This window comes from Mytilus galloprovincialis, chromosome 10 (assembly GCF_965363235.1).
Source record: "Mytilus galloprovincialis chromosome 10, xbMytGall1.hap1.1, whole genome shotgun sequence".
In the NCBI taxonomy this organism is placed as follows: Eukaryota; Metazoa; Mollusca; class Bivalvia; order Mytilida; family Mytilidae; genus Mytilus; species Mytilus galloprovincialis.
The window spans coordinates 89487689-89631867 of record NC_134847.1 but is presented as its reverse complement, the minus strand read 5'-3'; the positions used below and the strand labels follow the sequence as shown (position 1 = coordinate 89631867).

Here is a 144179-nt window from a genome sequence, read left to right as displayed (position 1 = left end):
AATCTACAGATATAAACATTCACATTATTTTTTCATTCAAAGTGGTCACAAGGCCATAAGTTTGCGATTTCTTTAATGAAAAATGTGGATATAAATCAAAAAAACATAACACTTCGGTTTTGTACATTTTATGAGCAGAAGATTGTATAATATAGTCAAATACGAACTTTTAATCCCAAGTTAGATTTTATGGGACTTGTTTCTGTGTATGTTTGGGGCTTAATGCTATAGATAAGAACTAAAACATTTTTTGTTGCAATTAGTTTGAGGTTCAAACTTAGGTTGACTGACTACTTTTATTTTTTATTGTTAATCATTCATTTTTAGATGGTGACGTTACCTTGTCACCATATTATTGTGTTTATATATCTCAAATTTTCCGATCCGCTCGTTTTTGTAACAACGTATTAGATTTCAGCGAAAGAAATCTATTTATTACTGAAAATATTTCATATGTTTTATGATGAAATGTTCGTCTCATATGTTTTATAATTATATGTATGTTCTGGTTACTAACAGATAACCTTTGTCGTTTTTGGCACAACTTTTTTTTATCTTTTGGTCCTCGATGCTGTTCAACTTTGTACTTGTTTCGGCTTTCAAACTTTTGTATCTGGGCGTCACTAGTAGGTCCTATGTGGACAAAATGCACTTCTGGCGTATTAAAATTTTGAACTTGTTGCCTTTTGTAGGCTGTTGTTCGTTTGATTCTTTGTCAATTATATTCTCAAATTTATTTATATTGTAGTCCTGTGGTGTTGTGTTGTCATTTTGATGTTATATTTCACATGGCTATAAAAGTGCGAGGTTTGTCATGCCTAAAAACCAGGTTCAACCCACCATTTTTTCCTTTAAAAATACCCTGTACTAAGTCAGGAATATGGCCATTGTTCTATTATAGTTCGTTTCTGTGTGTATTACATTTTAATGTTGTGTCGTTTGTTTTCTCTTATTTTTTAGTGTAAATTCACAATGCGATAAGACGTGTCACGGTACTTGTCTATCCCAAATTCATGTATTTGGTTTTCATGTTATATTTGTTATTCTCGTGGAAATTTGTCTGATTCTCGGTCCGTGTCTGTGTGTGTTACATTTTAGTGTTATATCGTTGTTCTCTTATATTAAATGCGTTTCCTCGGTTTTAGTTTGTTACCCCGATTTTGTTTTTTGTCCATGGATTTATGAGTTTCGAACAGCGGTATACTACTGTTGCCTTTATTTACTAAACCTCTAACTAAGGGATTATGCCTGGTGTTCATATGATGTATACATAATCTTTCGAACAATTTAATTGAAGTATGGTGCTGGCAGGTCAGTTTATAACATGAAATATTGTCAGTTGGACAAAATTTCATATAAAATAGTATCCTATGACACCATTTCATAATGAAATATTGTGCTTGTCCATGAATTTTTTTTTACCCTCTTCAATACAATATTTCTCTATTAAATTTTGTCAATGACAATATTTCACTATGAAATTTTGGCCAAGACAATATTTTACTGTTTTCTTACAATATCTTATAATAAAGTTTGTCAACAGCACAATATTTCATGTATAATTGTCAAATTTGTCTTCATGAATTACAAGTTTTTAATAACTTCATTTGATTCCTTATCAAACCTTTTGAAATAAATTTCATTGTTCAAAGGAATTCGACTTTCTTCTGATTTCTGAAATTCCATCCGATGACACTTATAGACTGAGAAATCCAAAAAGTATTTTATACTCTTATTACGTATACCTATTCTGATATCGGACCCAGACTTTTTTTGAACTGACCTTTTCAGTGCGTATAGCTGTGTGTCTGTTTTTCAATAAGCGTAAGTATGGATGTCCTGAAACACTCATAATTATAAAGAGAAACACAAAAATATGAAAATGTGACTTTTTACGCCATCCAATTGCATAAGTTTATTTGTGAAGAATTTCAGCTTTATCGCAAAAGTCTGAAAATAAAAGCCGTAATTAAAAATATTTTGTCGCGTCACACGACTAGTTGATCGGATTGATATACAAAATATGTCTGATGAAGATATTAATTATATTGTGAATTATTAAGATCATTTAAACAAATTCTGCAAAATCGAATGTCTCATATCAAAAAGAACTGGTGCACTTGCCTATAAACTTTTCACCAATGTCTTTCTCGCATTTTGATTCATACCATTGTCTTGCATGTTGCAAATGATTTTTAGCGTTTCAAAAAATTTTTAAAAAACCGTTTTCCGGTTTCAATGCACAAACAAAACTCAAGAGCATGCAGTCTTGGAGGACCTTTGATTCCTTAACCCTTTAGTAAGCCCTACATTCCCTATCCTTTTACTTCCTTATTGAATTTCTAGAATTATGTCTTTTAAAGTTTTAAACACACTTTTTGGAATTTCAAGTCCTCAATGCTCTTTAACTGGTAACTATTTTCTTTGTAAGATGTTATGTTTTGTCTTCTTTTGCCATATGCATCTCAATGATATCCTTTGTTGCCTGAATTTTCAGTGATTTTACAAAATGACAATGTATTTTTAGTCATTTTGTAATTTGCCTATCAAGGTTTGACATTTTATAAATTGCCTGAAATTCAGTCATTTACAAAATTGATATTGATATCAAATTATTTACAATAAATTATTGCAAAAGTAGAGCTTACAATAAAAATAACGAAATAAAGCAAATGGAAAAAAAAAATAACAATACTAACTGAAAAATACCAGAAAAATGAAAATAACGATATTTTGCAAAAAATAAATCAAATTGAAAATCAGTTAGAAACACATTATGAATATAAAGCTAAAGGCGCCCAATTAAGGTCTAAACAAGATTGGGTAGAAAAAGGCGAAAAAAATACAACTTACTTTTTAGGCCTAGAAAAAAATAAACAAACAAAAAAAACAATAATAAAACTAAAAGACGACCAAGGAAATATTGTTACAGATCAAAGTGAAATACTTCAAATTGAATTTTTTTTTACGAAAAACTATATTCAAAAGAAAACGAAAACATTGCCCAATCATGGGAATATATTAACAGTACTGAAGTAAAAAATAAATTATCAAAAAATGAAAGTCAGACGTGTGACGGATATGTTACAATAGATGAACTAACACTAGCAGTAAATAATTTAAAACCCAATAAAAGCCCAGGTAAAGATGGTATCACAACAAATTTCTATAAAAAGTTTTGGCAATCATTAGGTCCAATCCTTGTTAACATCTTTAATACAAGTTACGACAGGCAAAAGCTACCATTTTCTCAAAGACAAAGTATTCTTAATCTTATATACAAAAAGAATGATCCACTAGATCTTTCAAATTATAGGCCAATCTCCTTATTAAACTCGGACTATAAAATACTATCTTACACATTAGCTCAAAGAATGAAAAATGTACTAAATTTAATAATAAATGCAGACCAAACAGGATATATAAAAAAACGAAATATTGCTTTCAATCTCAGACAAATACAACACATCATCGATTACGCTGACAAATTTAATGTTGAAGGTGCAATTTTGTTTCTAGACTTTTCAAAAGCATTTGATACTTTAAAATGGACCTTTATGTACCAAACTCTCGAATATTTCGGCTTTAATAGTTCATTTATTAACTGGATCAAGACGTTATATTCTGATATAAATAGCTCAGTGTTCAATAATGGATGAATTTCTGCACCAATTAGTCTAAAAAGGGGGGTGCGTCAAGGATGCCCCTGCTCTTCCATGATCTTCGTGATCGCAGTTGAAATCATGGCATGTAAATTTAGGAATGATTATAACATTAAAGGTTTTGAAATCAAACTTGACCATTCAAAACATAATTTGAAAATTTCCCAGTTAGCAGATGATACCACTCTGTTTCTTAAATCAAAAAATGAAATTATAGCAGCATTAAACGTTATTGAAATATTTGGCACATTTTCTGGTCTTAAATTAAATAAAAACAAAACGGACGGCATTTGGATAGGAAAGCTAAAAAATTGAAAAGATAAGGTAGATAATATAAAATTCACAGATAAACCCGTTAAAGTATTGGGATTGTATTTCGGCACAAATAAAGCAGAATGCGCAAAACTAAATTGGGAAAATAAGTTTGAAAAAGCAAAAAAACTCATGAAATCTTGAGAAAAAAGACATCTTACGATCATCGGTAAAATTCTTATTATCAAATCACTTATCATCCCACAATTTACATACTTAGCAAGTATGACAGTCATAAATAAAATGTATAGCGACAATCTAGAAAGAGAAATTTTTAATTTCATTTGGAACGGTAAACAAGATAAATTAAAAAGGTCAACTCTCATAGCAGATTACAGTACGGGAGGACTTAATATGATAGATATCGACAGCTACTTCAACACACTTAAAATTAAATGGGTATCAAGACTAATGTAGTCAAAACATGAAAATTGGTCAATTATTCCGAGATTCTTTTTTGATAAATACGGAAAAAACTTCCTTATCTTCAAAATGAATTTAGAACTTAAAAATTTAAAACCACTTAAAATTACAACTGAACTACCAGAATTTTATCTGGATATTGTAAAATGTTGGATACGGAAAGGTGGAGGTAAAACTAAATCACCCACTAACTTTAGAGAAATACGCAAAGAAATTATATGGGGTTATAAAAACATAAAAATAAAAAATAAACCATTATTGATGCTCAATTGGATCGGAAGCAATATAATCTATATTAATGAAATTATTGACGAAAACGGACAAATCAACGAAAAGACAATACTGCGTAAGTTAGAAATAAAACACAACTGGATAGCCGAACTATCAATATTAAAAAAAAGCTATTCCAAAATGTTGGATATCCTGAAAACAAATAAATCTGTTAAAACCCGCGTTAATATTAACGAAAAAATAATCAGAATGAATGAAACAGAAATAAATTTAGCAGATCTAGATAACAAAACCGTATATCAATATTTTTTTAAAAACAAAATAACTCCAAACATTGGATTAATAAAATGGCAAAAAATATTAGGCGTAAAACCATTACAAATTAAACACTCCTTATCATTTACAAACAAAGAAATATACACAAACAAACTTAAAGTTTATAAATGGAAATTATTTAGCTATATATTGCCGAACACAGAAAATCTTTTTAAATGGAAAATATATAATACGTCAGAGTGTGCTTTATGCAAATGCACAGACAATTATCAACATGTTTTTATCGATTGTAAATTTTAAAAAGATTTGTGGAATAAAATAACAGAAAAAATGAATATGATAAACTTCTGTAAGAAAATAAACTTAATAGATATAGTCTTTGGATATAAAATAGGAGACCGACATTATAATGACATAAATCTTATTATAACGTTGATAGGTTTCTCAATTTACAAATAATTTTACACGTCGGAGCAAAGAACAAAATCCGCCGACATATACAAAATCTTTAAAAAAAGAATTTGAATTATATTTTGAAGTTAACAGATGATCATGTGTAAAAAAAAAAGTAAAAGTAATTTAATTCACAAATTTCAAAAAACCCTTTAAACTGTTAGATTATAAAATATAAAAATCGACACCTCAGCGGCCGTAAAGAAAAACCCTTTAATTACACCTATTCTAAAACTTAAATCAAAACACAATAAGGTACAGATTATGTACAAAGACAATAAATTCATATTTCTATAATAATAAACATAAAATATCTCACCTTTTGATAATAATCCAAAAGCGAAAAGATTAACACGTGAAGTATATTATCCCTCAATCACGTCAAGTTACGATTATCTGATCACATTAAGACATCTGCACGATTTTTCTAAACGAGCAATATGTGTCAGGTAGATTGTATTCAATAATGAGGATGTTAAAGTAAGGGTCAAATACGGTACAAAATTACGTAATTATAAATGTGAATGATTTGCAATTATATATGCTTATATTGTATTTTTTTTTTCTATTGGTAATTGACAAACAATCAGTCGGATTATATTATAATTTATAAATGTATGTTTCAAACACAAATTGAACTAACAAATATTAACAAAATTTATTATATACTGCTAACGGTTAACGAGGCCGGGATAAGGTACCGGTATTTGATGTATCAACTAACAAATGTGAAAAACTATCAATAAAACATGAGTAAATTTAAAAAAAAAAAAAGGCCAAAATTTACAAAATGCCTGTAACATCTACATAGGTTTTCATTCCCAGTTTTAAATACCAATTTAAGATTTTGTCATTTATATTCTTTGAATTTACTTGATATTTTCAAAACCTATAAGCTATTTTATTAAAATTGAGAATGGAATACACACGTAGTCATAAAACAGTAAAATGATATAAATAAGGAATTAGTTTATTTAAAAAATATTACTTATATTGTGATCAATTTTTTTTATCCTTTTTTTCATTTTCTTGCCAAGGTTTCAATGTTTTCATATACAGGTGAGTGTCTTGCTATAATAAAAGCAACAGTAGTATACCGCTGTTCAAAACTCATAATTCCATGGACAAAAAACAAAATCGGGGTAACAAACTAAAACCGAGGGAAACGCACAAAATACAAGAGGAGAAAAACGACACAACACCATTAATACTATTACAGTCCATTATGAGCTGCAGTAAATTCCCTTGTTGTACGATCTTCATGTATGTTAAGGTATCGACTTCATCTATTGTTTGTTTCATTTTTTAGCAATATTTAGATCTTATTTGCCCCATTTTCTGTGCAATGTAGAACAAAATGTTCTAGATCTTCATTTTCCTGCTCCCATTGTGTACATTAAGGTTTAACTTTGGATCCAACTTAGCTCTTTTGGCTTGGAATATGGACGTTGGAGTACTCAGTATTGCTCTTATTTCTCCTGTCCTTTCCATATATTCTGAGATTCATTTAATGGATTGTTCGGTTTCTCTATGTATTTAAGCGATGTTGTTTTTAAATTTTTTATTGTGACATTCATTTTTCCAGTATTCCTTAAACTTTATTCCTATTTACCTTTCCATTTGATTTTCTTAAGTGCTTTTTATATGTAGTAGCTACTTTATTTCAGATTGTATTTTGCTAATCTTTTTCAATATGTTCTGAAAATGCTATTTATCGGCACAGAATCTCACATTTTATGGCTCCTGGATTTTTAACAATATTCAAGGAGAAAGTACGTAGATTTTTGTCTAATGTGTTGGCAAAAGGTTCTTCTCTTGCTAGGATATAGACAGCAATATGGCGCAGCTGTACTATTTGGAAGCCCTTGTATTTGTCTGAGAATTTTCCTCTTTGCAAGTCCTAAAATATCCTTTTCTTTTGCAAGTAAGTTCATCACTTCAAATCCGTTGATACTTCTTGGTACTGCATATGTTCCCCGTACATTATATAGTGTTGCCCTGCCGATTCTTATTCTTTCTGAATCATTTGCCCGGTTTTGTTCGTTTCCTCGGAGTTCAGTATTTTTGTGATTTTACTTTTTTCTTTTAATATCTCGATGTTTGGTTTCATGGGTTATATTGCTGTGATCATTTTCAAATTGCAATGTTTATTAGTTTTTGAGTCTTTCGTATTGTAGAAAACTGCTTCAGATTTAGTTGGATCGATTGTTACTAGATCACTGCTAGTATGGTGGTTTATTATGTCTAGAATTCCTTGTGCATCTGCAGTACTATTTGCGAGGACAGCGATGTCATTGGCACATGTAGGTGCATGGACTTGTATATCACCAATACATGCTCCACTTTGTAAAAGGCTATCAAGTATGACATTGTTGTGGCATTTACATTGGATTGTAGAAAATTTTGCACCTGGTTGTATTCCTTATAGCACCATAATATCTTCTGTACACATGGCTCTTGCCCTTCACATTTCACCCAATGGTCATGCCTTCATGCAAATTTCTAAGCACTATCAAGAGTTTTCGTTTATTTCATAATCATTATAATGGTACAACTGATTTAAAAGGATTTCATGGTTTAGTTTGTCAAATGCTTTTCTGCATTAAGAGTGAGTTAAAATCATCAGTATTTTAGTTTCTTACTTTCTTCGATTGTTTCTGACCTGGGAAAAATGCGCAAAGTGATGACACACCTTCTGTAAAACCTCTTTTCAAAGGGTTTTGTATGTAAGTTAATGCAGAGTCAACAGTTATTCCTCTATACCTAGATGGTAATGTCTGAATGAATCCTCCGGGTGCGGGAGTTTCTTCCTGCATTGAAGACCTATTGGTGACCTTCTGCTGTTGTCTGTTCTATGGACGGTTTGTTGTCACTTTGAAACATTCACCATTTCCATTCTCAATTTTATTTTGTCTTTTTCTTTCTCTGGGATTTGTGTTATAATAATCCCTGTCTTTAGGAAGATTGGTATAAATATATATATAACAAGATATGTCAGAATTAAATTAAGCAAATGTACTATAAATGGCGTTAACTCATCTATTCCATATCTGTAGTGTTATGCCAAAATTCCATCTTTATCCAGTGTGTTCCTGCTTCAAGTTTTTTATTGCCATATTAGCCTCCTCTACATTGACACGATTAACGTCTTGGTCCTTTTCCCTTTCTATGGTTTCTAATATCTGCATGCTCCAGCTTTCAGTTTCAAAATTCTAATTTTGGTGTAGCTAATTGATAAAAATGTTATTGCCAAATGTTCATTATCCCTGGTCCATCTTCTGCCGACTTTTCATTCAGTTTCAGTTTATAGTATTAGCAAGTCTTTTTTTATAAAATAAGATTATATTGGTATCTATGATGAGTTTATGGAAAATGGGGAATGTATTAAAGAGTCAACAATCCGACAAAAAAGGATAAATCAGTCAAAGGCCACCAATGGGTCTAAAATACAGCGAGAAAATTCCGCACCTGGGGGCGTGCTACAGATGGCTCCCACACAAAAGTGTGCGCTAGTTCAGTGACAATAAACGTCGAACCAAACTCCAAAATATACAAAAGAAACCAAACAAGACACTCAAAGACCAGAGACTCCTGACTTGGGACATGCGCAAAAGTGCGACCGAGTTAAACATGTTTTTGAGATCCCAATAACATTAACGGAACCAATTTTCCTGCACCAGATGCGCATTTCGACGATACATGTCTCTTCAGTGATGCTCGTGACCAAAATATCTGAAATTCAAAACTTATATAAAAGATGAAGAGCTATTATCCAAAAGGTCCGAAAAGTATAACCAAATCCGTGAAATGAATCAGAATTTTGCGTGAGGGAGATACATTCCGTAATTTATAATAATTGTTTAATATTTTGTAACATCAAATTTAAATAACACAAAAAGTTCCGTATTTTTATACTGGCTACTGGGCTGGTGATACCCTCGGGGACTAGCAGTATCACCTTCCCACTGTGCCTCTAGCATCAGAAGAAGAAAATAAAACACACAGCAATACGCATAGTAAAACTCAGATTAAAAGAAATCCGATGTCAGAGTAGGTAAAAAAAACAAACGAAACAAAACAATAATGAATAAAAAAAATTAGCAAAGGACTACTGGCAGTTACTGACATGCAAGCTCCAGACTTCAATTAAACTGTTTGAAAGATTATGTCTTTACCATATGATTGTCAAGCACAATATTCAAATACATCTTAATAAGCTTTTAATAAAAAAAAATGTGTTTGCATTTGAAGCTTTCTTATATTTTCAGCTGTTGATTCTCTCTAAGAGGCATAAATAAAGGCAACAGTAGTATACCGCTGTTCAAAACTCATAAATCCATGGACAAAAAACAAAATCGGGGTAACAAACTAAAACCGAGGGAAACGCATTAAATATAAGAGGAGAACAACGACACGACACTGAAATGTAACACACACAGAAACGGACCAAGCATCAGACAAATTCCCACGAGAATAACAAATATAACATCAAAACCAAATATATGAATTTGGGATAGACAAGTACCGTGACGCTTCTTATCGCAATGTGAGTTTACACTAAATGATAAGAGAAAACAATTAAACAACACAACATTAAAATGTAATACACAAAGAAACGAACAATAATATAACAATGGCCATCTTCCTGACTTGGTACAGGACATTTTTAAAGGGAAATATGGAGGGTTGAACCTGGTTTTGTGGCATGCCAAACCTCGCACTTTAATGGCAATGTTAAATATAACATTGAAATGACAACATAATATAACAGGACTACAATACAAATAAATGGGAGAACATAATAGACAAAGAAACACATGATTAATAGATAACAAAAACCATCAGGTTTAAAATTCAATACGCCAAAAACGCGCCTCGTCCACACAAGACTAGACGACACAAGACGCCTTGATATAAAAGATCGAAAGTGAAAAAAAGTTCAAAGTTGTACAACACTGAAGATCAAAAGTTGAAAAAGGTTGTGTCAAATACGGCTATGTTTTTATGCTTGGGATAAAAACATCCTTATTATTTAGAACAATTTAAGCTATTGCAAACAGCAAATTTTATCAAATGAATATAAAACAGATATACATAATGAAACTGAAGTATTAACTAATTACAGAAAACTAAACCGAATACATAATGCTAAGACCAATACAGAATAGCCACACCCGACTCAGTCCAGGCTTTAACGCAATAAATCATAAAAATGACGTCACATACGATGGCGAAAAGGCACAACAAAAACGTCAAATTTGAATTTATGAAATGTCTGAAAGAGCGCAAAAATGACGTCACAGATGAAAAACTTTATTTCAAAAGTAAGATGGAATTAGGATAAAAAGATTATATTAGAGCTTAATACTGATATTACATTTAAACACAATGCATATTGCAATACGTATTAATAGCAATTAACTACAATATATATATATATATATTTTGATAAATAAAAAGTCCTTGGTACAGAAAATATAATTTAAAAGTAAAAAACACAAAAAATCACATCATAAATCGAACATTGTTTCTGTTAGCGCTTTCACCGCATCTCCAGCGGTTCATCAGACAGAATTCTGTCTGATGAACCGCTGGAGATGCGGTGAAAGCGCTAACAGAAACAATGTTCGATTTATGATGTGATTTTTTGTGTTTTTTACTTTTAAATTATATATATATATATATATATATATATATGTCCAGTTTGTTATAAATCCATCTTCAAACGTAAATTATCGTACAGATTACGTTTAACAAATTTAAATTTAATAAATGAAGCGGTGATTAATTTTTCTTTCCATAACACATAAATATAATTAAAAAAAAAGACGTCAACACATTTGACAAAATCCGATGAGAATTACAAATATATCATTAAACCTTTAAACTAAATACATGAATTTGGGATAGACAAGTACCGTAACATTTCTTAATGCGGGGTTCACACATTGCCGATTATTGCTCCCGTTTGAGATCAGACAGCAATACGACACGAAAAGTGTAAAAGTCGGATTAGTATCCTCAATTATCTGGAATGTCCTATCATTGTCTGGACGCAGTCGTTTTAGTTCGTAACAGATTCTTACGGGTCGGGAAGGGTCCGAATAGTTCGGCAAAGCACCCCGACAGTTAGGTGCGTCCCGTAACATTCGGGACAACTCAGCCGATTTTGTCTAGTCGGATTACAATCGTGGCTATGTCGTGACAGATTCTGCTGTATCGGATCGAATTCCGAACAATGTCTTGTGTATTCTGGACGGTGTCTTGTGGAACGGGAATGATCTGGAATAATTTGTCATAGTTGTTTTTCTGCCGATTGAGTCCAGATTGCATCCAGATCTTGTCGATTGCGAACCTTTTTTTGCCGAAACCGTTCCGAAACAGTCCTGTTATTAATACGAAATTTATCAATGATACCCACGTCAGAGTCGCGACAATTACAGAATCCAATACGACTGAGACCAGACAAAGCCGTTTGCAATGCGATAGAGCGGACCGTGATAGGATTACGTTCCGACAGTACCTGATCATCCCGAATATGCCGACAGTTTTCTAACGGATATCTTCCGTCAGCGTCAGTTCACTGTCTGGTCACTGTCTGGTCTCTGTCGGATTACGTTCGGTAGAGTCGGGACGAAGTCGTGACATACTCGGTCGAATTTTACCTGGCGGAAAATACAAATCGGGTTAGAAGCGGATTCAGAACGGGATAATCGGGACTAGTTCGCTTGGAAACGGTTGAATATCGTCGCTTCTTGAACACTTTCTGATTGCTGTCGTGATCAAATTATTTTTTTTTACAAGTTTTGATTAAAGTTTGAATTTCCATCCACGATTCACAGGATCTTGATCAGACTTTTGATAAATTTTAATCGGGAATGGTCCTGTCGAGGACGGTAGTAAAAATCGTGAATGTGTGACCCCAGCTTAAAGTAATGCGAATTCACATTCAGCAAAACAGTCACAATCGGGAATAAGTCACGTTTGGTAATTAAAAGATAAGACGACATAATGACAAACCACAATATACCATGTGGTAGGAATGTCCTTAGCTAGTTTGGTTAAAGACACATCGTATGGATCCATCAATTTGTGATGGTGTCCATAAAATTTACGGAGTGTCAATTTTAATCTGTCCTCCTCATAACTTTGTTGGAGCAGTTTCTGCGTAAGGAGCACACTCCTGTATGAAGTCCGTATAGTGTGAACAAGCACGCGAATAGCGTATTAATTGTGATATGTAAACACAATACAAAGGGGCAGAGGGTATGTTACTGCTGAGAAATGGGAAATTGATAATTGGGAAGTTGAGGAAAAGTAGTATCCTTAATTTCAAGTTCACTGGGATATATGAGATGTAAGTATTGGCTGAAGTATGGGTTATTCAATGATAGAACATCATCAATATATCGGAAAGTAAAATTAAAGAATTTCGCAAGGTGCTTTTTCTTTTTGTCTTTTAGAAGGTTCTGAATGAATTCTACTTCATACGAGTACAAAAACAAATCAGCCAGCAGGGGTGCACAGTTAGTACCCATTGGGATACCGACTGTCTGTTGAAAGCTTGTCTTTGTGCTTTTCGAAGTATTATTTTTGCAGATGTAATTTCGATTTTGAGCTTGTTACTTCTTTCTTGGTGTGCTCCATTTTGCCTCCATACTTTATATGCATTTCTTATTATTGTTTTGATGCCTTTCCCATGGGTTTAATTTTGATTTGCCTTCTGTACTTTGGTATTGCCGTTTTTCGGCTTTATTGAGCAATTCTTTTAGATTTCTTATATCTTACATAAGGATTCCTTTTGGGTTTTTTTGCATATGCATGAGGTTTGTTAAATCGTGCATGTCTTTATCGTGTTACACAATTGGTAACATTCATTAATTATCAAGGAGTATTAATTAGGAAATTTATTAAAAAGGAATTAAACAATTCAATGACAATCATGTACGCTTTGGACATTTAATAACTATCTGTTTTTTGTACCATTCATTAATCATCAGGAAGTTATTATACGACAAATCCGAAACGAATATATAACCTTTAGACATTAATAACAATCCGTGTGCATATTATAGACATATATAGCCTGAAGCCAATAAATGACCAAGGTTACTGTGAAATAACATGTATCCGTCAGGGGTTAATTGCATAGTTTGACAATTAACCACAGATTAATATTACTCAAAAACCAGACGACTACATAACCGGCCTACAGCTATGGACCGTTTGTATGAACCACTGGACTATATAAGATCTCTCAATGGACGACACGGACACAATTCGAACACACCAGAACTCGTCATATCTCGGCCAGTGTCTTAGTGAAAAACATTTATTTGAATTATTTAAATCGCTCTTTGAAACTTGTATATTAAGCAATAAATTCTAATTGACAAGTATCGTTAACTTATTAACTTATTGACTTCGCCACATAAGTCAAATTGGTGCCGTTCAGACCACGGATTAATCAGGACTAACCACTATACGATAAAAAGGAACCACGTAAGTTGCAATTACCATAGCTTTCATTCTTTTTTGATGGATAACCAAGATATTTCTATGTCAGCACAAAAAGTAGAAATAGCTTTCAATACTGTCACTAACGAATTACATGGGTTACGGGAGGTAGTTACGATTCAAGGCGATGTAGCCACGGAAATTAAAGGGTTAAAATCAGCCATTTGTTCTCAAAATGTAGTTCAAGGAATAACGCCTTTTGAAGGTAGTACGAAAGATTTTAAAGCCTGGATTAAGTCAATTGAAAAATATGCTTTTCTTTTTAATGATAGGGATCGAATAAAGGAAATAGCTTTTCAAACATGTAAAGGGGCTTGGTCAGATTACATACAAAGGTATTTAAGAGACCATCAGGACACCACTTGGGAACAATTAAAAAAAGAATTAACTTCAAGGTTTGGGGAAATTACTGACCCTCAACATGGGTCGACTCTTTTGAGACAATTAAAACAAAAAGGGGACGAATCTGTTCAAATTTATGCAGAAAATTTATTGAATTTGGCAAATGAGGCATATTCAGATTTAGATGGACATAACGAAGCTATAGAAAGGGAACTCGTAGGCATTTTTATAGATGGTTTAGCTCATTCGTATTTAAAAATGAAATTAATGAGAGAAAACCCAGCTACTTTTTCTTTGGCAGTTAAAAGTGCAATGACTGAACAAAATTTGAGAAAAAGATTTACTTTAAGAACGGAAAGGGTAGACGAACCAAGGTATAAAACAATACGACCAATGACATTAACAAGACCAAGACGGACTGAACCTTTGAACTCTCATGAACCAATGGAAATTGAATATTATCGTAACGCAAAACGTTGTTATTCTTGTGGTAAAATAGGTCATGTATCACGTGATTGTCGTTCTGGGGGAAATTTGAGACAAGTTAATGCCGTAGAAATGCAAACACATCACGGAAATTCGGGTAGAAACCGGGAAATTAATTGTTATTCTTGTGGTAGGGTAGGACATTTAGCACGAGATTGTCGTTCTAGGGGAAACTATAGACAAGTAAACGCAGTTGAAACGCAACAATATCAAGGGAATTCGGGAAGGAATAATGAGATAGTTTGTTATCAGTGTAATCAACGGGGACATATTAGGCCAAATTGCCCAAAAAGAAAACCTAGGACTGTTAACATGGTCGAAAACTGGGGTGCATATCAGTAAAATTGAAAAGAAATTACCTACTTATTCTATAAATGTTGCAGGGGCTCCAAATTCAACTTTAATTAAAATTCAAAATCAAAGATATAGAGCTCTCGTAGATTCAGGCGCTTGTGTTTCTTTGATACACAAAAGAATTTTTGAAACTTTGAGGGATAAACCAAAATTATTAAAAAAAACGGCTAATTTACAGTCCGTAAATGGAGGGTCTTTACATGTAGAAGGTTGTGCAAACCTTACTTTTAAAATAGGTAGTACAAAAGTTACTCAATTATTTTATGTTGTTAGAGACATGAACAGAAATGTTATTTTAGGAAAAGATTGGTTAGTAGAAAATGGAGTTAGGTTATATTTTGATTTAGGATGTTTGAGAATTCAAAAAAAAGTATGTTCCATTAGAAGAAGATATTAATGTGGCTTAAGTTGTAAGATTAACCGTAAATGCCGTATTAAAACCACAATCAATTAATGTTTGTCCCGTAGGCCTTAAGAACAATCCAAGTTTTGGAAGTACTAAATTGTTGGAAATCTCACCTGTAGCTTCAGGGTATGTTAGTACAGAACCAGGCTTAATGATAAGTAATACGGTGGTTAATTTTAATAAAAATAGGAAGTTTCCTTTGATGATTGTAAATAACACAAACAAATCAATTAGGTTAAGAAGAGGTTGTGTAGTAGGTAAGGCTTCTCATTTTAGCAGAAATAAATTTAGTCAATGTGAATCAATCTCAAGGAAATTCGGGGCTCAAAAAGTTAGATGAGTCTGAAATAAGTGTACCGCAAGAATTTAAAAGGATATACTTAGAATGATAAGGGACAATGAAGATGTTTTCGCAACTTCAGATAAAGATTTGGGGTGCACTGATACAGTACAAATGACTATCGATACAGGGGATAACCCACCTATTAGATTAAAACCTTATAGGGCCCCTCTCAATCAGAGAAAAATAATAGATAAGACCATTGAGGAACTATTAGAGGCTAATATCATTAGGAAATCTAGGTCGGCTTGGGCTGCGCCTATCATTATTGTTTCAAAAAAGGATAAAACTTCAAGGATGTGCGTTGACTATCGCCGACTAAACGCAATTAGTAAAATTTATTCATTTCCGTTACCATTGATTGATGACTTGCTTGCTTCGGTAGGTAAATCCAAAGTAATGACCTCGCTTGATTTAAAGTCAGGATATTATCAGGTCAAGGTCAAAGAGTCAGATAAGGAAAAGACTGCTTTTGTATGTCACAAAGGATTATTTGAGTTCAATGTATTACCATTTGGTCTCGCCTCAGGGCCCAGTTTATTTAGTGAACTAGTTACAGAAGTATTACAAGGGTTAGAGCATTTTTCAACTGCTTATATAGATGATATTTTGATATTTTCCGAAACAGAGGAAGAACATTTAGGCCACATTCAACAAGTTTTTGATAGATAACGACAGCACAAACTAAAATTAAAATTGAAAAAATGTAATTTTTTGCAAAATGAAACCAACTATTTAGGCTTTATAATAAGTAAAGATGGATTAAAACCAGACCCTAAAAAGGTCAAGGCCATTCAAGGCATGAAAGCTCCCTCGAATGTAAGGGAAGTAAGAGGATTAATAGGTTGCTTGAGCTATTATCGCAGATTTGTACCTTCATTTTCAAAAATTGCAGAGCCTATAGTTGCTTTAACTAGGAAAAACAAGGTTTTTAATTGGACCACAACTTGTCAGGTAGCTTTTGAAAAGTTAAGGGATGAACTAGTGAAAGTACCATTATTGGCATACCCAGATTTGAATAAACCCTATGTGCTGTACACGGACGCTAGCGATAGTTGTGTAGGGGCTTGTTTAACGCAATTACAAGAAAATCCAATCAAGGGTGAAAAGGAAGTGGAAAGACCGATTTATTTCCTATCTCATAAATTGAGTGATACGCAAACACGTTGGTCAACCATTGAAAAGGAAGCATTTGCTATTCATTATGCGTTACAAAAATTGAATCATTATTTGTATAATGCTGAATTTGTGATAAAGACAGATCACAAACCTTTGAAATACATTTTAGAATCCCCCATGCAAAATAAGAAAATTCAACTGTGGGCTTTGAACATAACGGGTTATAACAGTTACTGTACGATTCAGTATATTCCAGGGCCCCAAAACGTGTGTGCAGATTTCATGTCTAGATTACCTTCAGATGAAAAACCAGACGAAACTCCAGATCCTTATCCGGATATTAGTGACAATACTTACGAAATTAATGTGATTAATTCAAATAGATTTCATTTTACTGATTACGCAAATAATGACAAATTAGTTGAAGATATTCCAGAAAAAGGAAATTTTCAGTTTGAAGAATTTGATATGTCAATTGAACAAATGAAAGACAAAACATTACGCGAGTTAAAAGAACAACTTGTAGGCGATAAGGTACCCGAGGCAGTTCAAAACAAGTACATCATAATAGATGACATACTTTATTACATCTCAAATGTAGATAATGATCCTATTATAAGATTGTACATACCTTCTCATATAAAACAAGCAGTTGTAAAACAGTATCATGATAAGAATGGGCACATGGGCATTGATAAAACATTTGATTCCATTCGTCAAAAATATTTTTGGCCAAACATGTTTAAGGAATTGTATAATTATGTCACTACTTGTGTACCTTGTCAATCACGCAATTTACAAAAAGTTAGAGCGCCAATTCAGGAAACAAAAATTCCACCTTATCCTTTTTGTCATGTAGGGGTAGATTTGAGTGGACCGTATCCAACTACCATGTCAGGTAACAGGTACATTATAGGATTTATCGATTTATACTCAGGGTGGCCAGAAGCTTTTAGTGTCGCAACAAAAAGCACTGACAATGTCGCACATCTTTTGATTGAAGAAATTACTTCAAGGCATTCTGGGATTCAAATTCTAACAAGTGATAACGGAGGGGAAAACTGTTCTAAGGCTATGGAGGAAGTTTGTAAAGAACTTAATATAAAGCATATTAAAACTTCATTCTATCACCCTCAGGGTAATGCTAAAATAGAAAGATTTCATAGAACATTACATGATGTTTTGTCAAAATTAATAGACGATCATTCCACAACTTGGGATTTATACTTGAACCAAGCTTTAGCAGCAATTAGATTCAATATCAATGAGTCCACCCAACTTTCACCTTTTTATGCATTATATAACAGGGATCCAGTTTTACCCTTAGATAACATTTTACAGCCTAGGAGAAAATACAATGGGGAGGAATATCATAAAATTGCCTTACAACAACAACATAAATCATTTATGCTGGTTCATAAAACTATGAAAAAATCTAAGCAGAAACAAGATAAGTACGCAAACAAACATAGCAAAGATATAAAGTTTGAGGTAGGAAACCCAGTTTTTTTATAAAAATCATAGAAGGGCAAGCAAACTTTCAAAAAAATGGACTCCGTACTATAGGATTATAGAACAAACTTCACCTGTTAGTTTTATTTTAAAAAATCAGTTAGATGGGACAACCACAAAGGCTCATGCTGAACAAATTCGTTTGGCTAAGTTAGATTGGGAAATTCCTAACAACAATCAAGGTAGGACATTACGTAAAGCCGCGTATGTAGTTCCCATGGAGTCACAATCGGAAGACTCCTCTGATGATGAAAGCATAGATTCAGACACTCCGTTAAATCAAATTGCAAAAAGATATAAAAAAGAAAGGGAAAATTCTGATGAAGAAGATGATATACCATTAATGGAATTATCTAAAAAATTAAAGGGGAAGAAAAAATTTTCAGAACAAGATAGTCAAATAGAAAATGATGATAATGATGATCAAGTCATTAAAGAAAAAGTAGAAAATTCGCCTTCGGATGATGAAGTCTCTGACATTGATGATAACATGTCTAGCACTCATTCTTCGTCGGTAACATCTGAAAATTATGACATTGAAGATAACATGTCTGTGAATAGTGTTAAAATAAAAAATAATCAGAAACCTACTGATATTGGGGCTAATGAAACAAAATTAGTATCTAAGGAACATGTACAAAACTTAGTGAGGGCTTTAATAGGTATTATGTAGGTATCAATTGGCTTTATAGGTAGTATGAAGGATGCAAATCATTTAAGAATTGCTAAACTTATAAAATATGTAATAAAACAAGTATTTATTCTCATTTTACAGAATGGCAGACAATGAAGAAAATTATGCCCAGCTAGAACCCCTTTCTATGTGCAATGAAGAAAATAATGCCCAGCTAGAACCCCTTTCTATGTGGGAATTATTACCGTAGTTACCGTTTCCAGTATCGTGGGAAATATATAAATATTTTAAAACCAATAATGGAGAGAAATATTAGTACGAAAGAGAAAGGAGAGAAGGGAACCTCTATTTAAAGAATTTTTCGCAATACAGAAGCTTATAAACCAGGCGGATCCGATTATTATCGACAGTTATTGTGGTTTACCCACAAAATTCGTGGAAATAATTGGACGCCGGAAACAATTTGCAGAAATCCATAACTTATCATACCAGGAACATCTGGAGAAATGGACGGTGGAGAATTTCAAAGCCATTGGATGGTTAAAACGATCCAATCGCTTTGGAGTTTACCACCAAGAATCAATCTTGAACAATGCAAGAAAAATGCACAGGATAAGAATTTTCGACTTAATAATCAAATTCGAGACAATAAAAGAAAACAAAAAAACATTTTATTCAGGACTGTCTTATGAGTTTCAGAATTAATAAAGGCCAAATCAATAAAAATAAAAAAAAAATAAAAATATTATGATAATTTATATGTGTATCATTATTTTTAGGGAAAACCAGTGATGAAGTGGTGGTGGTTCTCACTTGTTCTTTTTGGCTTAACCAGCCAATTCATTGTCAAGGAAAATGTCATGTTCCAGAAAATCAAGGAAATATCAACTACAAGGTCAAATTGGCTCATTACTTTTGTCATAGACTTGGATCCTTTTGAATTATTTCTTAATAAAATAGAACAAGATTTGGGCAAAGCTTTTTTAGCTATACAAAAAGTTCACACAACTTCTATGTTTTACACCCCAGAAAAAAACAACATTTTGGCTACTATCTTAAGTTTACAAAGGGAGGTTGAAGGATTAAATCGGACTAAAGATTATCTCCATTCCCAATTCAATGATTACAAATCTTTATATTACGACGAATCGGCACAGTTTAGAACTAAACGTAGCTTATTTCCTATTATAGGCAAGGCATTAAGTTTTCTATTTGGTACTGTTTCAGACAGCGACCTGTCAAAAATCAGAAGAAATATCAAAACTTTGGCACAAAATCAAGATGCAATTAGTCATATTGTTCAAGATGGGTTAACTATTTTGAACACTACACTAACACATGTTTCTGAAAATAGACACAAGGTTAATGAGTTGATTGAAAGTGTTGAAGAACTGGGAAGTAGGCTACAAACTTTTGCCACAGATATAGAAAAACAAATTGAAGTTATGGGAAGTTATTTACAAGCTTATTTGCATATGGACATGATAATAGGTGAAATAAAGGACCTCCTGAATATAGCAGGGGATTATTTAAAACATCTGCAATTACAACTTAACATGTTGTCCTTAGGACACATGTCACCCAGTCTTATCTCACCCGGTAATTTACGAGTATTATTGACTGACATAAAACGACGATTACCGGTGACATTAAAAATACCTGGTGACGAGGTAAAAGATATTTGGAATTTTTACAAATTTTTAACTGTAGTACAGTTTTGGACGAAAACAAAATAATCATTATCATTACGTTACCATTACTAGATATAAGAGAAACTTATGACATTTACAAGATTCACAACTTACCTGTTCCTACTAAGATAACTGATAAACAATCTGACTCAAATAATATGGTTGCTCAGTATGAATTAGAAGCAGAAGTTATTGCCTCAAACCAAGAAAAAACTAAATATATGCTACTAAATGACAATGAAATTGACAAGTGTTCCAATCCTTTAATTAATTTTTGTGAAATTAAAAGTCCAGTTTATCCAGTTAATTTAAGTAAATTATGTATCATAGCCTTATTTGCCAATAAAGAAAATTGGAAAACGAGATGTACAGTGAAGGTACGACCAAACACAATTTTGCCTATGGCAACTTATTTGACCGATAGTATATGGGCAGTTACTACCATTAATGAATTTAGAATCACTATTAGATGTGATGACAATACAAACATGTTGACGGATCAGATAATTAACCCTTCTTCCACTATAATTAACTTAAAGCGAACTTGTACCGCTACGAGTGATCATTTGACCTTATTACCTACTTATCAAATGGAAAGTACATTTTTAACAGAAAAAAACGTTAGATAGGTTCGTAAATACCTTTCAAGTACTGAATACAAGTTTATGGGAACCCTTTCATGCTGCTTTACCAAATTTTACAAAGCTTGAACTACCAAGAGAACTAAAGGCGATTAAACAAATTCCTATGAACGCTTTGATTGAAAAACTTAGAAATTTAAGGGAAATTGAAGATGATTTCGAATTTCCAAATTGGGGAGTAGGGTTATCCATGGGTTTGGGTGCGATATTTATTGCTATATTTTTGTACTGTAAGTTTTTTAGAAAAAAATCTTGGTTAGCCAAAAAGAAAGGTGTGAGTTCGGGTTCTAATGCCACGAACGATGGGTACCAAATGGTGACAACGCAAATGGTTGGGACAGAAGTACCTGATTCCAGAGAGAAGCTTCCCTCTGCACCATTACTCAAAGACGATACAAGACCGAAGACCGATGCGACCAGTCTTTTGAGAAAGATGTACCCAGAGCTAGATACGTCGACTACTTCGTAAAAGGACTGGATTGTAAACCATACAACGTAGACGACCGAATCAACTAGCGGAAGACGAACCGTGTAAATAATTTTCAAAATGACTCTATGAACTGTGTAAATAGAATTGTATAAACATTTGCGTTCCTAATCAGTATTGAGGAACAACTTATTATGAGGGTGTTGGAAATAAAACATGAACTGTGTATACCGAAATATTGAACTTATGATTCGAATGAACTATGTGTAAATATATCCAGATATTGGACTAGAAGAATGTGATGAATATAGTTATCAAAGGTACCAGGATTATAATTTAGTACGCAAGACGCGCGTTTCGTCTACATAAGACTCATCAGTGACGCTCATATCGAATAAGTTATAAATCAAATATGAACTTATTATATCATGATATTGGACTTATAGAACTTTATAAATTAGATATGTGGTGATGGTTACCGAAAACCTTACAATAAACTATTAGAATAACCTACCGGAAGAAAAATTCCGTATTTTATTGAACTTTCGTTCTCTAAGAATTGGAGGCATTATGTTACACAATTGGTAACATTCATTAATTATCAAGGAGTATTAATTAGGAAATTTATTAAAAAGGAATTAAACAATTCAATGACAATCATGTACGCTTTGGACATTTAATAACGATCTGTTTTGTGTACCATTCATTAATCATCAGGAAGTTATTATACGACAAATCCGAAACGAATATATAACCTTTAGACATTAATAACAATCCGTGTGCATATTATAGACATATATAGCCTGAAGCCAATAAATGACCAAGGTTACTGTGAAATAACATGTATCCGTCAGGGGTTAATTGCATAGTTTGACAATTAACCACAGATTAATATTACTCAAAAACCAGACGACTACATAACCGGCCTACAGCTATGGACCGTTTGTATGAACCACTGGACTATGTATCTCTCAATGGACGACACGGACACAATTCGAACACACCAGAATTCGTCATATCTCGGCCAGTGTCTTAGTGAAAAACATTTATTTGAATTATTTAAATCGCTCTTTGAAACTTGTAAATTAAGCAATAAATTCTAATTGACAAGTATCGTTAACTTATTAACTTATTGACTTCGCCACAATCGATGATTTCTTTATATATTTGGTGGTCACAGTTAGCCAATTTTGGATTTGCTATGATAGTTGTCCATTTTCCTATATGTTTTCTGTTGGCAGTGTCAGAAAAATAGGCCTGGTTCAGTATCAAGGACATCAAAATACTTGATTTTATTTGTGATCTCCGAGTTACCTTTGAAGAGGAAGTAATCAATTTGTCATTTAGATTTAATTTTTTGGTGATAAGAGGTTTCTATCTATGGTCATTTCTAAGTATTTATACATTTTTCCTCGCAGAAAGTCTGTAGAATTTTATCATGAGGTTTAGAGCTTCTTTAAAGTGTCCACAGACTATAGTTACATGTTTATCTTCTATATTTATCTATCTATTTGCGACAGCGATATTTTCCTCTTTGTTTTATTTTGTAACAATTCAAACTTTATCTATCACCAGCCCAGTAGCCAGTACTTCGGTACTGGCATGAAAATGCGGATTTTTTGTGTTATTGAAATATGCTCTTTCAAAATATTAGAAATTATTATAAATTAAGGAATGTATCTCCCTCATGCAATGCTCTGATTCCTTTCACGAATTTGACTATTATTTTTGACCTTTTGGATTATAGCTCTTCATCTTTTATATAAGCTTTAAATTTGGATTTCAAATATTTTGGCCACGAGTATCACTGAAGAAACATGTTTTGTCGAAATGCGCATCTGGTGCAACAAAATTGGTACCGTTGATTTTATTTCTACCACTGGGTCGATGCCTCTGCTGATGGACTATAAGTCCCCGAGGGTATCACCAGCCCAGTAGCCAGTACTTCGGTACCGGCATGAAAATACGGATTACGGATTTTTTTGTGTTATTGAAATTTGCTGTTTCAAACTATTAGAAATTATTATAAATTAAGGAATGTGTCTCCCTCATGCAAAGCTCTGATTCCTTTCACGAATATGACTATACTTTTGGACCTTTTGGATTATAGCTCTTTATCTTTTATATAAGCTTTTGATTTCAAATATTTTGGCGACGAGCATCACTGACGAGACATGTTTTGTCGAAATGCGCATCTGGTGCAACAAAATTGGTACCGTTGATTTTATTTTTATCTAAAAGCAAGCGACTATTGTTCTTCATTGTTAGCCTACACGTTATGAAGGTAATCCATTTTAATCCTAGCATTATCCATTTCTTGTTATCGTATATATGTTTTTAATTGTATTATTCGTGTATATATTTCATTATTACATGTAGTTATGATTAAGTAAGATAACGTAATTCAGTTTATATCGCTTCTATGTAAATGGGCAGATGGATACCAGCAGTCAAGCTGTACGGATGCCATGCATTTACAGTGACTTTTATTGTGTTTAGTATAGAACATTTAACGGGACCGACGAAAAACCCTGTTATAAATTCATCAATTTGCGCCAAAGTGTCTTTGTATTCGATAATGTCATTTGTTTTTTGTTATCTGATGACATATTTATATTTATAAGACATATTGGTTTATCTCCTTGTTGAATATGTCTGGTTTGTTTTCTATTTCCACCGCCTATCAGTTCTTTTATGTTTTCATTGATTTCTTTTTTCCAGACTTTACCTACTCCCCATATCCCCTTTTCAGGGGTCACCACATCCTTATCATCAACGATTTTTAGATATGTATCCGTGTTGGGTTTTTTAGTATTTTCACCTATGATTTTCTTTCCCACATTGAGGTGCCAAGCAATATAAATAAATCAAAGCAAGCAAGCTAGACTTTTTGGGACCTTGTTTATTCAATAACTCTTCAATGATTGCCATTTTCTTTTATTGAAGTATGTTTTACATGATCTGAAATTAAATAATTAAACCAATCGAAAAAAGCTTATTGTAAGCAGAGACATAAAATAATTGTACTATATATGTCTATGTTGTAAGAAAACGTTGTTATGCCGGATGAACAAAACAGAGGCGGAGTTAGAGGGGGCCAAGGGGCCGGGTTCCCCTTTTCTAGGAAAATTTTTGTTGTTTATATAGGGAATTACTGAAGCATGACCAGATCTGCCCCCTCTTAGGCAGGCAGTGGAACCCACTTATGAAAAAATTCTGGATCCGCCACTGCAAAATGTGTGTCAATATTGATCAACATTATTTAAAAAAATATAGGGTTAGGTATAAGGGGGGAACTCAGTTCTAGATAATGTTCAAAAATGCTTCTAAAAAAACGCTTGAAGATCCTTGCATGCTTATAGAAGACTTCATCTTTCGGACAGCAAAGTTATTGTCTACATGAGCTACAGAAGCAGCAAGTTAAGTTAATAACTTATCTGAACAACAGCGAACGAACACCGTGGCATGTTGAAATAAAGTTTTTGGTCTGTTCAGGACAAATGACACCTATCATCATAACCCAGATGCCATTCGTACATAATACTGCCCCACAGGAAAGACCCTCTATGCCATCAATACCGCAAAAATTAACAACAATCAACAGGCCTCAGTACATACAACGAACAATAGAAAACATGGTACGGTACAAGACCGGAGGCGTATCGAGCAAAGCAGAAACAAAAGTGCTAGAACCGATGTTTCTGACATAGAGTCAACTAATCACAATCAACAAGTCTTAGTTGCCAACCCGTTAATTCCGAATCACCAACAGCATGTTTTAGGCCATCACATTTTATTGATAGAACGAACAACATAAAAACTAATATTCAATCCCGAATCCAATAACCGTTACACTATTCCCTCTTTTCTTTAGAAATCTCTCTTAGATATCTCTTATTTTTGCACAAATGTTTATGTCCATCTTTCAAACATAACGGTTGGTATATTTTGCGTCCATATCTACTGATTTTAGATGGGTGCTCTTCTTTTGCCATCTGATAATCCCATGTGAGCCTGGAGCCTGTGTCTTCGACTCACTAGAATCTGAACTGTCATCCGTCTTAGTTGAAATCTTTAGAATTAAGGCATTATTGAGAGACTCTGTCTTCTTGGTAATGTTTACATTGGTCTTATTACCACTTGAGACTGGACTCAGTGTCCCCGAATCAAGTGATAAAATTTTCTTCTGTTCTGATTCATCATCTTGTATTGAATTTTTCATGTTATTTTCGGTTACATTGATGCTCGAATCCAAACTTTGAATAGTCTGATCAAATGAACCTATGTTATAATCTTCCAATAGTGAATTCTCTTTCTTTGAACTATCAGATTTATCGTCGGTAGCCGCATCATACTCATCTGAAATTACAGCAACAAATTCCTGTGATTGCGTAATAAACTCATTCACTTTCCCACCCGGGTCTGCATCCTGCGTTCTCGGCCAAGGTGGCACATTTGAACCATTCACAATTACCTCATTCAAATCTGATACTTCATCTTCAAGAATTTCTTGTAGGCAAGTTTCCACTAAAACTGACCCAGTTTTGTAACCGTTTTGTAAGAAAACTTGGTTTAAAACATCAACACCATTTTCTTCTGGACTTTCAACTCCTCCAAAGAAATCTGTCTCGGCCATGTCCTTCAATATGATTTCCATTTGAACCGCCACTCTTGGTACTTGACAAACATTTTCCGTCCGATACCGTCCTGGTTAAAGCTCATTTTGTATCAGCAGATCACCTTGTCTGGCCATTATGATACCGTCTACTTCTTTCAGTAAGTCTATTCAAATTAAAATATCATCTCTTATGGGGGGCAATACATACTTGCCAAACTCCTCACGACCTGTATTAACTGTAGCATCGACCTTATTGCCATTGCCTTGAATTGGAATGAGGAAAATCTTTTCCTCTGTCAATTTGATAAACAGATTTCCTTTCACAACCAGCACCAGTATCTTGTCTTCGTATAGGACTGGGGGGATCGCGATCTTTTTGGACAATCACGTTTGAAATGGCCTTTATCGCCACAAAAATAACATCCCGTTGACTGTGCTGTCAAGGTAGCTGGTTTTGAATCATTCAGCATGGACCTTTTTAAAAAGTCTGTGAATTAGTGCTTTGATTTCATTCTGTACTGTTTCCGAAATGAATATATCTTTGTATAGTACTAAAATAACGGTCTAAAAGGAGGATGTGTTGTTTTGTCCCTTGGTGTTGACGAAAATGGTGTGTGTGAACTTACAGTTGGCCTGGGACTGTTCTTGCGACCAGACTGCACATTCCCGGTCTGTCTGTCCTCATCAAAATTCTAAATTCTAAATCCGACGATGGCCTGGGACTGTTTTCCAGGCCGAGTTGCGAATATCCTATTTGGTTTATCATTTAAACTGAATAAAATTGGTTTAGGACTGTTCCCAAGACCGATCTGTGATTCTGTTGTCAGCTTACTATCTTGATTGAAAGGAAGTGGTAGGGGGCTGTTCCCAAGATCAAGCTGTAAATCTGATGTCGGGTTTCTATCTTGATTGGAAGGAGGTGGTCGGGGACCGTTGCCACGACCGAGCTGTAAATCGGATGTTGGTTTACTATCTTTTTGGGGTGGGGAAGTCTGGGACAGTTCCCACGACCTAGTTGTGAATCTGAACTCAATTTTCTATCTTAATTTAATGATTAAGGTGTTCATCATTGACATCAAATTCCATACTTTGGGCATGGATAATTTCCTTGAAAATCGTCATCTGTGTAACCGGAAGTGCGAGTTACTGTGCTCCTAAAATCCGATTTTATTGTCTCCCGGTTCTGCAAAAAGGTATAATTTAAATTTTCTATAGTTCTACTTTGTTGGTATAGTAGTTGCATTGTATTGGCAAACATTTCTTCTTATGTCCATAACAAATTAGTCATGGTGTTAGCCAAGGTTCCCATGTCGTTACCCATTCTTTCTAACACGTTAAGAATTTTTATGCCTAACTGATCACCATTTAGTTGGGAATCTTCGCTGACTTTTCAATCAGAATCCGTCTGGATGACTGTATAAATTCCGTTTCCCGATCGTCATTCATGTCTACTAATTGCTTGAAAGATAAAACTGTATGTCCGGAAATTTGGTGACGAGGTCCTAGCAACCAGAATTATTTTTATTTTCAGATGCAAAGTTTCGTCAGCTAACTATTTTGTAAAATTTAAACACTTTTGAACAGTTAAAGTATAAAAATCTCAACGGAATAATTATGTTTGGGAAGTGATTGACGGGGATCCGCTTCTGGATTGCCCAATCGTCGACTCACGTGGTTTTCTAAACTAGCAACTATCGATGAATTTCACAACTTCTCAGTCGGTAATTAACACAATAATCACTAATTCTGACACCAGTGTGATGCCTACAGCATTTCTTAAGTAACGTGGGTCCTATTTGGCACCACAAATAGCAGATATCAACAAAAGCTTGGCTGTGACAAAAAGACGTCTGCAGTACTCAAACTTTATTGATAGAACCAACAACATAAAGCTACGGTCCTACTAAAATGCGCCCGGGAGCGCCCGGGTGAAGAAAAAGCGCCCGGAGAAGAAAATATAGCGCCCGGGGAACAGAAAAAGCGCCCGGGAGAAGAAAATAATAATATTTCATAACAATTTATTTTTTCCTTAAACTTTGAAATATTAACTAATCATTGCTTGTTTTGTCCTAAGTAATAAAAATGGGGATATGTACCATGCTACATCTAAAGTGTTATTGTACTTTTACATTTTACAAAATAATCGGTGCTTGAGGTCTATTATTTTCGAAACTGCATGTTGAAACATGTCTGTTGATGTCTTAAATGTTATAAATCTGCCGCATAAACTGTGATCCATTAATATTATTATCAGTCTTTCGAAATAGTATTCATATAATATTGTTAAAACTGAAATATTCATACTTGTTTTTGTGCTTTATTACAAATGTCTATTATCTGAATTTGCAAATTACTTGTCTAAAATTTAAAAAAAAATCAATGTCCATAACTTAACAAAGTTGTCTCATGCCAATAAAATATCTAAATATTTTCCCCGGGCGCTATATTTTCTTCTCCGGGCGCTTTTTATTTTCCCCGGGCGCTTTTTCTTCACCCGGGCGCTCCCGGAGGCATTTTAGTAGGACCCTAAAACTAATATTCAATCCCGAACCTAATAACCGTTACAATATATAAAAAGAAGGACCTCAAGATCATTGTATAGCCTGCGACTATAAAGAAGAAACATTAGAACATTTGCTTATAGAATTTGAAGCGGGGAATTACCTGCGAGATCCAATACTATACACAATTTATAACCTACTAACCACAAATGGGAATGTGCGTGAAGAAGATCTCACATGTGAAATGACAATTCAAGTATTAATGGACATTACAAAAATACAAAAGATATACAGAGTCACATCTGACCTGATATCTCAAATAGAATTCCAATCAAGAATACTACAGTTCCTCATAGTACACAACTCACGATATCAACTGGTGATGAAAGACCAATCAAAGAAAAAGGCTGCCGGAGAGTGGGCGCAAGGATATGTAAAATTTAAACAAATATTTTAAAAATTTAGTCTACTAAATACTAGTCTTAACAGTATGATCCTTCTAATTAAATCTTAAGAGTTTCAGTTCAAAATATAAATATTCTGTAAATTAACTGTAAATAGTTGTACACCATCAGCTTTCTATTTGCACATAATACACAGTGAATAAATTAGTGTCAAATTAACTTTAAAGATATAAAGGCGAATTCCTTAAAGTCAAAGACCAAAAATCTTGGTTTTTTTTTCATTTTGTGAATATGTGACCTAATCTGTAAATGTTATCGTATTAAATATTGATCAGTAGACCAAAAATACAAAATAAATAAATAATAACTGCTCAAAGTAAAAATTGTAAAAAAAATCGAATTTGCATGTAAAAAGCCTAAAAAACTATCAACTTCCCATGTAAAAGTCAAAATAAAACCTGAAAACCTCCCTTGTAAAAACAAATAAAGACCTAAACAAGAATGTTTACACAGAACACAGATGCCCCACCCGCACTATCATTTTTCATGTTTAGTGGACCGTGAAATTCGAATAAATTCTCTAATTTGGCATTAAAATTAGAATGATCTTATCAAAGGGAACATGTATACTAAGTTTCAAGTTGATTGGACTTTTACTTTATCAAAATTACCTTCTTCTTCTTCTTCTTTTTAATTCAGCACTCAATCAACATACTGATGATAACGTGCCGGGCACTGATTTTACTATGCCGCGCGTGCGTGGGATATAAATTTTATTTACAGTGAATAATACAAAAATAAAAAATAAAAATATCAACATAACTTCTTTTTCTTCTGTTTTTGTATTATACATTTTGGTTAAAACTATATACATTGTGGAATTTATTTAAATGTTTAGATGTCTATTGAGAACAGATATTGGAATCTGTTCTCGGAAGCTTTCAAGAGTAGTACATTGAACTGCAGCTACTGGGAGAAGGTTCCATTGCAAGATTGTTCTAGGGTAGAATAAGTACTTGTATGAGTCTTTAGTGGTTTATATGGGTCTGAAAGAGTAAATATGTGAATGTTGTCGTGTTCTTGTATCAGATTGTGTAAGTAGGTCTGTCGGATATATGGCAACAAGATGATGTATAATTTTGTAGAGGAAAATGATGCGGGTTCTAATTCGCCTAATTGCCCAATTTAGAGTATGTAGCATTTCAGTAACTGAGCTGGTGTTATGGTATCTGTTGCAGGTGTACCTTGCTGCTCAGCGCTGGACCATCTCAAGTTGGTGTGTTTGAGATTTGGTGTGCGGGTCCCAGACGCAGCTGTTGTATTCTAGCTTTGGTCTTACAAGTGCAATGTATGCTTTTTCTTTGACTGTTTTTGAGTTGACTTTTAGATTCCTTTTAATAAAGTTCAGCTTTTGTGTGGCTGCAGCTGTGATATTGTTTACATGTTTGTTCCATTTCAGATCAGTTTGTATAGTTATTCCCAGATATGTTGTGGATGTTTCTTTTTAAAGTACATGTTGGTGGAGAGTATAGTCAAAATTTAATGGGTTTTTCTTAGTTGTTATCTGAAGGACTGAGCACTTGTCTGGATGGAATGACATGAGCCAGTCCTTCTCCCATTTTGCAGCTGATGTGAGATCTTCTTGCAGTTTTTGTGTGTCTTCTTTGTTTCGTATTGTTTTATAAATTATGCTATCATCTGCAAATAATCTGAGGGTACTGTGTTTGATGTATTCGTTAAAGTCATTTATGTATACAAGGAAAAGGATCGGACACAAAACTGTTCCTTGGGGAACACCAGATGTTACGTTTATTTTGTCTGACTGAACACCATCAATAATCACTGTTTGTGTCCGATATGTGAGAAAATCTTCTATCCATTTTAAGGTGTTGTCAACAATGCCATAATGTTTCAGTTTGTAGAGAAGTCTTTTGTGAGGAACTTTGTCAAAGGCTTTGGCAAAGTCCATCACAATTATGTCGGTTTGGATGTTACTGTTGTTATTTTTTTCTAGTTCTTGGATGAATGATACTAGTTGGGTTTCGCATGATCTATTTGCTCGAAAACCGTGTTGAAGGTCGTACAAAATATTGTTATTTTCTAGGTGGTCCATCATACTACTGGCTATTATGTGTTCCATGATCTTACAAAGTATACATGTGAGAGATATGGGTCTATAATTTATTGCGTTGTGTTTATCACCTTTTTTAAAAACAGGACAGACATTTGCATGTTTCCAATCTTTTGGGATTTTTCCTGTGTCGAGTGATTTTTGGAAGATGTAGGTGATTGCAGTTGAAATGTCGCTACTAAGTTCTTTAAGTACTGTTCCGCAAATTTGATCTGGACCAGTTGCTTTATTAGGATTGATCTTGTCCAGTAATTTTATGACACCCTTCTTGGAGATGGTGATCTTGGTCATTTTTGGATAGTTCGATTTCCCTTTATCCGGAATAGGTTCACTTGTTGTTTCTTCGTAAAATGCTTTTTGAAACTGACTATTTAGGATGTTAGTTTTGTCAGATGTATTGTCAGTAAGTTTACCATCTTTTCTAAGTGCAGCAATGCCTGTATTGTCATTTTTCATACTTTTTATGTATGTAAACAAGTTCTTAGGTTGTTTTTTTCTGATGTTGTCATCTGGTTCATCTACTGGCAGGTCAAATATCATTTTTTCAATGTAATTCCAGTAGGCATTACGCATTTCTTTTTGTAATGTTCTTTTTAAGTATTTGTATTTTTTCATTTGCTCTGGACTGTTTTTGCTCTTTTTATGTAGTCTTTTAACTTTGTTTATCATGATTTTTAATGTTTTATCAACCCAGGGTAGTTTTTTCTTGTTTGTGATTGTTTTCTGTGGGATGTTTTTCTTGACTGATTGAAGAGGTCTTTCTGTAATGGGCGTCAAGTTGGTTACCGATTCCCTATTCCCTATTCGTTACCTATTTCCTATTCCCTATTCGTTACCTATTCGTTACCTATTCCCTAATCCCTATTCGTTACCTATTCGTTACCTATTCCCTATTCCCTATTCGTTGACTATTCGTTACCTATTCCCTATTCCCTATTCGTTACCTATTCCCTATTCCCTATTCGTTGCCTATTCGTTACCTATTCCCTATTCGTTGCCTATTCGTTACCTATTCACTATTCGTTACCTATTCGTTACCTATTCGTTACCTATTCCTTATTCCCTATTCGTTACCTATTCGTAACTTGCATTTCCTATCATGATTTTTTGATTGAGGGTTACTGCTCACAAGGAAGCTATTAAACCAAGAGTTCCAAATGGTGAAGTTGAAATCATCCCTTCGTAAATTTTACGGACGCCATCACGAGTTGGTTGACCGTTATGGAATAACCGTTTCACAAATGATATCGGATATGTTCCTTACGTCGTAACTACAATCCCCTTCCCTTTCATGAATTTGACCTACCGAATTAGACTATTTACCGGATTTGTTTTCACATAAGCAACACGACGGGTGCCGCATGTGGAGCAGGATCTGCTTACCCCCTAGTTTTTGGTGGTGTTCGTGTTGTTTATTCTTTAGTTTTCTATGTTGTGTCATGTGTACTATTGTTTTTCTGTTTGTATTTTTCATTTTTAGCCATGGCGTTGTCAGTTTGTTTTAGATTTACGAGTTTGACTGTCCCTTTGGTATCTTTCATCCCTCTTTTATTTGATTTTTAATATCCTTCCCCCTTTTTAATTATGGCATGGAATAGTTTAATATGGCTGCCGTTACCATGGAAACGGCACAATTGGGGAAAAAAAAGTTTTTGGTTTTTGGTGAACTGTTTGGATATGCTTCAACTCAGAATCTTCATATTTTAAAACAATGTAGGTGCCCAATATGTACAGGTGTTGGATGATTTTGGTGATCATTGGAACTACTATGTTGCTTTGGAAACTACACCAAAATTTTCAAAATGCTCAAAACTTCATGAAACTTCACAGTAATGATGAGCAACATTGGTAGATGTGACATTTGGAGTTGAAATTTCTAAAATAGGTCTTGTTGCCATGGAAACAATGCAAAAAGGTCATAAATTTCAAAAATATGAATTTTCAGCAAACTGGATGAAACTTTACAGGAATGGTAACTGGCATTGGCAGAGTTGGATTTTGAAGTTGGAATTTTCAAAATGGCCGCCGTAGCCATGGAAACAGCAAAAATATCAAAAAAATTTAAATTTTCAATTGTGTCCGTTTCTCTGGTGGTAAAAATGTGTTCTTAGAGATGAAAATACCCTATTGGCGCGCATGTACCCATCCCAGCGCTCGGTTAATACCCTGTTTCCTATTCGTTACCTATTCGTTACTTATTCACTTATAATACGTTTGTTGTACGTTGCACCTTTTAGAAAGGAATTTTCAATTGTGTCCGTCTCTCTGGTGGTAAAAATGTGTTCTTAGAGATGAAAATACCCTATTAGCACGCATGTACCCGTTCCAGCGCTCGGTTAATACCCTGTTACCTATTCGTTACCTATTCACTTATGATAAGTTTGTTGTACGTTGTACCTTTGAGAAAAGGATTTTCTATTAAATTCATATCTCTAGTGGTAATAATGTGTTCTTATAGATGAAATACCCCTATTACCGCATATGTACCCGTTCCAGCGCTCAGTAAATACCCTGTTACCTTTTCGTTACCTATTCACTTATATTACGTTTGTTGTACGTTGCACCTTTTAGAAAAGGATTTTTAATTAAGTTCATAACTCTGGTGGTAATAATGTGTTCTAATAGATGAAATGCCCCTATTAGTGCGTATGTACTCGGTCTAGCGCTCGGATAATACCCTGTTACTTATTCGTTCCTTATTCGCTTTTAATGCGCAGGGGTATACGCTGCACCTTAAAATAAATCGTTTTTTAATTGTGATCATGTCGATGGTGGTAACAATGTGTTCTTAGAGATGAAATGACCCTATTAGCGCGCATGTACCCGTTCCATCGCTCGGCTAATATCCTGTTACCTATTCGTTACCTATTCACTTATAATCCGTTTGTTGTACGTTGCACCTTTTAGAAAAGGATTTTTAATTGTCTCCATGTCTCTTGTGGTAACAATGTGTTCTTAGAGATGAAAATACCCTATTAGCACGCATGTACCCGTTCCAGCGCTCGGTTAATACCCTGTTACCTATTCGTTACCTATTCACTTATATTACGTTTGTTGTACGTTGCACCTTTTAGAAAAGGATTTTTAATTAAGTTCATAACTCTGGTGGTAATAATGTGTTCTAATAGATGAAATGCCCCTATTAGTGCGTATGTACTCGGTCTAGCGCTCGGATAATACCCTGTTACTTATTCGTTCCTTATTCGCTTTTAATGCGCAGGGGTATACGCTGCACCTTAAAATAAATCGTTTTTTAATTGTGATCATGTCGATGGTGGTAACAATGTGTTCTTAGAGATGAAATGACCCTATTAGCGCGCATGTACCCGTTCCATCGCTCGGCTAATATCCTGTTACCTATTCGTTACCTATTCACTTATAATCCGTTTGTTGTACGTTGCACCTTTTAGAAAAGGATTTTTAATTGTCTCCATGTCTCTTGTGGTAACAATGTGTTCTTAGAGATGACATTACTCTATTACCGCGCATGTACCCCTTCCAGCGCTCGGTTAATACCCTGTTACCTATTCACTTATAATACGTTTGTTGTACGTTGCACCTTTTAGAAAAGCATTTTTAATTGTCTCCATGTCTCTTGTGGTAACAATGTGTTCTTAGAGATGAAATTATCCTATTAGCGCGCATGTACCCGTTCCAGCGCTCGGTAAATACCATGTTACCTATTCGTTACCTATTCGTTACCTATTCACTTATAGAACGTTTGTTGTACGTTGCACCTTTAAGAAAAGGATTTTCAATTAAATTCATATCTCTGGTGGTAATAATGTGTTCTTAGAGATGAAATGACCCTATTAGAGCGCATGTACCCGTTCCAGCGCTCGGTAAATAACCTGTTACCTATTCGTTACTTATTCGCTTTTAATGCACGGGGTATACAAACGTATTATAAGTAAATAGGTAACGATAATGTAACGAAAAGGTAACAGGATATTAAACGAGCGCTCGAACAGGTACATGCGCGCTTATAGGGTCATTTCATCTCTCAGAACACATTGTTACCACCAGAGACGTGGACACAATTGAAAATCCTTTTCTAAAAGGTGCAACGTACAACAAACGTACTATAAGTGAATAGGTAACGAATAGGTAACAGGGTATTAACCGAGCGCTGGAACGGGTACATGCGCGCTAATGGGGTTATTTCATCTCTTAGAACACATTGTTACCACCAGAGACTTGAAAACAATTAAAAACCGATTCATTTCAAGGTGCACCGTATACCCCGCGCATTCAAAGCGAATAAGTAACGAATAGGTAACAGGGTATTTTCCGAGCGCTGGAACGTGTACGTGCGCTTTAATAGAGTCATTTCATCTCTAAGAATACATTGTTACCACCAGAGACATGGGCACAATTGAAAATCCTTTTCTAAAAGGTGCAATGTACAACAAACGTATTATAAGTGAAGAGGTAACGAATAGGTAACGAATAGGTAACAGGGTATTAACCGAACGCTGGAACGGATTGCGCGCTAATAGGGGTATTTCATCTATAATAACACATTATTACCACTAGAGATATAAATTTAATTGAAAATCCTATTCTAAAAGGTGCAACGTACAACAAACGTATTATAAGTGAATAGGTAACGAATAAGTAACAAATAGGTAACAGGGTATTTACCGAGCGCTGGAACGGGTACATGCGTGCTAATAGGGTCGTTTCATCTCTAAGAACACATTGTTACCACCAGAGACATGAACACAATAAAAAAACGATTTATATCAAGGTGCAATGTTTACCCCGCGCATTAAAAGCGAATAAGGATCGAATAAGTAACAGGGTATTATCAGAGCGCTAGAACGAGTACATACGCGCTTATAGGGATATTTCATCTATAAGAACACATTATTACCACCAGAGATACGAACTTAATTAAAAATCCTTTTCTTAAAGGTGCAAGGTACAACAAACGTATTATAAGTGAATAGGTAACGAATAGGTAACAGGTTATTTACCGTGCGCTGGAACGGGTACATGCGCGCTAATAGGGTCATTTCATTTCTAAGAACACATTGTTACCCCCAGACTTATGGGCACAATTGAAAATCCTTTTCTAAAAGGTGCAACGTACACCAAACATATTAAAAGTGAATAGGTAACATAGGTAACAAATAGGTAACGAATAGGTAACAGGTTATTTACCGAGCGCTGGAACGGGTTCATGCGCGCTTCTATGATCATTTCATCTCTAAGAACACATTGTTATCACCAGAGACATGGGCACAATTGAAAATCCTTTTCTAAAAGGTGCAATGTACAACAAACGTATTATAAGTGAAGAGGTAACGAATAGGTAACGAATAGGTAACAGGGTATTAACCGAACGCTGGAACGGATTGCGCGCTAATAGGGGTATTTCATCTATAATAACACATTATTACCACTAGAGATATAAATTTAATTGAAAATCCTATTCTAAAAGGTGCAACGTACAACAAACGTATTATAAGTGAATAGGTAACGAATAAGTAACAAATAGGTAACAGGGTATTTACCGAGCGCTGGAACGGGTACATGCGTGCTAATAGGGTCGTTTCATCTCTAAGAACACATTGTTACCACCAGAGACATGAACACAATAAAAAAACGATTTATATCAAGGTGCAATGTTTACCCCGCGCATTAAAAGCGAATAAGGATCGAATAAGTAACAGGGTATTATCAGAGCGCTAGAACGAGTACATACGCGCTTATAGGGATATTTCATCTATAAGAACACATTATTACCACCAGAGATACGAACTTAATTAAAAATCCTTTTCTTAAAGGTGCAAGGTACAACAAACGTATTATAAGTGAATAGGTAACGAATAGGTAACAGGTTATTTACCGTGCGCTGGAACGGGTACATGCGCGCTAATAGGGTCATTTCATTTCTAAGAACACATTGTTACCCCCAGACTTATGGGCACAATTGAAAATCCTTTTCTAAAAGGTGCAACGTACACCAAACATATTAAAAGTGAATAGGTAACATAGGTAACAAATAGGTAACGAATAGGTAACAGGTTATTTACCGAGCGCTGGAACGGGTTCATGCGCGCTTCTATGATCATTTCATCTCTAAGAACACATTGTTATCACCAGAGACATGGGCGCAATTGAAAATCCTTTTCTAAAAGGTGCAATGTACAACAAACGTATTATAAGTGAAGAGGTAACGAATAGGTAACGAATAGGTAACAGGGTATTAACCGAACGCTGGAACGGATTGCGCGCTAATAGGGGTATTTCATCTATAATAACACATTATTACCACTAGAGATATAAATTTAATTGAAAATCCTTTTCTAAAAGGTGCAACGTACAACAAACGTATTATAAGTGAATAGGTAACGAATAAGTAACGAATATGTAACAGGGTATTTACCGAGCGCTGGAACGGGTACATGCGTGCTAATAGGGTCGTTTCATCTCTAAGAACACATTGTTACCACCAGAGACATGAACACAATAAAAAAAACGATTTATATCAAGGTGCAATGTTTACCCCGCGCATTAAAAGCGAATAAGGATCGAATAAGTAACAGGGTATTATCAGAGCGCTAGAACGAGTACATACGCGCTAATAGGGATATTTCATCTATAAGAACACATTATTACCACCAGAGATACGAACTTAATTAAAAATCCTTTTCTTAAAGGTGCAAGGTACAACAAACGTATTATAAGTGAATAGGTATTGAATAGGTAACAGGTTATTCACCGTGCGCTGGAACGGGTACATGCGCGCTAATAGGGTCATTTCATCTCTAAGAACACATTGTTACCACCAGACTTATGGGCACAATTGAAAATCCTTTTCTAAAAGGTGCAACGTACACCAAACATATTAAAAGTGAATAGGTAACATAGGTAACAAATAGGTAACGAATAGGTAACAGGTTATTTACCGAGCGCTGGAACGGGTACATGCGCGCTTATATGATCATTTCATCTCTAAGAACACATTGTTATCACCAGAGACATGGGCGCAATTGAAAATCCTTTTCTAAAAGGTGCAATGTACAACAAACGTATTATAAGTGAAGAGGTATCGAATAGGTAACGAATAGGTAACGAATAGGTAACAGGTAATTAACCGAACGCTGGAACGGGTACATGCGCCCTAATAGGGTAATTTCATCTCTCAGAACACATTGTTACCACCAGAGACTTGAAAACAATTTAAAAACGATTCATTTCAAGGTGCACCGTATACCCCGCGCATTAAAAGCGAATAAGTAACGAATAGGTAACTGGTTACTTACCGAGCGCTGGAACGGGTACATGCGCTCTAATAGGATCATTTTATCTCTAAGAACACATTGTTACCACCAGAGACCTGAACACAATTAAAAAACGATTTATTTCAAGGTGCAACGTATACCTCGTGCATAAAAAGCAAATAAGGAACGAATAAGAAACAGGGTATTAACTGAGCGCTGGAACGGGTACATACGCGTTAATAGGGGTATTTCATCTATAAGAACACATTATTACCACCAGAGATATGAATTTAATTGAAAATCCTTTTCTAAAAGGTGCAACGTACAACAAACGTACTATAAGTGAATAGATAACGAATAGGTAACGAATAGATAACAGGGTATTAACCGAGCGCTGGAATGGGTACATGCGCTCTAATAGGGGTATTACATCTATAAGAACACATTATTACCACCAGAGATATGAATTTAATTGAAAATCCTTTTCTAAAAGGTGCAACGTACAACAAACGTACTATAAGTGAATAGGTAACAGGGTATTAACCGAGCGCTGGAACGGGTACATGCGCGCTAATAGGGTTATTTCATCTCTAAGAACACATTGTTACCACCAGAGACTTGAAAACAATTAAAAACCGATTCATTTCAAGGTGCACCGTATACCCCGCGCATTAAAAGCGAATAAGTAACAAATAGGTAACAGGGTATTTACCGAGCGCTGGAACGGGTACATGTGCGCTAATAGGGTCATTTCATCTCTAAGAACACATTCTTACCACCAGAGACTTGAAAACAATTAAAAAACGATTCATTTCAAGGTGCACCGTAAACCCCGCGCATTAAAAGCGAATAAGTAACGAATAGGTAACAGGTTATATACCGCGCACTGGAACGGGTACATGCGCTCTAATAGGGTCATTTCATCTCTAAGAACACATTGTTACCACAAGAGACATGGAGACAATTAAAAATGCTTTTCTAAAAGGTGCAACGTACAACAAACGTATTATAAGTGAATAGGTAACAATGTATTAACCGAGCGCTGGAACGGGTTCATGCGCGGTTATAGGGTAATGTCATCTCTAAGAACACATTGTTACCACAAGAGACATGGAGACAATTAAAAATCCTTTTCTAAAAGGTGCAACGTACAACAAACGGATTATAAGTGAAAAGGTAACGAATAGGTAACGAATAGGAAACAGGGTATTAACCGAGCGCTGGAACGGGTACATGCGCGCTAATAGGGTCATTTCATCTCTAAAAACACATTGTTACCACCATCGACATGAACACAATTAAAAAACGATTTATTTTAAGGAGCAGCGTATACCCCTGCGCATTAAAAGCGAATAAGGAACGAATTAGTAACAGGGTATTATTCGAGCGCTAGAACGAGTACATACGCACTAATAGGGGCATTTCATCTATAAGAACACATTATTACCACTAGAGATATGAATTTAATAGAAAATCCTTTTCTCAAAGGTACAACGTACAACAAACGTATCATAAGTGAATAGGTAACGAATAGGTAACAGGGTATTAACCGAGCGCTGGAACGGGTACATGCGTGCTAATAGGGTATTTTCATCTCTAAGAACACATTTTTACCACCAGAGAGACGGACACAATTGAAAATTCCTTTCTAAAAGGTGCAACGTACAACAAACGTATTATAAGTGAATAAGTAACGAATAGGTAACGAATAGGAAACAGGGTATTAACCGAGCGCTGGGACGGGTACATGCGCGCCAATAGGGTATTTTCATCTCTAAGAACACATTTTTACCACCAGAGAAACGGACACAATTGAAAATTTAAAATTTTTTGATATTTTTGCTGTTTCCATGGTTACGGCGGCCATTTTGAAAATTCCAACTTCAAAATCCAACTCTGCCTATGCCAGTTACAATTCCTGTAAAGTTTCATCCAGTTTGCTGAAAATTCATATATGACCTTTTTGCATTGTTTCCATGGCAACAAGACCTATTTTGGAAATTCCAACTCCAAATGTCACATCTACCAATGTTGCTCATCATTACTGTGAAGTTTCATGAAGTTTTGAGCATTTGGAGAATTTTGAAAATTTTGGTGTAGTTTCCATAGCAACATAGTAGTTCCAATGATCACCAAAATCATCCAACACCTGTACATATTGGGCACCTACATTGTTTTAAAATATGAAGATTCTGAGCTGAAGCATATCCAAACAGTTCACCAAAAACCAAATACTGTTTTTTTTCCACAATTATGCCGTTTCCATGGTGACGGCAGCCATATTAAACTATTCCATGCCATAATTAAAAAGGGGGACGGATATTAAAAATCAAATAAGTTACGAATAGGTAACGAATAGGGAATAAGGAATAGGTAACGAATAGGTAACGAATAGGGAATAGGGAATAGGTAACGAATAGGCAACGAATAGGGAATAGGGAATAGGTAGCGAATAGGCAACGAATAGGCAACGAATAGGGAATAGGGAATAGGTAACGAATAGGCAACGAATAGGGAATAGGGAATAGGTAACAAATAGGTAACGAATAGGGAATAGGGAATAGGTAACCAACTTGACGCCCATCTTTCTGTAAATGTATTCCATAGTTCATCAGTAGATGAACTATGGTAATGACCTTTGATTTCTTGTGTGAGTTTGTTCACATCTTGTTTGATGTTTTCCCAGTTTGCTTTTCTGTACTGGTAAGTTTTTCTTGGCATTTTCTTGTTGCGTTTGAGAGATAGTGCACATTCTGCATAGACGATATCATGATCTGCATTTCCAATAGGAGGCATAGTATCCACTTTGTTGACTATGCTTGGTATGTTGGTGAGAATGAGATCAAGTGTTCTGTCTCCCCTAGTTGGCTTTTTTACAATCTGCTCAAGTGAATGTTCATTTATAATGTTTAGGAGTTGTTCATGTAGCTTAATGTCTGGTTTACTCGGGATGGTGCATGGAATATCCCAGTTTATGTGCCCAAGATTAAAGTCGCCACCAAGAATGATTGTAGATTTTGTATTTTGGTTTATGCGATCTAGTGAGATTTTAAGCTGTTCAATGGATGTGCCATTATCAGATGGAGGTCGATGATAACTTCCAACAATTAACTTCCTGGCATTTGTCATATTTATTTGTACCCAAATAGATTCTGATTCTGTTTGTAGATCTCTTATTTCTTCAGATAGTAAGTTTGTTGTAACTGCAATGAGTACACCTCTATGGCTAAGATTTTTATCGCTTAGAGGTCGGTCTTTCCTATATACAGTATAGTCTATCATTGGGAAAAATTCAGATGATAATATGTCTTTATTGAGCCAGGTTTCAGTACCTATGATGATGTCAGGTTTAGTTGATATTAAAATTTCTTGTAGTTCTTGTCTTTTATTTTTAAGTGACTGAAAATTGATGTTTAAAATTTTCAGAGGTGTTTCTCTTTTACATTGAGTTCGATTGTTTACCTGTTTTTTCGGTGTTGAGGATGCAGTAGGTTGTAAGTTTTAAAGTTTCCCACTGATTGGTCATGTAGGGGGTCAAATGAATTAGATGTTTCGAGTGATGATAGGTCGAATATTGATGATGAAAAGTTAGGCATTCCACATTGTATACAATGCCAGGATATGTTTGATGAAATCAAGCATTTGTAGTTTAGGGATGGCATGCCTTGGCAGTTTGCATGGTACCAGATGTTACATGTATCGCAACAGATAGCTTTTTTGCTCCAAGTGACTGCTTTTTCACATGTACCACATGGCCATTTAGGTGTTCTAGGTCCTGGGTTTAGCTCTGTGTCGCCGGAAAGAGTTAGTAACATGAGGAATAGGTATTGGTTTGATGCTTTCACATTTATTGATTTAAGATGTTGTACAAATTCTCTAAAGTTTGAGAAGTTTACTGATTTTATTGCATGTAAGTTGCCAATGGTGTTTATTGGACTAGCTTCCTGGTTATTTGTTTGTATAGGCTGATTGCATAACTTCAGGAGTATTTGGCCAGTCACTAGAGTATAGAGAGTTAGTGGACATGCAAAGGCCATGGTCTTATATCTAGTTGATTTAAATGTTAACTATATAGGTTAATTATAATAATATTATATGTATTGTTACCATTTACCTGTTAATATGACATGTTAGATCTTCGTACCTTGACCAAAAACTTTAACCTGAAATTTGCACTTTCATTTTCTATGTTCATTGAACCGTAAAATTGGGGTCAAAACTCTAATTTGGCATTAAAATTAGAAAGATCATAGCATAGGGCACAACTTCATCAAAAACTACCTTGACCAAAAACTTTAACCTGAAGCGGGACAGACGGACGAACGAACAGACGGACTGACAAACAAACAGACGAACGAACAGACCAACGGACGCACAGATCAGAAAACATAATGCTCCTCTACTATCGTAGGTGGGGCAGCAGAAATAATGTAGTTGTGTTACGATTGTTGATTTATTCTTCATTTAAAACATATTTTGTTGGTGGTGGAAGTGTTCGACATACGAAAGTATGGTTATCCTACGTTCTTCTTCTTCTTCCAGTTAAGCGGCCGCAATCAACTGTCTGATTATTCTGCCACTGTGTGTTGCGCATGAAAGTCCAAAGAAAATTTAATATACTATTATATAATATAATATAGTATTTACATTTTGTGAAAGTTAAAATCCTATATACAGGTGCTCATTAAAAACAAGTGTTTATGTCTATTTTGTTAGCCGAGCCTTGAAGCATTCAAGACTCGGAACGGTGGTAGTTGAAAGTGGTAAGGCATTCCATTCCCGTATAGATTTTGGATAGAATGACATTTTCCTTATATCCGTTCTGCAAAGAGGAACCTGGAAACATCCAGTCCTAGTTGTTCTTGATGCTCGGCTTGTTGGAATGAGCCTAGATGTTGCATCTATATTAACTAGGCAGTTAGTAATTTTGTACATCATGCACATCCTTGTTGTTGTTCTTCTCTCTTCTAGTTGTTGCCACTCGAGTTGTTTTATCATGGCGTCTACTGATGATGTGTTACGGTATTTGTTGGTAACATACATAGCCCCTCTGCGTTGTACCATCTCAATTTTTTTCTTGTTGTTTTGTTGATGGGGGTCCCAGACTGCGCTTGCATATTCTAGTGTTGGTCTGACTAATGACTTGTATGCATTTTCTTTTAGTTGTGTGTTACTGATGTATGCATTTTCTTTTAGTTGTGTGTTACTGATGTTAAGATTTCTTTTTAAGAACCCAATAGTTTTTTACGTTGGACTATCGAACTGTCGGATTATCGAACCGTCGTACTATCGAACCAAAAGCGGAAGTGCCGTGAGGAACAGCTACGAACTTTCAAGCTCCCAAATTTTTGGATTTTATACAATTTTTAGGCAATCTCTTACCAGGAATTTTAGCATATGTCATTTATTTACGTATTATGGAACAATACTGCATCATATTTCTGCTCGATTACCAGATAAAATAACTTTATCAATTGTCATCAACTCTGACAAAGGAAGCCCGGCAATTGTGGCCGCCATCTTTGTTTGTTTACATTCACTACCAGCTGTGAAAAAAAACATGTTACCCAGTTTGTACATATCTTTTATCCTGAGCATATATGGGAACATTAACTCTGATATACAAACCAGCGAAAAAATCATCTCATCCATCCAAATATCAAAACATTGATTGTATATATAACTGGTTCAAAAACACAACAATTAAACAGGAACGTTTTAAATACATACAACCAAAATGTGTAATCCAAACCCTATTGTTTTTGAGCGGTCAAGTTGAGTATAATCCAGGTCCATACACTCCAAAATATCCATGTATGATCTGCACAAAGGCAGTGAAATGGGGTCAACATGAATTAGCCTGTGACAAATGTGACAAATGGGTCCATACATCATGTATTTCAATGTCAACTCCAGAATATAACTTGTTGGCCAATACATCTACAACGTGGATCTGCAGCGCTTGTAACACTTCAAATCACACAAGAATTTTCGACTCAATTCTTGCTGACGATAACATCTATGACAGCCTTAATTTATTAACATCTCAGAGCCAAAATAACACAACAATATCCAGCTCGCATTCAGTCATTGGTAGCCCACAAGCATCCTCCTCTCCAAAGAAGAGCACTCCGTCCCCACGCTTAAAGCCGAAGCAAAAACTTAGGACACTAGTAGTCAACTTCTAAAGTATCCGCAACAAAGTACCAGATACTCAAGTACTTATTGACAACGCTGATCCAGACATAATTGTCGGTACTGAGACCTGGCTTAACAGTGAAATATTTTCACCAGAGGTACTACCAAATAACTACAACGTATTCAGGAGAGACAGAGACGACTCACATGGTGGAGTATTACTTGCAATAAAAAGCGATTTGGTATGTATACCTGTCCACACAAGCAAGGATTCAGAGCTATTGACTCTTAAACTGCATCATTCAAAGACTAAGTCTACCATCATCTCTGCATTTTATCGTCCACCGAACTGCACATCTGAAGAAAAAACCAGAAACATTGTCGATCAATTGTCCAAAATCAGGTTAGACAACCCGAAGAGCGAATTTTTGATTGCGGGTGATTTCAACCTCCCCGACATAGATTGGAGTAGCTTATCAATCACGTCACACCAATATCCTGCTCGTATGTCTTTTGATTACCTTGAACTAGCCACTCGCTGTGGAGTTGAACAAATAGTCAAGACCCCTACAAAAGGAGAAAATATACTTGATCTATTTTTCACCAGCCATCCTTCTCTGGTAAATAAGTGCAAAACTATCCCAGGAGTCGGTGATCATGACGCGGTGCTTATTGACACACTAGCTAAACCACAACGGGCAAAGCCTACCAAAAGGAAAATCTACTTATGGGATAAAGCAAACCTTCCATCTCTGAAGGCAGATGTCACCCTATTCGTATCTGACTTTGTCTCACAGCCACCTCATAACATGAACACTTGTTGGACTTCATTCCGGGACAAAGTCATAACCCTGATGGACAAGCACATCCCACAAAAACTCACTCGTTCACAAATCCATGGATGAACACAGATACACGCCGACTTGCACGACGCAAGGACCGAGCTTTTAAGAAAGCAAATGCCACTAAGAGCACTAGAGACGTTCGCAGGTATAAACATCTTAAAGCAGAATGTCAACGCAACATCAGACAGGCTCACAGCAATTATGTTAAAGACATCATTAGCCCGGAAGCGAATCAGAACCCCAAAAAGTATTGGTCCTTCGTGAAAAGTGGGAAACAGGAAGTCTCAGGTGTGGCTCCACTTAGGAACACCGACGGATTGATCCACAACGACCCGAAGATAAAAGCTAATATCCTCAACAACCAATTTAAATCTGTCTTCACAGAGGAGGATACAAACACAATGCCAGATGAGGGACCTAGTCCCTATCCCAAAATGGCACCTATTATCATCGGAACCACAGGTGTGGCCACGCTTCTTAATTTAAACCCACACAAGGCAACAGGACCAGACTCGATATCGTCTCGCTTCCTTAAAGAGTTACAATCAGAATTAGCGCCTGCTCTTGCACACATCTTTCAATTCTCAATTAATGTTGGGCAAGTTCCAGATGACTGGCGCATGGCACATGTGGTGCCACTCTTCAAGAAAGGAGACAAGAGTACTGCGGCAAATTATCGTCCTGTGTCTCTAACAGCAATTTGCTCCAAAGTGATGGAGCACATACTTCACTCGAAGATAATGGAACATCTAGAAAAGCACTACATTTTAACACCAGCCCAACATGGATTCCGCACAAAACGCTCATGTGAGACTCAACTGATCGCCACTATTCATGAACTGGCAAATGGACTATCAGATGGCCAACAAATCGACGCAATACTATTAGACTTTGCCAAAGCCTTTGATAAGGTGCCACACAAGCGACTTCTCCATAAGCTCCAATACTATGGAGTCAGTGACTATACTCTCAAATTGGTGGAGAGCTTCCTGAACAGTAGGAAACAACATGTTCTAGTGGAGGGAACAATGTCAGACGAAGCAGAGGTAGTTTCTGGTGTACCACAAGGTACAGTAGTGGGACCCCTGCTCTTTCTTGTCTTCATCAATGACCTCCCTGAATCCGTTAACTCGAGCGTGAAATTTTTTTGCTGATGACTGCCTGTTATATCGTCCTATAAGATCCACTACCGATTCCACCAAGCTACAAGACGACCTTGATAAATTAGAAAAATGGGAAAAGGATTGGCAAATGGCGTTCCATCCGCAAAAATGTACTACCATCCATATCAGCAAGAAACGCAAGCCCACCATATGCGATTACCATCTGCATGGCCATACCCTTGAAAGCGTCCCAGGCGGGAAATACCTTGGCTTATACATCAGCAAGGACCTGTCTTGGCGTGAGCACATCAACCAGACCACAGCCAAAGCCTCCAGATCTGTTGGATTCCTGCGAAGGAATCTCAGGAGTTGTCCTCAGGAAGTAAAAAGTCAAGCATATACAACTTTAGTAAGACCCGTCCTGGAGTACACCAGCGCTGTCTGGGATCCCTACCAGCAACAACAAATCCAGCAACTGGAAAACGTACAACGCCAGGCTGCTAGATTCGTAATGGGGGACTTTTTCTCAAGGGAACCAGGCTGTGTGACTAAAATGACTCAGCAACTAGGTTGGGAACCACTGGAACATAGGAGAGCCAGGAGCAGAGTCATCATGTTCTACAAGATAATAAACCATATTGTAGAAGTTCCTGTTCACCACCTGCTCTGCCATCAAATTCATGATACCAGAACACGTGGTTCCATATCAAATATTATAACATCAGACAGATAAGGACCAGACTGGACTGCTTTAAATATTCGTTCATCCCAGCCACCATCATATCCTGGAACAACACACCTCCAGATTTCCGAGCTTCCCCGTCTGTGGAACACTTTCGACACGCCATCCAAGATGTCAGCGTGTCGACACTACTCCACATCTAAATTACAGCACCGTTTTTAACTGTACATACAGATCTCTTGGAGTATATACACTCAAATATGAGTCCACTCCTTGACGGGAAGATAGATAGATAGATAGAACCGTCGGACTGTCGAGCGGACCCCAAAGATCCAGAGAATGGACGTTGTATAGCAGCACGAATTTTTTGCACAGATCACAGATCCAAATACGGAGAGTTTATAAGTCTTTATTTGCACTTGTTTCCTCACATTTAAATCTTATAGGTCACTATACCTTGTTTAGATAATTATTTCAGGCATTTTTGTATATTGCACGGTGTTTTGAACTAATTTAATTTGCTGGCCTTGCTGGACGGCCATCAAAATTTTCAGCGCCATTTTTGAATTTTGACAAATAAATTTTTATTTTTTCATACAGTAAGTCAAAGTATTTCCGTGACTTATAAATAAATAGATTAAATAAATTCATACTTTTGTATAATCATCTTGATTATTTAAATAAACTTTTCCATTCCATATTTGACAACTTTGACCCCTCCTCCTTTTTTTTCTAAATAAATTGTTCATACTTTTGGATAATCATTTCGATTACTTAAATAAATTTTTGCTTTCCATTTTCTACCTTAAATTTCGACCATAAAGTCTTTTGTTTTAGACCCATCCTCCTTTTATTTTTTATTTTTTTTTACTGCATAGATAAATACGTAGTTAAATTAATTTTTTTTTCTTAAACACACTGTACTTGTGTTTCAACTAATATCCTGTGTTGAGCTGATAGAAAACCTAGTATTCTGTTCCTCAAAAGATTGATACATGTCTGAGAATAAAATTATAAAGTCAAGCAGATACTTCAGAGTAAATAAGAGAGATATTCAGGATAAAACAGCCCAAAGCCAACCCATTATTATATCGGAGAGTAAAGGAAACTACATAAAAAGAGCTATTACAACTGAAGATTTCCTAAACATCAAATTCATCACAAAAAAAGGACAAAAAGTACAGCAAGCTATTGATTGGGCTGAAAAAGAATTACCATCAATCTGTCATCAACACAAAAACATCACTTTTTATATTTGGCTAGGAACTTGTAATTTAACCGAACTTAACAGAACTACCAGATACATCTCTCGTGTGAACCAAAACGATTCAAACGTCAGATATCTAAGAAGAAAATTCATCGAACTTAAGGAACTTATCACCAAAATAAAACCAAATTCAAAAATCATCTTCTTAGAAATTCCGCCATACTCTATTCAGCGTTGGAACAGATCTCAAGGCCACAAAAACCCGGACATTTTCAGTGACGACGACCAAACACTTTAAAACCAGTTATATCTCTTAAATACCCTCATCCAAGAAATAAATCAATCTACAGAAAAATCACCTAAATTTGATCTTTACATTCGAAAAACATCTAAAAGAAAAGGCGGTACTGACGAATACTACAACTTTAATCTATACAGAACTGACAGCGTACATCCAAATTCATTACTAGCAAAGCTCTGGATGAGAAGAATAGCAACCAAAATTCTCCATCAATGTTATAGATAGAGTAGAATAGGACACAATACATATATAAACTTCATATCAACCATATTTATCCATTCCATATACAATAACATTCATATATAGAAATATAAGCAGCTTTTATATAATACCAGTCTATATTGTATAACCTGCAAATATAGAGATATATATCTACATACTCATAAAACCCGGATATCGGAAGATATAAAAGTTAACTGGAAAATTCTAATCTAAGCTAGCTTTCAGTGGGGACGCCCCGCTGATTGCACATTAACTTACATAGAACTTCCTTGTTAAAAGAAAACAACAATATATATAAAGTAAAAAATGAGTATCCAGACTAGAACATCAGCAAGAACCAAGAGCAAACCTCAGCCCTATACACCAGCTAAATATGAAAACTTTAGTATCAATAAAACCAGGGCCCTGGACAAAAAACTAGAAGCATGTAATAGAGCAATGGACTTAAAAATTGAACAGAAACATCAAAACTACATCCTAGAGCTATCAGCAGCTGCTTATGAAGTCTTAAAGGGGGAAATAGACATATACTTCGAACAACACTCTACATACAAGCTCTTGCCCAAACACCAGCATGATAATCAAGGGCTATGCATCAGAACTTCACATTCTGTCAGAAATAGAAGTAATAACAGACAACTCTATCGTATCAATCTATTCCATACTACATCAAAGGTAGAGGTTAATGGCCAAAGTATGGAACTCTTCTTGACACACATTGAAGATATAAAAGAAAGAATGAAATCAACAGGGAACTATAAGATTTACAACAAACAGATAGAGGAACAGATAAACATAATCAAGAGAAATGAGGTTGATATAGAAATAAGAGGAACAGTGAATGAATCATTCACAACAAATAATCAACCTAAAACAAACCACATAAATAGAATACTAGTATCCAAAGGGACAGAATGTATACAAAATACAGACACAGAATTATTAAGTAACTGGAATAGAGCCATTGAATGGTCAGAAGATGAAACAACACCCAGTCAGGACACAAGTGCAGTCAACATGTCTACTATACATAACTACTGTGCCATATGCAATCAGACAGCACAACCAGAAACATCCATAGATTGTATTGCATGCAGTCAACTGTTTCACTATGCATGTGAAAACATTGATCCTGCAAGAATAAGCCAAACTGAAGAAGAACAATATTCATGTAGGAGTTGCTCTATCATGGACATGGACGTGGTAAATATATCAACGAGAAGCAATAACTCAATTATAGATACAGAAGAAACAATACCAAAAATACTTCTAGATGAACAAAGCGTGACAGAGGATTATAGCGAAATAGGCCATATAATTAAAAATATGCAAGAATATACATCTAAAGACAGTCCAACTAGAACGCAGATCACGAAGGAAGAAACAAGAAATTCTAACACAGAAGTACCAGACATGGTAGAAATGAACAAAACGGCTTCATACAAACAGCAAAGCCAAATGGTTCAGCACAGCAGGAATGAACAAAGAGAAAATGTAGATAAGCCAAAAAACATCAAGGCAAAACCAAAAAGGCAATATAAGTGCAAAAATGTAAATGAAACTACCCAACAGCTTGAAGATCAATTAGCACAATGCAGAGCAAGACTAGTCATAATGGAAGATACCAATAGAGACTATAGAAACACAATAAATCTACTTAGGATGCAATCAGAAGAAAGCACTATTGACAAAAGTAACTTAAATACCTACCAGCCAAAGTGTGACTGTAGCAATAACTTGCAGGAACAGACTATAAACAAAGTCGATATGATGCTGAACAACTTCAGGTTAGAAATGGAAAATAGAGACCTAAGAATAAAACATCAAATGGAGATGAACGAATTAAGAAACAAACTGCAAATAATGGAATTACAGAAAGAAGTAGGAATGTGGCAAAGACCAGGAAGTCATGAATATTATCCTTATAATCAGAATATTGACAATACTAGGAACTCAAACCAACATCAAATGAGTGATCAGCATTCTGGTGCACAGCTTATAAATCAGCAATCCAGGATTCCTAACCAAGCTAATCCACTATTCATGACACCTATGACACCTCCACACTATAGCCAAATACCAACAGAGCAGAGCAGAATAAATCCTGGCCATATTCAAGCGCCAATGTACTACAATAACAGAATACAGGCTATACCTGTAAATAGCCAAAGTAGCCACCATTATCCTGGCTATAGAAGTATACATGTACCAACTGGCAGTATCAACACTAACATGATATAAAATGCACATTTATACAGACAGCAATATAGGATGACTCCACAACCTATACCACAAAATATTAATCAACACCAAGGATATAGTCAGCAACAGACAAACAGAAAGGAACAAAATCAAAGAAACATCAATAAAAGAGTTTATGACCAAAGAACAAGCATGCCAGTTATAGCTAAACAAAGTCATGCAGAAGAAATTGAAAGACAAAAACAATTGCAACAGCTAACAAATCAGGATGATAATACTAACCAAATAGACAAAGAACCAACAAAAGAAGCTAGACTGACCATCAATCTGACAAATTCAGCTGCCGCCAAAAATAATGCAGCCAAAGCACATGAAGCACATACAGAAGTAAGCCATCAAGGAGATGTCACGCCCAGAACTGGTCTTAAAACAACGGCTTTTAGTGGGGACGCCCCGCTGGAAGCGGTCTGCCATCAGAAGTTCCCCTCTCAAAGGGGGGGGGCAATGTTGGTGGTCCTAAGCATCTAAAGGGACTAGTTCAGGCTGACAATCTAGAAGCAAAAGAAGATAGGAATAGAAAGAAACCAAACCATTTTTTAGGCAGTGGCCGATCAAACAAGATAAAAGGGAGGATATCATTATAGGTACACTCAATGTACAAAATGTGAAATCAAATGCCCTCTATATCAAAAACTTGTTAAGGGATGTACATGTGCTATGCATTCAAGAACACTGGCTTTTCAATGCGGAAAAGAAAATCATAGCTGAAATTACTGAAAATAGCGGATACATAGCTAAAAGTGTTGATGATAATGATGACCCTGATTTCAACATATCAATGAAAAGGGGATATGGTGGAGTAGCCATAATCTGGAAAAAGAAATTAATGAAAATATAAAGGAACTGATAGACGGTGGAAATAGAATACAAGCCATACATATTCAACAAGGAGACAAACCAATATGTCTTATAAATGTATATATGCCATCAGATAGCAAAAATGCAGACATTGAATACAAAGACACATTGGCTCAAATTGATGAAATGATAGAGAAATATAAAGACACACACGAAATTATAGTATGTGGAGACATGAACGGGTCCCTGGATAGAAGCTCGACACCTCATGATAAAATCCTAAAGACTTTCTGCAAGGAAAAATGTATAGGACATACTGAGAAATGCCCAGTAAAAGAGACATTTTATCACCAGAATGGTATGTCGAAAGGACAAATTGATTACTTCCTCTTCAAAAGTAACTCAGAAATCATTAACAAAATCAGACAAATTGATGTCCTTGATACTGACCCAGAGAATACCTCGGACCATGTACCTGTTATCTTGACACTGAACAGCCAACTGAAAAAAGTCAGGGAAAAAGCAACAACTATCATCGCAAAACCTAAATGGACTGACTGCGACCATCAAATTTATAAGGAAGTCATCAATAAAGAACTACCAAAACTCATGCAAAAATCAAAAGGAATTATTGAGAAAGATTTAAAAAATCTAGAAAAACTGCTACATAAAGCCGGAGAAGCAGCAATCCCAAAGTATAGAAGAAAAATCAAAATCAAATCAAAGGGAAAGGCGATATGGAATGAACAAATAGATAAGGCATTAAAGCAATCAAAAAATGCATTTAAAGTTTGGAGGCAACATGGAGCACCTCAAAAAAGAAGTAATGAGCTCAAAATCAAAATGACAGCTGCAAAAAGAATACTTCGAAAAGCACAAAGACAAGCCTTACCTCGCAGAGAGAATCAACAGCGGGAAAAATTATGAAAGCTTCAAACTCAGATACAAAACTTTTTTACAAGCTTATCAACATGCAAAGAAAAACACCACTTATTAATACCAAGATACTGAAACAAAACGAAAAGACTGCAGAAGATGGATCAAGCATAATGAACATCTGGCAAGAACATTTCCAACAACTAGCTACTCCAACAATAGAGGAAAATTTTGACACTGAAACCCTAGAGCTAGTAGAGATACAAAACAATATAATAGAATCCATAGAAAGGGGAAAAGGTCAAGGCATAGTTCTTGTTAATGTAAAGGAAGTAAATAAAGCTATAGAAAAACTTAAAGCAGGAAAAGCACCCGATGAAGATGGAATTTCGGCAGAACACTACAAACATGGGATGGAAGATTTAACTCCCTTTATAGTACATTTGCTAAATTTAATCTTAACATATTTGGATGTACCAATCTTCCTAAAGACAGGGATTCTAACACCAATCTTAAAGAAAGAAAAAGACAAAACATTACCATCTAGCTATAGAGGAATAACTGTAACTAAAACCTTTGCAAAAATATTACAAAGTATATTGAAGGATAGAGTTGACTCTGTATTTAACAACATACAAAACTCCCTGCAAAGAGGCTTTACAGAAGGAGTATCATCACTATGTGCAGCATTCCTCGCATCAGAAGCAATCGAAGAAAGTAAGAAATTAAAGATACTGTTGATCTTAGTAACTCTTGACGCAGAAAAGGCATTTGACAAGCTAAACCATGAAATACTATTCAACAAACTGTACCATTATGGAATAAAAGGAAAACTCTGGATATTACTGAGAAACTTGTATAAAGGAATGAGCATCAAGATTAAATGGGAAGGGCAATGTACAGAAGATGTCATGGTGCTACAAGGAATTCAACAAGGTGCAAAACTATCTACAACGCTATATAAATGCTACAACAATGTCATACTTGATAGCATATTAAAAAGTGGACTTGGAGCATGTATTGGTGATATACAAGTCCCTGCACCAACATGTGCCGATGACATTGCTGTCCTGGCAAATAGTACTGCAGATGCACAAGGAATATTAGACATCGTACAACACCATACGAGCATAGATCTAGTCAAAATCAATCCAACTAAATCTGAAGCGGTTCTATACAATGCAAAAGGCTCAAACATATCAACGTTGAAATTTGAAGACAATGACATCAATATAACCAATGAAACCAAACATCTAGGTATCAAAAGAAACGAGCAAAACCGTGCAAATATCTCAGAAAGAATAAGAACCGGAAGGGCAACAATATACAGCCTTCTTGGAGCTGGGTTACATGTCAGAAGGGGATTCTCACCCATGGTCGCATACAAGCTATGGAGAACATATGCAGTACCAAGAAGCATATACGGACTTGAGGTGATGAACTTACTTGCAAAAGAAAAGGATATGCTAGAACTGGCAGAGAGAAAAATCCTCCGACAAATTCAAGGGCTTCCAAATAATACAGCAAATATGGCTGTATATACCCTGGTAGGAGCAGAACCTATTGCCATCACATTAGACAAAAATGTACTTACCTTCTTCATGAATATTGTTCGAAATCCAGGAACCATAGAATGTGAAATTCTGCGCCGACAAATAGTATTCTCAGACCAAAGAGGAAAAGACTTTATCAACAGAGTAGAAAAAACTCTATCAAAATACAATTTGAAATCCAGTAGCTACTACATAGAAAATCCACTGAATAAAATGGAATGGAAAAGACTAGTAGGAATAAAGATCAAGGAATACTGGAAAAATGAATGTCATAATGAAAAAATGGAAAAAACATCACTTAAATACATAGAGATACAGAACAATCCATTAAATGAAGCTCACAATATATGGAAAAGTGTAAAAAACAATAGTAAAGATGTAAAGGCAGGAGAAATAAAAGCAAGAATAAGTACTCAAACTTCAAATTCCAAGCCAAAAGCTAAGTTCGATCCAAAAGTTAACCCTATGTGTACAATTTGCGAACAGGAAAATGATCGAAAATGAAGATCTAGAACATTTTATTCTACACTGCAAAGAACTAGAGCAAATAAGATCTAAATACTGCTCAAAAATCGAACAGACAATGGATGAAATTGATACGTCAACATACAAGAAGATCATACAACAAGGGAATTTACTGCAGCTCATAATAGACTGTACTAGCAAGGACATAAACTGTTACCCAACTGTGTATGAAAACATTGAAACTCTGGCCAGAAATATGTGTTATGAGATGCACTTGCTGCGCACAAAAAGGATAAAAAAAAACCTGATCACAAGTACAGTATAAGTAAACTTTTTAAAATTGTTACTTACAAATAGTATACCATCCAACTATTTTACGGCTTATAAGTTTTTAAAAATAAATCTTCCCTTTAAAATTGTAAGATATCAGTTATAATTTTTAAAAAGAGTAATGACAAGATCTCCATATAGAAATTAAACTGTAAAGAAAATTTTTGTATATATTTATAGCTTAAATTTTGTCCAAACCCCAACCATTCTACATAAAGCTTACAGGAAAATTTTCATTATTATTCCTGATATATGTATAGCACTCTCAGCTAGTGATTATAAGTAATTTTAAACTTTTGACCATTTTAATTCTTGTAAATATATGTATATGCAGTTGGTTTTTTTTTTTTTAACATTTTCCTACACCCTAGCACATATAAATTATTATATATTTTTAAAAAACTTTATGATGACAATCCTATGAATTAATTATGATATCTATTATTTAGTGATCATTATAACCAAATTCAGTCATCTGTATATATAATTTAATTAATTGTTTCCCTATGTTTTAAGGTGTAAATAGTTGCTCAAACTATACCCTTTGGGTAGTGCTCCACATTTAATGGAGGAATATACAAGAAACTGAACTGAACTGAAGAAGAAGATAGGTCATTCATTCTTCAATATTAATTTAAAGTCTATATTTACTGAAATTCAATTAATTTATTCGTTGTATTGAAATGGGTACATTTTCTGAGGCAAAAACGTCACACCCTTAACCATTTGAAATATTTCATTTTGACTCTTAAATTTGGCGCGAAGTAAACTTCCCGGTTAACTTCTTAGATCACATGACCAGTAGCCATTTTGGAAATACGGGAAGTACGAGTAATGCAACTTGTTTTGCCGTGAATCACCGTTATACAGAGGAAAAAATGGGTACAAAGTGCAAATTTATATGTTTACAATGCATCTTTTATCAACTGTTTATATGTATTATATATTTCACACATTTGATTATCAAAATATTCTTGTGTATATGTTTGTCAACAAAGTTGACAGTCTGATTCACTGTTCTGACATGCATTTTCTGTCGCTCCATAAAACGATAAAAATTACAAGAAATGTCTTAACAGCCTCGTGAAACAATTCCGTCATTCATATATCACATGGTTTTTGCACATTACCACATGTAGTTGGTATTTGGCCCCCCTTTCTATGTGAACCTAAGGATCTCCTGTAGTTGGTGATCGCAATACTGGTATACCAGTATTGTCCATACTGGTATAAAAATTTTGTACCAGTATTGTATTCCAGTATTGTACCAGTATTGTGCTTTTTTTAAATAAACAATATAGGTAATTAATCTTTATAAAGGTGTCACATATATGCATAATGAAATTAACATATGACCTGACAATTTTATTAGGAATGATTGTGTTTAACTGATGATGCCATAGATGGTACACTGTGATTGGCATCAAATAAAGTTTTAAATCTTCTGATGTTTTTTTCTTAACCTTTCTGTCTCAGCATTTTAACAAACTCTGTACTTTCTTCTATGTTTTCTTTCAGCTCTCTCTTTCCAAGATTCATGTAGTATATTTTAGTGAATTTTATATTGACATTAATGCTGTTATAGCTTCTGTATCATCAGCATTGGTATTTCTGGTATCGGGATCGTTCGCCCTGATTACATGTTCGCCCTAGGTTCGTTCGCACTGAGTTTGTTCGCCCTGGTAATCCGTTCGCCCTGAGTTCGTTCGCCCTATTCTCATAAATGATATGTATATGTTATATGTAATATGTTACATTAATAAAAGAAATGTATATTTATATATATTAAAATTTATGTTTATCTATTAAAGCTGAATACAGAATATTAATTAAATAAAATTCGTGGCTGCATTGTTACACTTTATTTTATAATTACTTTTAATTACTGTTGATTGAATTTTGATTGCTGATTAGGTATAATTTGAAATCTTTGATATCACTGATTGTTATATGAATTGTCTTTGATGGATTAATAATGAAAATAACATTTTTCTCAAATAAAATAGTCAGCTTGGATGGGTAAAAACAGAAGGAAAGAAGCAGAGGTCGTCGACTACAGTGTCCATGCCAAAGACCTAGAACGTGACATCCATAGGAAGTACACCATCCTAGAAGAGAAGATCCAGACAGCATGGGACCAATACATGGGCAACGTCATCACAACAACACACTTTCTGAAAGTTATTGCCAAACTGTACAAGCCGTCCGACAACCCACTAGACAATGTCAGCTAGCTGTAGACATAATACATCGTAAATATTCGACGAAATTGTAGACTGACTTCAACATATTCAATTAAATACACACAACACAACACTATAAAAAAAAATAAAAATCGTAAATATTCGGCGAAATTGTAGACTGACTTCAACATATTCAATTAAATACACACAACACAACACTATAATAAAAAATATAAATCAGGGCAAACATACCCAGTGCGAACAGGTATCAGGGCGAACGGTCTCAGGGCGAAACGGAACTAGGGCGAACAGTAACTAGGGCGAACAAAAATCAGGGCGGACGGACCCGGATTCGGTATTTCTTCTTCAGATGTGATTTCTGCAACCCCTCCCCCTTCCTATATTGGTATTCAGGTATTCAGTCTCTGTGGACTTTCTCTAACGCTTACTAGATTACAAGCTATTTCAGATAGCATTTGTATAGCTCTCTAACTGTCAGAATGCTGGTCTAGTATTTGTACCAGTAGATATACATGTATTTGCTACTAATTGTATTGTCCATGGTACTGAATCAACTGCTTCAACCCTTAACATTTATGTAGACAAACTAGTTAATTTGATTATAACAAGGTTCCCCTATAAAGCAACTTTTTATAGTTAATTAATTATGTTGATATCTTTTGTTGTGAAAGATTAATAAGAAAATAAAGACAAACAAATGCATATGATCTTAGTACACAAAAAATGTATACATGTATTAAAATATCTGTCAAAATATGTGATGGCATACATATAAATGCTGAATTTACAGTGTTAGAGTCTAATAATTTGCTTGAATTTATTAAATTATTGCTCAGATAATAATAAGCTTTTATTTTATTTTATCTATATTAATAAAATAAAATATAGAAATAAGATAAAATTATTAGCAATTGTTTAAATAATAATGATGATATGAGTTAATTTCAATAATCCTTTGTTTATTTGTGCAAGTATAGTAATGACTTTTAACTGGTTGCTAATTGATTTCACAATTATCCTCTATAATCTTTTTGAGTTCCATTTAATCTCCCTTTGATCTTCAATATAGTCTAGTCAACAATACAACTACAATACTGGTATATCAGTAATGTACCAGTATTGCTGGGTTTTTTTTATAAAAAGTAACAATACTGGTACAAAATTTTTATACCAGTATTGTGGACAATACTGGTATATACCAGTATTGCGATCACCAACTACTGGAGATCCGAACCGGATATTTTTTTAATGAAATTTCCTCATAAATTCTTCTTCTTCCAAGTATTATACTTTTTTGAGTAAGGAACCGTAATCATACTGAATGTTTATGGTCCAGCACATTGCTGGGCAAGGCAGCAAGTCCTCTCAAAGTTATATACATTTAATACACTCGCAATGTACAATTAAAATTTAATATGTACACCTCTATGCTGTTCACTTCCTTCCAGACCCTGCTTTCAGAGCAGCTCTAAAGCCCTCTATCAAGTCGGCTGATGTTGTTTTGGCTGGCAGTTGATTCCAGTCCCTGATGGTCTTTGTGAAGAATGACTGTCCATAGGTTACAGATTTTGATCTTTCTTGGTAAAAGTGGCCTATACCGCTGGCTCTTGCTGTCATTGGGTATTAGATATTGTTGTCTATCTATATCAATAAGCTTAAGCCCATGCTGGATTTTAAATAGCATACAAAGTCTGTTGGTTTTTGGAAAATGACGCAGTCATTGTTCCATAACTGCCGACCTGAACTTCATTTCATTTCTCTGCCTACCGCGCTTGGTTTCGTATTTACTATTTTCCATACAAACTGGAATCTGCTTGTGTTATCATTATGCATCATTGTGTAGTATTAAATCAGCCAGGACCCAGTTTACACTGGTTTCTACTTGAATTCCACTACACTTGAACAAAGTGTTGTAGTTTGACGGAAACCAGTTTTAGAATTTGTAAACTACAAAACGTAATCGGTTATTGTTCATTCCGTTTTGGTGTTTCATACCGACTTATATGGTTTGAATAAGCTTAAGACCCTTCAAACATTAATGTGATAGGTATATTAAATCTGTTTTACAAAAGGATTGAACTGTTTTACTTTCAAAGTCGTACTATAGGGATATCTGTCATATACGGATTTCCACTCTCACCGGTTAATTTCTTCTTTTACACATGCTTTGGAAACTTCCTGCTTAAACATCGCAAGTTTTAAAATTGTTTTTGAGTGAATTAAACTTATATTAACAATCATGAAGCGTTCCAGAATCATTTTAAAGCAGTTTCTTCTTCTCTTTGATGATGGAAAATAGATTTTCTCAAGAAAAAACCCGAAAACGATCGCAGAGGAATTGAAACGTACAAGTCAAGTCGGCACCTGGTTAAATTGGCATCTAGTCAAATCGGCACCTATTCGACGTCAATGCGGCATCCAATAATATTTGTTATAATATTTTCTATTCAATTAATTAATTACTGTTACCAAGTACATAGTGAATATGTTGTTGTGTATTTTGGTAAACAACGAAACGAAAGTGAATATAATAATGTTGTGTATAAAGGTAAACAACGAAGCCCTTACCAAAGCTGTTGTTTTAACAATTAGACAATTTGTGTAATTGTAAAAACAAGTCCATTATTAAAATAAAATGGAAAACTATGAGTCCCTTTCAATAAATCAAACTTTCATGCAAAATAATTAGCAAATTTAAGGTGGTTTTTTTTTCAGTAAAGTTTATACAGCATTAAACCAACAATCCTGTAAAATGCTCAACTGGTTAAAATAATGCAGAAAAATACCCATTATCTCATGTATTAGTCAAAATAATTATGACGTCTGGCAAGGCTATTTAATAATTTTCTGGGACGCCTTCCTACGACGTTCGTAGGAAGGCGTCCCAGAAAAAAAATTAACATAGCCTTGCGGTCATAGGAAAGTGTTCCAGAATAAAATTAAAAAAGCCTTGCCAGACGTAATAATTATTTGGACTACTCATATATATATATCATTAAAACTACACCAAAAAGTCATTTAGTTGAGAAAAATAAATATACAAAATGTACATGAACACCCAAAAATGTGAAAGTTTAACTCTTTTTGCTTAAATACTGAAAAAAATTCTGGCAAGCCCTTTCTTATTTTTACCCTATTGCTTAAAATACTGTTGAAAATATATATTTAACATGGGTGACGAATTGACTATATCAGGTGTCGATTTTAACCAGGTGATGATTTGTCCAGGTGCCAATTTAACTAGGTGCCGGTTTGACTAGAATTCTTTGACAAATGTTTGAAATTATCTGAGTTTCATTAGACCTTTGATAGCAGTAACAAAAATATTATTTACTTAATATTTTGTGGGAGAAGGGGGTTCAGACTGTGTGGTATCAGGTCTGTTTGTGCCCAATACATTTTCGCACCCTACACGTTCGCACATTCACACTCTACTCATTCGTGCCCAATTTTAATTCAAATTCAAGTTGAATAATTGGAAAATCATGGTTGTTGTTTTAAATTGCTTTGGTGTAAATACTGAATGTATTTATAGCTTGGTATGAGTAAAACATTGAAGATTTTAAAGGAAAAAACACAAAAGATAATTGTTTTTAACAGCTTGGTCCCATTGATCTGAAACAACGAAACAATAAAACATAGAAACCAAAATATAGCAATCCACTAATATAACCAAAACATGATAACATTTATTCAACACACAGAAACAAACATAGTCAGAATCTCACTTCATTTTGAAACAAGTCAATGAAACAAGTTATAGCAATACACTAACCAAAACATGATTAAGAGTTATTCAACACAAAATAAAACGTTAACAAAATACCACTTTATTTAGAAAGGATTATTATTATTTTTAGCAATACTCTATCCAAAACATGATTAAGATTTATTCAACACAAAAAAAAAATTGCTGTCTTACTTTATTTTGAGACAATGACAACAATTATACTTATAAGAAAACACTTGCGTACAGAGTTATTAAACACACAACCAATTAAGATTGGGTGCGAACATGTAGGGTGTGAAAGTGAAAGGGGGTGAAAATGAGTGGGTGCAAACGTGAATGGAAGCGAACGGACCCGTATTCAGACTATCATGTACCAGTGAGAAATATACAAGCCTTTCTATGGTATTTATTTGTACAATTCAGCTAGTCTTGACCTATTCATTTGTCTTAAAAAAACAGCCAGTTGTCACCTTCACTTTACACACACACACATATACGAATATCAATTATATGCTCACGATACATGTTGCATTGTTAAACTAATTAAGGTACGTGAAAATCAAGACGCATAAAAACTATCACAATATTAGAGACAGTGGCATCATTTTTCTTCAGAGCTTTCAGCTCTTTGATTCTATGTTCTTCCAGGCTTTCCCACTAATTGTGTTACACAGCCAGGTGTTTGGTCTTGAGTAGTTCTTATGAACAAATCTTGCTGCTTTTTTTTTTTAGCTTATTTGCTTTATTTTGATATTTATTTTAATAATATTAATTTGGATAATTTATGAGGGTAGTAATACACCTTATCACTATTCCCAGCTGACCCAGGGACCAAGTCGCTTGAACTTTTGATGTCATACAATGCACTGTTTTTATGTTATTTATATGTTTTTATGTTCCGTCAGTTGCTTATTTGCACTTATATCGAATCTAAATAAAGTATTCTTATTCTTATACAACAATCACTTTTCCATTGTGGTGTCAGATATTTTGTTTTATGACTTCAAAATTTTACAGGAACCTGTGTGATATCCAGTACTGTAATGGCAGACAAATAGCGATAAGGTGTATAGGGTACCTTCATGATGAATAAATGAATTCTTGCATTTTATAGCCATAAAAGAAACTTCTGATGGAAATTCCAATGACAGATGTCTATGAATTTAATTATTTTAAGTCACAGATGTGAGTTCTCAAAATTTAATCATTTGAAAATTTATAATTCAGAAATAAGAAAAAAAAAGTTCTATGGTCGGTTCGGGTAACTGGAACCACACATATATTTTTATTTGGCCTTATGAAAAATGTATACTTTGTGTAGTTTTCATAGTCATGATAGTGGTAAAATATGGCTTGTATTTGCTTTCCAACTACAATGTACATAATTGCTGATCTAATGGTCCTGCACATTTCTAAAAGCCTTATGATATATTTGTAGTTTTACAATTGACTGTATTGTTGAGAGTAATTATCTCGTTGTTGTTTTACAGTGGAATGCATAGTGGAGTTTGACTATGAAGCAGAGCAACCAGATGAACTAAGCATTAAAGTTGGTCAAATTTTAAAAAATGTATTAACAGAAGACGGAGGATGGTGGGAAGGGGAGCTAGATGGAAAGAAAGGGATGTTCCCAGATAATTTTGTGAAGGTAATGTTTCAAATGTATGACAGAAAGGTTGAGATCAACATTGCTTCCTTGGAGTTTCTGTATCATTTTTTTATTCTTCATATTCAGTTACCTCTGACACATATAAAAAAAATGAGCTGAAATATGTTGTTCTCAAACATTGATGATTTAATAATAGGAGATTAGGGGGAGACAACAATTAAAACTTAATATTTATTAAAGTTCTATTAGTGAGCATATTTACCACCCAACTTTGCCATGATAAAATGTATAGTTTAAGGTTTCAGACTTTTGATTTTATTCATTTGGTGTATGTTCTAAACTTTTATCATTGGGTTTATGTTATAGTAGATGTTAAACATTCTTAGATTTATCTTTAAGATCCTATTTTTAACCAGGTTTTTGTGTGAAAAATGTCGGTTATTGATTTGGGGATGTACGGTGGGCGGGCGGCAACCAAATGTTGTCCGTGCATTAAGTCATGAACCGTTTAACCAAAGCTTTTAAAATTTTAATATGTTGTTACTGAAAATAAAATGGAGGTCAATTTCAATAATGACCATTTTGACTTTAACGGTTCTGGAGTTATGGTTCTTGAAAGATTGAAAAATGGCGTTTCCAGTCCTGTCTGTGCATTAACTCATGAACTGTTCAACCAAAGCATTTAAAATTTTAATATGTTGTTACTGACAACAAAATGGAGGTCAAGTATAATAATGACGATTTTGACTTGAACAGTTTTGGAGTTATGGTTCTTGAAAGATTGAAAAATTGTGTAACCAGTCATTTTGTTGCATTTACTCATGAACCATTCAACCACAGCTTTTCAAATTTTAATATGTTATTACTGATGACAAAATGGAGGTCAAGTTTGATATTGATGATTTTCACTTTAAGGCCACAATTAAAAGAATGTATGTTTCCCCAAACCCCTACCCACATTTTTGTAGGTGGGTAGGTAGGTAGGGTTTTTTTTTTTTTTTATATCTTGATATTTTTTTTAATATCCAACAGAGCAAAACAAATCGATTATGTGTATGTCTGGCATATTTAGCCATCTGTAGCAACTTAAATGTACGTGTTAAATTGTCTAAATGTTTGTAGCTCTCTGTGTCAGGTGTCAACTTGACATTAATTTTATTTGATTTTATTTGGATTTGTATCTCAGAATTGTTCATGACTGGGATTTTTTTCCCTCTTTGACAGTGACTACTAAGTAGCAAACTGTTTTATATATATATATGCATGTACTGTAGTTGTTCAACCTGAAGAATGTTCCATCAAACAATTTACCCTCTGACAGCTCAGGACTCAGATTTTGCTTCTGACATTGAGGAAATCACCAATATTAATAAAATTATTAGAATGAACTTTATTTGAGCTAAAAGATAACAAACTAAACTAATATGCATATAGTCTCAATAGATACAAAGTGATTTTTAAGTCCTGAGAAATGAGGGAGTAGATTCTTTGCTGGAATAGCCTTGACACTTATTTATCAATACATCAGACAGATTTTAATGCTTTAATGAATTTTGAATTAAACAAATGACTAGATTGAAAACAAATTAATAGAAATAAAACAAATGTCGGACAGAACTTCAAACAATGAATCAATAAAACAGCAGAAAAACTGTTGCGGTTCTGGGTGTCAGAGTCTCTTCATTAAGTACTTTTGAAAATACAAATATGAATGTCAACATTTCACTTTTTGGGATTTCTTTTGGGGATATCTTTCTTTCTTTGGATACACTCTCCACAAACAGGTAATACGACTTTAAATTTTTTTAGCAGTTCTTGATCCTTGTTCGTTTCAGGTGAAGCACAATGAGCACATAGATCCACCCTACCAATATTGGAGGCATAAAAGGCAAATTCAATGTGACTAGAGCATGACAATTGAAGTCTTACAAATACTTTCCCATGTAGAACATCACCTGCAAAAAATCAAATTTCAAAATTTAAAATAATCCTATATACATGTACCATTAAAGTGTTCATTTGAATGATTTGAAATCTTTATCATACATGACATACGTATTCTGTTTTCAAATTAAAATTTCTTTGAAAAATATATTTACAACTGTAGTACCAGTATTGAACCAATGCTTAAATGTCAGATGCAAATCTTTGACTTGAATAACTGAAATGTCTAAAGTCGAATTATTTCCCGTCGGCAATGATATGAGAGCAATTATTTTCCTACATGAACAACTCCATATTATTAAGGTGTCATTCCTTTAGGCAAAGTTTCATCATAATTTAATGTCAAACAAGGATCTGATCTAGGCATATGCTCAAATTGTACAAGGATACATTCATTATATAAATAAATAAAACAAATATACATGTACCATGGCCTTTATAAACAGTTGACCTCTGTCAGATATTAAAGTTCTTTAAAAAGGTGTATGGTCCTGGCAATGTTGAACTTGATTAAAATATTCACTGTACGGTTGCAACAATGAGCAAAGCCGATCAATAGTCAGCTATGTAGTCTATTTTTAGTAACAGTGACCAGGATTTTAACTAATCGAAAATCCAAACATTAATTAATAGTTCCTTTTAAGATGCCATAAAGTCATTCATACCATATCTATTCGAGTCGTCTCAAGGCAATTCACAAATTATTATCCGTAGTCATTGGACCTTAAAATCAAACCAGAATCATTCTCAACTCCTTTATCAGAAGCATACAGGATTCAACATCATGTTCATCACTACCATGAACCACATACTCATTTTATACAGCCAAGTAGACTGGAACAAGCAAAGTAAAATATCTTGCTCAAGGTAACAACACAATATTGATGGTGACCAGAGTCGAACACATAACCCTTCAGTAACTAGCTGCGGAACCGTAGCTCTTTAGGTCCTTATGTTATTTTTTTAATTTTTAGCGGAGTCTGCAAAAAGTAAAAAAATACCACAAGGACCTAAAGAGCTACGGTTCCGCAGCTATTCAGTAACAAGCCCTTCCTCTTACCACTGCCAGGTTATCATTCACGTGTCAAAGATGCAAACAAAAAAATAATTGGATATATGGTTTTATCTGTATGGTATATTAGTTTTTTTGAACAAATTTGCTGTAACCAAAAAAAATTTTAGCAGGGGTTCCCCCCATTTTAAAGCTTTTTACCCCCAACCCTTAACCCAGGACTGTCAGATGCAACAAAAAAGAGGAGATGGGAGAAGGTTTCCCTTATCCTAAAGAAACCAATCCCCTCTTTGAGAAATGATTATGTTTCAATTTACCTACCTGTGAAATTTGCTGCTTTTATATCCTTATGTTTGGGATCCTTTTTAGAATTACAGGAATTTATCATGACAGTGAAGGCCGACTGTGTTGTAGAAGTGGTTTTCCTACTGTCTGGGTTGGTCAAACCAACATCTTTGTCTCTGTTTATAGTAAAGGTTACATATTTCAATGTTCTGTCAAATTCCTTTACGATTCTGATGAGTTCTTCCATATCTGGCTTAAAAGTTGCCGTTCCCGTTAATTTATCGGATACACATGTAGTAATAGTGTCAGTTTTGTGGAACGGGAAGTTTTCTCCTTCCAAAACGTCATGCAGCACGTCGTTCCATGTTTCTTGATCCTCATACTCGTACAGGTGATTTTTGCACAAGTTTTTTATTTCATTACCACATTTTGCAATTTCTGAAGAACACAAGGTAAACGTTCCGCCACCCTTAACTCTTTTGTCCCCTCGTGTAGACGACATTTCATAGCAGACCACCTAAATATTCGTATCGTTTCTTGACTTTTAATAGAATCCGATGAAAAATTAGAAACTTCCGGTCACCATAAAACGATCATCGGCACCGGAAACAACCCCGAAAAATTTCCGGAAATAAAAAAAAAATGTTGCAAAAAAACGGAATAAAAACTTTTGAGTCGGCGGGATTTCTCTGAGTCGGTCGGGCGAGGGGAAACAAACCATATTTTTATTTTGGCCTAACCGTGCATCATTTATGGGTTCTTTTAATATTGAAAAATGCCAGGACACGGATAAATATTCATAAATCCTGTTTGCTGTCCCTCTGACAGCCTCTTGTTTATGTTTAAGATTCTTGGTTTATGTTTTAGATTATTGGTTTTATGTTTTAGGTTCTTGGTTTATGTTTTAGATTCTTGGTTTATGTTTTAGATTCTTGGTTTATGTTTTAGATTCTTGGTTAATGTTTTAGATTCTTGGTTTTATGTTTTAGATAATTGAGAAGAAAGATAAAGCTGTTGAGAAACGTGAGAAACATGAAGACCCTAAAAGAGATATAAAGACCCAGCAGAGAACATCTGTCAGAGATTTAGCCAGCAAGATCAAAGATGGTATACCTGTTGGTGCCTCACAGAGGAAAAAGGGTAAATAATTGAGTCATATCTAAGAATTGTTAAAATTACTAGCAAACAAACAACAGCTATTAATAATATGAAATAATAAGTAGAGAAAAAAATCATTCTTTCCATATAGCTCAGTACAAATTCAGCTTATTTTAACAAATGTTTATCTGTATTTTGAAATCAGTTTTACCATACATTTGTACATACATGATGATAGTTTATTTGACCAAATATAGTTGTCAATCCTTCATTTAACTTTGGTGCTCAGGTGCCTGAAATCTATGTCTCCTCAAATTTACTGACTGGGACAAGAATTCAAACCACTTGTTATAACATGTATGTGTGGAGCTAACATGGCACCAACAACATATAGCTGTCCTCGTGTTGAAAGCTATGAAGCTAACAATATGTACAGAACCAGTAACTAAAACATTTACCATTTGTTACTATAAACTTATACCTGATATTATAAATATTAGAAGTATAAAAATAAGTTTTGGGAGAGTAATAAGTTCAACACTGTATTGAATTGACATGAATACAGGAAAGTAGTTAAGGCTTAAGGCTTACAGCTAATTTCCTAAAGCATGTAGAGCAAGACTAAAGTTAGCTTGCTTGCTTTGTTTTTAAAATGTACACTCATTAGGATAATATCCAATTAAATTCAAATATTAATATTTGTATTGACTATTTTACTGAGAGGGTTTTAATAAAACAAGATTACTTCGTTTTATTCTTCGCAATCTGTTTGTATAACCTCTTTAAAATATATTCTTTTATCACATATCATTTTATTTTAATTTTTTTTACGTCATACTTAATTTTGTCATATCTATTTTTAAAATATATGTTTTTTGGTTGGTGTTTTTTTTTTGACTACTTATGTTAATATTTTTTTTATGATGTGTAATATCCGGATAATTTTAAACATTTTTAACATTTTATTATGTTTTTATTTTGTATTTGTTAAATAGATATATATTTGTATATATAGTGTCTCATAAGCCTTTCTAGGCTGGGTATTTGTCTTATTTTATTATTGTGCAATGTATATTATATAAACTGTATAAACAATCTGTAGACAAGTATTTGACACTTTAATAAAATAAATTATTATTATTTTATTATTTATATTATATAAAGATGACCATCATGTCAATCTTATTAACAAAACTTGTATAAACAATTATACAAACAAAGAAGGCAAGCCAACCAAAGTTTTGCATTACATGCATTAGGAAATTAGCTGTAACAAGTAAATATTTCTGGTTTCAGATGACATAAAATTAAGGGTCAGTAACTCTTCACAACTTTTAGTTTTTTGTGAGGCCTTTAGTGAAATTAAATGTTTCATGTTGAAATAATAAGGATTTTCTACCCCAGGAATAGATTACCTGATCATGAGCTGTATAATTCTTAACTTTTGAGTTACAATGCTCTTTTAACTTGTTTGATTTGCGTGTCACTGTTGAGTCTTGACTAGTTGAAATGTTCATTTGCAATGCAAAATTTTATACCTAGTGTTGATCAGTTTGTCTGCACAGATTTTAATTAATATCATTGGTCCTAGCTATTTTAATTTCTTCTCTTGCTGAGAACATGGACTCCTATAATTGTATGTATATATATGCATGCACCTATTGGCGAGTTTTATCAAAGTTGATGACTTTCAGGTTTTATAACTTAATTCTGGGTATCAAATGTAGCACATATAAGAATTTGTACAATGTTTTTATTTAGAATCTCACCAAGCAGTGATCAAAAGAGCCAAAGTTTTATATTCCTACGAGCCTGACAACGAAGATGAATTAAAGCTAGACATAGACGATGTTGTTGAGGTTTTCAAACAGGTTTGTACTTATAAAACAGACCCATTGTTGGTCTTTGGCTGTTGTCTGCTCTCTGTCAAGTTGCTGTCTCTTTGACACAACCCCCATTTCTTTCTCAATTTCATTTGTCAAAATATTATGAATATTCCTGAATTATTTTAGACAGACTTAAAATATGTTTGTGAAAGTAGACAGTTTAAAATACTTGGCCTTTTTGTATGTTTTTCTAAATACTTTTGAAAATATACAGAAAACTGAGATTAGGCTCGAACAAAATTATGTGTTTCAAAATGCTATTCAAAATTTACATACATGTATTTGGCTAATGAATTTGTCACCATTCCTCAATATTAACAAGTATCAACTCTTAATTACTTTCAAACTTTTTTGTATTATGAATCAAAGATGTCAGCCTTACTTAGGTTGGAGAATTTTTCTGATTTACTTGATGGTAAAATGATAATTTTCAGCTACATTTAATCTTTTGGAAAATTGGTTCATCTCTGAGCCATCATACTTTTATATAAAATATTTGTATAAATAACATTAAATTTCTGAAGGAAATTAAAGTGAAGTATGGCGTTTTATGATCTTTGTTAGATAGGTAAATGTGGCAGGTCAAATGAACCTAAAAGGGTCACACATTAGATTCATTAAATTCATTTGTACTAGCCAATTTCTGTTGTTTTTTTTATACTAAAAGTGATTAAAACTTAACTAGTTCAAAGTTTTTCCTGTGCATTTTGTGTAAGACTGACTTGCATGGTCTGTTTATCCAAGAAAAGGTTTCCATGTATAAATGAGAGGAAGAAAAAGTTTGGACAAAGTGAGAAATTGGCTCGCATTTACTCCAACATAACAAGAATCCATTAATTATTTTTTCAGGAAGAAGAGGGCTGGTGGGAAGGATCACTACATGGGAAAGTTGGTGTTTTCCCATCAAACTTTGTACAAGTTATAGAAGAAATAGAACCAACAGCTAAACAAGACCACATTCCAGGTATGTAGCTTTTATAGCAATAAGATAATACCATACACTTATTGTTAGTTCAGGGGTAAAAAAATTACTTAATACAGGGTACACACACTACCAGGAAAAAGGCAACATTTGGTTGTTCTAATTTGTACATTCCTAATCTGTTCTGGAAAATGATATAAAATATGAAAAAAATCTGAAAAGAATTGAGAATCATATTGAATGTTGATATGTACAGTAAACATGTTGCAAAGAAATGATGAAGGCAAAAGCCACAAAGATGCAATCTAAGAGTACTCACAGCAATAAACCAAAGCACATACCACACAGTCAGCTTCAAAAGGCCCTGATATGACAAATGATAAGTGACTGTTTGTCCCTGTAGGAAAAAACATAAACACTAAATACTAGTTAACTAAAATGTTCATCACATAGATTAGGCCATAGTTATATTTTTAGTTTTACGAAATTTTTTGACAAAACCAATGGGTAGGAGGACGAAAAAAAACAAAAAAAAAACTGCTGCTGCTGCTGATTTTTTTTTTAATACCAACCGTCAATATCAAAATATTTTTTTTTTATTTCACCAGGAGATTTTCTACTAGTGTAACAACTATTTTTTTTTTTCTTGACAAGGTTTGAATTGAAAATCAATGTGCAACAACTTACTAAATCACCAAGAGCATAAATTTAGATTCTTTCATGCAGTTATGAACTAAAAATATTTTTTTTTTTGCACGAAAAACATTGGGTCGGAGGAGAAAAAAAAATAAAAATCAACATTTTTAATTTTATTTTTTTTCCTATTTGGCAAAAATTAGGGTAGGAGGGTTCGTAAAACTAAAAATAAAAAAACTATGGCCTTACTGTGATGGAAGAAGATATCGAGTTATTAATTATAGTCAAGCTGTCTGGTCTATATATAATGTCAAGTCTACATGATTTTATTTTAATTTTCAGAGGAAAAGCCAAAAGAACCACCACAAGCAGAACCAAAGACAAAGAAGATCGTAGGTGGCGTTGGTCTGGGAAATATATTTGATGGAGGACCTATCAAACTACGGTCAGCAACAAGATCTAAAGTTCCACCACCAGAACAGGTAAAATTATGTCTCTCCCAAACATCACAGATACTATGCAGAATATTAAAATAAGAAGATGTGGTTTGATTAACTACCAATGAGAACCAATTTACAAAAACATGTGTTTAGAAATGGCTTATTTGTATACAAAAAAGAAATGAGGTGTCTACATCAATGGAAATACTAAAAGCTTCTGACATCTTAAGGTCAACATAATATTGTAAACAACTAACAGTTGCCTAAACAGTATGTCAAGGTCTAACTCAGCTCGTTGAAAATAAAAAAATTAATAGCAACTGTCACAGATTTGCTGTCAGCACCAAATTCCTTTGTATGACATCAAGGTTCTATTACTCAAATCTATTACTATAAACACAAACAATACAGGTAAAAATATGCGGCATTATCATTGATAACATCGGTTAACAAATCACTATAATGTATGTCTGCAACCGGTGCTAAATTTAGTATTTTGACAAATAAATTTTATTTTTGCAATTTTTTTAATTAAGCATGCAGAGGAAGAGAACAAAATTTTACAGATGTGGTTAGATATCCCTCATTTGAATAACAGCTGACAATTACCTCCAAGCAACATTAAACATTAATTCTTAGATATTGAGTTGAAGAATAATAAAAAAAACCATTGCAGTTTTCATTTATTAAGCCTGCCAAGACACTACTTTGGTTGGAAATTATGAAGTTATTATTGTTAAACACAATGTAAATGTTTTTCTGGGATTGCTTGATTGTTGTTTCTTTTAACATCTAGTGGCAAATATTTCATGAAGGACTGGCACAATGTTCTGCTTGGAGGCCAGAAGAATAACTCACTGCTTTTAAACCTTCTTTTTTTGATTTTGATTAAACCTTCAGTAGAAAATAAATCAGTAGAAAATCATGTTTGTATTATAGGAAACAAAGCCAGAAGAACCAAGTCATCATCCAACAAGTGTGCCAAAGAAAGATAAACAAGGTAAGTTCTTATACACACCATTTGTATACTGATCAAGTGGAGGGATGACAAAATACTAATCAAATTAATACTGTAATTAAATTCATAAATTATTGCATTCTGATATCAAATATGTATCTATATTAATTAGCTTTTCCTAAAATTGAAATAATTAAACTCTCATGTTTGTTAATTCGTCAAAAATCACAATAATCAATGCTGCAATAATCTCTACATGCTCTAAATTTACAGTAATCAGAAGTCGGAAATTTGTTCTAAGTAAAAATAAGATACCTTTTAAACAAAAGCTTTTTTAAAATAACAGAATGCAGGCAAATTTCATTTTCAGAATGATCTGGATCTTGTATAGACCTGTATTTGATAACTGTACAAATATTGGACTGGAATTAGTTTGTATTTGAAAGTTATTGTAACGAAGCAACTTTTAATCAAAAGGAATACTTTATAAGTAAAATTATGTTTTTTATTGGAAAATTTGATCTAAGCTGGACCATGAAAGAGTGATACTTTTTCTTTTCATTTTGGAAATTTCATTTCTTATTACTCTCATTTTTATGCCCCTCCTAAAGGTATTATCCTGGTCTGTGCTTCCTTTTCTTTCGTTCGTCTTGAGTTTGAATGCGATATTAGTAACTAGATATATATATCAAGGTGTTTATTATTAACCATAGATGTTATTTACTTTGACAGACAGACCTCCTGCAGAGCAAGCCACACCCCTTTATACAGATCAGAGATCACCTAGTCCTTTCTCTGATATTTCTGGAAGTTTTTTCCATACTGTTTATGACTCTGAAACTGAATTAGATATTTTGCCAGAAACTATAGTATCTATTCAGGACCTGAACATGCTTCAGTATTCTGAAATCTTATCTAAAAAATCTATTGTAAATTCTGATGTAAATGTATGTGTTGTTGATGTACATAATTCATATCTAGGGGAGACAACTTCTCAATTACACCCAGAATTGGAGTCAGTTTTGAAGATTTCCAAACTTCCTGAGTTTCCTGATGAAGAGGAGTATCTGATAGAATATGCTGATATAGAACCTGACAAAGGGAAGAGGAGAAATTATCCTGATGTGGGATCATTTAAACTCACTGATTTCTTGTCCAGGAGTAGTTTGACTAATGCTAACAGTAACAACTCTAAAAGTCTGCATGAAACAACAGTGAAAGATAGAACATCATCCCTGCATAACAATTGGACTGTTCCAAATATTGAACCAATGAAAATGTCCCAAATAGAGGTTACAAAGGTCAAAAAGAAAAAAAGTCTTTTGCCCAAAGTTAGTTTAAATCTTTTTAGCAAGAAAACAAAATCAGCTAAGGATACATCTGTAGCCTTCAGTAATAAGATTTCACCAATACCAAGTACTACCGACACAACAGATAATAAGTTTTCACTAATACCTAGTACTTCTGACATGATGGATATGGAGGACAAAATTAAACTGGAGGAAGAATTGACCACTGGTCATAAGGGGATAGAGGGTTATACTGTGGATGATTTCACTACAAAGGAGACACAGAAATATCACACTAATGACCTTCAATCAAAGTCAACGGAAAACATCTTCAGTAACCTCAGTGTGGAAGATTTAGCAGTAATTGGGGAAATCGACAGAGAAAGAAAATGTTCTCATTTCAGAAAGGTAGCTAGAGTTCACCAGTCTGCTCCTAATATCAAATACCATCATTCCTCACAAACTGACAAGCCTGTAGACAACAAACAAGTCCACGAAGAGAATTACTTAGCTACATTAAATGATTGTGGACATTTATCTCCCTTTATGAAAGTCATTGCCACTAAATATAAACTTTTTGATATAAAAGACCCAAGTCAAAAGCAGAGTTTAGGACACAGATCTGTAACCTTACCTCGAGACTTGAAGTTAAACAATAATTCCATTGACAGTGAGGTTGACACAGTATGTGATGATAATCCTTTTGTTTCCATGCTATCTGGGAAGTTTTCACCTGGGAGAGGAGAGTCTGATCAGTCGTCAAAGAAAAAGAAATCACCACGATCAAAGTCTGTATCAGTGGCAAAGAAACGATCAGCCACTGGTGATAGTCTGGGTAGTCCTTGTAATAAAGTCTTGTTAATGACTGAGAGAGAGTTTATTAATGATTATGTAGATAATGTCCTGGATGATGTTGTGGAGGAATTAAAAGATGAAGGTTTGGGAAAGTCCAAAGATACCAATGATATATTCTGTCACCACAAGGAAGAATTTGACAGGATTCGAGCTCAATTTGAGTCTGGAGTGGTAGAAGAAGCTGTAGGTGGAACTTCACCGATTTCAGTGCCAACCTTAGCAATGCTATGTTTAGATGTGCTGGATGATTGGGAAAAGCGATTCATCAAGCAGTGGAAGAAAAAGTATGACATCTCATCCTACACTCCTCCCAGACAGGAAACAAGCTCATATATTGATCCAGACAAGTACAGTAATTTTTCCTGTCCCTCGACAGCTGCCACCAAAAGCGATGTATATGAACCATACTGTGATAGTAGATTAAGCCTTACTGGGGACAGTCTATCTGAGACTTCATTCAGTAGAGGTATAGATAGTTACTCATTAGATATGTCAGTTAACGAGTCATATAAATGGACAGGACCATGGGTATCTCCAGCTCCAACCAGGAGAGATCTAACAGTATACCCAAAGCAGTTATTATTAAAACAAGGCCAAAATATATCCACAATGTCAAACTGTTCCAACCAGTCAACTCAAACTGCAAGTTTTGATATGTCACTTAGTGATTCTATAAACATCTCTGGCAATCAAAGACTGGTTCAAACAAGAAACGTCAGTACCTCTCCAATCCAAGAACTTCTAATGGCTGATCTAAGTATGGAAGAAAATATAAGTAACAACTCTTCAGATTATTGTGAAGGCTCTCCTCGTGTGTCATCGAAACCAAGATACTCAAGTTCTCCTATTGCCAACATACCAAACTTAGATTTGAGTTCTGAGAAACAGGATAGTGACACTCTTCAAGAGCAAGTACAGTTTAATGGCAGAAAATCAGATACAATTCCCAGAGGAAAGAGTTACTCATCAATACAACATAGTCACAATTCTAGTAGAGTGCAAAGGTCAAGAACTTTGAATTATTTATCAGATTTGGCACAAAGCTTGGCAGAGACCAGGAAAAAAAGATTTGCATTCAAACATTTGTTTCTTGGACATGATCAGAATCCAGTTAAACTATTGTCATTTAAAAAATTGTCAGAATCTGTGACAAGAGCCAGTAAAACTAAGGAACCAGTAAAGATTTGTGATAAATCGTTGGATGGTGTAAACAAAACTTGTGTGGGCGGAAAGAAGACAAATAAGTCATTGGGTACAACGAGGAGTCCAGCTAAGAAGCTTAAACAAATTAGTAACATGAAATCCTGTTTTCCTTTTGAAGATTTCAGCACAAATGATACATATTTCAACAGAATCTTGGATGAGGACAAGGTAGAAAGTAGTTATGGTAGTCCTCCACAAATATTTGATCACTTTGGAAAATTTAAGGTGTCCTATGAAAACCAACAACCACACTTTGATTTTCAGCAAGTTGAATGCAAGGGAAGAAAATTTGAATTCTGTAGCAAGTACGAAAATTTAATCAGTTGTCATGGTGATAAGAATTGTTCTGCCAAAACTGAAAGTTTTTCTAACTTGGAAGAACACATAGATCGACAGAATGAAATCCAACCAAGTCCAAGGTTATACACAACAGATAAACAAACCCCAGAGTTTGTAGAACCTGTACAGTTCTTAGACAATTCTACCGAGTCTGAAGGTCCCTACCTCAGGATTGATAAACAAGGTAATTACGTGTTATATGAATACCCTGAGGATCCTGTTCCCACTGATGACAACTTGAACCATGATTTTATAAAGGACAACAGCCAGGATTTGATAGAGGATGAACTGTCACCTGATTCGCTCAGTTTTATGTCAAGTTTAACACGAGAAATAAAACAACACGATTTCACTGACACTCCCAAAGCTGATGACAATTGTAGCAACTTGAATGCTTTCCTTCAGGAAGCCTTAAAACCTTTGGACGAGTTATTATCTGATGAGTCTAGCATAGAGGATCTGTCGGACTATCATATGTCACCCACCAGATGGCATTGTATACCGTCTGACTTCCCTAGTTTTGTATCGTTCAGAGAGAATGAGGAGTCATTTGAGTCTGATACTAATGATGATTATCCAGAACCAGATGAAGCTTCTATGTTATTTGTTACAGATGAAGCGGATAATTACCCTGAACCTGATTATACTTCCAAGTACCACACTTTGAAAGTTGAAAAATCTGTTTCAAAGGAGAATTCGATACAGGAAGTTTTAGAGGATGATAGAGAAAGTTGTAAAGCGCCGGACAAATCTGAAAATTTAGATGATGAGCAGAAAGACAGACATTGCAAGGAGACGCTAGATGATTGGTTGAATTACAATCAGGTTGTGTCAGAATATATGGCCCCTGATAGAAAGGAGAGATATCCAACCTTTACATTTGTTACACCTCACAAAACACAACAGTCAGAGAAGGGAGATAATCCTGTGAGAATGGTAGAATCTGAGGAAAGATTATGGACAAATGAACAAATGGAAACCCCTTGTTCTACACCAGGACCTCACATTTACTCAACCCCCGGACCATATGTTTATCGCAGCCCAGAACCTAACACATGTGACAACACGTTTGTCTCTGTTTCTGACATGTCGTTCAATGATTCCCGTGGCTGTACTCCGTATTTTACCGATGATCCTGATACTACTTTAGAAGATCCTGTCCTAGCTAACACTAATAACAATGATCTGGTTACAGATGACAACAATAACATATCTATAGAAGGCAGCTTTAACTATGTGGACTTGGATCATGTATTGGTGACCATCACTGAGGAGGATGATACCTTAGAAGTTTAGAAAATCTCTTGACTTGTAAATAACTTTAAACTTTAAACTTTTGCAGGAGGAATATATTTATTTTAAAGAATAAAAGGAACATTTTACATTTACAGAAATGAAAGTTTTACCAAATTTTTACAATTTGCCATAAAAGTACTTGTGTTTTGAGGCATTCTTTTTATGTCAATCCATTATTAATTAGTGTCTAGATTTTAATTTTATTTTTCAGAAAACCTGTAAAATATATATAACACATTGTAATATATATTTCAACACAATAGTTATATATTTTGTATGATAAAGCACGGTTTTGTACAATTAAACAAATAACCAAAAACAAATTGATGTGATATGGATGTTAATGAAGGCGGGTGTTCTAGACTTTTTCTAGTTATTTACGTGCTAGGATAATTTTGAATTTTTGTGATTTTATTTTCTTTAATTTTAACTGCCAGAAAATTAAATATAATACAAGTTAGAACTATAATTACAATCTGATGACTACATTTCAATTGAATTTTTTTGTTTGTTCTTTTTTTCCCTTGTTATATATTAGCTAAGTAAACCCTTGTCCAAACCGTCCAGAGTTGATTTTTTATCTTTCAATATTGTTATACAAGGCTTTTGTAAGAAAAATAGTTGTATTAGTTGTAGTTAAAACCATACTAATTATATCATTAAGACCATACTAATTATATCATTAAGACCATAATAATTATATAATTTAGACCATACTAATTATATCATTAAGACCATACTAATTATATTATTTAGACCATAATAATATTAATAATCTTTGTTATAACGTTAAGAAAAGGATATTTTTACTTGAAAAATAAGGGATTAAATGTGTGCTACCAAATATAAATAGTCTATGAGAAACACCAGATTAATTTGTAATGGCCAAATTATGCTAATTATTGCTTATAAAGTTATCAAATGTATATATTATCATGTGTATTAGTGCTTTGAATTGTAACTTATTGTGTACATAATGTTATTAGTTATTTGAAAATGTTCAATTAAAGTTTGATCATTGACTATTTATTTAATGAAATCATTTCTAGAAATCCCTCCGTTAAGCCTAGTGGACATGTATATAATTGTGTTACTAAATTGGAGGTACATGGATAAAATTTTACCACTTTAAATACTTTATTTGCCCTCAGAAGTTGGTTTAACCCATCACATTAACCTTAAAAAAGTACTTGCTCAAATTTGGATAAAACCTTGTTAAGGGGGCTCGCGGGTCTAAATGAAATTTTTTATTTAATATAGGATTTCTCTATATTTTTCTATAAATGAACTTTATCTTATACTTAATAGAAAAATGAAATAAAAAAATGGGGTTACCGTTCATTTACGCTCACAAAAAGGAGCATACATTTTTGTTAATGTCCTTTTTTTCTGTTGAACTAATAGGAGAAATAGCGGCAATATCGAAATAAAAAAAGAACTAAATTACAGAAATCGCTAAAATTTTACAATTATTTAGTCTATGTACAGCTTATTCGAAAACAACAATAAAAAATATAGGTCACCGATGAGTTAAAAAAGATATTTCAATTTTTATGCCAAAAAATGGCATTTTTGCACCAAAGGGAGATAATTTGAAGCTTTTTCAATGACATCTACATTTTAAAAGTCCGCTGGGGCCAACACGAATTGATTTTTTGGAATGATTTTTGTACCATATGATAAAGTAACAGCTTCTTAAGGTAATCAATAAAATTTGTAATGAAAAATTAATGTTTAATTTTTTTCTGAAAATCTTATACCCGCGAGCCTCCTTAAGCGACATGTTTTAAAGGACTTTAAAATTTGTTCTTTTAAAAACTGATTTAGTGGTCTGATCTTTAAATTTACTGGATGTGGCATTTTACCCCAAGTGGTGATTCACATGGTTCTAGTGGTGCATGCAAAAAGAGGCGCAAAAGACACCAGAGGGACAGTTAAACTCATAGATCAAAATTATCTGACATTATTATAGTACATCGACACAACATTGAAAACTAAAGACTAAGCAACTGGAACCCCACCAAAACCTGGGGATGATCTCAGGTGCTCTGAAAGGGTAAGCAGATCCTGCTTCACATGTGTCACCTGCTGTGTTGCTTATGTTATTACAAACCCGGTAAATAGTTTTAATTTGGTAGGTCATATTCTCAAAAAAAATATACAGTGATATAAAATAGATAACTTTAATCATCAAGATTAAAAGTTTTATCCCTTAAAAAAAATTCAAACCAATGCATTAAAAAGCCTAAAATCTTCCAAGTTATCCATGCTATAGAAAACATTGGTGTTATAAGATGAGGTAATCAGAGATTGAAGCATGTTCAGGTAGAACTAGAATCTGTATAATGTCTATATTGTGGCTTTGCTCTACACTGATTAGGTAAGATATCATGTTCTCATTTGTTCACTTGTTTCAAATTTTTATTTTACAAAATTGATTGTTGGTTTTTTTTTGTAATTTTTACAATTTTTTTACCTGTGTATTTCCTTTATATTATTGTTTTGTTGAAGATTGTGTTTTAATCAGTTTATTTGTATTATTTCTAGCTTTTGGTAATATACCAAAATGGTTTAGATTTAAAATGATATCAAGTGGATGAAGATGCTCTGAATTTCCAAACTTTTCTAATTAATCCAATCATTTGTTTTTCGCTTTTAGGACTTATAAATTATTTTGCATTATTTATATCTGTCAATTATGATAATAGATGGGATGAAATAAAATAGTTCATGGTCATTCAAGAAAAAAAAAATTGAATCTGTTAAAACTATTTAAATATACAAACTTAGAGAGGTTTGAATTTGATCAAGTAATCCTAACCTATGACCTTGCTTGATCTTTGAATTGAATGAAAGAATTTCTTGTGTTTACTTTTGAGATAAGAGTTTAAAAGTGAATTGTATTATAAAAGATACAATAATACTGGCAGTAAATATTATAAATAGATTATTGATCATTGGGTTTAAGACTTGAAACCATCAGTCTGTAATCCTATATAATAGTTAGAAATCTGTGATATTTTGAGAGAAATGAGACCAAAACCAGGTAAGAAATGACAACATTTTTTTATATACATTTCAAAGTAAAAGTATAATTTTCAAACAGCAAAAGATTACTAGAGTATATATGTAAGACTTTTTACAAGTTTGTAGACATATTTAGGGTCTGTGTTCTATAGACCTATTAAATGTTCTTTCTTCGGTTTGTCAGTTTTTATTCCAATATTATATGAATAACACATACTTGAGAGGTTGATAAGGCAGATTATTACCCAAAGGAAAGCATTGTCAACTGACGATAAGCCTTTTATAGAAAATCAAAGGATATGGGGTCTCATCGTCACTCTCATGCCAAAGATATGTTATATTTTATAATTACTTCAATCATATTTTAACTGGAAAAGTGAGCAGTAGATGTCAGATATTTAGGGACTGCATTCAATTTTTTCACTACTGCGTTAAGACTGCACAATTTATGAGATTGCTCACTAATTAGTATCCCAGTTTGTCTCTTTTTGAACACCCAATGGTCTCTAGATGTCTAGTTTTGTGAAGATATGTTGCCAGATTGCTGTATCATTGATGCTCACCCATAAACTCTTTATTCATTACTTGGTAGATAAACATACATCTTTGCTTAAATCAATTTATCAACTTGCTTCATTTTCTAAATATTACTAAAGGGCTTAGGAAGTTCCACCCTTGACCTTGACTTAGTTATAGTCTTTTTCGTAGAAAAAAAATAAACTGTAGACTTATGAATTTCTGCAGAACTAAGGATATAAATGCATGACTTGAATAATTAGAAAGAGGAAAGGATTTTGTACTGCATTTACAAACCAGGAAGTCGGTATTGGTGTCCTTGACCCTCTTATTGTATTATATCATTTTATTATCCTTTCATATAAACATGTCATAATATATCCTCTGTTCTAATTGATAAGGAATTTATTTCTCATGACCTTAAACATTCCATTGCTAACATGGAACGGGGGCCCATTTATTTCCCCCATTACTTCAATGCAATTTTATCCAAATTGATGGGCAGATTTTGTATTCCCTGAATAAGAATTTTGTGGGTACCGGACAGGAATCCTGTAACTGGGATCCTATTCCATGTCTTCTTTAGGTTGAAGGTTACATATATGGCAAATTGTTTCTGGTGTGGGAGGTTAAATCAACAGCTACTGTTAGCTGCCTTACAAATCAGAACCCTAATAATATTAATCCTCTCCATAAGCAACCTTTCCTCCTTGTATGATTCTTGGGAGGGAACAGTACAAGACATGTGAAAACTAAGAATAGCTGGTCATGTTGACATTAATTTACATGTATAATAAGCATAAGTCAGTTCTACTTTGCCTCTTGCATTTTAATACCCTGAAATAACCATTACAAACTATTTCCTTTGATCTGCACTATTGAAATCAATAACCTCTGAAGTTCCCCTCAGACCCTCATTATAATAGTATTTACACCCTAATGAGTAATTCTAGTCAATTACATATGCTGACCTTTATACTATATATTTGTACTACATGTATTTGCCTAATGAGCTATTGATGAATACCAATATAGAACTACATGTACATGTATGTTGGAAGTATTGATCAATACAGTTACACTATGACCTACAGTGTCCCTTATCTTATATTTCCAGAGAAAGCCATAGTACGACATTCTTACGATGCTGATAACGAGGATGAACTGGCGTTAAAGATTGGAGATGTTGTGAACATCATCAGTAAAGAGGAGGAGGATCCAGGCTGGTGGAAAGGGGAGTTAAACGGGAAGATAGGTGTGTTCCCTGACAACTTTGTGGAGTTGATGCACACTGATGAGGTAATTGTTATCTTGTTTCTGTTTCTCTTACTTGAGAGTTTGCTGTAATAACTGGTATGAACTGCTTATTTTACTTGCTGATTAACTGGACCATTCTATTGTTATTTATTGGACTGTTGTCATCAGTATAATCTTACTCATTTCATCTGTAATCATTAGCTAATTGTGTAGGCTAGGACATACCAACAGTAACTCATAGGCTGAATGAGTAGGCTAGGACATACCAACAGTAACTTATAGGCTGAATGAGTAGGCTAGCACATACCAACAGTAACTCATAGGCTGAATGAGTAGGCTAGGACATACCAACAGTAACTCATAGGCTGAATGAGTAGGCTAGCACATACCAACAGTAACTCATAGGCTGAATGAGTAGGCTAGGACATTCACATACAAACATTAGCCATTTAGAAAACATAAATTGTCTACCTTTCACATTAGTATGACTATTTAAAAATAAAATATCAATGTCAGGCATTTTTCTCTTTCTATAGCCTTTTGAATCTTAAACTGATATTAGCTTAAACAAAATCTGTAGAAAGCTAAAGGTACAAAGAACTTTAAAAGCTCTTGTATTTATGATTGGGAATATATGTTTTGGATGATTGTTTATTCATGAAGGGAAACACAGCAGATTTACTGTACAAGCAACTTCAATGCTTTATTTCATAAACCCAACATAAAACCAAAAAAACTTATTTGAAATAGATTACACAACTCATTTGAAGATTTGCTGAAAAAAAGTCCTCATGTATGCAGTGAAGCCAACAAAGTAAAACTTGCAGTCAAAAAGTAAAAGGGTAAAAAATATTAAAGGTCAATTGAACTAAATATTTATTAAACAAAAGAAGTTAGAATGAAGATATTCCTGCCAAAAATTACAAAACTTCAGCCTAGTCCTAACAAGCTTCAATTGTGTGAAAGTTTGGCACTGCTCTGGAGAGTTTTATAAATATTTTGCATGTAACATTTTGATATTTCAGTTTGGTACTGACAAAGTTTTAAGACCGAAGTTTCTTCCCAAAAGTGAACCACAAGTATGTTATGTTTGTTGTCACCCTAATCATAGCATGCTCTGTAATAGATGTTGTTGGCTTAGTTTGTATGGTCCTGGGTCATGGTACTAACAAAATCTACAATGCACTTTATACTATTCTTGAAAAAGCTCCAGGTGATATTACACAAGCATGTTAAAAAACAGAGAAGAAGATTGAAAATCAGTTTAAATGGAGTATTACATTTAAACTGTGGACTGATAAACATATTATATTACCGTTATGGTATAGCCTAGCTTGCCGCAGATACATGTAGTGTACCAGCATACTATGGAAGGTTTGAGGTTAGAGTGGTAGCTACCCAAGGAATAAGATGATATATTAATTCTGACTTAAGAGGTATAGCTGGTACAGCTGCTTTGATAAACACAAGATTAGCTATTTTAAGAGAAGGTGTAACGTATTATTAATTCTATTAATTTTGCACATTTAAAAATTTACTACTACCAATGACTACAAAGTTGCTTTAGTCTTTTCATTTTCATGTCCTCAGGGATAACAGATTTATAGACCTACTCCAGTATTATTGAAGATTACGTCCATAAGTAATGTCCAATGTTTACTGGAATAAATATCCAATGAAAATTAAAAGACCATTGGAGTAGGTCTGTCTAAGTCAAGTAAATAGCAAAAGACTTGAAATCAGGACAATAAAAGATTGGGAGTAGGCAACTATTTTTTTAGGGGTAGGTAAGGATAGGGCAAACAAAAAAATCTTTTTTATGGCTTTTATATTTTTATATTAAGGCATCTAGTGCTCGTACCTGGTTTTATATGTCTGAATCACTGTTCTTTGTCCAGTACCCTTCTATTATACACAATGGGATAAACTCTCTCTACACTTAAAAGTTATATTTAGTTTTCAAAAGTTTGCTTATAAATTTTGGCCTTTTTAGTATCCATCATGATTTTCCTTTAGCTTTGGTTGTGTATTTACTATTTACATATTATAAATGAGATTCTTAAGGTCCCAGTAATTATTGATTTCACTGAGCTAATGCATGAAGGAAGTAATTGATGAAAATAAAGAAAATAGTATTTTCCCAATTATTTTCATGTCCTTATTTATTATAATTCATTACAGATTTTTGTTTTCTAATAAATTCTTTATGTAAGAGGTGGTATGTACATATTCCAACATATACAGACCTAAACCCTTTAAGTTCTGTTTGTTGTCAACTTAACCATGTGAAAACAAACAAAACATGCCCTGTTTCCATTTTCAATTCTATACATATTTTACTTTGAAACTTTGCACACTAATTTCTCCCAAGGTTTATAACATAAAAGTGTAAGTATTAGATGCTTGTTAGTTTCCTGTGTGTGTACATAGTTCAGAATTGGAGGAAGTGCTTATTTCCCAGTACTTAATTCTATCTGTTCGTATTATCAGTCCATGCTTCCTCCATGCTGTGTAAAACTTTCATACGTAATAAATTTAATTATCTTCATCTTGACGGGTGAATCTCACAAAATGATCTTCAATGATTTAAAATCGATTATTACTTAATAAACCTATACTTGACCTTTGCCCTGTGTAGTGGGTTTCCATATTGTTTAATGCAGATATATATGTATTCCCTGTGAGGGTCATATTACAATGACTAAGAAAGTAAGTCTGATATTTCATTACTTTTTATTACAGAACAGCAAGAGATATTTAGTTTAAACCTAACCATCCATGTCTTGTTATATGGATCAGATCTATATAACTCTTCACTTTTACTATAATTATACATTCAAATTTTGAAATTTTTCTATTTTCAAATCTTTTTCCTGACCACAAGAAATATGTCCTTATTCAACATGTTAAATATTTTTAAAATCTATAAGAATGAAAATAATGTTAAATCTTGTCAATTTGTATTAATACTATCAGTGAAATTGATGAATTTTTCATTCTGTTCTCTAACATAAATTTGCCTTAACCAAATATCATGAAACTTATGATTACTTCAAAACACAGATCAAATTTGAATTTTAGTGGCATCACTTTTACTGTTTGCCCCATCACAATAGCTGAAATTTTTATTTCCGTTCTCTAACTTAAGTTTGCCTCATGGAAATGTTATGAAACTTATGGACAATGCTTATATTACCACAAACCTCAGATGAAGTACAAATTTGGGTAGCGTCACTTTAACAGTTCTTGAGTTATGTGCCTTAATAATGTTATATGTAAGGTAAAGCTGGGGCATCATCTGCATGATCTGTGTCTCATTGACCAATTCCCCATCCAATTAATTTTATATGTTTAGAATTCATAAAATCACATTCATCATAAGCTCAGTGATATGAATAAAGGTAGGTATTTCTGTTATCAAGGCTCTGATGAAGGATTATATTACTGTTCATTAGTGAAGACAAGGGGAACAAGACTTTACAGTCTCTACAATATAGTTTATCTTTGATTTATTTTCAGCCACGTCCAAAGAAGCCTCCACCCCCTACCACAACCCCATCATTAGCTCAGGCGAGTGTAAAATTACCTGAGAAAACAGCTGCTCCAGAGGCACCTCATCACACAGACAAACATGTTAAAAAAGAGAAAGAAGGTAGGTTTTATGGTCTTTTAGCACAAATAGTTTGCACTTTTTTGTAGTGAATTAATGATTGAAATATTTGAACATATAATTTATAAGTTGTTCAGTTACAGCTAGGATTGTAAATTTATTAAAGTTTGACTACATCTTTGCATAATACTTTCTACACTTTTGGTATAAGACCAATGTTAGCCCTTTTCTGAGAAACCATTCATATGCCAGTTGCAATTGATTTTAATATCTTTCAATCTTTGAACTTGACCGAGAAATAAACAAGATATATGTACATGTCTATTGAAATATACATTTCAAGTAAAATGTTGTAAAATATCAAAAATATATTGTTGTAAATTAAAAAGAATGATACAATTGATTAAATTTAAGCCTGTTAAAGATCCTAATATATTTTCCACACACTAGTACTACACTTAGTTGTTTATACTAACAAGTTATTAACATTATAGATTCATACTAATGAGTTGACTTTGTAGATTTACCAAGCGTTGAAAAATCTGCACCTCCGGCATTACCCAGCAAGAAACCTTCTGTACCTCCACCACTGCTCCGTAAACCAGCAAAACCAGACCCCCCACGACCCACATCACAAACAGAGCACAAGCTACCACCCCCCACAATAACAAAGGAGGAACCAACTAAAGATACAGAGGAGAAAAAACACACAGGTTATTCATCATCAGTATTTGTAACATTTACTTCCCTTGAGTCATAGATGTAGAGTTACTTCCCCTTTTATAAACATATTGTAGTTCCTCACTGTAGCATTTGGGTGCAATCAACAATTTTTTTCTATGACGTCATATTTTGAGGGACCATGTATAAGTGACCCTTAGTGGTGGACTGATTAATAAAGATTCTTGTATAAAACTAGATATCACTGGAATCAGAATGTTCTCTAGTTTATAATGGAATAAAAAAAAAGTGTACTTTTAATAGTATAAAAAAGTTTTATCCAGAGAAACTGGGAAAAACATTGCCTAATTTAAGCTTAAAAAACCTGAAATCAGGTCATGTGCACACCCCTGAAGACATGATACCTGCACATTTTTCATATTCAAAATGAATGAATTTCATAGATTTTTACCTGGTCTTTCAAAAAATTCATGCTTCAGGGTACGTTCGCCTGCTCCGAAAAGAGCTACAGTGGCTGCAAATAAGTTTTCAATTAACACTGCCAAAAAAACAGACTGTTTACAGTGATGTCTCCCCTCAAAACATGTATATTTAATCTATTTTTTTAAATCATTTTAATCATTCAACCTGCTTTAAGGTGGTACCTAACACTACAGGGAGATAACTCTGTAAAGTTAACTAAACGTTTTAATTACGTTGTGTTGGAAAAGGAATATTAAGCTTCTCAATGATCAAAATTGGTGTTTGTCAAACTGCTATGTAACCAGTGTAATTTTTCTGACAAAACGGTTGGTTCAAAATTTTTGAAATTTTTATATTTTTGTTAAAGGATCAAAGTAAATAATTTGACAAACTTTTAGGAAAATTAAACGAGCCAAATTAATTTTAGTGAAAGTGTTGGGTACCACCTTAATTGAAGTTAATTAACATATCTTTACAACCAATTACAAAAAACATGATACTTTTTCACCGATTATGTTGATAAAAAGGGACTTCCCTCCATGTCTATTTTTAGTTGGGGAATAACCCCTAGTTTTTTATACGAAACTGTTTATAGCACCCATTGCTGACTGAATTTGGGGAAAAAAACCTTATACATTTTATAAGGATTACACCAGGAACACTCCTAATAATGTAAAAAAAAAAAAAGACAAATTTTTAAAAGAATAATGTCCTATAAAAGACAATTGAAATATATCTTTGTCATGAATTATTTTTTTTACCACTTTTCAGATAGTTTTTTCTTTGCAGTTATAGTGTGCCTGCTAAAACCAACTACACAAGTAACCATAACACTTTTTTATATAGATAATATCGATGTTAACATTTTTCTTTAGATTTTCACTGATTACTTATTAAAAAAAGAATGCACTTTTTTTTTATTTTGTCAGCCTTAAAATCTTGATAAAAACTAAATATGAAAGACATTGCAACTAGATGTGCACAACAACAACCTTGTACTTTATAAAGATTCTTAAATTCTAAATAAAGATTTATTTTGTACTTTACTTCAATTTGAATCTGATAGTTCAGTTTAGGAAGCATGCAATCCTTGAGTATCCTTATGTAATGTATAAACATTTTATTGTAAAGGATGCTTGGAGTATGTATGAAATTTTCTGTAAAAAAAAGTACTTCTCCCCTTTAGTTCAGGAAATGTTACAAAAATGAAAAAGGACGATCAAATTATTTCTATTTCAGGTCAATTTGATGAAATACAGGCCTCGTCTGATAAACTTACACATCTGACAGCGAGTCGACCAAAAGGTCCTTCTAAACGACCTCCATCACAAGTCTTTAACCATACGGTATGTATAACTAAAAACAAAAAGTCTCTCAAAACAATTGCTTTTTGTGGTGTTTTTTTTTAGTTTCCTATCATTTGACAAAGGTTTAATTTGTAGATTTCCCTGGACTAAATAAAAAAAAATTCAAATCATTTCATAACTTTCTAGTTGTATTATTTATAAAAGTCTTATAGCTAAATCAAAAGTATATTGAAAACTTCTTCCCGAGACATTCTATAGGTTTTTATGTTTATTTTTTTTCTGTTGAGTGTTATAGCTGTTTAATTTTTATGTCATTATGTGTCCTAGATTTACAAGTCAATAAATACCTAGGTGTACTTGATTATACAATCATATTTTTACATTTTATATATAGATATAAGCTGACATTAGGGATTATGCATTTATACTTTACACATAAATACTTAAGTTTAAACATAAGTTTTAGTGAATGTTCTTGCTAACTTGTCTGTGTTTATAGTAAACAAATAGGTTTTATTTTGCTTTTGTTTGCTTTTAATGAATTACCCTAAAATGCATTGAATTATCTTGACTGCACAAATCTCATACTAGCCCTATTGCTTTGGACATTAAACATTTGCAGTTGACATTTATCATGGTATGAAACATCATCTGTCGAATCGTGTAATCTCTTGACCAATCATTTACTGTTTCCATGAAAGACATATACATAATGTAATCATACAATTACCTAGTGTGATCATTATACATACATCGTATCATCATGTGACAATACATTGTTCTATTTATAGTCTCAGGGAATTACCAAGACTGTCAAGGTATATAGCTCATGCTACTTACTTCTATTACTAGACTATTCCATTCAAACACAGTCACTCTTAAATCATATATATCTAATAAAATACATTTATCCATACATAATTTAGTGAGACACCTTTCTGATCAAGTGAAATGTAATTTGTGTGATTTTAATAGATTGCATTACAATAGTGTAATTGACCTTTTCAACATACATTCACTAGCAAATTAGGTTCAAATTTTATGAATATGCATGAAATATTTGCCACTGTACATTATGCCAACAATTATTTATCAATCTTATAAGAATGTAATGTTTGAGAAAAGATAACATAATTTGTAAATGTAAATATTCCATGTTTAGAGTACCTACTCTAGTCTCTGGACAATACATGTTTGAATGGAATATAGTCTTTTGAGTTCTTTTCTCTCACTTGGAAATAAAATCACTTTAGAATGTTAGTATTTTTCTGTTTTAATAGAAAATTCTTTTAAAACTTTATCAAGATAAGACTAGGATGCAAATAAAGAATTTGGAATAATAAAAATGTAAAATTAAGAATAATTTTTAAAGCAGATTTAGGATTACGGTTATTAAGGCCCAGTCCCACTAGACCACGATCGCACCACGCACACTGCGTTCTTAAATTTATTCAGATTGTGATGGGGTCATGGTATGAGCGGCATGAAAATGTAAATTTTCGTTGTTTTCACGATGATACTACGTCCTCTTTACGCTTCTAAAACAATCCCGCTACGATTAAAACACTTTCTCAGGCTTCTACTATGACCTGATTTCGTCACAACCACACCATAATTGTTTTGAACATGTTCAAAGTTGGCCACGCTCACCACTATCTTGAAGACCCCACCACGGCTGTGATCAACCTGACTGTGATCTACACGATTGCACTCAAGTTTTAATTTTTTTCACAGATTGTAGTGTGATCATTGCCTAGTGGGACTGAGGTATTACCCACGTTAATATAAATTCAGCTGCACAGTAAAAGAAAGCCTACCCAGTTAAAAAAAAACTTGTTTACTTGTGTTAAAAAAAAAATGTGTAAGTAATGTGAATCATTTATATACTATCAAAATTCCTGTGTGAATTGTTTTATACCATAGGCCGATCCAGGCTTGGAGCCCCTTTTGTGGGAAAAATTTGGTTGATTATATAGGGCACCACTGAAGCCCTTTATGAAAAGTTCTGAATCCTCCACTGTACACTAGTCATTTTGGAGCCCTTTTATATAGCTTGCTGTTCTGTGTGAGCCAAGGCTCCATGTTAAAGGTCTTACTTTGACCTATATAAATTGTATGCCCCACCTATGATAGTAGAGGGGCATTATGTTTTCTGGTCTGTGGGTCAGTTCGTTCATCTGTCCAATCGTTTGTCCCGCTTCAGGTTAAAGTTTTTAGTCAAGGTAGTTTTTGATGAAGTTGAAGTCCAATCAACTTGAAACTTAGTACACATGTTCCCTATGATATTATCTTTCTAATTTTAATGCCAAATTAGAAATTTTATCCCAATTTCACAGTCCACTGAACATAGAATTTAGAAAATAATAGTGCAAGTGGGGTATCTGTGTACTTGGGACACATTCTTGTTATAAATTGTGACTTGGCACTCATACCACATCTTCTTATTTATATTTTCACTGCCTTAAAAATAAACCATCAGATACCCATGTTTCATATTTCAAATCATACTTTAAAGTACCAACCTAGTCATCATGGCCACAATTCACTAGCCCATCACCTCACTAATGTTACCTGTTTAAATCAACAACCCTTGGTAGCAAGAGCTCACTTGTTTACAAAACCACACATTTCAATGGATTTATGGGTATTTTATAGCACACTGACATTGAAACAAATGTTGAAAGCGAGGTAATTTTTCACCTAGATAGAACTTTTAACAAAATGATACTAATATTTTCAATTCCATGTTCAACCTATTGAGAATATATATCAGTCTGATTGCTATTTTGTCTGAAACTAAGATACAAATTTCTAGGAATGTGATAACACCTGACATAAAATCTGATCTATGTGAACCTGATTAACAATGAACCTTTAACATTTATAATTCTACTAGACCTTCTTGGCAGTACAGGAAAATTGTAGCAAATGAAATAATTTCTTTAAGGTGACACCATTCTATGCAGTGTAGATTAAAAGTATTGTCAACTTAATACAATCTTTTCTATTATGTTTATAAAATCCTGAAAAATAGATAATTTGGAATTTTATGAACTAAATAGTTATAAGCTGTAAAAGTTTTTATCTACAACCTGTAACTATGTTTCTTGACTAACTTTAGGGGAGTAAAGTTTTCCGTACTATCACGGTGAGAATGCAGCTAGCCTTAGCTTCTCTTCTATCTTTAGATCTGCTATGACATTTTAGCTTTTGTTTTCTATCTGTTCAATAAGCAGATAATCATTATCATCAATAAATGGCAGGGCAACACTGTAGATTTTAGAGTACAGTTTTATTTAAAGTTGTAGATTGTAAGTTTTATTGTGACATTTAGTAATATTACAAATTTCAATCATGACAAGGAAGTATGATCTGCTTTAAGAAAGAAATTTTATTATCAAAATACCATGACTATTGAAAATAATGAATATTAGGGAGGTTTATTAACCCTTTCCTCCATAATGACGCCTTTTGACGCCTGTGTAGTACCTCAGTTGAAATGCTTTGACTACAAAATTTCTGCATCAGACTTAAAAAAAATTGTATCCAATATAAAAAGGATATTCATGAGAATCATTTGACTTGAATTTCATTGATAAAATATTGGTTTTCACAATGCATTAACACTTAAAAACTGATGATTTTTTTTTTAACTGAAAAAAATCCTATGTGAATCAAGTATATTAAAAAAAAATCCATGGAGGAAAGGGTTAACAATGGTTTCATATACATGTGTATCCTTTAATTTTAATGTGTTATAACATGTGTGGGGTGAGAAAACAGGGGGAAGGTTATTCAAACACCAAAAAAAGAGTCTTATTCAAAAAGGTGAACTGTATTAAAAATTCAAAAGGGAACAGTTTGTAGGTTTTTGTCGAGCCTTCGACTTTAGTTGAAAAAGCGAGACTAAGCGATCCTACATTCCGTCAGCGGCGTCAGCCACAAATATTCACTCTGTGGTTAAAGTTTTTGAAACTTTAATAACCTTCTTAAACTTTACTGGATATCTACTAAACTTGGGCAGAAGCTTGTTTATGATCATTTGATAGTATCTAGAAGTAAATTTTGTAAAAATAAAATTCCATTTTTTCCGTATTTTACTTATAAATGGACTTAGTTTTTTCTGCAAGGAAACATTACATTCACTCTGTGGTTAAAGTTTTTAGAATTTTAATAACTTTCTTAAACTATCCTGGGTTTGTACCAAACTTGGACAGAAGCTTGTTTATGATCATAAGATAGTATCCAGAAGTAAATTTTGTAAGAAAATAAATCCATTTTTTCCGTATTTTACTTTTAAATGGACTTAGATTTTCTTCCAGTTAACATTACATACAGTCTGCAGTTAAAGTTTTTAAAACATTATTAGATTCATAAACTATCCTGGATTTTTACCAAACTTGGACAGAAGCTTCTTACAATCAAAATATAGTATCAAGAGGAATATTTTTATTAATTTTTTTCCTCATTTTTATTGAGCCTGCAATTTACAGTAAAAGTAGGGGAGACACTGGGTTCTGCAGAACCCTTAAATTGTTTTTAGGTTATTTAATAATTGAAAACTTTTTAAGTGGATATTGTCTTTATGTTTACTATTAGCCAGGTAATCATTTGCACTGATAGATTTTACAGCACAGATAATATACAGATTTTAACTAACACACACACAATCTTTACAGATTTAATATCTGCTAGTATGGCTTAAACAGAGTTTTCATTTAATGTGAATTCATTTAATATCTTGGAATTAGGTAAAATTCATATTCCTGGATATTTTATTTTGTTGTTTTGCTTAAGTCTGCATATAAGTCTATAGAAAATATATAATTCGTTGAACATTTAAATTCTTGCTTCACATTTACGTACCAAATCCACAAAAATTGATATCCAATGAATGATAATGAATCCACATTAGAGATAAGATTTAGCTAGAAGTGCAAAAATATTGGTAATAAGTAACTATTATAGTCTATTAAAAGAAGATATGGGCAAAATTTTAGGTAACATAGCAACAGGGATTATTGAAAATGACCATGCAAGATTAGAAGAGATCATGGGGAAAAGATAAAAAACCTTTAAACATTACATAGAAAACTAAACATTGACCAACTGGAATCCCAACATAAACAATGGGTCAACTCAAATATTGTGAACCCCGTGAAAAAAAAGTGGGTAAACTCAAATATCATGAAAGTTCTTTTGTGTGAATATCTATTGGTGGGTCATCATACGGTCATGGCCAGTTATATACCATCATTCAGCCATGGCTGGAATGTCTCTTGTTTAACCATAATCAATAATTGTAGAAACTATTGGTTAATGTAAATTGTCTAACCAATACTAGAACAAAATGCTGCTCTTTTCAAGTAAAAAAAACAGGTTACATTCTGTGGCATCAACTTATTAATTTTAAACTTGATATTAAATCAAATTTACTTAATAGTCGGAACAAGGGTTGCATGAAAGAAAAATGTATCACAGTACAAGTAAAAAGACTATAAAATAATGATGATTATGTATATTTGAGTATTGACTAAAGTATTCTATTAAACAGGAGGAAGAAAGAAATGGTGATGTTAAGGATACTCATTGGTTGAAGGAGGATAAAACTCTACATTCCAAGTCTCATGTTAAAGATACAGACATCCATAAAGGAGGGCCAAGTCATTCAGATATACATAAAGGAGGACCAAGTCATTCAGATATACATAAAGGAGGGCCAAGTCACACAGATATCCATAAAGATAGGCCAAGTCACACAGATATCCACAAAGATAGGCCAAGTCACACGGATATCCATAAAGATAGGCCAAGTTATTCACAACCAACAGATAACCATAAAGGAGGACCAAGTCTTCCCCCAACACGACCTCCTGAACCAAGCCCAGCAGTCACAGCGACAGTACCTGCAGCAGGTTAGAAATATATAAACTTGAAGTCATAAGTTACCAATCTTTCATTGTAAATATAAAACTATTTTGTTTGCCCTTTTTATCTTGGAGACCACATCGAAAGCAGTTCAAGTAACCACTCAACTACGTCCATCTGTCCAATTTTGGATAGGAAACTTTCATCAACTTTGAAAATTGTTTTCCAGAAATACCAAAAGTGTATACGAGTCATCTACCTTAGTAAATAGCTATTCAGAGAATTAAATGAACAGCCAAAGAATTTTCTGTTTTGAAATATCCATTCTCTTTAATTTTTATGCCCCACCTACGATAGTAGAGGGGCATTATGTTTTCTGGTCTGTGCGTCCGTTCGTCTGTCTGTTCGTTCGTCCATCTGTCTGTCCGTTCGTTCGTCCGTCCGTCTGTCCCGCTTCAGGTTTAAGTTTTTGGTCAAGGTAGTTTTTGATGAAGTTGAAGTCCATTCAACTTGAAACTTAGTATACATGTTCCCTTTGATAAGATCATTCTAATTTTAATACCAAATTAGAGAATTTATTCCAATTTCACGGTCCACTAAACATAGAAAATGATAGTGCGAGTGGGGCATCCGTGTACTGTGGACACATTCTTGTTTTTACTGACTTTCCAAAGTTTAAAATGAGAAGTTTTCTTAACTCAAAAATATATGTAGATAGAAATAAAAAGATGTGGAATGAGTGCCTATTTGAAAATTTGTCTTGTGGGAAAAGGTTATTAAGCTATAGTATTATTGTGCAACATAATTGTTTTCAAAACTTTCTTAGTGAAAGTGGAACATTGTCACAGTATATAATTTAATTCAGTAAAATGTGTATTTATTTTGCAGCTCTCACAAGTCTTCACACAGCCATAGAGGATCTTAAGAAAGAAATACATAACCTCAAATTAAACACAGTATCAAAAACAGCATTTGAAGAACTTAAACATGATAACGAAAAAATACGACATGAATTAGACTCACTTAAAGCTAGCAGTAATAGAAAGCTGAGAGACCTTATTAACGAAGTGGATGAAGAAAAGAAGATTCGACTCAGTACTCAAGTGGAAATAGAACGCATTAAGAAATTAGTCAATGAATCGCATGTGTAGCTGTAGATACATTATCATTATTATCTTAGTAACTGGTCAGTTCAAGGTCGTCTCTTGTTAAACCAGCTGGTACAGTCTGATTCATCTGTCCAGCAAGGTCGTCCTCTGTTCAGTGGAAGTCCTCTGACCTCTAGAACTTTACATGGTAGAACACAAGCGTTGGTAAAAAAGTTCACAAGAAAAGCATTTACGAGGAATATAACCTTTTGACCACTAGATCACTTTCTGAGCAAGCATACATATTATTTTGAAAGAATATAAGTGAATTGATGGAACCTCAACTAAAATGACAATTTTTTTCCTATGAATTAAATTTTTTATCACCAACTTGCAACTGGAAGGCATTCATTGATTGGCAGGGGTGAGACTATGTTTAAATGGGATTTTGAACTCTGGTAAAGCTCTGTTATTCCCTGATGAATTCCTATTAAATATCAACATTAAAGACTTTCTATTTGCCCCATCATAATATTTTGCCGGTGCAACTGTTTTGACTTCTAGAAACATCTGAAACAAACATATAACATCTAAACCATCATATTTCATATACTGCGTTAAGCACAAAAATATATAATAATTCTCTTGTTCTATGTGCCATTTATTTGTATGTTAAATTAAGAGATTTATCTCATTCAAACTTCCAAATTCACAAGGTTTTATATATCATTGCACCATATTCACTTTCTATCAATTTGCCATGAAGAAGACTTTTGGACTGACCAGTTTAATGTCAGCTATACATATCTATGTTTAATTTATTACTGTAGTGAAGGCAGTATATGGTTCTCAATATTTATAGCATGCAGTAGATCAAATTAATTATTCATAGATTTTTCTTATATGGTATTTTTTATTTGCTATGCATTAGTGAAGATCATTAGATTTTCAAGTTTACCAGTAGCTATTTTCTTTGTCATTTTTTTTACATTTTTTTATGAAATTTATATATAGAATATAAAAGTTGTTGAAAGTATTAAAATTTTTATGTATTTTTATCTTAAAAATAGATCTTTAATACACATAAATTAGAAAAACTAAGGATATCCCAAAGGTTTTAAGTTGATCTGAAAGGTATAAATATCTGTTGAACAAGTGACACTGATCTGCTCACTTGAATAACAAATTTTTATTGCAAATTTATAAGTAAAATTTTTTTTTTTTTTTTTTACAATAAATGAACGGAAGTATAATAGCTTAACTCTTCATTCACTGTTAATCAAGACCTTTACAATTAACTCTGCCCTTTAAAAAACAGAAAGTTTGCTACTGTTTCAATTACTGGGAAAATTTTTATTAAATTAATAATACAGGTGCTCTTTTCAAAAATAATCTTTCTACAAAAAATTACATTATTTATACTGAAAGGTTCAAATTTGATTGCAGACTTGTATAGGCATTCAATGCATTGATAAAATATGTATTATCTAGGCAATTTTTTTAGTTCTTTTTTTACAAAAAAAAATCCCAATACTTCAGATGCATTCAAATGTTAACAGTATAAGACATTCCTTGTTGTGAACAGTTATTACATTGTTATATTTGTGATTGGATTACATGTTCATATTCATATCAGAGACTTAAGGTTTGATTTAATTTGAATATACTTGCCGATTGTTACGCTTGCTTATTATCTTTATTTAAAAAACACCTTTCTTGTACATAATTGAATATTTTGGTAAAACAAGAGTTTTGAGTCAGATGATAAAATTAAAGAGCATTACTTCAGATTGGACATCTATAAAATTATAATTGGTTGATTGACGTCACTGCCTAGTATGTAATATATTTTGTCAAGAACTCATTATAAATCTATCTCTGATTGATGAGGAATCTTATTGATAGATAAGGGCTATTCCATTCAAATGTATGTGGGGATAGGAAGGGAAGTTTAATTTTTGGATGTGGATCGTGGGTCTTTTTTCAGTATGTGTTTACTGGTATTACCATTATCCAAAATTATCTAAAAAAATTGTTCTTGGTTGTAGTGATATTTTGAAAGTCCCTTCTGACCCTCCCAAATACATTTTGATGGAATAGCACTAAGGAATCTTATATTGAAATTCCCTTGATATCTCCACATAATTTCACTTTTTCAATGTAACAAACAAAATTTTTGCTTTTACCATACCAATAGTTTTACTATATCTTTATTTCATTGTTTTTCTTCCTCCAAATATTTGGAAGTACTAACACATCCTAACAAAAGTGCATATTATATATATATAAATATATCTTGTATTATACCTCTCACTCATATTATGGTGCTTGTAATTCTAATGTTGTCAGGAGTCTTTCTGTTTTTGATTCATTTAGTATTTGTGAATTGATTTAAATGTTAGGGAACATTTGAGCTGCGTGGCATAGAATCGACCTTATGCAAAAGTATACCAATACATGTCACGATATGTAAACCTATGTTGGGCTGAAAAAATCTCTTACTTTTAGAAAATTGAGTTGTTATAAGAACCCTAGACAGACAAAACAAACCAAAATTCATCTAATATTTCAAATTTGAATATTCCAAAATTTATCAAAGTTATAAGCACATACATGTAGACGTGCACTTGCATAAGGTTGATTTCTTTGCGATGCAGCTTATTTGTTTCTCTATGTTCTAAGGGCTGTTCCAGAAAATACTATGTCCCCCCCAGGGACGGCACTTTTTTTTAACCCCCACCACCCACAGAAATAAAATTTAATTAGAACAGCACTCCCTTTGCATTTTGGTATTTCAAATACAACCACCCACATAATATTTAAAAAAAGTGCCGTCCCTGGGGGGGACATAGTATTTTCTGGAACAGCCCTAAAAGGTGCAAGATGATCAATATGAAATTCACTGTAAAATAATAAATTCATGTTAATGATGGCCTGTTTGTTGGAGAATTTACCATATAACAGGTCATAATTGCAAGTAAATTTTACTTTAGGTCATGCTATAAATAAACAGCACCATCTGAAAAACAGTAAAAATTCCTGACTGATTATGTGTGTGTTCTATACAGGGCATTAGTATATCTCATTATTAAGTGTATTAGAATCTCTAAGAATTCCACATGAGTAGATCAGGTTTTGAGTCTTTTGTCACAATGTTCTCAAACGATAACTTAAGTATAAACTAGGGACCTGTTATTAGAAATTTGTTCTCAAAAGATACCCAAAGGAACTGGCACCCTGCAGAAAACTTGTATATTTTTATAAGTTTGATTGTTCTTGAATTACCATGGACTACATGAATTACAATATGTACTAACATTGAATAGTATTGTACGTAACTCAGACAGCTGAATAACTTTGCAATGGTGTCTTGTACTAGATATAAATAGAACAAATTCAGAAATTCCTACTTTAATCCATTGTATATTTGTATAGTAACATTTTAATTAATGCTTAATGTTTTCTCACAAAAGTTGTTAAACTTTACATAGTCTATATCTAAATTCATTAAGTTGTGTCCAGCACAGAACTCTCTAAATGTCCTGAATTATTTTACAATAATTTGGACCTGTTGTTTCTCAAAGCCATAAAGTGCTACATAAGTATTGCAAGTTTCACCCACTTATTGTTTGTTGAATATATTGTATGTTAAGATACGAAAAAGGAGGGTAACATTTTATGAACTTTCACTTTTGTTTTAATTCATGATAATCGTGCCATGCATGTTGTTAATAGCGGTAAAGAGATTAGACCCAAGTTATTTTAATCTGAAAAAAAGTCTTGATTTATTATTGTTACTATTATTCAAAAGAATTTCCATGTGAAAATGGAATAAAGGAGCTGTTCATAAGAAATATAGGCTGTTGCTTTATATAAATTTTGATTGATCATTTGAATAAGTGTGCTGTACAATATCATGGCTTATTATATCAGTGATACCCCCCCCAATGGTTAGTGAACTATATGAATTGAATGTGGCAATGTTTTATTGACAATTGATGCTGGTACTGATATCTCCCTTCCCAACAGAGTTGTTTTGTCTTAGAAATTAGCAACGGTCCACAAAACAGTCATCTTGATCTACATTTTACACATGAACGACTAGTGCAAATTTATCATAAAAGAATAAAATTGTTATTAGTTCACATATTTGATAGAACTGGGAAACATGTTCTTTTTAAATGTCCCATCAAACCCCAACCTGTCTTACTGATGAAATGTACTGTCATGAAAAATTGAGAATGGAAATGAGGAATGTAGATAATTTTTCGCTTCTTATTTTTGTTAGAAAGCATGTTTGGTCAATAAATGTGATCAAAGTCATTTTAAAAATGAGCTGCCAATAAAATAAAGCTTGCCATGTAGTCATAGAGCTTTCATTGTTATATTTAGATCTGTGTTGAGCTTTTTATTCCTGTGTCCATAAAAGTCCAGTCAGATCTTTATAAAGAAATGTGAGTCCTTTCTGATAAGAATCTTGTAATTATAAGGAAAGAAATTAAATCAAATTTAAAACATTGAGCAATGTACACTGAAATATCAGTTTATATTCTATGTTGTAAAGTAGAGTTATAAATTGTCCAAATTCAACCTTTAACATCACAAAAGGAGAGAGAAAAAAAGGTCAATTTATTACTGATATTCTTTAACTCATTGTAATTATGTCAATAAAAATGGACACAAGTTTGATATTTTCACCAGCCATTGCGAGTAATTTTATATTACAATATCTTATTTAGATCAGCATTAAGTATAAAAGTGACACACTAAGTCACACTTCCTTACACTGTATCATGTGTATGTTAAATAATAAAGTTTGGACTAGGTTATATGCTGTTTGTTAAGTGCTTTCATCCTTTTGTTTATAAATATGTTTGCCATCTATTTTTGTATTATTTGTATGTATATATATATAGATATACTGGTATATATTATGTATATAAATTTAAACATTCCTGATATTTGTAAACATGTATGATATTAAATAAATAAGACAAAATCATATATCAATTATATTCTTGGTTTACTGACGAAAAGTCATATGATGAATGTATCAGCAGTGAGGGGTTGGGTGGCACCCAAAGGGCCATCATAAATCAGAATAACCATGGGTTTGGGAGAAAAAGTTTCTAAAAATCACCTGACCTTGTGTTCAACACGAGGTTCGGGGTCATGGTGATATCTGACAATGCCTCCCATTTCTCTTTTTTATATAGATTAGACCATTGGTTTTCCTGTTTGAATGGTTTTACACTTGTAATTTTGGGGCCCTTTATAGCTTGCTGTTCGGTGTAAGCCAAGGCTCCGTGTTGAAGTCCGTACCTTGACCTATAATGGTTTACTTTTTATAATTTATGACTTGGATGGAGAGTTGTCTCATTGGCACTCATACCACATCTTGTAACTTACTTCAGGGACCACACACTCATTTCAAATATCACAAGATAAATAAAAAGTTTTGAACTGGACAATGTTGTATTGTATTAGAACCAGAATAAAAGGGAACACAAAGACATTAGCACAAACTGAACAGCTGGAAGAATGTCTTATTTTGGAGGGTGTCTGAAATAGGACATTCTATACTGAAATAGGACATTCTATAATGCAATTATATATGGTTGAAAATTATCTATCTCGATGGAAAAACATCTTTATAAGAGTTTGGTAGACTAGGGATCTGTTCTTATAGTAATCATAGTACCACCCTCTGTTACTTGTATGTGACATCACTGTACATAATCAATCTTTTGTGTACTCTTTGTTCTTTTGAGTTTACATTGTTAGTTTGTCATAGAATTATGATTTGAATATCGTTTTGGTACATGTATCTTCTGTTTCTTTATATAACTCCCAGAACATAAGCAAACACTTATATCGGTTTTAGCCCCCAACTGACAAGGTGGAATGGGACTATTGTTTTGCTGTCCATATGTCAGATTGTCTCTCAGTCCAGCAAATAAGTTTTTCACACTTTTCTTCTTCATGCTTGAAATATTGATTTGATTTTGGGTATATAGTTTTATCATCTCAGTAACTGATCAAGTTAGAATTTAGTACGTCCAGTCTATGATTTTGCACTTTTTTTTGTCAAAATGTAGTTATTGATTTGATATTTGGTAGTTTAACCATGACAAGTTTTATGCAGAGTTACAGTCCTTTGACAAAAATAATCCGTTTTACACTTTTTCAATGTAGTTGTGTTTAAAGATGTTGATTTGATATTTGTTGTACACCATGACACTTTATAGATCAGGTTAGTATTTTGATCCAGAACAATGAAACTGTATTGCCATGCAATTCTCTCAAAATGCTAGTTCAAATAGATAGTAAGATAGGATCAATTATTTATTTTCAATCCATATTTAAACATGATATTCTTTATCACAGATTTACATGAAGTACACTACATTATACAAAACAAAATAAGCTTAAAAGTCTGTCTACTCTCTCACAGGAAATAACAAACACAAATCACTCTCAACCGAGTCAAACGTAAAACACTCTCAACCTAGTCAAACGTAAAACACTCTCAACCTAGTCAAACGTAAAACACTCTCAACCTAGTCAAACGTAAAACACTCTCAACCTAGTCAAACTTAAAACGCTCTCAACCTAGTCAAACGTAAAACACTCTCAACCTAGTCAAACATAAAACACTCTCAACCTAGTCAAACTTAAAACAGCTGCTCTCTTTTAAGTATAGGCCAATATTTATTCAACTAGTTTCATACATTTGAAAAATATTGTTTCTTAACAGTTAGTAACATCCACATGCACCTGTACTTTCTGTTGATATTTAAACAAAATAATACGACTAATTAAGGTGAGGTTGTTGATCAGTTGATTTTTTTGTGTTTTAAGCACCACTTTTTGGCTATTTTGTGGGGGTCAGTTTAAGTTAGTAGAGGAATCTGAAGAAAACCACCAACCTTTGACAGGAAAACTGACAATCCTTGCACAAAAGTCATGGTTTGGAATTAAGCATATTTACACAGATGTAATCCCCACACCATATTTGTCCGTTTATTAAAAGGAACTGTATACTACAATTGACTAGAAAATAGCCACTTAATTCTGTTAATGAGGGACTTTCATTAGGAAAATAAAACTATTCTAATAACAACAGATATTCAATAATGTGTAGTAAAATAAATTAAAGATTAACATATTCCTTTCCTTAAAAATAAATGGAGAATGGAACATGATGCCCCTGCATATAACATCATAAATGGGCATTACTCCAGAAGTTAGAACGGTTAAGTGTTTCCACCCAATTTTGAACTTGATCTGTGTTTTGTGGTAATAAGCATTGTGAATAAGTTTTAAAACATTTGGTTCAGGCAAACTAAAGTTGAAGGATGGAAACCAATTTTTGGACTTGCGTAAGGAGGGATACTAATGCCAACTCCGCTGCAGTGTGGCCATCAAAAGGAACTGCTTACTCTTCAGTGTAACACTCAGTACTTTTCATTACCAGATATACCCTTACTAGGTTGAATAATTTGTAAAATGAAATTAAACTTTTGTGAGGCCAGCTATACAGAAACTCTAAAAAGACAAATTAATTGGAACAGGAATCAATTTACGTTCAACACATCTTGTGAAATGAGATGTCCAAAAGAATATGAAAAGCTATTGTAAATTATTGTAAAAAAAAAGATAAATGCAAATTTTTAACATGATCAAGATCTGAAACCAGATTCATAAGGCATAATAATTTCATAAATGCTTATTCTTCAGTACTAGTACTTAACCTATATATAAAATATAACAATTGTACAACAATGCATTTTCACTCTTGTTTTTTGTCCTTTTCTCACTAAATATTTGTCAATAAATCTAGTAATTCGCAAGATGCACCATAGATATTTCTATCAAGGCAGACTATGATAATTGTATTGATAATTTTTTTGAATATTCATAATTAAATTTCTTTTTTTAAATTATAGATATCTGTACCCAGGTTTATGTGTGTTTCAAACAACTTTATCATAATATACAGTAATAACATAAATAACAAACAATCATTAATATTACCAAGCAGTTTTACAAGCCACAACATCCTTTCTTCTGTACAACTGCACAGTCAACGAATTTTACCTTAAAAACATTAGTAAATGGTTAAGTGGGTTATCTCCTCCTGATGGTGCGATGTACCTTTCATTCATAGATAATACTTTTCCAAAATATAAAGTTTTTTTTCCACACAAAAATTTCAGCATCTGATTGGTGGGTTTTGTTGTCCTTGATTTACAAACCTTATAAAACTCATATCATAGCAGTATCTGTTTCGACATCTCTTTTATCATTTAAACTCTGACCTATTAAGACAGTACAAGATAGATCTACAACATGACTTCACAATAAAGGTAAAGTTGCATAAGTTCTTGAGAATTTACTGTTTCACTAACACATGGTGACAGTAGCCTCATTCTGAATCACTTGACCCATGCTCCTGGTTAACTCGACTGACTGATGCTCTTCCTAAAATAATACAAATAAAAAGTTGACATTATAGTTATAAGTAATTTGTCTCATATAGCCTCCTTTTGAGGTCTTCTCTTTTAATTTCAGATGACAAATAGACTAACTCAATTAGAAATTAACGACAGGATTCCTTTATGTGAATTATAATAATATATCTTTTTGGAATAGTACTAAAAACTAGATGCAAAATGGCAGTTTTTGTTAAATTATGACATCTGGAATTACATTTTTACACTACAGGTAAGAAATTATATAATTAAAGAACCTTAGTGAGTGCTCTCACATACCCCACGTCCCCACATTATCCACATCTACATAGTATGTCCTTATTATCTACAAAGTTTCATGAAATTCTGTTGTGTGGTCAATAATTGCAGAGGTATATTGAAGCAAATAAGTTCAATGGGGTGTAACTCTTAGAAGAACTAGATGTGTCAAAGCGACACGAATGGCCCCGTCCCAAAAAGTTGAAAAATCTGCAATTTCCATTACACATGTGGACACAAACATGATGGTAGTCTCACATTGATATGTTCATAATTATAAATTAACTGTTAACAACACTCAACTCAAAATGTGGAGGCCTATAGAAAAAAAGTCTGTGTAACTGTGATTTTCAACAATTTTCAAAGTTGTTAACCCTTAATTTTGGCAAAAATTAATGGAGGGGAACAAAACTTAAATTTGATCTGTAACTCATCATGGTTAACTCACAAACCAAAAATCAGCCCAATATCTGAGGGCCTTTAGAAAAAACTCTGTATAATGGTTTGTTGCGGAATGACAGAATGACGGAATTTCGGACAAGGGTAAAACTATATGGCACCGACAACTTCGACAAATTTTATGCTGTTCAGAATGAGACTCCAATGTTAAAGACTGTACTTTGACCTTGAATAGTTTACTTTTACAAATTGTGACTAGGATGGAGAGTTGTGTCATTGGCACTCATACCACATCTTCTGATATATTCAAATGGATCTCGATTCTTTTCCCAACAAACCTTCCTTTACCTTACATACCTGCCCTGATCTGATTAAGTGAAGCCAGCACACGTAACATAAATGCAGCAGGGACTGTGATCGTATCTCTTGTTTCCTCTAACATTACCTCATTACGAGACATAATCTAAAAAATCAATCGAAACAAAATCTCATTACGTGACATAATCAACATTTCAAAAAAGATTTAGGGTAAAAATAGACGTAGGACATTGCCAGTCTCCTCCTGAATTACAATCATTATTATTTACTTTCATTATTTACAATATTTATATTGTGCAGACTACTCAGGTAATTTTCAAATTTAGACTACTCAGGTAATTTTCTTTGTCAGAGTAACATGACCACCTGTGTAGCAGGAATTCCTTACTGTTCTAGATCTCCTGAATTCAATCTTCATTTACAGAATAATTAAAATAATAAATATTCATTTTTCTTTTTGGTGTTTTGTATAAACTTAATGCTGAAATCAAGTATCCAAAAATACCATTTTTCCTCATTCCATAAAAATTTAGTGAAATATGTAGTTCTACATCTCCTACAACAAAATGTTTCTTTTGTTTTAAAAATTTCAATTTAACTTTGTTTTAGGGCTGTCATTGAAACATTTGCAATGTTTAAAACACAATATAAAGATGGAGAAAACGTTTATTTACCTCGTTAGCTACTTCTTCATGAAAATTAGGACTTTCATCTAATGGAGACCAGATCTTTATATCATAATCTATACCACTCGATGCTAGAACTAAAACATATTAAACATATATGGAATGAATTAATTATGTGAGTGATAAAAAACATAACAAAAACATAACAAAAATATTTTTCCACATCTATCCAACAACACAAAAACACAAATTTAAAAAGAAAGACTAAGAACAATGAAAAGCACATAATCCCTTTGTGTAATTAGAGGAAGGAGGTCATTTACTTGAAATAACTGGAACATTAGTCCTTTGCTATATATATATCTTTTATTCTCATCACCAAATACAAAGGTACAGAGAAGACATTGAAATACACTTTGGATATTATTTTGGAATATTTAATTTCAAACATACAAAAGCTTTTTGGAATACATACCTTTTATTTAAGAAAAGTTTCTTTAGTGACTTCTAAATATTTTTTTTTTTCTTTTTTTTTTTCTTTATTTTTTTATTGTGTTTATCTGTTCAAATTTGTGTATATTGTGTTATGCATTGATATTGTATTAGTATCACTATCTCTCCTAAGGGAGGCTAATAAAGATATATATAGATTCTTACATTGATATTGTATAAGTATCACTATCTCTCCTAAGGGAGGCTAATAAAGATATATATAGATTCTTACATTGATATTGTATAAGTATCACTATCTCTCCTAAGGGAGGCTAATAAAGATATATATAGATTCTTACATTGATATTGTATTAGTATCACTATCTCTCCTAAGGGAGGCTAATAAAGATATATATAGATTCTTACATTGATATTTAATTAGTATCACTATCTCTCCTAAGGGAGGCTAATAAAGATATATATAGATTCTTACATTGATATTGTATTAGTATCACTATCTCTCCTAAGGGAGGCTAATAAAGATATATATAGATTCTTACATTGATATTGTATAAGTATCACTATCTCTCCTAAGGGAGGCTAATAAAGATATATATAGATTCTTACATTGATATTGTATTAGTATCACTATCTCTCCTAAGGGAGGCTAATAAAGATATATATAGATTCTTACATTGATATTGTATTAGTATCACTATCTCTCCTAAGGGAGGCTAATAAAGATATATATAGATTCTTACATTGATATTTAATTAGTATCACTATCTCTCCTAAGGGAGGCTAATAAAGATATATATAGATTCTTACATTGATATTGTATAAGTATCACTATCTCTCCTAAGGGAGGCTAATAAAGATATATATAGATTCTTACATTGATACAAGTGGATTATCAGATTTATCCAATCGAAATAGTTATCAAATTTTAAATTCCGAACTTCGGCGAGGACTTTAAAATCTATAAATTTATAATTTCATTATCAAGATTGGATAAATTTGATACTCCACGAGTAACTATGTATGAATCTGTTTCTCTAATGATTAAAAAATTAATTTTCTTTTTTGTTAAACGAAAATCCCCTTTGAGTGCCTTTCACATTCCACAAAGTTGTCAACCAATGATATTTTGAGATCACCGGCAACCACAGGTTGATTAAATTTGTTTATACAATAGGTTCGGAAAGGGATAAATTTCCATAGAATTAGAGAAATATATATATATAGAGTGGGGTGTTCATTTTGGCCACAACTTTCCATGTTTTCTGCAGTTTGTGTTCAGGTCTTTATGTTTTTGAAGTATACTGATATTTCTATACGAAGATAACATCAAAAACAAAATATTTTAAGCTTGAAAATGTGTTTCTGAAAAAAAATCATCTGAAAAGTTTGATTAAAGGCTATTTGAAATTTCCTGATGTTTTGTCAAAGGGGGACACATATTCGCCGTTTTTACACATCTATTTAAAACCAAATAACTGCAGCTTTAAATAATTCAAATCAATTTCATTATAGATGAATAGCAGACATTTCAAAGATGTAAAGAACTGCAATTTAGAGCAATCAGTCAAAGAATTACTAAGAAATACTTCTTTGAAATCATTTTTTTCATTCAGGAAATTTGATGAAAATCCTTGTCTGTTTTACGATACTTTGCGGTAAGTGTGGAAATTTTCTCTAAGTTTAAAAAATAATCATATTTGTTATAATAATATAATTTCCTGGCATATTTCTTCCATTTCACCTATCCTTTGAAGTTTTTACATCTCAAAATCATAAAAAGGCGAAAGTGTGTCCTACTCTACTTGCTACTTTGTTATTTGTGTTTTTTCATTTGCTAGATGCCATATAGTTTCTTCACGTAACTTAACGATATCTATGATCCATTATTTCAAACCAATTATCAGGTTTATCGTGATCAATGATTTGGTAATATAAACTACTCTAACTTGATTGGTCTTTTTATTATGATCAAATCATAAGTTTTACTTACTTGGATCATATGGGTGAGGTTGTAAACAGTTGACCACATGTCTGTCCCCCTCCAGAAGCATGACTAGTCTAGCTGTATGTCTGTCCCAGATAAATATATGGCCACAGTCTGAACCACTCATTACATAACCGTCTCCCCAGAAATTAGCTTCCTTTATCTACAAAATTACAAACAAAATGTATTCTTTGGTCTCGAAATTTCTCTATGTTCAATGCATTTCAAACCCAGATTAGTCCAACAAAGTTGTTTGTAAATCTAAGTCAACTCAACTAAATTCTGAATTTCAAATGAAGAAAATACAAAATACAAATTCATTTTCATGTGTTAAGATTTGAAGTACAAGAAAATTTGGAAGAAATTTTATTCAGTTCAAAATACTGATTCAAATATTAAAATTGTATGTTTTATTGTAATAGAAATTATAAAGAGTAATGCACAAAGATTATTTCTCAAACTTAACAGAATTTGTTGGGTGGTTCCACAACTAAAGATAGACATGAAAGAGATATTTGTCCTATACTGTGAATTCTTTCTCATGTTGAAGCTGAAATATTTTGGATACTAATTCTACTATTGATACAGATGGATTTGAATATAAGACAAAACCAAAGCTGTTATTTTGAAACCTATAAAAGATGACATGAACCGAGATAAAATCAAATACTGTGGATTCATTTATTTTCGTGAGTATCAATTTTCGTGGAATGATGAAAACTTGCATTTTCGTGGATATTTGATTTCATAGTTTTGACAAAGTCTGCATACTTCTCTGTAGAAAATTTGTTATTCGTTGAACATTTAAATTCGTGGTTCACCTGTACCCATGAAATCAACAAAAATTGGTATCCAACGAATATTAATAAATCCAAAGAAGATTTTCCAGGTTTCTTTGACCTTGACATATTGATGTTCAACTGATCTCTATTTTACATCATTTTACCATGGTTCTAGCGTTTCTGTGACCTTTAAACTTACCATGGTTCTAGCATTTCTGTGACCTTTAAACTTACCATGGTTCTAGCATTTCTGTGACCTTTAAACTTACCATGGTTCTAGCATTTCTGTGACCTTTAAACTTACCATGGTTCTAGCATTTCTGTGACCTTTAAACTTACCATTGTTCTAGCATTTCTGTGACCTTTAAACTTCATTTTAAAAGAAGGTTGATAGATATTTCTCATCTCCATTTCTTCTTTTTCCTTCTCTTCCTGTCTTTTTCTGTACAGTTCCTGCAGTTTTATAGCAGTTATGTGCCTTTCTAAGCTGAATTGAAAAGGTACATATGATTTTGGATTGTTAAATAAACATCATCAAACAGTCACAATATTCATCATCAATACCTTTAAAATTACCAAAAAGAAGTATTTAATACTTATAATTACATTTTTTAACTTGGATCATGTTAACATAATTTCTATCAAGTTTTTCTTTTATTTACCTGTGCACTTTATTGTGGTTGCTGGTGTTATCATGAATGTTAACATTTCATTTTGAAATGAAGGTTGATTTTAGAATGATGAGAGATTCCTGTTAGCCAATCATAATAATGTATTATAATGAAATATACATGTAATGTAATTATTTACAAGGCACAACACCAACAATAAATGAAGAAAAAAATTCAAGATATAAAAATGAAAATAGAAAAGTCAACCCTTAAATTATTATTACAGTAAATCTACCTTTAACACTTCAAAGAGTTTAACAAGCATGTATATTGTTCCTCACTAAAGTTTTTTTTTCTATAACTGAAAAAAACAACAACCTACAAACTATAACCTCATTACCTGTTAGACGGTCTACTGTCTCCTGTATCATCTTGTTCATCACCACTATTGTCAACCTCTAGTCCTAACTGTATGTCTCCCATGGAGGGACCACTCCTTCCTATTCTCCTCTGTCTAGGTACAGGGGGTGGAGGAGGAACATCAACATCCATTCCATGTTCTAATAAATGGAAAAAAAACATATCATATTTTTAAAGACATCAGTTTTATAGTAGATAAATTATGCATATATATTTCTTATATGACTTTCATATATATATATATAACTTCAAATACTTAAATGGATTGGTTTGTTAGAATTTTTGCTTTGGTTTATACTTTGAAAGACAATGTTGCAGAAACTTCTTTTGCAGCCTATACATATGTTATGATTTTTTTGAAACAAGAACAACACAAGAGGTGTATATTTCCTTAGAACACGAGTTCATCCGTACTTGTTGGTAAAGTTTTCCTTAGAACACGAGTTCATCCCTACTTGTTGGTAAAGTTTTCCTTAGAACACGAGTTCATCCCTACTTGTTGGTAAAGTTTTCCTTAGAACACGAGTTCATCCCTACTTGTTGGTAAAGTTTTCCTTAGAACACGAGTTCATCCCTACTTGTTGGTAAAGTTTTCCTTAGAACACGAGTTCATCCGTACTTGTTGGTAAAGTTTTCCTTAGAACACGAGTTCATCCGTACTTGTTGGTAAAGTTGTATATTTCCTTAGAACACGAGTTCATCCGTACTTGTTGGTAAAGTTGTATATTTCCTTAGAACAGATAAAGATAAAGTTTTCTGTGTAGTATTTTATCTTTGTATTAAAACATAGTGCTTGTAGCTTTTGCTCTTTTCAGTCAAATATTATAGCAAGAGAGTTTATTAAATAACTAGTTACATAAAAAACTTCTTAGACCATAGCACAAAACTATAACTGACCTGTACCTTCTGTCCTGTTAACATCAGGTCTGATATGTAAATGTGAGATAGGTGATGACATAGGTGGTGTATCTGATAACCTCTCATCTACCTCTGATGACCTTTCACCTATTTCTGAGGACCCATCACCTTTTTTGGAGGATTCACTTTCATTTATGTTTTGAACTGTCTCTGTTTGTAGTTTATCACAGTTAGGAGTTTCTTTTAAATCGGACTGACTAGAAATTTCTTCACTATTTTGAGTATCAAAATTTTGTCTATTTACTGAACTATGAGGTTCTTCTACTTGTACAATATTAGAGGCAGTGTTTATCTCCCCTTGTTCAATGTCTGAATCATGAGAATCTATATCTTGCTGAAGCTCAATAGCTTCATGTGACACATTGTTATCTGAAACATTAAACAGATCTTGATTTTGTACAGGATCTGTTACTAATGGAGACAAAGAGGCATTTTCAGCACTTCTCTGAAGAATTCCTGCCTCCAAGTTCTCAAACCTTGCAAAGCCAAGTCTGATTGTACTACTGGTAGTCCCTTCAGTAGAATAATGTAAACTTATCACTGGTTCCAGTTGACCTGCTTCCCTGTCTGTGTCAGGGTCACTATTAGGATCAGGTGAAGTTTGTATCGGATTTGTATCACTATGGTTGCTATGGCTACTAGAGCCATGTAAATCACTATGGTTACTATTATCACAGTCATGAGTATTATTTTCAGTAGGCATAGAACCTGTCATTGAATCATTGTCATGAGATAAATCTTGTTCAACTGCTTCTAAAGGAACGATGGGTGTAGGCTGCTCGTCATTATTTGTACTTCCTACTTCCATGTCTGTTGACCCTGAAATGTTAGTTTAAAATGTCGCTGATTAATTTTATACAATATTAAACTGTAAGCTGAATTGAATCACAAAATAAATATCTTATGCAGAATAAAAATATTATTAAACTGTGAACCAAATGTCTAGCAGCAATTACTCAAAGAAATTTCCCATTGATGTTCCTTTAAAAAAATAAAATGTGGGAGTCTTCCAACAAAGAAGTGTATTGCCTGTTATCTAAAAAGAAGAAGCAAAATTGTTAATGTGTATGTTTGGTAAAGAAAACACAAAAGATCATAAAGAAAACTAAGTGAAGTAATCACATGAAAAGTGTAAGAAAATGTGGTATGATAGCCGATGAAAAAATAACTGAAATCTTTTAAATCATGTAATTTCCTCTAATATACAATTATAAATTTCAAACAAAACAGTATAGGTTTTGCTCATGGTTGAAGGCCAGTCAGTGACTTGTAGTCACTTATATCCAATTCATTTGGACTTTAATAGATAATTGTTTCCTTGGCAATCATAATACATTGTGTATATCTTCTTATTTTAATTTTTATCCCAAAACTTGACAAATATGGCTCTGAATGTTCACAAGCTTTAGCAAACATCGTCTTATTCTAAGGAAAAGTAAAAAGTATAATTCTCCTGATCCTTTATTACATGGTCAGTTCACATTATTTTTTGTCATGTTTGTCTCGGTGTACATCTTCTATTTTAAGTTCCCATTAGCACTACCGGGAGATAACATTGTAAAAATCAGCTTAACATTTTAATCACAATGTATTATTAAGGAAATATTAAGCTTCTAAATGATCAAAATAAATCAATGAAATTTTTCTGATAAAGTGGTTGGTTCACATTTTTTGAAATTTTAATATTTTTGTCAAAGGGTCAAAGTAAACATTTTGTAAAATTTTTATGAAATTAAACAAGCAAAATTAATATAAGTCAAGGTGTTGGGTAGCACCTTAAATCTTAACCATTTTTCAAAAGGATAATCATTATACTTCAAATAGATCATTTTTATGTATGTTGGATTTTTTTTGTGAACATCAGTGTTCCTATATATCCTTTGTTTTCCTCTTATAGTTGATGTGTTTCCCTCGGTTTTAGTTTGTTTCCCAGATTTGATTTCTCTCAACCCCTTTACGACTTGAATACAGGTAAACTATTGTTCATTATACCTCAACCCTACTAAACAAGATCTTGCATTTCCTACCAGAAGTTGATGGCATATTTTGCCATCCTGAAACACCTCCATCCATTTCTACACTTCCTTCTACTGCTGATGCATCTTGGGATACATCAAACAGGCCTTGCTCATTGTTTGAATCCTGTGGGGGTGCCTCCTCTTCTGTTCTTTCACCCTCATTAGAATTATTAGTTCTCCTCAGATTTCCATCCAGCCACCTTGTCAACATGTCTGACATTCTCTGCATTAGTGGTCTGTGTCTGCCTGAATATAGACAAACCAAAGAACTGTGAGTGCTGTGTATCATTTTATAAATATACAAATTTGGAAGAGAACAAACTAATGTATCGTGTAGTTCAAGCTTTTTTATAACTGAAAATTAAAATATTTTAACATTTGATTCAATGAATTTTCATATTTCAAAGCCACAACCGAAGAACCACAGCATTAACCTTTGTCCAGAAGCTGCTTTTGTATCAAGGAAATATTGGTAATTAATCTAGTTACCTTAGTATCAAGGGTTTTTGAAATTTTATTCTCCCAAAAAATTACTTTCAAGAAATTCTGTTATAAAACAAAACAAGTATTTTGTAAAATACCCTCTGAATTCCTTTCAGACTCTGGTCTTGCATTAGGTCCAGTATCTGACCAATCCCCTCTCATTCTTAGTCGTTTAAATGGAGGTTGTCTAGACATCTCTGGCTGGTCTTCAGAGAAACCCTCAGGCAATGGAGTCTGTGCATATCCCTCTTCCTCAGCACCAACAGTCTGAGACATCTGTAAAGAGAATGCTGCTCCTAGTGTGGAGGAAGATGATGGCTGAGCTGTAGATGTGGATGGCTGAATGGTGGATTTGGATGTGGATGGCTGGTTGATGGATGGGAAAGCAGCTAATCCACCAGAAGACTGGAAATGAAGTTATTTTATATTCATTTAAAATGAACATGGTAGTTTTATGAGATTAACTATACAGCTTTGGTAATATAATTATACACTAGAAACTTATAAGTCAAATTGATTATTTACTGATTCCAGTTCAACTTAATGTTGTTACCATTCCAAAAGTGTTAATATTGTACAGCGGGTTATTTCCACAGGGTGTTTATTTTTGCTTATTTAAACTGATGAATGAAAATCATAAAATAAATCTGTGAAAAAACAAGTGAAACTGCGAGCTACTGCTCACTGATGATACCCCCGCCGCAAGTGGATAATATTAATAGTGTAAAAATATGGAAGTGTTCGGTAAACAGGAAGTTGTCGAGTGATGAATCTGAAAATACATCACACGGTATACCTGACTTATATAAATCCTGAAACCAAATTTCAGAAATCATTGTATTGTAGTTCCTGAGAAAAATGTGACAAAAATTTTCAACTTGGCTATCATGTGTAAAATCATACAAGTGTTCGGTAAACAGGAAGTTGTCGAGTGATGAATCTGAAAACGCATCACACGGTATAGCTGACTTATATAAATCCTGAAACCAAATTTCAGAAATCCTTGTATTGTAGTTCCTGAGAAAAATGTGACGAAAATTTTCAACTTGGTTATCATGTGTAAAATCAGACAAGTGTTCGGTAAACAGGAAGTTGTCAAGTGATGAATATGAAAACGCATCACACGGTATGGCTGACATATATAAATGTTGATACCAAATTACAGAAAGGGTGGATGTGTAGTTCCTGAGAAAAATGTGACGAAAGTTTCATGGGACGGACTGACTGACGGACTGACGGACTGACGGACTGATGGACGGACGGACGGACGGACTGACAGACAGAGGTAAAACAGTATACCCCCCCTTTTTTAAAGCGGGGGTATAATTATGCATACATAATGAACTTTCTAATAGCTAACACATTTTATATATTCATACCAAAAACAGCAATCCAACAAATCAAAAAACAGATAACCAGTATTAAGTTAAGATGATCCTTTACATGTATTTACCTTTATATCACTACCATGATCGATGTACCTCTCAGGTTTACTGAAAACTTTATCAAAATGTTTCACTTTAGAGTCCTGAAATACAAATTACAAACATCATTTTAAAGCAAAACACAATAAATACTTCAATTAATCATGTTAAGGCCCATATCAATGTCTTAAAATAAGGTTAGAAGGCCTTTTTATTATGAAAAGTACTGAACGCATGTTGTTACAATATAGTACTTACTTTTGTTCCAAACAGGTAAACATATTCTGATGAGTAACTGACCAGTACATCCCCTCCATTAGGACTATAACTAAGGGAGGTAATTCTATGTGATCTGCTGGCAAGGTTTGGTGCTGTAAAACTACATACCATTCCTGTTAGTCCTCTTCCTGTGTAATGTCCTGTTAATAGGCAATAAAAAATAACATTAAGAAGGGAAATCTTTATGACCTATATAGCTACAATCTGTGAAAGTACAGAAATTCCTACCAGGTCTCAATCTGTATAATGTCCTATTAATACTGAATAAAAATAACCACTCTGTATAAACTACAACCATGTAAAATTAATAAATAAATGTGAGTCCTCTTCGAATAAATATTATCACAAAGGTAGCTAACTCTATGCGATCTACATGTAGAAAAGCTTCAAATGATTCCAGTATGTCTCTTCATTCGAAATTTTTACATTAATAACAAAGAAAAATTAACACTCAAAGAGAGAACACTCTGTGATTAACTGCCAGAAACAATATAAACCAATTAGTGCATATTTTCACCAGAGCCATTGTTACAAATTGTGTCCTCACCTGAAGATCTTGTTCCTAACATTCGTCGGTCGAATAATCTAACTGAGCTGTCAGAACAGCCGATAGCCAGTTGGTACTGTAACATAGGGTTGACTGCCAGAGATGTCACTGCTCGTCTACAGTTTATCAAAACATCCTACAAGGAATAAAATCAATCATGTTTTTCCTACATGCATGTTTAATTTTGTGCATTGTATAGAACTATTATCATTTCATGCACTGAGTCTGTTTCTGTTAATTTGTGTCTAGAGTGCCATATTAAATCTTTGCAATTGGTATTCCTATATGAGTGCCTTTTTGAGTGATTTATATATAATATGAGTTCATAATTATTTGTAGCACATTAATTTTCATGAATTGTAGTTCTTATAGGTGCATCACCAATTTATGTCTACAATAATATAATATTTTTCTAGGCTGTTATATAAAAGCTGCAATTAGCGAAATTAGGCATTAAACTTAAATTGTAGGCAACAAGCTAACGCATTGACATTAAAGAATCACCTTAATATTCCCATGATTCTCAAAAAATGCAAAATCATATATCCAGGAAAATACTATTATGAATCTTATAATTTTATTTGTGAGTAACACAATTTTAAATAAGATTATTAGTGCTTACATCTTTACAATCTTCTTTAAGACAGCTAGTTTTGATTCGTAAATCAAACCATCGAACCGTCCCATCTTCTCCACAGGATAAAAACGTTTTTGCTTCATTAGGGATCACAATTACCTGTAAATATAGTGATTTCTGTTTATAAAGTTAAATCAAAGGACATTTCACTATAGAAACACTTTCATTAGAACTTGTTTGATGATTGTCTTAGGATAACAGCTATAGGATAACAGCTATATGAATCAAATATAATTCAATAATGGATGGCTGGGTTATATACATGTACATTTGCCTTATACCTCATCCTTCTGGAGTTCTCTACATATTAAATTCTAGACAGCCCTAATTATGGATTTGCATTTCTATTTGAAAATATGATGGTTTTAATGAGATCTAAGTATCATTTAAGTGTAAAATTTCACAAATGTATAGATTTTAGAGATTTTTGCAATATATATATATAGGATATTCACTGTAACATAATTTTTGTTTTATTTTAATCATGTTAAAAAGGGAAGCAAAAATTAGGAGATAACTGTATTGTATCTCATGCTTGGCATTTGTAAAACCTAGATTTTACTGTTGCAGATTGAGTTAACCTTAATGCATAGTGGAGCTACAATGTAGGTAAAACGGATATTTGCGACAGTAAAATTAAGTTTTACAAAGGCCAAGCTTAAAATACAATACAGTTATCTCCAATATAATGCAGCATATTAAATTAAATGCCATCTAACAAAAAAATTGGCGTAACATGACATAAATAAAAAGTCTGCAAAAATGTTGCACTGTCTTCAAAAACATGACGTCATATGTATACTTACGATGTCAAACGCAAAACTCTAGACTTATTTACACCTTTCATTCGCTTCAGAATGGTTTCTACGTTGACAAAAAGAACATTTTAAGGCTCAAAATGTGACTTTCATGTTTATTTAGTGACAAATTAAATACCTCAAAAAATCGTAATGGTGGCTTTCTTAGTAACAGACTGGTAGAACATGGAATTAACCCCTTCAAAATATTTGTCAAAGTCCAATGGAAATTATTGTTTCAAACAAATTGCACTAGAATAAATTATAATTAAATTTACTACAAACCTCATAAGTTGTTCCAAAATGACAGTCAAATAAACTAGCCTCATGTTGATCTTCTTGACCTACTTTTGTATAGTAAATTTTTCCATCACCAGAGCAACTTATTATCTACAAACAAAATCTCAAATAAATAAACTGTATCAACTAATAAATCATTTATATTATAATTGGTCATGAAAAATGAATGAGTTACTAATTCACATTGGACAATTCTAACACCTTCTCATTTACTTTTAAACTTATTCTCAAATAATTGATGATGATATGGGGTTTACCCGGTTAGTGTCTTTCATTTGTGAGAGTGTTTGGTTGCTTTTTTTTTGTTGCTTTTTTTAAAGTGTTTTTTTAAAGCAGTAGTTACACTTGTAAAGTGTAGGGATTATAGAATTGCCCGTGTTAAACTCCCATCTTACCCAAAGGTTTCAATGATCTAAGAGATAATAGAATTGCCTGTGTTAATCTCCCATCTTACCAAAGGTTTTAATGATCTAAGAGATAATAGAATTGCTTGTGTTAAATTCCCATCTTACCCAAAGGTTTCAATGATCTAAGAGATAATAGAATTGCCCGTGTTAAACTCCCATCTTACCAAAGGTTTCAATGACCTAAGAGATAATAGAATTGCCCGTGTTAAACTCCCATCTTACCAAAGGTTTCAATGATCTAAGAGATAATAGAATTGCCTGTGTTAATCATCCCTCTTACCAAATGTTGCCTAAGATATAAATTTACTTTTTTATTTGTTCTTTTTTTCCTAATTATCCAGTAATTAACATAAGTGTTGAGAAAATGGCATTTACATTTGACAAACTAACGAATATAAAGATAACACTGACCTGACTATCTCCAGTAAAAGGAAGGTATTTAGCACTGACCTGACTATCTCCAGTAAAAGGAAGGTATTTAGCACTGACCTGACTATCTCCAGTAAAAGGAAGGTATTTAGCACTGACCTGACTATCTCCAGTAAAAGGAAGGTATATAGCACTGACCTGACTATCTCCTGTAAAAGGAAGGTATTTAGCACTGACCTGACTATCTCCTGTAAAAGGAAGGTATTTAGCACTGACCTGACTATCTCCAGTAAAAGGAAGGTATTAAGCACTGACCTGACTATCTCCTGTAAAAGGAAGGTATTTAGCACTGAAAATGTTCGCTCTGTGTCCTGATCTTATGGATGTTATTTTCTGAAATATAATAAAATTCATGACATTATCACAAGGGCTGTTCCATTAATACATACATGACATTATCACAAGGGTGTTCCATTAATACATACATAGTACCACGGGTTCTTTTTTGATTGAGATAAATATTCTGTATGGAAAAGACCTGCCTGCAAAAGTTTTAGTTTAAACAGTATTTATTAATGAAAAATTACAACAATAAAGTATAACGATGTAACATGAAATTCAAATATGGGATTTTGAAACAAGTTTGGAAAAACTTATATAAATCTGCCTCCCAAAATTTTTACTCGTGCTGTCAGTGTTCTTCCAAGGGCCTTTTAGCATCATGTTCATGTGATGCTATATTGGTCATGTGATGCTATACTGGTCATGTGATGCTATATTTGTCATGTGATGCTATATTGGTCATGTGATGCTATACTGGTCATGTGATGCTATACTGGTCATGTGATGCTATATTTGTCATGTGATGCTATATTGGTCATGCGATGCTATACTGGTTATGTGATGCTACATCTGTCATGTGATGCTATATTGGTCATGTGATGCTATACTGGTCATGTGATTCTACATTTGTCATGTGATGCTATATAGGTCATGTGATGCTGTACATGTATTGCTTGAATGTAAATCTATCTGAAATTATTTCCTTATAGATAGCGTAATGAATGTGATACTTTAATTTCTAGAAACATGATGGTATAATTTGCTGTTTACCAGAATGTTATGTGGAATTGGTAGGGAGAACACTGACTGTCATGACTTGGTTGGCCATTACAGTAAATCTATTTTGTGAATGCTGATTTGTTCACTTTGTTATTGAATCCATCCTGTTTTATTTTGTTTCTATAAAAGTTTATATTTTTTTTTTTCATTTTTGCCATGTTTTTTGTGTCCATCTTCAACTTATGGTTTGTATTGCTTCTTTGATATCCAATACATTTTTTTCATTATTCTGTTTTTTTGTATAGATGTACTGTAAATCCAGAAATTATTATTTTCATTTATTATTGCAATTTTGTGTTTTATACTGAGATGTGATTTTAATTTTTGAGATAATGAGACAAATCCTATTCTTAAAAAAAAACAAATTGCGATTTTAAATTATTGTGATTATAGCTATGTCACATTTTTCGCAATAATAAAAACATCGCAATAATTTCTGAATTTACTGTATATGTATACATGTATTTGGACATTGAATTAGTGATTGAAGGACCTATTTATTACTACATGTATTTGGGCATTGAATTAGTGATTGAAGGACCTATTTATTACTACATGTATTTGGACATTGAATTAGTGATTGAAGGACCTATTTATTACTACATGTATTTGGGCATTGAATTAGTGATTGGAGGACCTATTTATTACTACATGTATTTGGACATTGAATTAGTGATTGGAGGACCTATTTATTACTACATGTATTTGGACATTGAATTAGTGATTGGAGGACCTATTTATTACTACATGTATTTGGACATTGAATTAGTGATTGGAGGACCTATTTATTACTACATGTATTTGGACATTGAATTAGTGATTGGAGGACCTATTTATTACTACATGTATTTGGACATTGAATTAGTGATTGGAGGACCTATTTATTACTACATGTATTTGGACATTGAATTAGTGATTGGAGGACCTATTTATTACTACATGTATTTGGACATTGAATTAGTGATTGGAGGACCTATTTATTACTACATGTATTTGGACATTGAATTAGTGATTGGAGGACCTATTTATTACTACATGTATTTGGACATAGAATTAGTGATTGGAGGACCTATTTATTACTACATGTATTTGGACATTGAATTAGTGATTGAAGGACCTATTTATTACTACATGTATTTGGACATAGAATTAGTGATTGGAGGACCTATTTATTACTACATGTATTTGGACATTGAATTAGTGATTGAAGGACCTATTTATTACTACATGTATTTGGACATTGAATTAGTGATTGAAGGACCTATTTATTACTACATGTATTTGGACATTGAATTAGTGATTGAGGACCTATTTATTACTACATGTATTTGGACATTGAATTAGTGATTGAGGACCTATTTATTACTACATGTATTTGGACATTGAATTAGTGATTGAAGGACCTATTTATTACTACATGTATTTGGACATTGAATTAGTGATTGAGGACCTATTTATTACTACATGTATTTGGACATTGAATTAGTGATTGGAGGACCTATTTATTACTACATGTATTTGGACATTGAATTAGTGATTGAAGGACCTATTTATTACTACATGTATTTGGACATTGAATTAGTGATTGAGGGACCTATTTATTACTACATGTATTTGGACATTGAATTAGTGATTGGAGGACCTATTTATTACTACATGTATTTGGACATTGAATTAGTGATTGAAGGACCTATTTATTACTACATGTATTTGGACATTGAATTAGTGATTGAAGGACCTATTTATTACTACATGTATTTGGACATTGAATTAGTGATTGAAGGACCTATTTATTACTACATGTATTTGGACATTGAATTAGTGATTGAGGGACCTATTTATTACTACATGTATTTGGACATTGAATTAGTGATTGAGGGACCTATTTATTACTACATGTATTTGGACATTGAATTAGTGATTGAAGGACCTATTTATTACTACATGTATTTGGACATTGAATTAGTGATTGAGGGACCTATTTATTACTACATGTATTTGGACATTGAATTAGTGATTGAGGGACCTATTTATTACTACATGTATTTGGACATTGAATTAGTGATTGAGGACCTATTTATTACTACATGTATTTGGACATTGAATTAGTGATTGAAGGACCTATTTATTACTACATGTATTTGGACATTGAATTAGTGATTGAAGGACCTATTTATTACTACATGTATTTGGACATTGAATTAGTGATTGAAGGACCTATTTATTACTACATGTATTTGGACATTGAATTAGTGATTGAGGACCTATTTATTACTACATGTATTTGGACATTGAATTAGTGATTGAAGGACCTATTTATTACTACATGTATTTGGACATTGAATTAGTGATTGAAGGACCTATTTATTACTACATGTATTTGGACATTGAATTAGTGATTGAAGGACCTATTTATTACTACATGTATTTGGACATTGAATTAGTGATTGAAGGACCTATTTATTACTACATGTATTTGGACATTGAATTAGTGATTGAGGGACCTATTTATTACTACATGTATTTGGACATAGAATTAGTGATTGAGGGACCTATTTATTACTACATGTATTTGGACATTGAATTAGTGATTGAAGGACCTATTTATTACTACATGTATTTGGACATTGAATTAGTGATTGAGGACCTATTTATTACTACATGTATTTGGACATTGAATTAGTGATTGAAGGACCTATTTATTACTACATGTATTTGGACATTGAATTAGTGATTGAAGGACCTATTTATTACTACATGTATTTGGACATTGAATTAGTGATTGGAGGACCTATTTATTACTACATGTATTTGGACATAGAATTAGTGATTGGAGGACCTATTTATTACTACATGTATTTGGACATTGAATTAGTGATTGGAGGACCTATTTATTACTACATGTATTTGGACATTGAATTAGTGATTGGAGGACCTATTTATTACTACATGTATTTGGACATTGAATTAGTGATTGGAGGACCTATTTATTACTACATGTATTTGGACATTGAATTAGTGATTGGAGGACCTATTTATTACTACATGTATTTGGACATTGAATTAGTGATTGGAGGACCTATTTATTACTACATGTATTTGGACATTGAATTAGTGATTGGAGGACCTATTTATTACTACATGTATTTGGACATTGAATTAGTGATTGAAGGACCTATTTATTACTACATGTATTTGGACATTGAATTAGTGATTGAAGGACCTATTTATTACTACATGTATTTGGACATTGAATTAGTGATTGAAGGACCTATTTATTACTACATGTATTTGGACATTGAATTAGTGATTGAAGGACCTATTTATTACTACATGTATTTGGACATTGAATTAGTGATTGAAGGACCTATTTATTACTACATGTATTTGGACATTGAATTAGTGATTGAAGGACCTATTTATTACTACATGTATTTGGACATTGAATTAGTGATTGAAGGACCTATTTATTACTACATGTATTTGGACATAGAATTAGTGATTGAAGGACCTATTTATTACTACATGTATTTGGACATAGAATTAGTGATTGAAGGACCTATTTATTACTACATGTATTTGGACATAGAATTAGTGATTGGAGGACCTATTTATTACTACATGTATTTGGACATAGAATTAGTGATTGAAGGACCTATTTATTACTACATGTATTTGGACATTGAATTAGTGATTGGAGGACCTATTTATTACTACATGTATTTGGACATTGAATTAGTGATTGGAGGACCTATTTATTACTACATGTATTTGGACATTGAATTAGTGATTGGAGGACCTATTTATTACTACATGTATTTGGACATTGAATTAGTGATTGGAGGACCTATTTATTACTACATGTATTTGGACATTGAATTAGTGATTGGAGGACCTATTTATTACTACATGTATTTGGACATTGAATTAGTGATTGAAGGACCTATTTATTACTACATGTATTTGGACATTGAATTAGTGATTGGAGGACCTATTTATTACTACATGTATTTGGACATTGAATTAGTGATTGGAGGACCTATTTATTACTACATGTATTTGGACATTGAATTAGTGATTGGAGGACCTATTTATTACTACATGTATTTGGACATTGAATTAGTGATTGGAGGACCTATTTATTACTACATGTATTTGGACATTGAATTAGTGATTGGAGGACCTATTTATTACTACATGTATTTGGACATTGAATTAGTGATTGGAGGACCTATTTATTACTACATGTATTTGGACATTGAATTAGTGATTGGAGGACCTATTTATTACTACATGTATTTGGACATTGAATTAGTGATTGGAGGACCTATTTATTACTACATGTATTTGGACATTGAATTAGTGATTGGAGGACCTATTTATTACTACATGTATTTGGACATTGAATTAGTGATTGGAGGACCTATTTATTACTACATGTATTTGGACATTGAATTAGTGATTGGAGGACCTATTTATTACTACATGTATTTGGACATTGAATTAGTGATTGGAGGACCTATTTATTACTACATGTATTTGGACATTGAATTAGTGATTTGGAGGACCTATTTATTACTACATGTATTTGGACATTGAATTAGTGATTGGAGGACCTATTTATTACTACATGTATTTGGACATTGAATTAGTGATTGGAGGACCTATTTATTACTACATGTATTTGGACATTGAATTAGTGATTGGAGGACCTATTTATTACTACATGTATTTGGACATTGAATTAGTGATTGGAGGACCTATTTATTACTACATGTATTTGGACATTGAATTAGTGATTGGAGGACCTATTTATTACTACATGTATTTGGACATTGAATTAGTGATTGGAGGACCTATTTATTACTACATGTATTTGGACATTGAATTAGTGATTGGAGGACCTATTTATTACTACATGTATTTGGACATTGAATTAGTGATTGGAGGACCTATTTATTACTACATGTATTTGGACATTGAATTAGTGATTGGAGGACCTATTTATTACTACATGTATTTGGACATTGAATTAGTGATTGGAGGACCTATTTATTACTACATGTATTTGGACATTGAATTAGTGATTGGAGGACCTATTTATTACTACATGTATTTGGACATTGAATTAGTGATTGGGGACCTATTTATTACTACATGTATTTGGACATTGAATTAGTGATTGAGGGACCTATTTATTACTACATGTATTTGGACATAGAATTAGTGATTGAGGGACCTATTTATTACTACATGTATTTGGACATAGAATTAGTGATTGAGGGACCTATTTATTACTACATGTATTTGGACATTGAATTAGTGATTGAGGGACCTATTTATTACTACATGTATTTGGACATTGAATTAGTGATTGAGGGACCTATTTATTACTACATGTATTTGGACATTGAATTAGTGATTGAGGGACCTATTTATTACTACATGTATTTGGACATAGAATTAGTGATTGAGGGACCTATTTATTACTACATGTATTTGGACATAGAATTAGTGATTGAGGGACCTATTTATTACTACATGTATTTGGACATAGAATTAGTGATTGAGGGACCTATTTATTACTACATGTATTTGGACATAGAATTAGTGATTGAGGGACCTATTTATTACTACATGTATTTGGACATAGAATTAGTGATTGAGGGACCTATTTATTACTACATGTATTTGGACATAGAATTAGTGATTGAGGGACCTATTTATTACTACATGTATTTGGACATAGAATTAGTGATTGAGGGACCTATTTATTACTACATGTATTTGGACATAGAATTAGTGATTGAGGGACCTATTTATTACTACATGTATTTGGACATAGAATTAGTGATTGAAGGGACCTATTTATTACTACATGTATTTGGACATTGAATTAGTGATTGAGGGACCTATTTATTACTACATGTATTTGGACATTGAATTAGTGATTGAAGGGACCTATTTATTACTACATGTATTTGGACATTGAATTAGTGATTGAGGGACCTATTTATTACTACATGTATTTGGACATTGAATTAGTGATTGAAGGACCTATTTATTACTACATGTATTTGGACATTGAATTAGTGATTGAAGGACCTATTTATTACTACATGTATTTGGACATTGAATTAGTGATTGAGGACCTATTTATTACTACATGTATTTGGACATTGAATTAGTGATTGAAGGACCTATTTATTACTACATGTATTTGGACATTGAATTAGTGATTGAAGGACCTATTTATTACTACATGTATTTGGACATTGAATTAGTGATTGAAGGACCTATTTATTACTACATGTATTTGGACATAGAATTAGTGATTGAAGGACCTATTTATTACTACATGTATTTGGACATTGAATTAGTGATTGAAGGACCTATTTATTACTACATGTATTTGGACATTGAATTAGTGATTGAAGGACCTATTTATTACTACATGTATTTGGACATTGAATTAGTGATTGAAGGACCTATTTATTACTACATGTATTTGGACATTGAATTAGTGATTGAAGGACCTATTTATTACTACATGTATTTGGACATTGAATTAGTGATTGAAGGACCTATTTATTACTACATGTATTTGGACATTGAATTAGTGATTGAAGGACCTATTTATTACTACATGTATTTGGACATTGAATTAGTGATTGAAGGACCTATTTATTACTACATGTATTTGGACATTGAATTAGTGATTGAAGGACCTATTTATTACTACATGTATTTGGACATTGAATTAGTGATTGAAGGACCTATTTATTACTACATGTATTTGGACATTGAATTAGTGATTGAAGGACCTATTTATTACTACATGTATTTGGACATTGAATTAGTGATTGAAGGACCTATTTATTACTACATGTATTTGGACATTGAATTAGTGATTGAAGGACCTATTTATTACTACATGTATTTGGACATTGAATTAGTGATTGAAGGACCTATTTATTACTACATGTATTTGGACATTGAATTAGTGATTGAAGGACCTATTTATTACTACATGTATTTGGACATTGAATTAGTGATTGAAGGACCTATTTATTACTACATGTATTTGGACATTGAATTAGTGATTGAAGGACCTATTTATTACTACATGTATTTGGACATTGAATTAGTGATTGAAGGACCTATTTATTACTACATGTATTTGGACATTGAATTAGTGATTGAAGGACCTATTTATTACTACATGTATTTGGACATTGAATTAGTGATTGAAGGACCTATTTATTACTACATGTATTTGGACATTGAATTAGTGATTGAAGGACCTATTTATTACTACATGTATTTGGACATTGAATTAGTGATTGAAGGACCTATTTATTACTACATGTATTTGGACATTGAATTAGTGATTGAAGGACCTATTTATTACTACATGTATTTGGACATTGAATTAGTGATTGAAGGACCTATTTATTACTACATGTATTTGGACATTGAATTAGTGATTGAAGGACCTATTTATTACTACATGTATTTGGACATTGAATTAGTGATTGAAGGACCTATTTATTACTACATGTATTTGGACATTGCATTAGTGATTGAAGGACCTTACGATTGGACATGTGATTGAAGGACCTATTTATTACTACATGTATTTGGACATTGCATTAGTGATTGAAGGACCTATTTATTACTACATGTATTTGGACATTGCATTAGTGATTGAAGGACCTATTTATTACTACATGTATTTGGACATTGCATTAGTGATTGAAGGACCTATTTATTACTACATGTATTTGGACATTGCATTAGTGATTGAAGGACCTATTTATTACTACATGTATTTGGACATTGCATTAGTGATTGAAGGACCTATTTATTACTACATGTATTTGGACATTGCATTAGTGATTGAAGGACCTATTTATTACTACATGTATTTGGACATTGCATTAGTGATTGAAGGACCTATTTATTACTACATGTATTTGGACATTGCATTAGTGATTGAAGGACCTATTTATTACTACATGTATTTGGACATTGCATTAGTGATTGAAGGACCTATTTATTACTACATGTATTTGGACATTGCATTAGTGATTGAAGGACCTATTTATTACTACATGTATTTGGACATTGCATTAGTGATTGAAGGACCTATTTATTACTACATGTATTTGGACATTGCATTAGTGATTGAAGGACCTATTTATTACTACATGTATTTGGACATTGCATTAGTGATTGAAGGACCTATTTATTACTACATGTATTTGGACATTGCATTAGTGATTGAAGGACCTATTTATTACTACATGTATTTGGACATTGCATTAGTGATTGAAGGACCTATTTATTACTACATGTATTTGGACATTGCATTAGTGATTGAAGGACCTATTTATTACTACATGTATTTGGACATTGAATTAGTGATTGAAGGACCTATTTATTACTACATGTATTTGGACATTGAATTAGTGATTGAAGGACCTATTTATTACTACATGTATTTGGACATTGAATTAGTGATTGAAGGACCTATTTATTACTACATGTATTTGGACATTGAATTAGTGATTGAAGGACCTATTTATTACTACATGTATTTGGACATTGAATTAGTGATTGAAGGACCTATTTATTACTACATGTATTTGGACATTGAATTAGTGATTGAAGGACCTATTTATTACTACATGTATTTGGACATTGAATTAGTGATTGAAGGACCTATTTATTACTACATGTATTTGGACATTGAATTAGTGATTGAAGGACCTATTTATTACTACATGTATTTGGACATTGAATTAGTGATTGAAGGACCTATTTATTACTACATGTATTTGGACATTGAATTAGTGATTGAAGGACCTATTTATTACTACATGTATTTGGACATTGAATTAGTGATTGGAGGACCTATTTATTACTACATGTATTTGGACATTGAATTAGTGATTGGAGGACCTATTTATTACTACATGTATTTGGACATTGAATTAGTGATTGGAGGACCTATTTATTACTACATGTATTTGGACATTGAATTAGTGATTGGAGGACCTATTTATTACTACATGTATTTGGACATTGAATTAGTGATTGGAGGACCTATTTATTACTACATGTATTTGGACATTGAATTAGTGATTGGAGGACCTATTTATTACTACATGTATTTGGACATTGAATTAGTGATTGGAGGACCTATTTATTACTACATGTATTTGGACATTGAATTAGTGATTGGAGGACCTATTTATTACTACATGTATTTGGACATTGAATTAGTGATTGGAGGACCTATTTATTACTACATGTATTTGGACATTGAATTAGTGATTGGAGGACCTATTTATTACTACATGTATTTGGACATTGAATTAGTGATTGGAGGACCTATTTATTACTACATGTATTTGGACATTGAATTAGTGATTGGAGGACCTATTTATTACTACATGTATTTGGACATTGAATTAGTGATTGGAGGACCTATTTATTACTACATGTATTTGGACATTGAATTAGTGATTGGAGGACCTATTTATTACTACATGTATTTGGACATTGAATTAGTGATTGGAGGACCTATTTATTACTACATGTATTTGGACATTGAATTAGTGATTGGAGGACCTATTTATTACTACATGTATTTGGACATTGAATTAGTGATTGGAGGACCTATTTATTACTACATGTATTTGGACATTGAATTAGTGATTGGAGGACCTATTTATTACTACATGTATTTGGACATTGAATTAGTGATTGGAGGACCTATTTATTACTACATGTATTTGGACATTGAATTAGTGATTGGAGGACCTATTTATTACTACATGTATTTGGACATTGAATTAGTGATTGGAGGACCTATTTATTACTACATGTATTTGGACATTGAATTAGTGATTGGAGGACCTATTTATTACTACATGTATTTGGACATTGAATTAGTGATTGGAGGACCTATTTATTACTACATGTATTTGGACATTGAATTAGTGATTGGAGGACCTATTTATTACTACATGTATTTGGACATTGAATTAGTGATTGGAGGACCTATTTATTACTACATGTATTTGGACATTGAATTAGTGATTGGAGGACCTATTTATTACTACATGTATTTGGACATTGAATTAGTGATTGAAGGACCTATTTATTACTACATGTATTTGGACATTAAATTAGTGATTGAGGACCTATTTATTACTATTGGGAAATAATTATCCTTTGTTCTTATTAGCTGTAGCAATCAGCTTTAATGAAATAAAGAGAAAATGACAAATAATTTTCAGTAGAATCTGCACCTTTTTTTACTTCTATTATCTGATTATTTACCTTCCTCTTGAATGGATCTGTTATAACCAAGTGCTGATCATCTGATCCTGATAAAATATTCTGACCTGAAGAACTCCAACATAAAGTGTTTACCTGAAAAATAAGGCATTTTCCATAATAAATTTATTAAAGTACAGATTCTTTTTTTTTTTAATTATCTCCCTTGGAATATGTATGTATACTCTCTTTATTATTATATTAATTATAATAAATTAAAGACAAATTCTTATGATGTCATGATCAGATTTTGAGACTGGTTCTAAAACTCGTTGTACAACTGTATAAGTAGTTAAGAACCCATGCACATCATTTGTCCAAAGGATAGATAACTCTTGATATGGTATAAAACAACTTAATACTTACACATCCTGTGTGGGCCTCTACTTTACTGTCCAACTTCAGTCTTTGTAGGAAGTCTTTGTTTTCTAGAAAACAAATTAAAATAAAAGTCTATTTTTTGTTAGTCCAAATAATTTGTTTCTTTTCATTTCTTTAACAAATTTATTTATCTTCGAAGTTTCATAATCTAAAGTTAAATGAACTTCAATATGAATGGAAGTTTTGTTTTAAAACTGTAAACTGGGTGATTTTCCATTTTCTATTAGTTTTAGTTGTTAAAAGTGATGTTCTTCACACAAAGTGGCCTACATCTAAATTGAATAGGTAAAAACCTTTTAAATTATGGTGGTTTTTTTTACTTAAATGATTTTTGTTTTCTTTGTGATAGGAACCCGTTCATTAAATAAACAGAGTTACTAGTTATGGAGAAAAATAGCTATATATAGTCATTATGTATTTTTGATCGAGATAGCATAAAACACTTAATTTTCTTACCATACACAATCAAACAAAAATGAAATATTTATTGTATATAGCATCTGGCATTTAGGAGTAAGAGAGGTCTTCCTGCTGTCTGTTATCTTGTGATTAGCATTTCAAAAATCAGGCTGTGCATGTCTATCTACTAAGTTTGGTTGGAAATAATTCACTGAACTATCCATAAATGCAGGATACTTTTGTAGTGTAAATAAAATGTGTTTTTTATACACATTTAATACCTGAAAAGGCCCATATTAACAACCAACAAGAGTACACATGCTGAAATGTCTTGCATTCTTTACAAACCATTGATATTATGTTGATAGTTCTAAATATAAAGCTTTACTTATAAAACTATCACATCAACTTAACATGATCCAAGAAAATGAGGTAAAGGTCATATAAACCAAACGAAAAATACATGTACACCTTACAACATGTACAATCATTCAATCCACTAAATATAGATGACCTATTGATTATAGTTACTAGGAAACAGACTTAACCAAGACAACTAAACATTGACCAATATTAACCATGAAAATTAGGTCAAGGCCAGATGAACCATTCCAGGCGGACATGTACAGCTTACAACAGTGTACATTTCTTCCATACAGCAAATATAGTTGACCTATTGCCTCAAGAAAAACAGACAATGCATTTTAATTTTATTTATCGAGGGCATGCTATGCCTTAAAAATGTCCAGGTGCACATGTTTGTCTGTACTCTGAGTAAATTTTTTGAGGTGAAAATGCAGCCATTTTTGCCCTAATGCCGATATTATTGGGCCTAGACAGCTAGATGCAATTTATCAGATAAAATTTAAAAAGCATAAAAGTTAATTAACCTTTTGCGATGTTGAAAAGCTTAGCCTTTTCAACAAACCCATATTCACGGGACTGAAGAGGATGAAACATTTTACAATAACATCTCAAACAAACGTTTCCTTTGCTGTCAGACTGTTGTCGGTTTGTATTTTTTTGACAGATGTAAGGGAGATAATAAAGTAAATGAGTACATCTGAAAACCAAATTAGGTTTCACTAAATACCAACGGTCCAATATCAAAATGTTGATTGTTAACTTTTTATCATCACTGACATAAATAAATTTTATCACATATTTTTTATCTTTTACCAACAAGTTTTACCATTCATCCTTATTATTTTTGTTTTACTAAAACAAAGTTACATTTTTAAACTTAATAGAATTTTAATATTTTATAAAAAATACGCATTTTTACAAATTAATATCTAAAACTAGAATATGTTTAATGCGGTGACCCTGCAAAGGGTTACTTTCGTCAGCAACGTTTTCGGTCTTTTAATTTCACGTATTTTCGTGTTTTGATGTTTTATTTCTCGTTTTCTCGTTTTTTGCTCGATTTGCGTGCTTCGTGTTAATTCCCCTTATTTTTTCCGTGTTTCGTGTCGGTTCTCTTAATTTCTCGTGGATGTCCCGCATTTGATTAAAAAGTCAGTGTGTTATGGTACCTTTAAAACTTGAGTAATCTAAAAGAAATTGATGTGACCATTCTACTTTTGTAATGTGTATGGAATTAATGAAAGTTTATCAAATTACTATGAATAATATTTTTTTCAAATAAGATGCAAGTAGGGGATGCTAAAAGGTCTTCATGTCCATTATTAATGACTGCATGATCTCCAAGACCTGCTGAGTAATAACTTCTGGCGTGTTTCCGTGTTCAGTATTCCCCTTTCCCCTTTACCACCCTCTGCAAATAGAGTGAACTTCCGAAGCCGAAGAAGCCGAAGAAGAATAAAAGAAGAAGAAGAAGAAGAAGAAGAAGAAGAAAGAAAATTATTTATTTCATATTATTTATTTCATAGACGATCTTCTCTATTTATTTTTTTAAATGAAAATCGTCCTCTTAAAAACAAATAAGATGCAGATTTAAATAGAAACGTCAGATCAATCATACAGAGCACTATCTGCATGAATTGCATCACGTTTTCAACGTGGAAAGCAAAGCATTGGGTTAAGCGATGTACAGAAAAAAAGAATATAAAGACTAAACAAAATAATATATCATGAAATGTCTTCTTATAAAAGGTAAAACTATATAAAAAAAATATTGTTTGTTTCTGTGTTACATTTTTTTTCGTTCATTTTTTGTACATAAATTACTTTTTTACATTTGATTTGTTTTACATTGTCTATATTTATACTGTGTGTGTATTGCATATGTTATTGTTTATAATAATATTGTCTGTATCATATGCCCTCCTGGGGCCCTAATTTGGTAAAATAAAATATTCTATTCTATTCTATTCTATTCATTGTCATTTCGGGGCCTTTTATAGACTGCTTGTTGCTTATACTATCATAATTGTTAATTGTAAATGCCCCTGTGGATTGGAACAAGGACGTATAACTTGATTGTAATAATAAAATATTTGATATTTGATTTTGATATATTGTTATAGTTTAATAGTTTATTTCAAACCAAAAGCAATACAGCTTATAGGTATATCATAAATATGTACATGTATATCATAACAGAACATTTTAAATACAATAGGAGGCAAGACTACATAGTATAAATCATTCAGAAGATTGTCATGAAAATTTTATATCTGTGGCGTATTTCAGATATTTTCCTAAATTAGATAATTCCGAAACATTCTTTGTTGACAATAATTGAACTAATTTAAAAACAGATGCATTTGTATAATAATACCTTTTTATATACATTTTTCTAATATTGTCATATTTTGGACATTTTAAAATAAAATGAAACTCATCCTCGATGTCACCCTGGTTACATAAGATACATAATCTTTCATTTTTTGCTTTTTTAATGAATCTACCATATTCAATATTCAATTTGTGTGAACACAGTCTATACTTAGTTAAAAATCTAATACATTGTGGACTTAAATTTTTTGTCAAATAAAACTGCAATTGAACATTATCCACAAGGTGTTTATAGATAGTACATTTTGATGATGAATCGAAAAACATATTTCTTTCTTGAAGAAAATGGTCAATAAGCCTTTGTTTGAATAAAATAATAAATGCTTCTTCGCATACAACATTCTGTGCATACCACACATGTCCAAAACCTAGGCTAAGTAACATACATTTAACATTATTAACCCATGATGACTTATTTCCTGATTCACACTCATCATACATATCATTATATATAGCATTAAGAATACAATTTCTCGTCCGTAATAGACGAATCCAATATTTTAATATTTTTACTTTCCGAGATATCAATAAAGGAAATCTTCCCAACTCAGAATAAACCATTGCGGTAGCAGTGGATTTTTTAACAGTCAAAATATTTTTACAAAATTCTATATGAAGTTTTTCTATATCAGATGCATTATGAAAACCCCATATTTCACTTCCATATAATAAAACAGGTGATACATAGACATCAAATAAATACAATTTTGTTTGTACATTTAAACGCATATGTTTTATTTTACCATACAACATTGATAAACATTTTCTGCCTTTGGCAGCAATATTTAACTGAGTTTGATTAAACTTTGCATTGTAATATAACATAACACCCAGATACAAATAATGATCAGCAACTTCAATAATTTCGCCATTATAAAACCATTTTTCATCGCTTCGTAATTTACCACCATTTCTGAAAACAACCACCTTAGTTTTGCTTGTGTTTACAATAAGTTTCCACTTTTTACAATAATTATGTAGTGAATTCAACATATTTTGCAACCCATCAATAGTTTCGGAAAATATAACAGTGTCATCTGCATACATCAATAAAAACAATGAAAGTTCTTTTATGTCTACTGGTAGACATAAGCTATTAATAAACTCATTTTCAAAATCATTTAAAAACATTGAAAATAGTATAGGTGATAATGGTTCCCCTTGCAATACTCCTTTTTCTACAGAAAATATGTCAGAAAATTCACCTTTAAATTTTACACAGCTCATAGAATTATCATATAAAGATTTAATAATTGAAAAAAGTTTACCACTAATACCACATTTTGCAAGCTTATAATATAAAAAATTTCTATTCAAGTTGTCAAAAGCACTTTTATAATCTATAAAACAACAATAAAGTTTTTTCTTCAATCCCAAATATTTAGTAATAATTGATTGTAAAGCAAAAATAGCATCAGTTGTACCATGACCGGGTCGAAACCCAAACTGAGCATCAGTTAAAATGTCATTTTCGTTAGCCCACAATGTAAGCCTTTCATTAATAATAGTAGTAAAAAGTTTGCAGAAACAACTGCTTAGTGTTATACCTCTATAATTATCAGTAACATTTACATTATTTTTTTTATGCACTGGAATAAGTATTCCTTTACACCACTGTTTCGGCATATATCCAGTTTCAAAAATTACATTAAACAATTGCACAATTAAAGGTACGAGAATGTCTTTAAAATGTATAAAATACTCATTTAACAAATTGTCAGCACCTGGCGATTTGTTACATTTTAACTTCAACAAAATTTTACATACTTCTTCTTGAGTAATAGACGCATCAAGTTCGTTATACACACATTCTTGGTTATCAGCTTCAACATCATCGGTTATATTAGAACTGGTTTCAGTAGTTAGGTTTTTGAAATGATTATAAAAATCTGACGACTTTAAATTACAATTAGTGTTCTTCTTTCCTTTTTTAAATATATCAAAAAACTGTTTCGGATTATGTTTTCGCCAATAGTCAATTTGGTTTCCTTCATATCTCAAGTAGTTTCGTTTAACGCGATTTTCATACGATTTGTAGTTCTTTTTTGACTCGATCAGAACTTGGCGATTCAAATTATTTCTGTTCCTATTGAAACGCCTAATATTACAATGATATATATAATACAGTTCTTTGCATCTATCGTCGAACCATGGTTTATTTGGCAGTGAGTTTTTATTGCTTTTAATGTTTGTAGCATTCCTTTTGATACAATAATGTTTTTCACAAAATGGTTTGAAGACAGTATTCAATGTTTCAGTAAATTTTATAACAGTATTCTCAATACTTTGTTCTGTACACACCATTTGCTCAACGTTACTGCTCATTGTGTCCATATGACTAATCAAACTAATTTTCATTTCCGTAATTTTGTCCGGATCCCATCTGTATGTGCTGTGAAAAATATTATCATCACTTGAATTGAATGTTTTTATACCAGTATCGGCTATTTCAAGCGTTAAACGAACCGGTGCATGATCAGACCACATATTAAAGTCCATAACAGCAAATTCATTTACAAGATATAAATAGTTTTTATGTATCAATGCATAATCAATAACACTAGATCCCAAATGGTTATAAAACGTTAATTTTCCTATTTTGTCACTAATTGATCGACCATTACATACCCGGAGTCCAGTAGATTGGCAAAGACGTAATAGTTTCCTTCCGAAATTGTTAACTGTTTTATCCTCAGAAAATCGAACCTGTTCTTCGTCATCACTATCATAGCTGATAAAATTATCAATGGTATTTTTAACCGTGATGTTAAGTTCATCGTTTTGTATAAAATCTGGTTTAATACCTATTCGACTGTTCCAATCACCAATAGCAGCAACAGGGCCTAAACTGCTGTAACTTGCGATGTCTTCAGTAAGACAGTCATAAATATCAACATCATATTTGTCATAAAAAATGTTATTTTCATGGGGTACATATACAAAACATATATAAACATCATTGCTTTTATCAAAAAATAAAGTTTTGTCCACCTTTACCCATATAACAGTATCATGAGACACTTTCAATATTTCTATATGCTTTTGCAATGATTTGTTGTACAAGAGGACCATTCCACCACCTTTACCTTTTTTTCTTGGATAACAATTGATTAAAAATTTATTACCAAAAATTTCATCATTTATATCAGTATTTTCATCAATCCAACATTCAGATAAGAAAACAATATCATTCTTTACAAAATTTTGAACAAAATCTGCATTTTCAAGCTTATTCTTTAATGATCTATTTACATTCCATGAGACAATATTAAGCTTATGCCTAACCTCCTTTGAATCCTATGATTCAACAATCCCTTTTGGTTTGTACAAAACATTGTTTACATAGAGTTTATTATAAACCATTCTAACAGTGTGTCCCTCATCTTTATTTTTCTTGAAAATAGGATACAGTTTTTTCCTTTCAGCAATAATTTCCGGTGGGTATTGTACGTTTATATAGAAATGTGTACCCTTTAAATTTGGAGCCATAAACCTCACTTTCTCTCTTTGCTTATACTCGGAAAATTTGGCAATTATAGGTCGCGGTTTTTTGTTTAATGAGCCTGTGCGGTGAACACGGTCAAATTTGATTACATCCGCATCCTCTTGAGACATCTTTAAATCATTCACAAAAAATTCTCGAAGAGTCGTTTCCGTTTTGTCTGTAGTCTCATTTTGAAATTCATTTATACCCACAAAAACCAAATTATCCCTCATGGATCTGGCCTGTATGTCAACGACGTCATTTTTAAGCTTATGATTTTCCTGCCTTATTAATTTGCAGCTATCCTCAACTTCAGATACAACGAATTTTATACCATCTACATCTTCCGAGACTTGCTGAACCTCTTGTTTAACCGTATCCATAAAAGTTTTCATACCGAGCATGTTACCCTCCATATTTGACATTTTTGTTTCAAGAGTTAAAACTGACTTTTCAATGGTTTCTAATTTGTTCATTTTCAATTCCATTCGGTCCAAACGGTTGCACATATCTTGAAGAAGAAATTCAATATTACTGTTCATTGCAATAGGTTGTGTATATGCTGCTCCGGGTGTACTTGTACAAGAAGGAGGGGGGAAGCCCCCTTGTGGTGAACATGGAATATAGCTGTTATTACCACCACCTTGTGGCATTTGCTGTGGCATTTGCTGAAACATTTGCTGTGGCATTTGCTGTAACATTTGCGTCTCTTCTAGAAATACCAGAAGTATTTTTACAACATGCACGTAAGTGAGAACGTTAGTCAGATCGATGCCTCAACAAGATCAATAATGACAAGGAACCAATTTGCAATGAAGTTATCATATCTTGTTAGTGTATCCGCATAGTAACGTATTATGACGTTAGATTGTTAGAATAGCAACGTTGTTAGTGAAATCTAAACGCGACTGTCTTGATCAGGGATGACCAGTTTTCAACGCTTTAATTATGGCTGGGAGAATTTTTAACATTTTTAGAAAACGCCCGAGTAGATACATAGCAGCAACTCAGACATTGGCGGCTTGTCAGAAAACATTCACAAATGGAGTGGGAGAAATAAGTTTGGCCAACGGAAACTTGAAGACTTTTTATGATAATTTTTCTGATCTACTTCGCTTTAATCAGGTAAAGTTACAATTAGCCGAAGAACTTATAAACAAACTTTATGATGAAATGTCATCCTTAGGAGGGGTGGCAGTGAAACTAAGACAGCAAATTGAGAGAGATGAAAAACATCTAGAAGAAAGGAAGAAACTCGTGTCGGTTATACAGAATGAAATTCAACAGCTCCGAAATAATCTGAATACGATGAAAGAGGAGCACGGATTTAACGAATGGATCGCTAAAAACAAAGAAGATAACTCTAGTTTAGAAAACTACCAAGCAGATCGGTTAGCTGTTGAAATGGACATTTTTAGATGTCTACAGAAAATACAACAGTTGTCGGGAGCGCACGATGAAACAGATAACGAAACTATCATACTTCAAGATTTGAGGGAAAACTACAATGAAGTACACGATGAAGATATCAAAGCTCTATCAGCACAGTTAGACATGGTCAGACAGAAACGTAGGCTATTTAGCGTTCAACCAATAGAGAAAGCTCGAGAAATTATTTTCTTGTTTTCATCAAAAACAGCGGAACTTGAATTAAATCAACAAGAACTTCTTCAAACAAGAACTTTGGTCAAATTAAGACAAGATCAGATAATAGCACTAAAAGAAGAACATGGGGCTTTAGGAGAACACAACGACGAACTTATGTATAGATTAATGGAAGATAAAGATGAGCTTAATAAGCTCAAGAATGAAACAGACAAAAGTCAGCCTTTGGAATATAATCTACCATCTGGAGAAAAAATCAAACGCTGGGTAGTTAACAAGTAAAAAAAGATCTAACCTAAAAATCAAACTCTGGGTAGTTAACAAGTTAAAAAAAAGATCTAACATATTATCTTAGTTGTACTTACTTGAATAAACTTATATTTAAGTAAACGTCAACAGATGGTTGTTATAACTTATTACTTGAGGGAGGGATGACTCTGACAAAAGATGTTGACTTTTAGCGCATTGTGCTCATATTAAACTTATTTCGTACATAAAGCATCATTATAGCTCTTTTATAAACGATTCCTATCAAAAAGTTTATAAAGAGTCCACTCGTTTAGTCAGTGTTATCTGTAAAGATGTTAACATATTTTACCAATTTTCATATCATCTTAATAAAAGTAAAATTGCTAAAGTTGGTCGAAATCGTTTAATGACAATAACACAAATACTATAGAAACCCACAGAAGTCAATTATCGGTTTTAGTCCTAACGACATTTGTATATAGATGTTGTATTGCTGGTCTGAGTTTCTGTTGATCAATTATAGGTTTCAAGTCATTGTACATTTGTGTAGATCTTGTATTGCTGGTCTGAGTTTCTGTTGATCAATTATAGGTTTCAAGTCATTGTACATTTGTGTAGATCTTGTATTGCTGGTCTGAGTTTCTGTTGATCAATTATAGGTTTCAAGTCATTGTACATTTGTGTAGATCTTGTATTGCTGGTCTGAGTTTCTGTTGATCAATTATAGGTTTCAAGTCATTGTACATTTGTGTAGATCTTGTATTGCTGGTCTGAGTTTCTGTTGATCAATTATAGGTTTCAAGTCATTGTACATTTGTGTAGATCTTGTATTGCTGGTCTGAGTTTCTGTTGATCAATTATAGGTTTCAAGTCATTGTACATTTGTGTAGATCTTGTATTGCTGGTCTGAGTTTCTGTTGATCAATTATAGGTTTCAAGTCATTGTACATTTGTGTAGATCTTGTATTGCTGGTCTGAGTTTCTGTTGATCAATTATAGGTTTCAAGTCATTGTACATTTGTGTAGATCTTGTATTGCTTGTCTGAGTTTCTGTTGATCAATTATAGGTTTCAAGTATAATCATTGTACATTTGTGTAGAACTTGTATTGCTTGTCTGAGTTTCTGTTGATCAATTATAGGTTTCAAGTCATTGTATATTTGTGTAGATGTTGTATTGCTTGTCTGAGTTTCTGTTGATCAATTATAGGTTTCAAGTATAATCATTGTACATTTGTGTAGAACTTGTATTGCTTGTCTGAGTTTCTGTTGATCAATTATAGGTTTCAAGTCATTGTATATTTGTGTAGATCTTGTATTGCTTATCTGAGTTTCTGTTGATCAATTATAGGTTTCAAGTCATTGTACATTTGTGTAGATCTTGTATTGCTTGTCTGAGTTTCTGTTGATCAATTATAGGTTTCAAGTATAATCATTATACATTTGTGTAGAACTTGTATTGCTTGTCTGAGTTTCTGTTGATCAATTATAGGTTTCAAGTCATTGTACATTTGTGTATATCTTGTATTGCTTGACTGAGTTTCTGTTGATCAAATATAGGTTTCAAGTCATTGTACATTTGTGTAGATGTTGTATTGCTTGTCTGAGTTTCTGTTGATCAATTATAGGTTTCAAGTATAATCATTGTACATTTGTGTACTTGAAATAGATCCGGAAAAACCCGCTATACGATAAGAGAGAAAAATAGAACATATCAATTCATGACAATAAGGAATTTTGTGATTCTTTATGTAGAAATGAGAAGTACGTATATCTCAGCACTAATTTTTTTACAACTTTATAGACCATATTTTGTTGAACTATATATCACACACCAGGAATCTACCATGTGAAGCCTCTACCAGGGTGACACCCTCGTACCTTGTACCTGGAAATTAATCAAAGTACTGAAGTATTGAACATCGGATAACATCAAGTTCTGGGTGATGGTCACTATTTTAGGAGCTTTTCTAAATTTTGGGGCAATATAAAGTTTAAAAATTGTATAAACACTTATCTATTGTTTCAAGACCATATTTTGACCTCCAGGTGTCATTTGGTTGATATCCCATTGACGTGAAGACCTTACAAAACATGACAGGGATATGTTGTATGATTTCCAATGAAACGATTATTAACAGAAAGCACATAATGTGGATGTAAACATGAAACTACATGTCACCATATGTAACCTTCGACAATGAGAAAACAAATTCCGCACAGTGAAAGATAAAAGTCATCGGTATGACACAATTTCAAAACAAAATAAAAGACCTAAAAGATCCGATTTATGCTAAAACAATAAACCACAGTAAACGAGAAAACAAATATGACGGACAACAACCAACTACAGAAACTAAACAACTGCTGGGTATGGACTGAAATCAAGGATACACCAGATACAGTCAAGGCTGTATTCTATCTTTATATACATCTAGAAATTGACAATGAGGGTCGGTTGAGTTAACTTTACTATAAAGAGATGATTTCAGCTGTCGGATAGTGAACTTTCCATTTCTATGTAGAAATATATAGGAGCGCCTGCATATGGAGTATATATCTTCAGGAGTTTGCATTTTTATCATGAGTTCCTTGATACTTACAAGGAAGTTCATGATCATCTCTTCGAAAATGTTACGGACGTCATTACGAGAGAATTGAACGTTATTGAATATCTGTTTCAAATATGACTACAGATTACGGATATGTTCAAATTGTCGTACCCAAAATCACGTCCTCTTTTCCTCGTATGTAACTTACCGAATTAGATTTATCATCGTTTTAATTCTTCCATGAGTAACACGACGGTTGCCACATATGGAACACCTGATATCGCCTGGTTTTCGGTGGGGTTCGTGTAACTCTGTCTTTAGTTTTCTATGTCCTGTTTTGTTAACTGTTGTTTGTCTGTATGTTTCCTTTTTTTGAGACACGACATGGTCAGGTTAGTTACCCATTTGGTATCTTTCGCCTCTCTTTTATTTTCTTTAAAGATATTCATAGATTGTCCGGCGTTGGTCATCTCAACGAGATTGATTTTCTCGCTTGAGTCGGTACGGCGAAAGTGAGAAAAGCAATCGAGTTGAGAAGACCAATGATAATCTGTTTATTCGGCGCTATTTTACATATAACGACGTTGTTAATTTCACTAACAACGGCAAACGCGGCCTTAGTTTCTAGCGATAATATCAGATTATTACATGGCATTTTTCATATCGCATGTATTATCAGCCCTAGGTTCAATATCAGCCCAAGAGCCGCATGGCTCGAGGGCTGATATTGACCGAGGGCTGATAATACATGCGATATGAAAAATGACATGTTATGATCTTTTTATCATATGCTTCAACAGTAGAGAAAAATAACAGATTCATTTATTGATCCTTTTATGAATGAATTTTATTCTCATCAACTAATGACATAGTTATAGAGACAATAAGTATATACAACAATATAATATACAGTGCATGTATGAGGAAAACGATATACGTTAACCAGGAGGAGAGACTTTCACATTAACAGCTTTAATATATCGACATAATTTTTCTAAAACAGTAATATTATTTGAGGAAAACAGATTACATAATTTCAAGGTGTTTGAATTTTTCCAACAAAATTTCGGTAAATATTTTTGTCTTTCATTAACGAAAGATTTACAAGACAAAATATAATGATACTCGTCACCAATTTCAGCCGAGCCACAGATACGACACAATCTATGATTTCTCGACAGATTGTGCCATCTCCCTGTCTCAACTGGTAGACGATGGCTACCACATCTAGATTTACAAAACATATACATACAATTCAATGGTAAAATAGATAGATATTTTTCAAATTTAAATTCTTTTTTAAATATTCTATAACATATCACTTTTGAGGTAGAATTCATATTTTCATACCATTCCTGTATAAATTGGTCCTTCAGTTTTTGTTCTACACATTTAGAAATCCACAGAGCAGAAAAAGTACCCTGCTGATTCCAAATATTTGACATTCCACAATTGTCTAGTGTGCTTTTTATAAAACATAACCATTTACTCTCCAAACCATAATTATTAGAATAGACGAATAATAGCTTATATAAAAGTGAAGAGACTTTACATTCTTCTCCATGTAAAAGACGACACCAAAACTTTACGTGGTTCCCGAAGTTTAAAGAGTAAAAAAGTTCACGGCCGTCGGACCCAAAAATTGATACCTTTTTATCATATGCCTCAACAGAGAGAGAAAAAAAAGAAACTTTCTAAATAATGTTTCAGAAAAACTTAAAAAATGTTTTTTTTAAATAGTTTGTTTGTTTGGTTTTTTTTATTATTATTATTATTTTATTATTTTAATCTATATACTTTCCAGTATTCAAGTAATTGTTTTGTACACTACTTTCTAATGTTTTTCACTGAAAACGTAGCATTGAGGTGTATTTTCCGGAATTGGCCGAGTATTACCGGAATGCCATGTGATAACGTTACGGAAAGGCATGTGATAACAATCAAAGCATGTGATAAACTTTTCATATCAGCCCGCTAAGCACCAATTCGAAAAATATGGAATTTACGTCAATTTAAGGCTATTATCATACGGTAAAATTTATATGTTATTTAGTCTAAGTATATGATAATTGTTTGTATCACTCTACTGTGCAATTTAGTCTGTGTTGAGAAAGAAAATTATCAGTCAGAAGATCAAAGAAAAATTTCGTAAAATAGAGAAAACAATTTATATTACAAATTCTTAACTTTTGTCCATACTTACTAATATGTGCTCATAAAGCAAACATGATAAATCTTTTGTTTGCTCCGTGTTGAAGGTTCTCACTGTGACTTATATATGAAGATCGGCAATAAATGTGCTGTTCCTTAGCTTTTAGCTGTATATGTGCTGATAGTGTGTCATGGATGGATACCCCTTTCTTTTTTATTTTATTCAGATAACGTACTATCTTATCAAGGTCATGTTCTGTCTTGTCATTGTCATGTTTTATTTTATTAAGGTCATGTTCTATCATATAAATGTCATGTCCAACTTCATTAAAATCATGTTCTATCTTGTCAATGTCGGTCATGTACTATCTTCACATAAAGGTCATGGTCTATCTTATCAATGTTATGTTCAACCTTACTAAGGTCATGTTCTATCTTACTAAGGTCATGTTCTATCTTACTAAGGTCATGCTCTCATCTTATTAAGGTCATACTCTCATCTTATTTAGGTCATGTTCTATCTTATCAAGGTCGTGTTCTATTTTATTAAGGTCTTGTTCTATCTTACTAAGGTCTTGTTCTATCCTACTGAGGTCATGTTGTATCTTAATAAGGTCATGTTCAATCTTATTAAGGTAATGTTCTATCTAATCAAGGTCATGTTCTTTCTTGTCAATGTCGTGTTTTAATCTATCTTATTCAGGCCATGTTCTATCTTCACATAAAGGTCATGGTCTATCTTATCAATGTTATGTTCAACCTTACTAATGTCATGTTCTATCTTACTAAGGTCATGTTCTATCTTACTAAGGTCTTGTTCTATCTTATTAAGGTCATGTCGTGTTTTATTAAGGTCATGTTCTGTTTTATTAAGGTCTTGTTCTATCTTACCAAGGTCATGTTGTATCTTATTAAGGTCATGTTCAATCTTATTAAGGTAATGTTCTATCTAATCAAGGTCATGTTCTTTCTTGTCAATGTCATGTTTTAATCTATCTTATTCAGGCCATGTTCTATCATATTAAGGTCATATTCTATCGTATTAAGGTCGTGTTTTAAATTATTAAGGTCATGCTCTAGCTTATTAAGGTCATGTTCTATCAATTTCATGTTCTATTTTATCACGGCCATGTTCTATCTTATTAAGGCCGTGTTCTATCTTATAAATGTCATGTTTTATCTTATTACGTTCTTGTTCTTTCTTATAAAGGTCATGCTCTCATCTTATTACGGTCATATTTTATCTTTATATCAAGGTCATATTCTATCTTATCAAGGTCATGTTTTATCTTATTATGGTCATGTTCTATTTTATTAAGGTCATGTCGTGTTTTAAGGTCGTGTTCTGTTTTATTATGGAAGGTCATGTTCTGTTTTATTAAGGTCATGTTCTGTTTTATTAAGGTCATGTTCTGTTTAATTAAGGTCATGTTCTATCTTTTTAAGGTCATGTTCTAGCTTATTACGGTCATGTTCTAGCTTATTAAGGTAATGTTCTATATTATTAAGGTAATGCTTTATTTAATTAAGGTCATGTTCTGTTTTATTAAGGTCATGTTCTGTTTTATTAAGGTTATGTTCTATCTTATG

The 144179-nt window shown here is 33.0% G+C and overlaps 2 protein-coding genes and 1 long non-coding RNA gene across 13 annotated transcripts; 1 reads left to right on the top strand and 2 right to left on the bottom strand.

Annotated features, from left to right (window-relative positions):
- The first annotated feature begins 56296 nt into the window (after nucleotides 1–56296).
- On the top strand, nucleotides 56297–95693 carry LOC143048726 (SH3 domain-containing kinase-binding protein 1-like). 9 transcript variants are annotated; one of them, XM_076222579.1, is made up of 16 exons: nucleotides 56297–56376; nucleotides 62919–63076; nucleotides 67268–67418; nucleotides 69138–69247; nucleotides 70112–70226; nucleotides 71163–71302; nucleotides 72200–72260; nucleotides 81861–82042; nucleotides 83026–83079; nucleotides 85520–85652; nucleotides 86132–86323; nucleotides 87993–88099; nucleotides 88852–88878; nucleotides 91182–91208; nucleotides 93615–93975; nucleotides 94817–95693. In XM_076222579.1, exons 1-16 carry the CDS (start codon nucleotides 56373–56375, stop codon nucleotides 95077–95079), a joined length of 2085 nt encoding a protein of 694 aa, XP_076078694.1. In that variant the 5' UTR covers nucleotides 56297–56372; the 3' UTR covers nucleotides 95080–95693. The 9 variants fall into 9 exon arrangements, with proteins under 9 accessions (XP_076078694.1, XP_076078693.1, XP_076078697.1 ...); XM_076222578.1 differs by lacking the exon at nucleotides 91182–91208 and adding an exon at nucleotides 90716–90748; XM_076222582.1 differs by lacking the exons at nucleotides 83026–83079; nucleotides 91182–91208 and adding an exon at nucleotides 90716–90748.
- LOC143048727 (uncharacterized) lies at nucleotides 64567–67012 on the bottom strand. The gene is made up of 2 exons (XR_012969922.1): nucleotides 66315–67012; nucleotides 64567–64992 (listed from the first exon to the last, which is right to left on the bottom strand). It is a non-coding gene; the product is annotated as an uncharacterized LOC143048727 (long non-coding RNA).
- Nucleotides 95694–101348: 5655 nt separating the features above from the next.
- Nucleotides 101349–130844, bottom strand: LOC143048725 (DDB1- and CUL4-associated factor 6-like). Of its 3 annotated transcripts, none has more exons than XM_076222575.1 (18): nucleotides 130681–130844; nucleotides 129377–129438; nucleotides 129014–129106; nucleotides 117857–117934; nucleotides 116751–116855; nucleotides 115654–115767; nucleotides 115032–115167; nucleotides 114464–114624; nucleotides 114235–114309; nucleotides 112880–113186; nucleotides 112308–112544; nucleotides 110260–111099; nucleotides 109343–109502; nucleotides 108671–108818; nucleotides 107556–107712; nucleotides 105161–105249; nucleotides 104517–104631; nucleotides 101349–103500 (listed from the first exon to the last, which is right to left on the bottom strand). In XM_076222575.1, the coding sequence occupies exons 1-17, from the start codon at nucleotides 130748–130750 to the stop codon at nucleotides 104518–104520; spliced, it is 2946 nt and encodes a 981-aa protein (XP_076078690.1). In that variant the 5' UTR covers nucleotides 130751–130844; the 3' UTR covers nucleotides 101349–103500; nucleotide 104517. The 3 variants fall into 3 exon arrangements, with proteins under 3 accessions (XP_076078690.1, XP_076078688.1, XP_076078689.1); XM_076222573.1 differs by having other exon boundaries at nucleotides 104526–104631; XM_076222574.1 differs by having other exon boundaries at nucleotides 104526–104631; nucleotides 110266–111099.
- Between the last annotated feature and the right edge of the window lie 13335 nt (nucleotides 130845–144179).

What these genes read in the sequence shown, in the direction of transcription:
- LOC143048726 (XM_076222577.1), top strand. An exon ending in TAAACAAGACCACATTCCAG is followed by an intron (nt 70,227 to 71,162) that starts GTATGTAGCTTT and finishes TTTAATTTTCAG; the next exon opens with AGGAAAAGCCAAAAGAACCA. An exon ending in AAGTTCCACCACCAGAACAG is followed by an intron (nt 71,303 to 72,199) that starts GTAAAATTATGT and finishes TTTGTATTATAG; the next exon opens with GAAACAAAGCCAGAAGAACC.
- LOC143048725 (XM_076222573.1), bottom strand. Translation starts at nt 130,750, where the DNA reads ATGTTTCATCCTCTTCAGTCCCGTGAATATGGGTTTGTTGAAAAGGCT. An exon ending in CAGATCCATTCAAGAGGAAG is followed by an intron (nt 117,935 to 129,013) that starts GTAAATAATCAG and finishes ATTATATTTCAG; the next exon opens with AAAATAACATCCATAAGATC. An exon ending in ACCTCACCCATATGATCCAA is followed by an intron (nt 105,250 to 107,555) that starts GTAAGTAAAACT and finishes AATATGTTTTAG; the next exon opens with TTCTAGCATCGAGTGGTATA.